The 129,074-nt window shown below is 37.6% G+C and overlaps 1 protein-coding gene and 2 pseudogenes across 5 annotated transcripts; 2 read left to right on the top strand and 1 right to left on the bottom strand.

Annotated features, from left to right (window-relative positions):
- Positions 1-3,792: 3,792 nt before the first annotated feature.
- Positions 3,793-5,104, bottom strand: LOC130843934 (heterogeneous nuclear ribonucleoprotein A1-like; annotated as a pseudogene).
- A 44,210-nt stretch (positions 5,105-49,314) lies between these two features.
- On the top strand, positions 49,315-113,350 carry GABPB1 (GA binding protein transcription factor subunit beta 1). 5 transcript variants are annotated; one of them, XM_057722304.1, is made up of 9 exons: positions 49,315-49,637; positions 83,791-83,898; positions 87,614-87,781; positions 89,398-89,592; positions 90,948-91,095; positions 91,446-91,559; positions 102,626-102,811; positions 107,134-107,249; positions 111,847-113,350. In XM_057722304.1, the coding sequence occupies exons 2-9, from the start codon at positions 83,791-83,793 to the stop codon at positions 111,997-111,999; spliced, it is 1,188 nt and encodes a 395-aa protein (XP_057578287.1). In that variant the 5' UTR covers positions 49,315-49,637; the 3' UTR covers positions 112,000-113,350. The 5 variants fall into 5 exon arrangements, with proteins under 5 accessions (XP_057578287.1, XP_057578290.1, XP_057578289.1 ...); XM_057722307.1 differs by having other exon boundaries at positions 49,317-49,637; positions 90,948-91,059; XM_057722306.1 differs by lacking the exon at positions 49,315-49,637 and adding an exon at positions 49,663-49,698 and having other exon boundaries at positions 90,948-91,059.
- Positions 103,384-105,748, top strand: LOC130845298 (keratin, type I cytoskeletal 18-like; annotated as a pseudogene).
- Positions 113,351-129,074: the final 15,724 nt, after the last annotated feature.

The following is a 129,074-nucleotide window of genomic DNA, read 5'->3' as shown; positions in this document are numbered from 1 at the left end:
TCTCCGAAGCCACGCCTCTGGTAAGAGAAGAATGGACACGCTTCTAAAGCACATTATATATACACACATACAGTTAAAAGCCCAGTATTACAAAGGCAAAACGAGAGGTCTGAACTTTCTCGCGAGGTGATTCTTTGTAGGTGACTGAATGCTCCGATTATTTGTAAACATAAAGTTGCTTGGATGGAGTTGCGGGCCATGGTCACTGAGTCCCCAGGAACAGTCCAAGTGTCTCATGGATGGAAAAGCTGGAAGGCGAAGTCTAGTAAATGCGTTAAGTGAAAGTGTGTACCAAATAGGTGTTCAATAAATTTGTAATGAATAAATGAAAGCACCTAGCCCAATACTGTTTCACATATAGTAGTTTTCCATTAATGTTAATTTCCTTTCCATCACAGTGAAATACCTGCAAAAATATGGTAGCTCTTTTATACCTAAGCTATACACTGTTTTCCCAAAAGATTTAAGACTGATATAACGTGAAATATACGATACTACCTGAGACTACTAACTAGGAAGCCTTAGCAAATTTTTCATAACTAAGGGGAAAAATTGCATTTATCTTTCGACAGTGGATCTTAAGAAAGTAAATTGGTTATTGGTTGTTTGCTTTTTGGGGGGGGGGGGTGCAGCTGCTGAGCTTCTTGATGAATTTCAGTAGGCAAAGAAAAATCCAGAGTTAAGAATGAATCAACCAGTGAAGAGTCTCCTATGGGGGGTTGGCAGAAAGTGGTTGGTTTTTTTTATTTTTACTTTTATTTTTTAATCTTTATTGGAGTATAATTGCTTTGCAGTGTTGTGCTGGTTTCTGCTGTACAACAAAGTGAATCAGCTATGTGTGTACATATATCCCCATATCCCCTCCTTCTTAAGCCTCCCTCCTAACCTCCCTATCCCACCCTTTTAGGTCTTAACAAAGCATCAAGCTGATCTCCCTGTGCTCTGTAGCAGCTTCCCACTAGCTATCTATTTTACATTTGTTAGTGTATATATGTCAATGCCACTCTCTCACTAGGTACCAAATTCCCCTCCCCCCAGTGTCCTAAAGTCTGTTCTCTACGTGTGCATCTCTATTTCTGCCCTGCCACTAGGTTCATCAGTACCATTTGTCTAGATTCCATATATATGTGTTAGCATATGGTATTTGTTTTTCTCTTTCTGATTTACTTCACTCTATGACAGACTCTAGGTCCATCCACCTCACTACAAATAACTCAACTTCACTCCTTTTTATGGCTGAGTAATATTCCATTGTATATATGTACCACAACTTCTTTATCCATTCATCTGTTGAGGGCATTTAGGTCGCTTCCATGTCCTGGCTGTTGTAAATAATGCTGCAATGAACATTGTGGTACATGTATCTTTTTGAATTATGGTTTTTTCTGGGTATATGCCCAGTAGTGGGATTGCTGAGTCATTTGTAGCTCTATTTTTAGTTTTTTAAGGAACCTCCAAACTGTTCTCCATAGTGGCTGTATCAACTTACATTCCCACCAACAGTGCAAGAGGGTTCCCTTTTCTCCACACCCTCTCCAGCATTTATTGTTTCTAGATTTTTTGATGATGGCCATTCTGACTGGTGTGAGGTGATACCTCACTGTGGTTTTGATTTGCATTTCTCTAATGATTAGTGATCTTGGGCATCTTTTCATGTGTTTGTTGGCCATCTGTACGTCTTCCTTGGAGAAATGTCTATTTAGGTCTTCCACCAATTTTTGGATTGGGTTGTTTGTTTTTTTGATATTGAACTAGAAAGGTTTTAATAGCTAGGACTCTTTAACATTCACCTAGTTATTTTTGTTGCTCTGATGTAATTGGCCCCAATCCTGACTCCACTCTCCCAGTAACTGGAATTCCCCAGCTTCCCTAAAGCATCAGTCAAGTTTGCTAAAATACAAGTCATTTGCTTGAATTTTTTTGAAAACTAAGACGTCCCCACGTGTGGGTCAACAGGTGTGAGAGAGAAACCAAGCACAAGATGATTCCAAAACTGAAATGAGTTGGTGAAACCAGGAAAAAGACAAGAGCATTATTGGAAAATTCACAGAAATCTGGGGATGGGCTCTGGACTTTTCAAAATTAGTGGAATGAGAGTTCTTAAGGAGCACATTTATTGAGATGAAATGATGCATATTGAATGGAATTATAAACCCTAACTCTTGTTCAAATTTGTACTGTAACAAACCAGGCAGCGGTATATATAGTACCTAGAATCTAAGTAATGGTCACGAGCTCTTTAGCAGGCATAGCTGCATTTGACCATAGCTTTGATTCCCAGGCCATCCAGCATAAGCAGTAGCCCAAAATGTACTGAACCTGATTGATCCTCCATCCACTCAACAAGTAACTACTGAATATGTATACTATGCCAGGGATTGTTTTAGACTTGGGTTATAAAGTTCCTACTCAACACAGCCGATTTACATTCAGGTGGGTGAGACATATGATAAGAGAATACAAATACAGTTGACCCTTGAACAACATGAGTTTGAACTGCCCAGGTCCACTTAAACGTGAATTTTTTTCAATAGTAAATACTACAGTACTACACAATCTGAGGTTGACTGAATCCATGGTTGCAGAACTGAACTGGCGGATCCAGAGGAACCTGGGATATGGACGGCTGACTGTAAGTCATACTCTTCAACTCTGCAGAGACTTGGTGCTCCTGCTCCCTGTGTTGTTCAAAGGTCAACTGTATACTATGTTAGGTGTTGTTAAGTGCTAAAAAGAAACGTAAAACAGGGTAAAGGGCCAGCAAAGACAGTGGTATTTTTGGTGAGATAGGGAAGAGCTCTCTGACAAAGGGACATTTCTGTAGAGCATTTAGTGAAAAGAGAGAGCAAGCCATGGGTACAAGTAGGGGAAAAGAATTCAGGCAATGGGAGCAGCACAGGTGAAGGCAGTGAGGGAGGAGGAGGTGATTGTGCTGAAGGGATAGCAGAGAGGACACTATGGCTGGCATAGAGTGAATGAGTGGGATCATGATAAGAGACGATCTCAGAGCGGTGGGGACAGAATAGAGCACAGATTATGTAGGCCTTATACGTCAATAAAACATATTTATCCCAAATTAACACAAGAAGTGAATCACAAGTTAGTATTTTATGAGAAAATTTAGCTTTCATATGTATCATAAAATTTACAACATTATGTACAAATGTTCATCCCAATTGTCTTTTAACCAAAGCATGAGTGTCCTGTGGGGATTTTTTTTTTTATTATTAATCACTTATTCTTTTCTATTCATCTGGTTTTTATTTCCTAAAATCATAATGATCATCACATTGGGCCAGTTGCATGGCCCATCAAACCTTTTATCTCTAGAGGATGCATCACCAGAAAAGGGGTGATAAGTCTTGGCTATTCTCCTGGATATCAGCTTCAAATTTTAGGCACTACCACTCTTTGTACTTTACTAAGACTCTACCAGATCGGTTTATCTTTTTTTTTTTTAAAGACATTTATTCAGCGTCATGATCAGACTATTACATTTAGCAATCAATGGCATGGGTGCAAAAAAAAATCTACATTAAAACACTTTGTTGGGATGCTTTACATTTTCCACAGAACAGAAACTAAAATAACCTGTTATACAATTAGTCACAAATACAGTCCTCAAGGTTTTTTTGCTCATACACATGAGTATTGTCTAAATCATGTCTTCTTTGTAGCAGCTAGGCCCTGCCACCATGTGCTTGGCTGAGTTCACAGATCTGTTGTAATCTGTAGCTTCCCTGTCACTTCTCTGGGTCTCCTCTCCTGTTAAGCGTTGTTTCCTGGCAGTAATTAAAACCTGCTGCCACTGCCATAGCTACTGCTGCTGCTGGAACCGCCATAGCCACCCTGGTTTCATGGTTTGGCAAAGTATTGGCTTCCACCACCATAGGGGTCAGAACTTCTGCCTCCAAAGTTTCCTCCTTTCATGGGTCCAAATTGCCAAAATCATTGTAGCTTCTGCCACCTTCATAATTGCTTCCGTCATTACCAAATCCATTATAGCCATCCCCACTGCCACCATATCCACCACCACCATGGCTGCCACCAAAGCCACCTTGACCACTGAAGTTTCCTCCACAACCAAAGTTGTCATTCCCACCAAAACCACCTGCACGACCGCCACCAAAGTTTCCAGAACTACTTTGACCTCTTTGGCTGGATGAAGCACTAGCCATCTCTTGCTTAGATAGGGCTTTCCTTACTTCAGTTGTGGCCAGTCACAGTGTGGTGTTTTTGAATGACAATCTTGTCTACAGAGTCATGGTCATCAAAGGTTATGAAAGCAAAGCCTCTCTTCTTTTTTTTTTTTTAATAAATTTATTTATTTTATTTATTTATTGACTGCATTTGGGTCTTCGTTGCTGCACAAGGGCTTTCTGTAGTTGCTGCGAGCAGGGGCTACTCTTCATTGTGGTGCACAGGCTCCTCATTGTAGTGGCTTCTCTTGTGGAGCACGGGCCTTAGGCACGTGGGGTTCAATAGTTGTGGCTCACAGGCTCAGTAGTTGTGGCTCACAGGCTCTAGAGCACAGGCTCAATAGTTGTGGCACATGGGCTTAGTTGCTCTGTGGCATGTGGAATCTTCCCAGAACAGGGCTCGAACCCATGTCCCCTGCATTGGCAGGCGGATTCTTAACCACTGCGCCACCTAGGAAGTCCGCAAAGCCTCTCTTCTTGCCACTGCCTCGGTCAGTCATGATTTCAATCACTTCAATTTTCCCATACTGTTCAAAATAATCTCTTAGGTGGTGTTACTCAGTGTGTTCTTTAATGCCACCACAAAAATCTTTTTCACAGTAAAGTGGGCACCAGCTCTTTGAGAATTTTCTCTTGAAATGGCCTGCTTTGATTCACAACTCTTCCATCTACCTTGTGTGGCCTTGTGTTCAAGCCAGCATCTATCTCCTCCACAGTGGCATATGTGACAAACCTGAAGCCTCTGGAGCGCTGGGTGTTTGGATCCCTTGTTACCACACAGCCTATGAGCGTTCCCCATTGCTCAAAACGGCTCCTCGGACTCTCATCAGTTGTTTCAAAGCTCAAACCTCTGACGAAGGTTTCCGCAGCTGTTCGGGCTCTTTGGGAGACTCTGACTTAAACATGAGGCAGTGAAGGGAGATGTCAATGATGTTTACTTGGTGGCGGTGTCCACGGGCGGAAAGCAAGGTCAGTTTACCTTAAGTTGTAAAAAATTTACTATATCACCACTTAGGGTGATTCAAGTTCTATTTTTTTAATGATTTTATTTTATTTTTTATTTTTTTAATACATTTATTTATTTATTTATTTATTTATTTATTTATTTATTTATTTACTTGTTGGCTGTGTTGTGTCTTTGTTGCTGCACATGGGCTTTCTCTAGTTGTGGTGAGCAGGGGCTACTCTTCATTGAGGTGCACAGGTTCCTCATTGTGGTGGCTTCTCTTGTTGTGGAGCATGGGCTCTGGGCACGTGGGCTTCAGTAGTTGCAGTACATGGGCTCAGTAGTTGTGGCTCACGGGCTCTAGAGCGCAGGCTCAATAGTTGTGGCCTACGGGCTTAGCTGCTCCACGGCACGTGGTATCTTCCTGGGGCAGGGATGGAACCCATGTCCCCTGCATTAGCAGGAAGATTCTTAACCACTGCATTGCCTAGGAAGTCCCTCTATTCTTTTTTTTAATGTGAAATTATACTTCTATCTAATTGGCCTAAACCTAAAGTTTTAGAGAGATGTCCTCATTCTATGATTTCAGGCCTTAATAAACTACTGTACTTACTTTTTTCAACCCTTAACAATTTTACAGATTTAGGTCTTCTTTCTGCCTTTGTTTTTCTATCTAAACTGAAGAGTTTTAATCTGGTTATTATGTTCTTTAGTGGTTGTAATGTTGTCTTCTGGATCTTCCTGCTTCCCTTGATTTTCCTCACAGGTGTAATACTCAGAATTCAATATTACAAATGGTGATGCACATGGTTTTATCCCAACAAGATAAAGTTTTCAGTTTGTTGATCCTATCACAGAATTTTCACCTACTTGTCTGATGTCATCAAAGAATTACTTAAACTTCTTAAGAATTGTCTCTGCAGTTTTGTCATGCTAACACTAACTGGCAGAAAGAGAATCTCATTCAATAACCACAGCAACTGTTGAGCTATCAGTGTATTGAACTGAGATCATAGACTCAACACACATGCTTAAGCCTTTTCTACATATTTTCAAAAAAAAAAAACTTAAGCTTTTGCTATAATGACATTTTAAGGAATAACCTAATTTAAATAAGATACTTTTTACGTCAAAATTTCAAAAAAGTCTTTCTGCAATTTATTCCCATTTATACAGCTCTTAACTATCTAAAGTAATGTATATGGAGTAGGGGTACAGTTTTTGATGAGGTATTTACTTCTTCCAAATTATGGGTAAATATATTAAATAATACATGCCCAGTGGTTTTCAAACTTCAGTATTATCCAGCATTATGTGGCTTGAATAAACACAACAGTGCAGACCCAAAACAAAAACTTACAGACTCAGGGCTAGCCAAATGCTTGGGAACCCCCAGCTTCTAGCCAATCCATGGAGAGTTGTGCCTGGTCATGACACAAGTGGATGTACATTGGGAAATCCTTCAGAAGAGGGATCCCAACTCCCTGCCTCATCACATACTTATGGAGGAGTGAGGAGGGTTTGGGGATCACCCAGCCAGTTTGGAAAACTGAGCTTTTCTATTGGGGTTACAATTTTACCGGTTTAAAAAACAAGGTTTTTGAGACCAACCATTTGTGAAAATTTCCTCGTCAATTCTGGTTTCTGCCTGAGCCCTTACAGCCACCCTGCAGAGCTAGCTTGTTGCTAGGCTGCAGAAAGAGAATGAGAGCACCCAGGTTATCCAGCAGACAGAATAGTGTACTTTATTCAAGCGCGCATAAGAACAACTCTCTAGTTTACATTTAGTGGATAAGGAAAAGGAACAACATATTTGCATTTAGAAATATCTATGGTGGGACTTCCCTGGTGGTTCAGTGGTTAAGAATCTGTCTTCCAGTGCAGGGGATGCAGGTCTGATCCCTGGTTGGGGAACTAAGATCCCACATGCTGCAGGGCAACTAAGCCCACATGCCACAGCTAGAGAAGCCCACGAGCCACAATAAAAGACCCAGAGCTGCAAAAACATAAAAAAAGTTTAAAAATCTGTGGTGATACTGATGCTGGTGGTCATGACCTTCACCTGAAGAAATGAGAAAACATTCTCTTCAATCTGAATTTATTTTGGAAATAGCTCTCTGTGAGAAATCATATGGAAGATTTTTGAAACTTTACCTAGAGGATGAGGTTCTTCATAGTTACTGGGGAGTTTATAATCTTGTCTCTGCAATATTTTAAAATTCTAAATCCATCAATATGCCATTTTGTAATCTGCCAAGTGCAGAGGTACAATGCCCAAGCCATTTTTAATGGTCCTTTTTGTGGCTGAGATGTGTAAAAACAGGGTGCCATTCTGGTTGATGTTTCTTCCATGTCAGTTATTAGAGTTATATTATAGAGGTGTGAGTATATTGCATGTATAGATATGTAGAAAGAGTAAGAACATGCATCCTCTCAGCGAGTCACATTTATCTGTGAACTGGGTAAATATCTCACTGATTATGCAGTACCTCTACAGAGAGGTGAGCACATTTCAGAATGTAATAGAGTGAGTCTGTCTTTGTATAGTATATTTATAGGCAAAAATGGGATGACTGAATGAGCCTATTTACCAGTCTGTTTCTAGGAGTGTGATGGTTTAGGATAAGGGAAAAATGCATAAGTAGATTTTTTCCCACTGCTTCATGATTGGAATGTATGGAAAAGATCAAATGATTTATACTTTTTATGGATTTAAAAGCATAATTAAAGGATTATAACTAATGCCTGGAACATAATTGGTCCTCATTGAATATGCTACCTGACTATAAAGCTGGCTGGCACCCAGGGGGAAAAATTGAGGCGTGGTTTAATACTCTTCAGTAAACTCCATCGTAACTACTCCACTCATTCTTTAATGGGGTCTGTTAACATTTTTATCAATTTTTTGGTAAAGTGCCATGTAAAAATGACTTTAAGCCTACCCTTCCAAATGGACTGGGTTCAGGTTCCAGCGCCCCCTCCTATACACAAACTGTGGAACTACCAATGGCTCTCTGACTCACTGACGTGTTGCTTTTGAAATAATCTTTCTTTCCACATTTGTTTTCCACAATTAATTTAGTTCTTCTATTTAGTAGCAAGATAGACAGACAAGGTCATTTTTAATCCCTCCTCTGACTTATCATGGTATTTGAAACGCTACCATTAAAGATTCATTCCTTCATATGAAAATGTAACATCCCTGAGAAAACCTCCTTTCTAGCATTAAACTAGTTTCCCAAATCAGGCATCCTTCTATTAAAGAGAGAGAATTAAACAGAGGACATGTAAATTAATTAAAAAGATATTAAACAGAGGACAGGCAGCCTTCTATTAAAGTGAGAGAATTAAACAGAGGACAGGTAAATTTTGATAGGATTTGGAAAGTGAAACTAAGAAGATGGGAGTGTTGTGGGAACCACAGTTCCATAGAAGGCTTTAGGCAGCTGAGAGGCAACACAGAGAGATCTGAATATATGAACCCCCCACCTCCCCGCCACCAAAGGAGAGCACACGGATACACAAGGGAAAGTACATGTGCTAAAGCTCCCCACTTTTTTGTTTATAGACAATTTACTCAGATTATCGTACTTAAGTTCACAGCTAAATGCACAGAAACAAGCAAGGTATTCCTGGAATAATACAGGAGCCAGTGGGTTACATGGCACTGAGCATCAAGTCCAAGGACAGAGCACCAAGGTTTCAGAGTCAGACCAGGCCAGAGACCCTGAGCCGAGGGTGACTAATGTCCTGACAGCTGCTTTTTTCTCACAACTGGGCATATTGCAAGGCATGTCTTCAACACTACATCATTTCATTGATGTCAGTGGAATAGATATTAAAGAAACGGAACCACCCCCCCCCCCAAAAAAAGATGTGGAAAAATAAAAATAAAAATAAAAGACTGGGCTGGGAAAAAAAAAAAAAAGGAAACAAAAAGAAGAAGAAAAAAAAAAGTGTTTCCCTGGTGGTGCAGTGGTTACGAATCTGCCTGCCAATGCAGGGGACACAGGTTCGAGCCCTGGTCGAAGAAGATCCCACACACCACAGAGCAATTAGCCCATGCGCCACAACTACTGAACCTGCGCTCTAGAGCCCACGAGCCACAACTACTGAGCCCATGTGCCATAACTACTGAAGCTTGCGCCTAGAGCCTGTCCTCTGCAACAAGAGAAGCCACTGCAATGAGAAGCCCACACACCACAATGAAAAGTAGCCCCCACTTGCCACAACTGCAGAAAGCCCCTGCATAGGAACGAAGACCCAACTCAGCCAAAAAATAAATAAATAAAATGAATAAATTTATTAAAAAAAAAAAAGAAATGGAACCCATGTCCTCGTGCATCTCAGCTGTTGTTGCTTTGTAAATCACATACCAGCATGTGAGCAGGAATTTTATAACATCCCATTGGCAGTGAGCCACAGAGTGGTAACACCTGTATGTTTCTCCCTCAGTGCTTCTTGCCTGATTTTACTCCTACCCGAACTCCCATCCTCAAGCCATTTACCCTGACGTTCAATGTCTCACCTATATAACAGTTTTCTCAGATGACAACAGCTATTTCCAGAGCAGCATCTTGTGCAGAAAAGTTTATGACATCAAGAAAGTGTCTCTGGTTAGCTATTCTCTGGGAAAAGAGTCATCCACCCCTGGCTAATGCCTAATAGGAAGCATAATTTATTTATTTATTTATTAAATTTGTTTATTTATTTATTGGCTGCATTGTGTCTTCGTTGCTCCATGTGGGCTTTTGCTAGCTGTGGCAAGCTGGGGTTACTCTCCGTTGCAGTGCACCGGCTTATTAGTTCAGTGGCTTCTCTTTTTGTGGAGCACAGGCTCTAGGCGCACAGGCTTCAGTAGTTGCAGCACACGGGCTCACTAGTTGTGGCTCGTGGGCTCTAGAGCGCAAGCTCAGTAGTTGTGGTCCACAGGCTTAGTTGCTCCGCGGCATGTGGAATCTTCCCAGAGCAGGGATTGAACCCGTGTCCCCTGCATTGGCAGGCGGATTCTTAACCACTGTGTCACCAGGGAAGTCCCTGAAAGCATAATTTGGAAGGCAGATTTCAGAAGTGGAATATGATTAAAAATAGGAAACAAACTCCAAAAAGCTATGTCTATGAGGGCCAGATAACAATGGATTAACAAATGGTCTCACTTGAAGAGTACAAAATTGTTGCCTACACAATTATGAGACACATTAGAGTCCACAGTTGATAACCTGCAGACTGCTGGGTAAAACTCTTTGTCTATAGGATGAGATGATCAGAGTCTAGCTCAAACCTTCTCTAACCCCCATGAAAAATGCTGAGTTGCAAGGGAAGTCACACCACCTATGGCATTTCAAGGAAAGAAAGACCTGTTAGAACGTAGAAGGTGCACACACAATATTACACTTTTAATTTTAAAGGGCACCTTGAGTTCCATTTATCACTTTTCTGAATTTATGTGTCAGGAATAGACTTAAGGACATTTTACTGGGGTTTAACTTTTTGGCAAATTAGAAACTTTGTTTATAGCCATGGTTCTATAAAAATGTTTTAAAGCAGTTATTATTTCTAATTAAAATAACATTTTCCACAAGTGATATATAACAATAACAAGAAAGTAAACATCTTCATATCTAATGTAACAGTAGAATCTCTCTCTCTCTCTCTCTTTTTTTTTTCTTGTGGCCACACCACACGGGTTGTGGGATCTTAGTTCCTGGTCATTGAATCCGTGCCCTCAGCAGTGAAAACTCGGAGTCCCAACCACTGGACCTCCAGGGAATTCCCAGAACCTCTTCACTAGCATCATATTTTAAATACAGCAAAAGAGCGAGTAGAGCTTATGAACAGAAGTGGGTTCCCTTAAAGGGAATCAGAAAAATAGTAAAATAAAGCATAGCCTGTTTTTGTCACAGATCTGTGTTAGGCAGTAATGTTCTTTCTGGAAGGCACAAGTTGGCAATCTTATTACCCAAAGGTTTAAAATGTGGTTCTGAAGATAATGTCATATCAATAGGTAAACTGTGAGCTTCTACAGGCCACAGCCATCTTATTTATAAAGCAGAGACATGAATGCACTACCAGACTAAACTAAAGATATTTTGAAATCCTTTCCAGCTCCAGGATTTATTATTCTATACTCATAGAGCCATGTCTTCCTCTGAGAGTTGTTATCTATCACCACCCACCTCTCTTTTAGCCCTCCGCTACTTGTGTTCTACCTCCCATCCCCTCATGCCTCCTCAGGAACCCTCCTTTGTCAATGACACTTTTTCCTTGTAAGTTCTATCTCTGTCTCTCTTATTGCCCTTTCCTCTCTGAACGCGAACATGGTCTTCTATCTTAAACACATACCTCCCCCAAACTTTTTCCATCCCATACACTCTCTTACCCTCCTTCCTTTCACAGGCAAGATTCCTTCACATTATTAATAGAATGCTTAAATTCAGGGTCTCTCTTTCCTCACCTCTCTCTCAGGAATAACTCTTCTTGCTGAGGTCACCAGTGATCTCCTAAATGCAAGATCCAGGGGAGACATTTCAGTCTCTATCTCCCTTGGTCTTCCTCTATCATCCATTCTAACGCTCTCCTCCCTTGATTTCTGTGACTTTATGCTCTCTTGGTACCTCTCTAGCTTCAAGGATAGCTCCTTCTTTGTCACCTTCAGAGATATCACTTTCTTCATCCACCCCCTCCATAAGATGTTGATGTTTCCCATGGTCCACCCTCAGTGCTCTCCCTATTTCACACTGTTACCCTCTGCAGGGAATTTCATTCATTCATTTAATAACTTCAACGATTCCTTGGCTCTAAGTTATTCAGTCCAGTTGTCCTTCTAGATCTCCGGATACATAAATAAATATATAAACAGCTCACTAGTCATCTATGCTTGTATGTTTCCCCATTGTGACATTTAATTTTGTTAATTTGGCTAGATTATGGGTATTTTTGTAGGTATGATTAACATTTTTAAACCACTTTATTGAGGTGTGATTGACATACAAAAGCAGTACGTATTCAATGCATATAACGATGAATTTGGAGATAAGTGTATGCCTCTGAAACTATTACCACAATCTATGCTATAAACTTATCTGTTACCTCTAAAAGGTTCCCTTTGCCTTCTTTATGATTATTAATTTTTTGCGAGTGTGGGATAAGAACAATTATAAGATCTACCCTCTCAGTCAATTTTTAGGTATAAAATATGTTAACTATAGGCTCTATGCTGTATAATTTTTCTCTAGGACTTATTCATCTTATGTAACTGAAACCTTATACCCTTTGGTCAAAGGAGTACATGGTACCCTTGTACCTTCTTGCTTCTTCCCCTACCCAGCCTTTGGCAACCACCGTGAGTTTGACTATTTTCTTTTATTTTTTTCTTTTATTTTTTTTTTAATTCTCCCAACTTATTTTTTTTTAGCTCTTTATTGGAATATAATTGCTTTAAACTCTTGTACCAGCTTATGAGGTACACCAAAGTGAATCAGCTGTATTTATACACATATCCCCATATCCCCTCCCCCCACGACCCCCCCCCCCCCCCCGTCCTGGCCCTCCAAGGCATCACCCAATCATCGAGTTGATCTCCTTTGTCATACAGCAACTTCCCACTAGCTATCTATTTTACAGTTGGTAGTATATATATGTCTATGCTACTCTCTCACGTCGTCCCAGCTTCCCCTTCGCCCCTCGCCCCCTCCAACCCCGTGCCCTCCAGTCCATTCTCTGCATCTGCATCCTTATTCGTGTCCTGTCACTGGGTTCATCAGTACCATTTTTTTTTTTTTAGATTCCATATATATGAGTTAGCATACAATATTTGTTTTTCTCTTTCTGGCTTACTTCACTCTGTATGACAGACTCTAGGTCTATCCACCTCATTACATATAAAACTCCCAGAGGAAAACATAAGCAGAACACTCTATGACATACATCAAAGCAAGATCCTTTTTGACCCACCTCTTCGAATAATGGAAATAAAATCAAGAATAAACAAATGGGACCTCATGAAACAAAAGCTTTTGCACAGTGAAAGAAACCATAAACAAGACAAGAAGGCAACCCTCAGAATGGGAGAAAATACTTGCCAGCGAAGCAATGGACAAAGGATTAATCTCCAAAATATACAAGCAGCTCATGCAGCTTAATACCAAAAAAGCAAATAACCCAATCCACAAATGGGCGGAAAACCTAAACAGACATTTCTCCAAAGAAGACATACAGATGGCCAACAAACACATGAAAAGATGCTCAACATCACTAATCATCAGAGAAATGCAAGTCAAAGCCACAATGAGGTATCACCTCACACCGGTCAGAATGGCCATCATCAAACAATAAACGTTGGAGAGGATGTGGAGAAAAGGGAACTCTCGTGCACTGTTGGTGGGAATGTAGGTTGATACAGCCACTATGGAAAACAGTTTGGAGGTTCCTTAAAAAACTAAAAATAGAACTACAATATGATCCAGTAATCCTACTACTGGGCATATACCCAGAGAAAACCATAATCCAAAAAGAAACATGTACCATAATGTTCATTGCAGCACTATTTACAATAGCCAGGACATGGAAGCAACCTAAATGCCCATCAACAAATGAATGGATACAGAAGATGTGGCATATATATACAATGGAATATTACTCAGCTATAAAAAGGGATGAGATGGAGCTGTATGTCATGAGGTGGATAGAACTACAATTTGTCATACATAGTGAAGTAAGTCAGAAAGAGAAGGACAAATATTGTATGCTAACTCACATATATGGAATCTAGAAATGGTACTGATGAACTCAGTGACAAGAATAAGGATGCAGATACAGAGAATGGACTGGAGAACTCGAGGTATGGGAGAGGGCGGGGGGTGAAGGGGAAACTGAGACGAAGCGAGAGAGTAGCACAGACATATATATACTACCAACTGTAAAATAGTCAGCGGGAAGTTGTTGTATAACAAAGGGAGTCCAACTTGAGGATGGAAGATGCCTTAGAGGACTGGGGCGGGGAGGGTGGGGGGGACTCGAGGGGAGGGGAGTCAAGGAAGGGAGGGAATACGGGGATATGTGTATAAAAACAGATGATTGAACCTGGTGTACCCCCAAAAAAATAAAAAAAAAATAAAAATAAAAAAAAATATATAAATACAAAAATAAAATAAAAAGCTAAAACTAAAAAAAAAAAAAACTTTTCACCCTTCAGAACACAGCTCAAGCTTCACCTAGCCTGTGAAGGAGACAGGCAGAAGAAGCAACCTCTATGTTCCTATTGCACCTTGTATATAATACTTCCTTTAAGCACTGGTCACATTATTTATGGAATAATTTTATAACTTTTTTTCTCTTCTTTTAAAAATCTTGCTTGAATTTCTAGCGTCTAGTGTAGGGTCTGGCACATGGTAGGCAACTGACAATCAAAATATATTTGATTAACTGATGAGTAAAACTTCTCTACTTAAGGTGGTAAATGGCTGCCCATCACTTGCAAGATAAAGTCCCCTAAGCGCAACCATACAGGGTGCTTTTTTTTTGGCCAAGCGGCCCGGCTTGCAGGATCTCAGTTTCCTGACCAGGGATTGAACTTGGGCCACGGCAGTGAAAGCCCAGAATCCTAACAACTGGGAAACCAGGGAACTCCTCCCTCTCTAATCTGATGCCTCATTAGATCTCCACAGCACTTGAATTTCTAGTCATGCTGAACTAGCTGCAGTTCTTGCAACAAGCTTAGCTTCCTTGCGTTTACTTCTGTACTCTTTGTTCACCTGGAATATTCTCCCTCCCCTGAAACCATTTGGGAATTCCCATTGTCCTTTTAATCTTCACCTCAAGTTTTCTCTCTCCTCTGAACACTATTCTCATCTCCTCCTTGCTTTTGCCTCTGAATTCCCTTAGCATTGCATACTTATCCCACTTAGTGTGATTGCCTGCTTCTTAGTCTACCAACTGCAGCCTATAATCATAGTCTAACCCCTCTCCTATTCTGCAGCTTCTTCCTCTCACCAAGCACTTTCTGCTTTCATGCTGCCACCTTGTCATTCCCAGCTGACCCAGCCTACCTTCCTACTCTCTACCCCCAGGGCCTTTCCTCTTCATGGACCTTTTGGAATCCATACTTCACATCAAAATGAATCTTGCTGTCTCAGTCTATAAGCCAGATGATCTGACCATCTTTGCAAGATATAATGGATGATCTGAAAATCTTCAAAAACATTGTCTTGGAACCAGACCGTTCTGTTAATAATATCCATATCTTACCGCAAGGTGCACCTTCCCCCTGTTGGGACACAGAAGTGCTCTAGATTGTCTACAGAAGTTTCGTAACATTTACTAAAAATGTCCTTAAATTTCATGTGTCTCTGCCAATTCTTTCTTGTTACATAATAGTATATTGTACACTCAGTGGTTTTTCTTATGCCTTTTTCTTAGGCTTTCCAGGAAATATCTTTCCTGTGCAAATGGTGTCAAACCGAAGAATGTAAATCTTTGGCCGGTTGTAAGAGGAAACCTCAAACTAAGAAGATAGAAATCAACTAGAGCATGAAACTTGACATGCATAAACTGAGAATCCTCTTTCACTTTTCTTTGCCTCTTTTTTCTCTTTCCTCCCTTCTCTTTCTTCCTCCCATTTGCTCAGCAAGTATAATTCGAGGTCTATAGCAAAGATTTCCTGGATAAAATGGCAGAGCAGTATAAGGTAATAGTTAAGAGAGGATAGGCTCTGGAACCAGATGGCTGTTTTTGAATCCAGGCTTTGCCAGTTCATAGTTATGTGACCTTGGCCAAGTTATTTCACTCCTCTGCAACCTTGGCTATGTCATTTGTAAAATGGAGATGATAACACACCTCATAGGGTGGCTCTGGGGATTAAATTATTTAGTACTTAAGAAATGCTTAGCACATAACTGCTCCCCCTAAGTATTAGCCAGTATTAACTGCAGCTAATTCTAAATGGCTAATGGGAATTAATTTGAAGTGCAGTGGGAAGTGGGAGAAAGAGTTTTCTAGATAGAGGAAACATCATATTTGAAGTCCTGAGGCAGGAAGGAGGTGCAGGGTGTTTGGGAGAACTCATGAGAGCTGAGAATGGCTAGAGTTGGGCAGGGACCAGATCATCTGGGGCCTTGTAGACCATACATAGGATTTAGGATTTTGTTTTTATCCTAAAAGCCATGAAAAACCTCTCAAGCATTTTTAAACAAGGTGATGACATGATCCTATTTGCTTTTTTAAAGATAACTCCTGCTACTGTGGGAGAGAATAGTTTGAAGCAGATGAGAGGAAATGTAGGGAGTTCGGGTAGGGGGAAAAACACAATAATGCTGAGGACTCTAACTTGAGCCACTGGGTGGATGATGGAGCCATTTATTAAGATGGGGAACACTAGAAGAGGATCAGGCTTGGGGAGAAGAGGAGAGGACTCACTTTTGAACATGTATTATCTTGCAATAACACTTAATGGAGTACAATCTTTAAAAATACTGAATCACTGTATTGCGCACCTGAAACTAATATAATATTGTAAAACAACTATACTTCAAAAAAATTTAAAAAAATTTTTTAATTTAGTCAGTCCCCCACCCCCACACCCCCTGCCATGAACATGTGGATTTGAAGACCTCCAGGAGAAGAGACCTCCAAATGAAGTTAGATATTTAGAGAAATTGGATATATGAGTCCAGAGCTTAGAGATAAAATTTGACTCGATCTCTTGAATTCACAAAGTTAAGGTGAAAAAGGAAATTCTCATTCAAGTGAAGGTAGACAAATTCAGTTAGGGATGGAACAGTGATCAGCAAATAAGTACATTTGATAAGAGGGGAAAACTTTCCTATGACTTTTGATTGAAGCACAAGGGACAATTATTTTGGGGGGGTACACCAAGTTCAATCATCTGTTTTTTTACACATATCCCCGTATTCCCTCCCTCCCTTGACTCCCCCCCCACCCTCCCCCGAGTCCCACCCACCGTCCCCGTACAAGGGACAATTAGACAGCTTAGAAAGAATGAATTTCAAGTGAGCATTTCAGAAATTGACAATTTAGCCTTTAATAATTGTCAAGTAAACAGCTCATCAACTGTTTTTTATTTTATTTACTCAAAGAAAGGGAAAAAAAGACGGAGAGTTTCTGTATCTAGTTTTGCATACTTTTCTGCTGTAGGTCAGAGCTATCAACCAAGACCTGCTAGTCTTTTTCATATTGAAAACTCCCACAGGCTTAGATTTTAAGTGGATACTTGAAGTAAGTATAGTGCCTTTTGGAGTCTAAAAGGTCACTATCAATCCTGCTGAAACATTGCAGGTTAGATTAGCAGAGACTTGTATTTGCTGCATAGCTTTAAAGTTAATCTTTTAGAGACTCTTCAGGCATTGGATTAAGTCTTTCAGAAATTTTGAGACCAAAGCTCCAGTTATGACAAGAGATATGAGTTCATATTTTAACAAAGAGCCGGTTATATAAAGTATTGTGTCCATAAGGGTGTCAGAAAAGATATTTTTACTACAGGAAATGTCACGTGAAAAAATAGAACAGTGTAATGAATACCCATGTACCCATCCCCCAGCTTCAACTACTATCACTTGTCTGCTTGTAAAAAGATATATTTAAAAAATAATTGTAGGGCTTCCTAGGTGGTGCAGTGGTTGAGAATCCGCCTGCCAATGCAGGGGACATGGGTTTGATCCCTGCTCCAGGAAGATCCCACATGCCGTGGAGCAACTAAGCCCGTGTGCCACAACTATTGAGCCTGCGCTTTAGAACCCGTGAGCCACAACTATTGAGCCCATGTGCTGCAACTACTGAAGCCCATGCGCCTAGAGCCCGTGCTCTGCTACAAGAGAAGCCACGGCAATGAGGAGCCCGTGCACCACAATGAAGAGTAGCCCCCACTCACCGCAACTATAGAAAGCCCGCACACAGCAAAAAAAGATCCAACACGGCCAATAATATAAAAAAATAAATAGTAAATAAATTGTATTTTTCTTTCACAAAAGTAATACTTATTACTTGATGAAAATATAGAAAATACAGATTATCCAGGAGAAGAAAATACATACTGGTAACAATCCCAAGGCTATCAATAGTTCAGTTGATGCTTTTGAACAATTCAGAAAAAGGTATCCCCTTCCCTTGGCTGTAGGCAGCCCTGTGCCCAAGGTACAGATCTAGGTGAATGAAGTAGGAACCTGATCTCTGCTCTAGCTCTCCTCCTGCTAAGCTCCCTCTGGAGAACTCGACATGCAGCATGGACATGGCATGCCTGCCTTCTAATCTCCTTTCTTGGCAAAGGCACACATACATTTACATAATTGTATTGTACTATGCACACTGATTTGTCATACTCCTTTTCACTTAATATTGCATAAACACTTTTCTTTTTCATTATTGAATTCTTCTAAAAAATAATTTTTAATGACTGCACAATATTATTCAATAATCTCTTTAACTCTACCATTGGACACAGATTATTCCTATTTAACAATATTACAAAAAGCACTGAGTATAAAAACATACCCTTATGGATTTGTAACATAAATATTACTGTACATCCATGATAAACTTCTGAGAATAATTCTCAGAAGTGGCACTTCTGCGACAAAGGGCAGGGCAAATCCCAAGCTTTTTTATACCTGTTACCAAACTGCCTTTTAGTGATGTTGAACTAGCTCATGCCCCATTATCAAGCATTTTCCCAAAATCTTGCTAACATTAAATGTGATCATGAAAGATAGGGATTCATATTTTTACAATAAAAAATCCCAAAAGTTTGTCAGTTTGTTGAAGAATAGTACCCAGTGTTGCTTTATTTGGGTTTCTTTGAGTAGTGGTAAAGTGAAAAAATGTTTTTATATGTATATTAGTCATTCTTTTTTTCTGAATTTCTCACATGTATCATTTATCCCTTGGCACTTTTTTACTGGTATATTTTCTGATTTCAGCAATCTATTTGGGTAAAAGTTGAATATATGCGTCACATTACCCGCACATTACTAAAAATATAAAAAGGCAATTATTAAGAAGCAGTGAATACCACCTTTAAAGAGATGTATTTATTTGACTTACTGGCACTGAATATTTTGAGGAAAGAGATGTATATTAGGTTGAACCATGTGAAATTGCCAACCCTATGTGGTAGTGGCTCTCAAAATGTGGTCCGGTGTTCCCAGAAAGTTCCCAGTTCTATTTGGGGAAGGGGGGGGCACAAGGTCAAAACTATTTTCCTAAGAATCCCAAGACATCATTTGCACTTGCACTTTCATTCTCTTACAAATGTACAATTGAATTTTCTAGAGGCTGTATGATGTGTGATATTCTAACAAATTGAGTGCAGAAGCAGATGAAAATCCATCTGTCGTCTATTAAGCCAGACATTGAAGAGATCTGCAAAAACATAAAACAATGTCACTCTTCTCAAAAAATTTTTTTGGTTTGGGAAAATATAGTTATTTTTCATAAAAATATATTATTTACGTTAACATGTAATGGGTTTATTATTATTTCTAATGATTTAATTTTTTTTAAATTTAGATTATGGTGAATATCAGTAGATATAACCTACATAAACAAAAGCTCTGGGGAATTTTGACCCCACAAGTATGGTTTGGACCTAATCTAAAAAAAAAAAAGAAATTAAAAAAAAGAAGAAAGAAGAAGAAAAAAAGCTCTTCAGGGCCCTCAGTTTTTAAGAATGTAAAGAGACGTGTGTTAAAAAGTTTGAGAAACTCTGCTTTGTGGTATTTGAACATAGTTGCCTTTTATTTCAAAGACAGAGCAAGAGAATGTGAAGTTCTTCTCTGACAAGTAAATGAAATTAATCATGGGAGTGATTGTTAAGAGTTTCATCCCATCCTGAGTGTCAGACACTTCTATGTTCTTTAATAATTTATTTTTTCCTGGGCCTAATGGCAGTACTATAGAAAGGCAACAATAATGAGAAGATTATCTGATTAGGCATAACATATTAAGATTTTCACCCTAACAGCAAAATGGTAAAACACAACCATGTGTTCCTCTTCTTTCCTGTGTTCCAGCCAAAACAAAAAGATAGATTTATCTGAGGCTATATGAGTAGGAATTCTTTCCTTCCTGAATTATACTAGGAGGTACACAATTCAAAGAGGAAAAAGGATTCACTTTCTGCCCACTTGGGCTCCCTTGGGAGCACAGAGTCCCCAGGAATTTCAAAGTCATCACTTGTGTTTACTTAGAAATTAAGTAGTGCAATAAGAAATGGGCAGGGCCTAAATGAGAAATCTTTAAAACTTTACATGAAAGAACAAGAAATTAAATGGAAAGACACATTGTGTTCCTGGATTAGAAAATGGAACATTATTAAAAATGTCATTTCTTCCAAATCACATTTTCAGTGAAATGCAATACCAATCAAAAGGTTCATGCCCTCTGAACCAATACTGTATTATTTTTAAAATCCTAGGAATCCATGATATTAAGGTTATTTTTACTCTTTAAAACTTAGTTCATGTTTTATTTTTTTCTCTAGTTCCCAGATGTCCACACTGAAGGTATGTTTGCATAGTTAGTTGTCTCTCCAGAATGGTGAATAACTAATAAACCAGGAAGCTGCCCCAAGCAAGGAACTCCTGACCTTAATACCGCTCCATTACCATTATTTTTCCTTGAGCTTGGTGCTAACATCCAAAACGTTCTCAAGGAGACCAGAAGACTAGAATGTGGCAACAAGAGGCATCAAAAGCACTGACCAAACTGAGGATATACATAGTTGTAGTAGAGCTGGAAGGACTTTAGGGTTGTGAACTCCAAACTAAATGGGTGTTATTATCCATTTGGTTATTGGAGCAATTTCATTAGACGTGTGGACTTTAAGGGAGATACTCTGTGCTCTATAACACAAAAGCACAGACCACAAGCACAGAACTTGGTGTAATACCCCCTTGTGTGGAAATCATTAAAGGGTTTCAAGATTTGGAGAACTGGGCAGTTAGAAATTTGGAAGGCAGAAACTAATGAGAAACATGAATAATTTTAATAAATATTGATAGATTAAATCAGAAAGAAAATGATAAATTACAATCTTGATCTTGTGTTGATTTAAGCCTATTATGAGAACAAAGTCAGACTTGAGACCTCTGACTTAAAAAAAAAAATCCTGAAGTATAGCATGCACACAGAAAAGTGCACAAATCATGAATGTACATCGCAATGAATTTCACACATTGAATGTACCTGTCTAACTACTGTCAGATCAAGAAAGATGTTTCCTGTACCCAAGAAATTTCTCTCGTTCCCCCTTCCGGTTGCTACATTGCTCCCCCGTCACACACACACACCATGGGCGACCACTAATCTCTTTTCTGACTGAATAGATTATCTTTGCTTGTTTTTGAACTCTATGCAAATAGAATCATACAGTATGAACTCTTTTGTAAATCTGGCTTCTTTTGCTCATCATGATATAGTAGAATTCATCCATGTTGTTGTGTGTAGTTGTAGTTCATTCTTTCTCATTGTAGAATAGTATTACACGGTACGAATATACCACATTTATTCATTCATTCTACTGTAGGACATTTGCATAGAATCCAGTTGTTTCTGCTGGGTAGATATCTAGGATTGGAATTGCTAGGTCATAGAGTATGCATTTGTTCAGCTTTATGAGATAGAACAAAATGTTTTCCAGGTGGTTGTACCAATTTATACTCTCACTAGCTGCGTATGAATGTTCTAGTTGCTCCAAATCCTTATCCAACACTTGATATTTTCTGTTTTCATTTTAGCTGTTCTGAAGGCTAAAATATTTTGTTGTGGTTTTAATGTATATTTCTTTGATGACTAAAGAAGTTGAGTACCTTGTAAAATGTTTATTGGTCTTTTCGATAATCTCTTTTATGAGATGCCTGTTTAATTATTTGCCTACTTTGTCATTGAACTTTTTCTTACTAATTTACAGACATTATGTATTCTGAGTATGTGTCTATTTTATTTACATATTGAGAACATCTTTCACTCTGCATCTTGGTCTTTTTTATTGTCTTATTGATGCCTTTTGATGAACAAAACTTTACAATTGTTTAGTAGTCCCAATTTATTATGTTTTCCCCCTTTTATGATTAGCAGGTTTTTGTCCTATTTAAGAAATCTTTGCCTATTCTAAGGTCATGAAGCTATTGTGTTTTCTTTTAGAAGCTTTATTCTTTTACTCCTGACTTTTACAATGTCTGAGTTGGGAAAGTTGTGAAAATCAACATCTATCCAAATTGAAGAGCTTTTTTTGAGGAGCCAGTCACAGAGTATTGTGATATCAAATCTGAAGTGGTTGAACAAGCAGCTCTCTGCAGCAGGAATACTAGGGAAAACAATTACACAACTCCCACTCTACTTCGGCAAAGTGTCTTTTACGAAGTAGGCCATGTTGCAAGCCAGTTAGAAATTGGTTTAATTGTCAAGGGACTGGAAAACAAAACCAAAAACAAAACAGGGTGAGACTTTCCACACAGGAAAAAAATTATCTGCAAATTATCTGAGATCATCTAAGATAGAAACTGAAATTCTTTATCTCTTATGCCTAGAAATTATTGTCACAGAAATAGTTTATATCTTTTCCTCACTAATACCTCTGAAACTATGACCTTGCTCCATCATTTACCCCCTTTTCTTTTATCTTCAATTTTTGGTCTGCTCTTCATTTTCCCTTTCCATCTGCAAGTAAGCTCAATCTCTCCGGTTCATCATACAATGAAAAACGTCAAGATCTTTTCTCATACACTCTTTTCCTTCACTGCCAAAGTTCACAAAAAATAGTCACATTTGCTGTCTCTACTTTTTCACTTCCCATTTCTCCTTAAACCACTTGTCCCATCTTGTCTATTGTTTCTACTGGTCTACGGAAGCTGGTCTTTTGTAGATTCTCGAAATGACTGTGTCTTTTCACTTCTGCCAAGCCTTATCTCTTACGTTTCTTGTTTCTGTTAATGGTACAGCATCCTCTCAAGCACTCAGACTGCCAATAACCACACCCCATATTTGCAAATAACCACACCCCATGTCTGCAACACTTCTGCCATTTGACCTCTCCCTTCCATTCCTCCTGCCACTTTCTACATGATTTTGTTACCTCTTACCTAGCTATTTTAATAGTCTCCTACTTGCCCTCCTTGCTCCTAGTGTGCCCTTATCCAACCTATCCTGTTCCAAACTATAAGCTTAATCTTCTTAATTCAAAGTTCTAACCTTATCCTGTCCCAGTTTGAAGATCTTTAATGGTTTCCCTATTGTCTTTAATCCCACTACAAGCTGGATCAAATTCATTCTACTCACTCATAAGAACTATTTCACTTCATGCTTTCTTCTGATTTTCCAATCTTTGTTGATGTGATTCTGGATTCTCCCCACTTTTGAATGTCTAAATTCTTCCCATTTCTCAAGATAAAACAGTAACTTCTTAATAAATACCCTTTCCAATCTTCTCTATCTTGTAAACTCCTCTTCATCCTTCAAGAGCCAGTTCAAACATCATTTCTTCCTCAGTCTCTGTACTCTGAGTTAATCACTCTTGATCTCTACTTCCAAAGCACATTGAACATAGCACTTACAAAGCAGTCCCTACCACATAGTATTGCAATTATTTTTTCTGTGACTTTCTCCCTTACTAAGCTCTTAACTCCCCCAGAACAAGTGTGATTGCATCCCCAGTGTCTAGCTTAATAACTTGCAGATACACATCTATGATAAATGTCTACTGAATGACTGAGTGAACCCATTTTTGATCTTCTCCAGTTGGAAGTAATTTTTCCTTATTAAATCGCCATAGCATTTTCTCTGCACATCTCTATGTCTTTAAGACATACATTACTTGCTAATAGATGGTTACCACCTAAGGGGCAGAGACTCTGTCTTGTCATATCTGAGGACCTAATGGAACCTGGTAAGAGGGACCCTAGCATAACAACATCATTGACAAAACTAGACTTGGCCTTTGATCAGGACATACTATGACACACCTCAAGAGCACAATGTTCTAAAACTGAAGTGCAGGCCAAGGCAAGCTACTAAGAGACCTGGTTTGCGCCTGTCTTCAGAAACTGGTAGTACAAGTTTCTATAAATAAGGTAAGTATTACTGCTTGGGAAAGCTGTTCATTTGTTTCTTCATTAATTTGTAAACCACTTTGTGGATAAGACGGGGGATGTGTTTAGAGCAGCTACTGTATGCCAGGGATTTTCGCATGCCTTATCTCTAAATCACCATAACATTATGAGATCAGCATTATTATTTCTAAATTTACAAATAAGGAGAAAAAGGCTCAGAGTGCTTTAGTGACTTGAAGTATTCAATATGGAGCTGGTGGTTGACAGAACTAGGATTTGAAAGCTGGTGGTATATGGGACTCTCAAGTACAAACTCTTTGCCACTTCATCATATAATATACTCAGAAGGTTTCTGGAGAAACCACTAGAGAAACCCTTGAATCTAGGGTAGCACAACCTGCCAGGACCAAGGGTCAGGATTTTATCAAATTTTATATTGAGGAAATCCTTGAGGAAAAAAATAAAATTGCCAAGTTTTACCTTTTTAAAAATTGTGGTATAATTGACATACAATATTTTATTAGTTTCAGGTATACAACATAATGATTTGATATTTGTATGTACTGCAAAATGATCACTAAAATAAGTTTAGTTAACATCCATCACCATACATAGTTAAAGACTATTTTTCTCTTGTGGTAAGAACTTTTAAGATTTACTCTTTTAGCAACTTTCAATATGCGATACAATATTAACTACAGTTGCCATCCTGTACATTACATTCCCATTACCTATTTATGTTATAATTGGAAGTTTGTTTGACTCCCCTCATCCATTTTGTCCACCCTTCACCCCTTGCCTCTGACAACCACTAATCTGTTCTGTGTATCTGAGTTTTTTTTTTTTAGGACTCCACATATGAGAAATCACACAGTATTTGTCTTTCTCTTAAAATTTTTGTTTTTTGTTGAAGCATAGTTGATTTATGGTATTATATTAGTTTCAGATATATTGGCATAGTGATTCAGTATTTTTACAGATTATACTCCATTTAAAGTTATTACAAGATACTGAATATAATTCCCTGTGTTATTTAAATATATGCAGTTTATTGTATGCCAATTGTATCTCAATAAAAGTTCTTAAAAACAAAACAAATTCCCTGTGTTATAAATATATCCTTGTTGTATTATCTATTTTATACATAGTAGTTTGTATCTCTTTATTCCACATCCCTAATTTGCCCCTTTTCCCTGCCCTCTCCCCTTTGACAACCTTTGGTTTGTTTTCTATATCTGTGAGTCTGTTTCTGTTTTGCATATACATTAATTTGTATTATTTTTTTCCACATATAAGTGATATAATACATTTGTCCTCTGGCTGACATTTTACTAAGTGTCATATTCTCTAGGTCCATCCACATTGCTGTAAAATGTCAGAATTTCATTCTTTTTTTATGGCTGAGTAATACTTCATTGTATATATATACACACACCACTTTTTCTTTATCCATTCATCTGTTGATGGACACTTACATGTTTCCATGTCTTGGCTATTGTAAATAATTCCACAGTAAACATGAGGTTACATATATCTTTTCGAGTTAGTGTTTTCACTTTCTTTGGATACCCAGAAGTGGAATTGCTGGATCATATGGTAGTTCTATTTTTAATTTTTTGAGGAACCTCCATACTGTTTTCTATAGTGCCTGCACCAATTTACATTTCCACTAACAGTGCACAAAGTTTCCTTTTCTTCACATCCTTGCCAACACTTGCTATTTGTTATCTTTTGATAGTAGCCATTCTAACAGGTGTGAGGTGATATCTCGTGGTTTTGATTTGCATTTCCCTGATGATGAATGATGTTGAACATTTTTTCATGTGCCTGCTGGCCATCTGTATGTCTTCTTTAGGAAGGTATCTATTCAGATTCTCTGCCTATTAAATTTTTTTTTTTTTGCTACTAAGTTGTGTAAGTTCTTTATATGTTTTAGATAGTAACACTTTATCAGGTATGATTTGCAAATATTTTCTCCCATTCAGTAGGCTGCATTTTCCTTTTGAGTTTCCTTTGCTGTACAAAAGCTTTTTAGTTTGGTGTAGTCCTATTTGCTCATTTTTACTTTTGTTTCCCTCACCTGCGGAGACATATCCAAAAAAAATATTACTGAGAATGATGTCAAGGAGTGTACTGCCTATGTTTCCCTCTAGGAGTTTTATGGTTTCAGGTCTTAAATTTAAGTCTTTAATCAATTTTGAGTTTATTTTTGCATATGGTGTGAGAAAGTGGTCCAGTTTTCCCAACACCATTTGTTGAAGAGATATCGTTTCCCCATTGTATATTCTTGCTTACTTTGACATATGTTGACTGACAAAATGTCAATAAGTGTGGACTTATTTGGGGGGCTTTTTATTCTGTCCCATTAATTTATGTGTCTTGTTTTTGTGCTGGTACCATACTGTTTTGATTACTGTAGCTTTGTAGTAAAGTTTGAAATCACAGTGTATAAAACCTCCAGTTTCATCCTTCTTTCTTTTTTTTTTTTTTTTTTTTTTTTTTTTTTCCATGTAGTGGAAATCCTTAACTTTTTTTTTTTTTTTTTTTTATTTTTTTTATTTTTTTTTTAATTATTTTATTTTATTTTTTTTGGGGGTACACCAGGTTCAATCAACTGTTTTTATACACATATCCCCATATTCCCTCCCTTCCTTGATGCCCCCACCTCGATTCCCCCCCACCCTCCCTGCCCCAGTCCTCTAAGGCATCTTCCATCCTCGAGTTGGACTCCCTTTGTTATACAACAACTTCCCACTGACTATTTTACAGTTGGTAGTATATATATGTCTGTACTACTCTCCCGCTTCTTCTCAGTTTCCCCTTCACCCCCCGCCCCCTCCCATACCTCGAGTTCTCCAGTCCATTCCCTGTATCTGCTTCCCTGTTCTTGTCACTGAGTTCATCAGTACCATTTTTAGATTCCGTATATGTGAGTTAGCATGCAATATTTGTCTTTCTCTTTCTGACTTACTTCACTCTGTATGACAGATTGTAGTTCTATCCACCTCATTACATATAGCTCCATCTCATCCCTTTTTATAGCTGAGTAATATTCCATTGTATATATATGCCACATCTTCTGTATCCATTCATTTGTTGATGGGCATTTAGGTTGCTTCCATGTCCTGGCTATTGTAAAGAGTGCTGCAATAAACATTATGGTACAAGTTTCTTTTGGGATTATGGTTTTCTTTGGGTATATGCCCAGGAGTGGGATGACTGGATCATATGGTAGTTCTATTTGTAGTTTTTGAAGGAACCTCCAAATTGTTTTCCATAGTGGCTGTACCAACTTACAGTCCCACCAACAGTGCAGGAGAGTTCCCTTTTCTCCACACCCTCTCCAACATTTGTTGTTTCCAGACTTTGTGATGATGGCCATTCTGATTGGTGTGAGGTGATACCTCATTGTGGCTTTGACTTGCATTTCTCTGATGATGAGTGATGTTGAGCATCTTTTCATGTGTGTGTTGGCCATCTGTATGTCTTCTTTGGAGAAATGTCTATTTAGGTCTTCTGCCCATTTGTGGATTGGGTTATTTGCTTTTTTGGTATGAAGCTGCATGAGCTGCTTGTATATTTTGGAGGTTAATCCTTTGTCCGTTGTTTCATAGGCAATTATTTTTTCCCATTCTGAAGGTTGCCTTTTAGTCTTGTTTATGGTTTCCTTTGCTGTGCAAAAGCTTTTAAGTTTCATGAGGTCCCATTCATTTATTCTTGATTTTATTTCCATGATTCTAGGAGGTGGGTCAAAAAGGATGTTGCTTTGATGTATGTCAAAGAGTGTTCTGCCTATGTTTTCCTCTAGGAGTTTGATAGTGTCTGGCCTTATATGTAGGTCTTTAATCCATTTGGAGTTTATTTTTGTGTATGGTGTTAGGAAGTGTTCTAATTTCATTCTTTTACATGTTGCTGTCCAATTTTCCCAGCACCACTTATTGAAGAGGCTGTCTTTTTTCCATTGTATACTCGTGCCTCCTTTGTCAAAGATAAGGTGCCCATATGTGTTTGGGCTTACTTCTGAGTTCTCTATTCTGTTCCATTGATCTTCCTTTCTATTTTTGTGCCAGTACCATACTGTCTTGATCACTATGGCCTTGTAGTATAGTTTGAAGTCAGGAAGCCTGATTCCACCAACTCCATTTTTCCTTCTCAAGATTGCTTTGGCTATTCGGGGTCTTTTGCGTTTCCATACAAATCGTAAGATTTCTTGCTCTAGTTCTGTGAAAAATGCCATTGGTAATCTGATCGGGATTGCATTAAATCTGTAAATTGCTTTGGGTAGTACAGTCATTTTCACGATGTTGATTCTTCCAATCCAGGAACATGGTATATCCCTCCATCTGTTTATGTCATCTTTGATTTCTTTCATCAATGTCTTAAAGTTTTCTGCATACAGATCTTTTGCCTCCTTAGGCAGGTTTATTCCTAGGTATTTTATTCTTTTGGTTGCAATGGTGAATGGGAGAGTTTCCTTAATTTCTCTTTCTGCTCTTCCGTTGTTCATGTATAGGAATGCAAGAGATTTCTGTGCATTAATTTTGTATCCTGCTACTTTACTAAACTCATCAATGAGTGCTAGCAGTTTTCTGGTAGAGTCTTTAGGGTTTTCTATATATAGTATCATGTCATCTGCAAAGAGTGATAATTTTACTTCTTCTTTTCCAATTTGGATTCCTTTAATTTCTTTTTCTTCTCTGATTGCTGTGGCTAACACTTCCAAAACTATGTTGAACAACAGTGGTGAGAGTGGACACCCTTGTCTTGTTCCTGTTCTTAGAGGGAATTCTTCCAGTTTTTCTCCATTGAGAACAATGTTGGCTTTTGGTTTGGCATATATGGCTTTTATGATGTTGAGGTAATTTCCTTCTATGCCCATTTTCTGGAGAGCTTTTATCATAAATGGATGTTGAACTTTGTCAAAAGCTTTTTCTGCATCTATTGAAATGATCATATGGTTTTTATCCTTCAATTTGTTGATATGATGTATCACGTTGATTGATTTGCGTATATTGAAGAATCCTTGCATCCCAGGGATAAACCCCACTTGATCATGGTGTATGATTTTTTTAATGTGCTGTTGCAGTCTGTTAGCTAGTATTTTGTTGAGGATTTTTGCATCTATATTCATCAGTGATATTGGTCTGTAGTTTTCTTTTTTTGTGACATCTTTGCCTGGTTTTGGTATCAGGGTGATGGTAGCCTCATAGAATGAGTTTGGGAGTGCTCCGCCTTCTGCAATATTTTGGAAGAGTTTGAGAAGGATAGGTGTTAACTCTTCTCGAAATGTTTGGTAGAATTCGCCTGTGAATCCATCTGGTCCTGGGCTTTTGTGTGTTGGGAGATTTTTAATCACTGCCTCAATTTCTGTACTTGTGATTGGTCTGTTCATGGTTTCTATTTCTTCCTGGTTCAGTCTTGGAAGATTGTATTTTTCTAAGAATGTATCCATTTCTTCCAGGTTATCCAATTGATTGGCATATAGTTGCTTGTAGTAGTCTCTCATGATGTTTTGTATTTCTGAGGTGTCCGTTGTGACTTCTCCTTTTTCATTTCTAATTCTGTTGATTTGCATCTTCTCCCTTTTTTTCTTGATGAGTCTGGCTAATGGTTTATCAATTTTGTTAATCTTCTCAAAGAACCAGCTTTTAGTTTTATTTATTTTTCTTATGGTTTCTTTCCTTTCTTTTTCATTTATTTCTGCTCTGATCTTTACGATTTCTTTCCTTCTGCTCACTTTGGGGTTTCTTTGTTCTTCTTTCTCTAGTTGTTTGAGGTGTAAGTTTAGGTTGTTTATTCGATCATTTTCTTGTTTCTTAAGGTAGGACTGTATTGCTATAAACTTCCCTCTTAGAACTGCTTTTGCTGCGTCCCATAGGTTTTGGGTTGTTGTGTTTTCATTGTCATTTGTTTCTAGATACTTTTTGATTTCCTCTTTGATTTCTGTAGTGATTCCTTGGTTGTTTAATAGTGAATTGTTTAGCCTCCATGTGTTTGTCTTTTTTGCAGTTTTTTTCCTGTAATTGATATCTAGTCTCATGGCGTTGTGGTCTGAGAAGATGCTTGATATGATTTCAATTTTCTTGAATTTGCTGAGGTTTGATTTGTGACCCAAGATGTGATCTATCCTGGAAAATGTTCCGTGTGCACTTGAGAAGAAAGTGTAGTCTGTCGTTTTTGGATGGAATGTCCTATAAATATCAATTAAGTCGAGATGGTCTAATGTGTCATTTAAAGCTTGTGTGTCTTTATTTATTTTCTGTTTGGATGATCTGTCCATTGATGTAAGTGGGGTGTTCAAGTCTCCCACTATAATTGTGTTACTGTCGATGTCCCCTTTTATAGCTGTTAGCATTTGCCTTATGTATTGAGGTGCTCCTATATTGGGGGCATAGATATTTACCATTGTGATATGTTCTTCTTGGATGGATCCCTTGATCATTATGTAGTGCCCTTCCTTGTCTCTTTTAATAGTCTTTACTTTCAAGTCTAATTTGTCTGATATGAGTATTGCTACTCCAGCTTTCTTTTGACTTCCATTTGCATGGAATATCTTTTTCCATCCCTTCACTTTCAGTCTATATGTATCTCTTGGTCTGAAGTGGGTTTCTTGTAGGCAGCATATAGAAGGGTCTTGTTTTTGTATCCATTCAGCCAGTCTGTGTCTTTTGGTTGGAGCATTTAATCCATTGACATTTAAAGTGATTATTGACATGTGTGTTCCAATTACCATTTTCTTAATTGTTTTGGGTTTGTATTTGTAGGTGTTTTCCTTTTCTTGTGTTTCCTACTTAGAGAAGTTCCTTTAGCACTTGTTGTAAGGCTGGTTTGGTGGTGCTGAATTCTCTTAACTTTTGCTTGTCTGGAAAGCTTTTGATTTCTCCCTCAAATCTGAATGAGATTCTTGCTGGGTAAAGTATTCTTGGCTGTAGGTTTCTCTCTTTCAGGACTTTCAGTATATCCTGCCATTCCCTTCTGGCCTGCAGAGTTTCTGTAGAAAGGTCAGCTGTTATCCTGATGGGTTTTCCCTTATATGTTGTTTGTTGCTTTTCTCTTGCTGCTTTTAATATTTTTTCTTTGTGTTGAATTGTCGTTAGTTTGATTAATATGTGTCTTGGTGTATTTCTCCTTGGGTTTATTCTGTATGGGACTCTCTGTGCTTCTTGGACTTGGTTCATTATTTCCTTTCCCATGTTGGGGAAGTTTTCCACTAGAACCTCTTCAAATATTTTCACAGACCCTTTCTTGTTTTCTTCTTCTTCTGGGATGCCTATAATTCGAATGTTGGTACGTTTAAGGTTATCACTGAGGTCTCTGAGGCTGTCTTCTAGTCTTTTTATTTTTTTATCTTTTTCCTGCTCTGTGGCGTTTATTTCTTCCATTCTATCTTCCAACTCACTTATTCGTTCTTCTGCCTCAGTCATTCTGCTGGTTAGAGCATCTAGAGTATTTTTAATTTCAGTTATTTTGTTATCCATTGCTGTTTGTTTTTCTGAGTTCTTATGAACTGTTTCTTGTACTTTCTCTAATTTGTTATCGAGATTTTGTATCATTTTTACTATCATTACTCTAAATTCTTTTTCAGGCATTTTTCCTATTTCCTCCTCATTTATTTGGTCTTGTGGGTTTTTTTCCTGCTCCTTTGCCTGCATGGTGTTTCTTTGTTTCCTCATGGTTGTCCAAGCTTTTGGGGTTGCTTGTCCTGGTGATAGAGGTGTTTATAGAAGACTGTCCAAGCCTCAGACTAATGTCCAAGTATTGGATTAGACGAATATTCAGTCTAGGAAACACATACATGTATAAGACACACAATTATTGAATCCGTTAGGACATAAGGCTCTAGAAAGACCTGACAGAACCCCAGTGTGCTATCAGATATTCAGAGAGAAACCCAGCAGAAATTGACAACTGAAACAGAACAAATCAGAGACAAAAGCAAAAGCAAACAAACAACAAATAACACCCTACACATACAAACATCAATCCAGGGAGATTTTGTAAGCTAGGATCAAATATAGAAATGAGCTGGAGTACCACCAGAGAGAATGGAGATTCTCAGAATGTAATTAGACAACTGTACTAAGAACTAAGATAAAGACAAAAGCCTAATATTAATACCAAGGCAGTGCATCATCTGGAGAATAGAGCAAGGAGTCTGAGCAGACCGATAGTGTTGCTTATAAGTATGTTAAGATAAAATACACTTAAAATGGCTGGAAGAAAGGGGAACAGAAGAGCGTAATGTGGTTGGAAATATGCAAAGAAAAAGAAAGGAATAGAAGTGTATAAAAGAAAGGGATGAAAGGAAAGTATGAAAGATATTTTGTCCGTACTACCAAAAACTTAGCTAGATATAGAAGTATTTTAAAAGGCAAAAAAAAAAAAAAAAAAAAAAAAAATGAGTAAAAAATATCCTTATAAAATTATGTTGTATCCCTTAGGGCTATGATCGTATTTAATAAATCAAAAAAAAAAAAAAAAAAAAAAGAGAAAGGAAAAGAGAAAAAAAAAAAAAAAATCCAGAACTGATCCCCGAATGGACCAGTTCAATAGGTATTGATACTACTATTTCTGTTTCCTTAGCGTCTCAGCTGTAAGTGTCCTTTTCCTTGCCTTGGGTTTTTTTTTTTTTGCGTTATTCTGTGACCAGCAGAGGTTCCTTTATTGTTCGTCTGTAAGCCTCGGTGTGTGGGGAGGGAGAGGGTGCAATAGTGGCTCCTTCTCCTGGGAGGGAGTGAGCAGTGGCGCACTGTTGCTTCAGTCAGGCTTGGAGGTGCCTGTTGCAGAGGGCGCTGGTGGCTCAGGCGTACACAGAAAGTCTTAGAGTTGGGCCTCTCTCGGGGTTTTTTCTTTTTGATGCTGGTTTTTTTTTTTTTTTTTTCTCTCGGCAGCCTCCCTGCTGCTGGCGTTGCAAGGAGTTTTAATCTAGCCCCGCCCGAGCGCCTGAGGGTGCTTGTTATCCCTGAGCGCCTTATGTGGCCCCGCAGGGCGTCTCTCTGCTGCCTGTTGCAGAGGCGCAGAAAGAGAGCGAGAGGCTATGCGCGCGGCTCCTCCCCCCCGCCCGGGAGCCTGCAGCCTCCAGCCGCCATCATGGCCGGGCAGCTCTCAGGGATCGGCACTCCTCTCCGCGGACCTCCTCCCTCCTGTCCTCTCGGTCCGTCACCCTACCGGCAACAATGTTTCTCCCCCGAACCAGCTCTCCGGTTCCCACGCTCCCGCTCCTGGACCCTCCGTTCAGCCGCGGATCGATGTCTCGGTCCGGGAACGCTGAGCTGCGCTGCGGACCCTCCGTATGTTTCTCACTCCCTCCCGTCTGCCACAGCTCCGCCGCTTCACCCTCTTTGAGCCCTCGTAGATGCCTCCCTACCGGCTATGTCAGGTTCTCCGCAGCCCTTTCCGGTGTCCGAGGCCGTCTGCTGGTGTTCAGCTGGTTCTCTGTGGGAATGACTGTGTCCTTCCGTGCATTCCCAATGCATCTGTGGAGAGGGATGCACTCCACGTCTCTCTACTTCGCCGCCATCTTTTTCCTCTCCTCATCCTTCTTTCTTGATTGCTTTGGCTATTTGCCAAGTTTTAGCTTGAGCACCAGGGAAACAACTGCTTCCCAGAAGGCTTAGGGCTATGGGTAGGGCACTTTTCAGAAGGCACAGAGAAAAGATGGCAGTTATGGTTGTGGGAAAAGGGAATAGAGGTTACAGGTTTCATAGCTGGGAATCAGAAACACTAAAACAGATTGGAAATAAAACAAAATTCACTCTGGTGGAAATACACTGAAGGGGACACATTTATATTTTAAGTATAGGTATGTATGGCCCTAGACATGTTCAGTTAAGTTCAACTAACATTGACTGTGCTGGGCACTTTAATAGGCACTAGGAATATAGAGAAAGAGTTCCTGCTTTGAAGACATTGACAGTCTGCGTTGGCAGTCTATTGACAGAAATAGGAGACTGGGTACCAGGGGAGAGAGTCTTTTCTAAAAGGTTCCTGAAAACTCAGAGTGATCAGACCCCCAGAAGTAGGATGGAAGGGGAATCTGACTTACTAACAGCAGGCAGGCTAAAGGTTTTCTCTGTTTACCTAACTCTGGGCTTGGTGATCAGTAATCTTATTCATCTAACACCTACATATGAGCAGCAGTCACCCACTGCTTAGGTCCTACCCAAAAGAATAATTAAGAAAGTAAATATAACTATGGCTTCACATAGGTAGGTGAATGAATTACAGGCTAAAAACTTCTACCTCTACTTCCAGCATTCCAATTGACAGCTATCCATGGAGCCAAGCAGTGTGCCTGGCAATTTTAGTGAATACTCATTAAATTATTGAACAAATGAACAAAGCAGTTATGGGCCAAACACTGTATGCAGTGCTATAGAAAACACAGAGGAATACCTTTGAAAATGTAAACATTTATGAGAAAAAATTAAGACCCATGAAATCAGCAAATATCAGCAAATAAAGAATCAGTGAGTTAGTACAAAGGGAGATCAGCATGGACTAGAGCAGACAGCACCTATGAAGAGACCTAAGAGAAAAGCACTCATCAAGAGACCTGCATTCTAGTTCTGTAACAAATTAGCTATGCTATCTCATGAACACTTCCTCCTTATATTCTTTCATTTTCTCACTTTTAAGATGAGGAAACTGTTTTAGGTGATCTCTTAAGGACTTCCCAATCCTTAATTTTTAAATTTCTATTTATAGTCGGGAATCATTTTTTAAAAAATACATTTAACTCATGTTTCCAAAAACAAAACAGTATCAAAAGGTGTACACTGAAAGGTCCAACTCCCACTACTGTCCCCATGGGCAGATTTATATATATAAATAAATATATATATATCTCTTCCCTTTTTATTAAAAGGTAGCACACTATATATACTTTCTGCGCCTTACTTTTTAACTTAATGATATATTGTTTATATTATACTATCAGTGCTTATTTTTTTTTCTATAGTTCCCTATTGATGGTCATTTGGTACTACAGGCAATGTTTGTGTCCTCCCAAAATTCATATGTTGAAATCTAATCCCCAATGTATTGGTATTTGGAGGTGAGATGTTTGGGGGGTGTTTAGGTCATGAGGGTGGACTAGTGCCTTTACTGAGGCTTTATAATCTCATTAATATCTTACAGATGCTTGTCTCCCGTTATTGCTCTTTGCCAGAGTTTTCTGGCCATTCTTCTTTTTTTCCATATGAGCTTTAGAATCAGCTTGGCCAGCTCCTCTCCTCCCATTTCCTTTGTTCCCTGCAGAACCTTATTAGTATTTTTGACTGTTAAATAGCATGATCTTTATGATGTTGAATTTCTTAGCCAAGAACAAGGTATGGTTTTCCATTTGTTCCTACTTCTGAGACCTTCAAGGTTGTTTTAAAGTTTGAACATAGAATTTGAATTTGTTCATGTTTGATAGATTGGAGAGGCAGAAGTTGGGAGTGAATATATTTCTTGGAGGGAGAACACAGGCGTATTTCATTTTATCAAAAATCTTCAGCTTCACTTTATTGCACTTTAAAGATATTGTGGTTTTTTGTTTTGTTTTACAAATTGAAGTTTTGTGGCATCAAACAAGTGCACTGGCGCCATTTCTGCAACAGCATTTGCTCATTTCATGTCTCTGTGTCATTTTGGTAATCCTTGCAATATTTCAAACTTTCATTATATTTGTTATGGTGATCTGTGATCTTTGATGTTACTACAACTCACCGAAGTCACAGATGATGGTTAGCATTTTGTTAGCAATAAAGTATTTTTTTAATAAAGTGTTTTTTTAATTAATGTTTTTTTTTAAAAGACATAATGCTTTGCACACTTAATAGACTACAGAATAGTGTAATAACTCACAGGCAGGCACTGAGAGACCAAAAAAATTCACGTGACTCACTTTATGGTGATATTCACTTTATTGTGGTGGTCTGGAACCAAATCTGCAATATCTCCAAGGTATTCCTGCAATCTATGGGGCTGCTACAATCATTGGTAGTCTTTGGGACAGTAAAGAATCTAACTTGATAAGAAGAGGAAAAAGAAGTCAACAGTGCCTGCCATGTGCCCGGAACGATGCTAGGTGTTTTCACATGCTATCATCCTTGACCGCAGGTCTGCTCATACCCAGCGCTGGATAGGGCCTAGATACTCTATAGGGTAATGCTCAGAGGAGTCGCAAGATGAAAGCAATATTTGGAGAAGATCACAATGGTAGTCAGGCAGGATAGTCTGGGGGCAGGAAGGAAAAGTTAAATTCGGAGGGCAACAAGACTCAGTCACCTTAAGGAAAACTGATAAAGACTCATTTAGGGTGAAATTCTTACTCGGGGAGATTAAGGTAAAAATACAAAAGATTTCTTTCCAGGAGGACAAGAAAGATGGACTAAAGAATGAAGAAAGTTTGTCTTTGTAGGCACCACCACCCAGCCACAGTCAACCCTGCTGTGTCCTTCGACAGCACTGTCCGCGGTAAGCTCTCGGACCATGTCTCTTTCAAGCTGTTTGCAGACTAAGTTGCAAAGACAGCAGAAAACTTTCATGCTCTGAGCACTGGGGAGAAAGGACTTCGTTATAAAAGTTCCTGCTTTCACAGAATTATTGTGGGGTTTATGTGCCAGGGTGGTGACTTCACATGCTATAATGGCACTAGTGACAAGTCCACCTGCGGGAAGAAATTTGAAGATGAGAATTTCATCCTGAAGCATATGCGTCCTAGTATCTTGTCCATGGCAAATGCTGGAGCGAACACAATCTGTTCCCAGTTTTTCATCTGCACTGCCAAGACTGAATGATTGGATGGCAAACCTGTGGTCTTTGGCAAGGTGAAAGAGGGCATGAATACTGAGGAAGCCATGGAGTGCTTTGGTTCAGGAATGGCAAGACCAGCAAGAAGCTCTTTAATGACTATGGACAACTCCAATAAATCTGACTTGTGTTTTAACTTCCATACCATTCCTTCTATAGCTCAGGAGTGTACCCCATCACCTTCATCTGCTCACTCTACCCTATAATTTGTGCTGTCCGAAAATACTCAACATCTATTCATGTGCTGCAGCTCTTTGGGTTTTATATTTTCCTTATTCCCCTCCAAGTCTAGTTGGATTGAAGAGTTGTTTATGATTATGAAATAAAAATTAAATGAGAAAAATGAAGGTAAAGTTTTGAGCCTGAACTATTTAAGAAAGGTTGTTACCTTGGTAAAGACAAAAAAAGTTGGGGATACTTCCCTGGTGGTGCAGTGGTTAAGAATCTGCCTGCCAATGCAGGGGACATGGGTTTGATCCCTGGTCTGGGAAGATCCCACATGCCGTGGAGTAACTAAGCCCATATGCCACAACTACTGATCCTGTGCTCTAGAGCCCGTGTTCTGCAACAAGAGAAGCTACTGCAATGAGAAGCCTCCGCACCGCAACAAAGAGTAGCCCCCACTTGCCGGATCTAGGGAAAGCCTGAGCGCAGCAACGAAGACCCAACACAACCAATTAAAAAAAAGAAAAAAGTTGGGGAGATGAAAAGCAAAACAAATTTCATTTGAAGAGTTTAAGGGAAGATGGATACCTAAGTACCTTCTTCTAGATCCTATACACGTGTGCAGATGGCAGAAGGGCAAACGAATCAGTTTTTAGTACATGTGAAAAACTAAATATGTAAATTTAAATCAAGTTATGGGCTTCAGTGCCTTACTAAATAATACGTTACCCCACCTTCTGATTGCTTGCTGCTAGAGAGGTGGGTTAGCCAGGGGAAAAGGCAGCTCTCAGCTTCCCATCCTACTGAAAGCCTTCTCAGGAGGTTGGGCAGGGGTATTTTTGAACTTATGCCCTTAAATAATCAGTAGGTGTTAATAGCTTCTCCAATGGTTCAGCATTCTTGCTTGGTCAAAGGACAGCTCTGTGGATAAAACTGCAATTTGTGCTCTTACTAAATCTGGTGTGTTAGGTTTCTCTGGCCTAGAGATGCAGAAGTCTAGGGGCAGGGAAAGCACACCATGGAGCTGAAAGTCTATCCCACACGACCCACTCTGTAGGCTAGTCACCATGGGGTTATTTTAAGCACAGGTAAGTCTAGATTTGCTTAAGTATGGTGATTTTTATTTGGAGGACAGGTGGGTGATGGAGAGTAAAGGGAGTGTAAATATCTAGATCCCACGTAAGGCCTTTCTTGGATTCAAGTCTTGCTTTAACCACAAGTGCTTATAAATAATCTGGTCTCTTCCCTCCACATACTTTAGGATGGGACTTTTGTTAAGCTGTGCCACACTATATATTAAGTATTCTTAAAGCTCCATTGTTAACACTGGTGTGGAAGTAGGGGGTTGTCCCAAGCTCCCTTATATTGCAAACTTGGCATGTTCTTGGGGAGAGAAAAGAGAAAGCAATGAGTGACTGGACAGGCTGCTCAGTGTTTCTGCCTTGCACTTGGTCCATTTCCTGAGCTGTGTAGGTGTTGCTTCTCATGGAGGGTGGTGAAGGATTGAGCACCCCCTCCCCCACCAGCTTCACTGAGATATAATTGATTCATAACATTCAGTTTAAGGCTTACAACATGATGATTTGATATGTTTATACTGCAAAATGTTTACCACAAAAAGTTTGGTTAACACTTCTATCACCTTACAGTTACCATTTTTTTCTTTTTTTCTTTTTGCAGTGGGAACTTTTAAGATCTATTCTCTTAATAAGTTTCAAGTATACAATACACAATTAACTATAGTCGCTATCTGTATATTAGATCCCCAGAACTTATCTAGCTTATAACTGAAGATTGTACCCTTTGACCACTTTCACCCATTCCTCCCTCTTTCATCACATCCCCTCCCCTCACTCCACCCCTGGCAAGCACGAATCTACTGTTTCTAAGAGTTTGGTTTTTTTAGATTCCAAATATAAGTGAGATCACACAGGATTTGTCTTTCTCTAACTTATTTCACTTAGCATAGTGCTCTCAAGGTTAGCATAAAGTCCTCAAGGTTGAGCTCTTAATTTATGTTCTGAAAGTGAGAAGAGTATCTTGAACAGTAACTAACACAAATATATGTAATAATGGTAAAATGAATTCTTGGAGAGCCAAAGCTTGGTGATAACGGTCTAGAATTTTATCAATTCATTGCTTCATGGTTTCCTTTAGGTGCAATAAACCTTTAACTCCTGCTCTGGGACTCTAGCTGCCTTAACAAGAAAGGAGAGGACAAAGACTCCAGAAATCTTCCACATTTTCACATATGTTTGTCTACCTGTTGTGCCAGGCTTTCACTACTAAAGGAAAAACAGCATGGAGGAAGAGGCGGTCAGATATGTTTGAGAAGCAGCATGGCATAGTAGAAATAAAACATGAATTTTGGGAGACAGACCAAATGGGGGAAAAATTCCAAGCTTTTGCTATTTGCTACCTGTGTACTACTCACCTAGAGACTACATTTCCCTCATTTGTAAAATGGGGATGACACCTACCTTTGCAGAGATTAAATGAGAAAAATCTACAGGGAAGTATTTAGTAGCTGCTAAATAAATGTGTGGTAAGCAAAGTCCAATTCATGCTAATGGCTAGCATTTAAATTTCCACGCTTAAGAAGGCATTTAAGTTGAAGATTCTTTATGTGTTAATTTCAACAGGTATAATTATGTTACTAGTTATACACAATCATAAATTATTTTAACAAAATTTTAGTACAGAAAATGTCAACATATACAGAAGTAGAGAAGAATACAAAGAACCCCCATATGTCCATCATCTGGCTTCTCCAATTATCATACCCTACACCACTTTCTTGATACTGCCAATTTACACCCTGTCACAACTCCATAGTATTTTGAAACAAATCCCAGGTATCATATGTCTAAAAGATTCTGGCTTAAAAACCTTAATCGTAATACTATTATCATAACAAAACTTCAAAGCTCAATAAAAGTAATGTTTTCTCGGTATCATCAAATATTCAATCAATCACCAGTGTGTACCACTACTTACAGCCCATCAAGTGAATGAGTTTAGGCCTCCGTTTATATGCCTCTTATTCCAACTCAAGAGACAGAAGGATTCCAAATTTCAAGCCACTCCTGAGATGCAAATTAACATTTGGGTATGTTAAATAAATTGAAGGATTCCCCAATAGTCACCTGCCATGCCTAAAGACGTAAGTTTCCAAATTCTGCAGAAATTACACAGAAATTATGTTGGTTGCAGTTAATTTGAAGAAAGACAGGACACTATTAATAGTTGTGACAATTTTTTTGGATGGACCTTTTATGAATCTGTGGAAAACTAGAGATACACTATATTAGTCAACTTTGGCTGCCATAACAAACTACCATAGACTGGGTGGTTTAAACACAGAAATTTATTCCTCACAGTTCCAGAGGCAGGGAAGTCCAAAATTTAGGTGCTGGCCATTTCAGTTCCTGGCGAGAAGCTCTCTTCCTGGCTTGCAGATGGCCTCCTCATTGGGTCTTCACATGGCCTTTCCTCTGTGCCCCTGAGCTCCAGCTGGAAAAGCTCTCTCTCATCCTCTTCTTATAAGGCCACTAATGCCAATATAAGGGCCACACTCTCATGACCTAATTTAACCCCAATTATCTCCCAAAGGCACCATCTCCAAATACTACCACATTAAGGGTTAGGAGTTATGAATTTTTGGGGTGGAGAAGGGGAGACACAAACATTAAGTCTGTAACAAGCCTCCAAATTTGTAAAATGATTTAAAAGTCCCAACAACATGGACCTACTGTATAGCACAGGGAACTATATTCAATATCTTGTAATAACCTATAATGGTAAAGAATCTGAAAAAGAATATATAAATATACATACATATATAAGTTTTGAGTATACAGCAAAGTGATAAAAAAAAAATCACTGCTGTACACCTGAAACATTGTAAATCAACTATACTTCAGTTTAAAAAAAATGTAAAAAAAAGTGTGAGATGCCAGTAAACTAGCATGTCACAATGAACTCTTTGTTTTTCTCCCTAAATTACCTTGGCTCTAAGTAACTGACATTATCATTCCTGGAAATCTTTCTTCACACTCTGATATAACCCCCAGTGCAGGTGGACCCCATAGCCTAATAGTTCTACTTTTTCCCTCCCTGTGCCACTTCAGCACTGAAGCAAAATTAAATAAAAACCATTTTTAGTTCCTATCATATCAGGGGAATTTTTCATGAAATAAGTAACTCTCTCCCTCTTACCAGGTTGATTCTCTGTAATTCAAACAAAGGCTGAAGGATCTTTTTAGATACTGCTAAGCTTGCAAATTCGCCAAAAAAAAAAAAAAAAAAAAAAAAAAAGTGTAGGTGGAGCTGTTTGTAGTCATTCTTGGCACTTTTCCAGGTTTTTCTGGCTGCTTCAACTGCATAAGCAACCATGTTTTTACTAGTTGTGGGTGTGTAGCTGCAGGAGCTGCAGCAAAGAATTTCTGTCCCTAACAAATTGTGTAAACCAAATCTTATTTCCCCCAGTTTAACCAAATGATTCTGTTGTTGGTCCTGAAAACATTAGGTAGGACTTGAAATAATCTACTCTTCAAAAGTTTGCAGGGAAAAATCCAAAAATTTGGTAATGCTCTAGTCTATCAGCAATGCTGTGGAGAAACATTTGGTACATGGAGGGCAATATGGCATTACCTATTAAAATAAAAAATACACAAATGCTCTTTTGTAGAGTAATTCCACTCTGGGAACTGAGATGAGACATGCTTAAATATACAAGAAAAGAGGTGTGTACAAAGATACTTGTCCAAGCACTAATTAGAATACAAAAAATTAGAAACTCATGTCCTTCAATTGTATAATAACTAGTTAAATAATCTGCAGGGGTAAGAAGATAGGATGCATTTTATGGATTTATATGGAAAAACCCAAGATGTCTTAAGTGCAAAATGCAGAATAGTGTATATGGTATCTTCCCTTTTATATAAAAATAACATGTAAAGGGGAAAGATAACACGTAAAGCCATGAAATAATTGTATGTACAAGCATGAAAAAAAAAACTCTTGAAAAATACAGAAGAAAATAAGAATAGATGTTACCTTGGGGGTGGGAACTGTATAGATGGAAGACAGTGATGATGTTTAAAAGTTTTTTTGCACCAATGAGTGCATTGTCTACTCAAATAATTTAAAAAAATCTGGCTGGAAGCTGTAACCAACCAAAAATTATTAACTACCCATTGCCTTAAAACAGAGTAAGAAAATCAGGTTGCCCAAATGTAACCTTTACTCTGGGGTGTAAAATATAAGGTTGAGTGAAGTGGCTGTGCATAATCAATTCTTGGAAATCAAAGTTCTCGGTGCCCCTGAGGAATTCTGCGATTACTGACTTTGCCAGAGTTTCACTTGCTTACTGGAGGTCTCTAGAACTCAGAAAGAGGGAGTAGAAAAAGACAGAAGACATCATGCTCCTGCAATCAATTTAAAATTCCTTAGCAGTCTGTTTGCCAAAAATGCACACATTATTCATCTGTAAATCTAAAAACATGCAGTAAGAAACTGGTAAGTGTATTGTGGTGGAATATTCTTCTTTTACTTTTTCTAATGTTAAAGATGCTATTCTAAGAGTAAATAGTTTTAATAGACCTACTAGGGAGAAGTCTTCCTCACAGATATAGTGGATTACTCTAAATTTTGAGGAGATATTGCTGCTTCTCAAAAGGTGTGTGTTCATCACTAGCAAAATTATCTTTCATTCTAAGTTATAATGTCCTTGGCTGGCAAACCCATCTTGATCTTTTCCCTTAGAATTTCAGGTGACTGAAAATGTACTGTAAATATTGAACACTATTATATAATATTGCAGTGTTTTCCAACGTGAAGGACTCATACCACTGGTGATATTCAAGATGGTTCTCGGCAGTACATGAACAAAGCAGCAAACAACACAAATCACGTATGAGTTATTCCTGTTTCTCTTTCAAGCTCTGGCATGATTCAAAGCACTTGGCAAAAGAGTATACAGCTTGGCTTTAATAACTGACTTTTTCATTACACTAATTTTCACAGTTACCATCTTGACCTTTTTCTTATTTCCAGAGGTCTAGAACACAAATGTTTGTCTGGCTTAACCACGTTCACAGAAGTACAACAAATAGGAGAGTACAGGCACTGCTTTATGTTCCAGAAATGCTTGGCCACAAATCACAAAAACCTAATGGTCTTTTCTCAGGGCTTATCTTTCCTTGACTCAAATTCTCCCCATGGACTTCTATAAGAGGCACTTGGCTCCACAGGAATGGTGTAGTGCACCATACAAGCTGGCGTCAAGCTGGTTTTAAATGCTGGTTCTTTACCTTACTTTGAGTCTACAGAGTCAGTCTACCAACTGAGGCTCAATTGGCTACCCTGGAATTTGAGGGGAATAAACGAGATAACAAATATAGAACACCTGGCACACAGTTCAATAGGTGCTCAGGAAGTGCTGATTTCCTCTCCTCCTGCCTTTACTTCTCTCATTCTTTGTCCTCAGTACTGTTTTTCTATATTCTCTTCCAATGATTGTATTCACTCCCATAGCTTTAATTATTACCCTTATGTGGGTGATTTCTAAATTCTATCCCCAATTCTGACCTTTTTTCAGAGTACTTAGGTTCTAAATCTGTTTGATAATTCCACCTTTATGTTCAGCCATGATCTTAAACTCAACCTGCATAAAATAGAGTATCTGTCTCTAAATCATTTAGTTTATGCTATCACCATAACCTCCATCACTCAAAATCTCAATCATGGTAACTCCTTCCGCCTTTTCCATCACACTGAATCAAACATCACTAAAAATTTTATGACATTTTAATAGCTTACAAAGTCTTATAAACAAAACTGTTCATTTTATCAAACTCCCCTTAGCCCCAGGTGAGAAAAATGAAATTAAGGCAAGTAAGGAGACATGCCCAGGTCATAAGCTAGAGAGTGGTTAGAGTCTAGATGAAAAACTTTAACTTGGGACTCCAATTGCCATGCTCTTTCACCTTTTCATACTGCCTCAAGTTTTGCAGCATTTTTTTGCATCTGTCTCTTCTTCCCTTCCTTCATCATTGCCAATCACAGAATTCAGGCCTACCTTATCTTTCACATTTGTAATGCTTGGCTCAGAAAGACTGGCTCAGTCAGCAAGGTAATAGTTGTCAGTCTGTATTTTTTTCTAACTTGTTAACTCCAGCAAAAATTTTAGAACCATGAAATATATAATACATATACTGAAGTCATCCACCCCAAAACCGACAGCTCAACGAATCACAAAGTGAACATCTATGGGACCACTGCTCAGGTCAAGAAACAGAACACTGCTAGCACCCCAGAAGCACCCCTACATACCCTCGCAAGCATTACTCCCCTACTCAAAGCTAATCATTTCCTTTCTTCATAGATTTTACTACCTAAACCTATATCCCTAAATCTAGTATGGTTTCATGTGTTTTTGAACTTTCAATTTTCCAAAATGGTTATACCAATATACATTCCCACCAACAGTGTATAGTTCCATCAGTGTATAGTTTCATTTGTCCCAATACTTGATATTTTGTGCTTTTCATCTTAGCCATTACTGTGGGTATGCAACACTATCTCACTGTGATTTTTTTTTTTAAATAAATTTAATTTGTTGGCTGTGTTGGGTCTTTGTTGCCGTGCACGGGCTTCTCACTGCAGTGTCTTGTCACAGAGCACAGGCTCTAGGCATGCAAGCTTCAGTAGTTGTGGCACATGGGCTCAATAATTGTGGCTCATGGGCTCCAAAGGGTAGGCTCAGTAGTTGCGGTGCACGGGCTTAGTTGCTCCGCGGCACGTGCGATCTTCCTGGCCCAGGGCTCGGACCTGTGTCCCCTGCATTGGCAGGCGGAGTCTTAACCACTGTGCTACCAGGGAAGTCCCTCATTGTGACTTTAATTTGCATTTCCCTAATGATTACATAAGTCAAGCACCTTTACATGTTTACAAGCCATTTAGATACCCTCTTTTGTGAAGTGGCTGTCTAAATCTCTTACCAATTTTTCTATTCAGTTGTCTATTTTTTATTGATTTGTGGGAGTCTATAAATTCTGAATAGGAGCAAAACAGACATATTTCTATTGTAGAAATGAATGCATTTGTCTGATGCTATAAGAATATCACTAACTCCTCTTACTCTGGCCCCAAATTCACCAATGACCCCCTGGGAGGTAATGTAGTCAACTTCATGCATTCTCTCTAAAACAATGCAGAGTTATTGTGCCAGGGAATCTACTAGATATTTGGAACATAATGGCAAAAAAAGTGACTAGGGACAATAGCTTTGAAAAGAGATCTGTATTGGAATCCCATCTCTAACATTTGCCAGCTTGGTGACTTTAGGTAAATTATTTAACCTGTTTTAGCCTCAGTTTCCTCTTTGGAAAAATGGGGCTAATAATACCTATTTTAAGAGTTGTTATGAGGGTAAAATGAGACAATAATATGTAACAGGCTTTGCATAGTGGCTGGCAAACAGGAACATTTAGTAAGTGGTAGCCATTCTAAATTTGGTTATTTCCATGTAGACTTCCATTTTGATAAGGCAGGAGAAACTGAGCAGATGTCCATTCCCCTCTCAGCCATGACAGTTCTCACTATAAAGTTTAAAAAGGCACTGGGTTTAATCTTCTGGGAATTTAGTCCTTCTGACTCCCTTCATCTGACTGTCTCTAGAGTAGTGCTTCAAAAATTATCTGTGGTGAAAGATCATAGACACTTCTATAAAATATAAAAATAAATTAGTAGAAAAGGGAAATAAAAAAACAAAGGCATATACAATACAAGCCCCCAATTTTTATTAGAACCATAAATGTAAAATTAGTGTAACACTAATTGCCATAAAAGTTTCTGTATTCTTACTTCCAATTTCTGTAAATGCCTTGTCTCGGACCAGTAACAAAGGGTTTACAGATTGGCACTGGCCTGTGGCCCATACTTTTGGTAGCACTGCTCTAGTGCACTGGCAAAAATCAGACTTCTGAATCTGAAGAGCTGAGGTCAGGTCTTGGAATGTGGGGACTCAACTGAAGGGTTGCTCTTGGTCCTGAAGTCATCAGCTGGTCACCTAGTGGCCTTTTTCTAGCCTTAGGCACAATATTGTGTCATTCCCTGGCTTAAAAATTACCCACTGTTTCCTTGTCTCTAGGGTAAGATCCCAATCATTTAACATGGCATCAAAGGCCTTCCAGGCTGGTTCCACACAACTTTTTTGCCTGATTTTCAACTATTCTTTATTCCAGTAGATCTGCACTGTCCAATATAATTGCAACCAACAAGTGGCCATGGAGCAGTCGAAGTGTGGCTAATTTAGGAAGTGAAATTTTAACTTTTAATTTAAAATAAAAAATCTTATACATAATTCAATTACTACAAAACTTCTTCAGTATGTTTGAAATTATTTCAGTATGTGAATCTACTTTTTTAACTGAAAACAATGAAATCAATTGAGATATACTATAAAAGTAAAAAACACACCAGATTTTGAACACTTTCTTAGAGAAAAAGAAGGCAAAACACTTACAATCATGCCCCAAACCTAGGCATCACTCTTGATTGTTCCCTTTCCCTGTCTGATTCATTGACAATACGGATCAGGTCTAATCACAAAATATATCTTCAATCCATCCACTTTATCTCTACTGCTACTATCCATGTTATTCCATTCTTTAAATTCCTTCAATGGTTTGTAGAGCTCTGAAGCTTACCAAGGCTGGAGACTTCATCTTCTACCATTCCTTTCTTTGTGCTCTAGACTTTAGCCACTTTGCCTCTCTTGCTTTCTCACTTTAGGATTTTGCCTTACTATTCCCTTTGGTTTCGAATAATGCCCTCAACTTATTTCCATTCAGGTCTTAGCTCAAAGAATACCTTCTCAGAGAAGCCACCTTTTTTTTTTTTTGGCCCTGCCGTACAGCTTGGAAGATCTGTTTCCCAACCAGGGACTGAACCCGGGCCACAGCAGTGAAAGCCTGGAATCCTAACCACTAGGCAACCAGGAAATTCCCAAAGAGTCCATTTCTGAAAAATCTCCAAAATTGTGGCTGCTCTCTCTCCCAGAGAAATGCTTCATCCAAATACCCTTTTATTCTCTTCATGAAAGATATTATGTGATTTATCTTTCCTCTTCTTTTATAAAACTTGTTTATAGTCTGTTCCCTCCACGAAACAGAAGCAGGAACCTTGTTGGTTTTGTTCCTGCTTAATCTGTTCTAATGTGTAAAACAGTGCCAGTTACAGTTGTCCTGTAACTTAAATAAAACAACTTAAATGAAAGAATACCTAACTGCCTACCAGACATATCTGCTTGGTTGGCTCATAAGCACTTCAAATTCTACATGGTCAAAACAGAACCATCTTCCTCTCCTAACATGTATTCCTCTTCCCTTGTTTCTAATTTCAGTGAAGACATCCTCCCAACTGCTCCCCCAAAACACTTGGGAGTCACCTTTGACATCTCCCTCTCAGACATTCCCTATCCAGCCATATTTTTCACTCTTATTTGCCACTATCTCAGTCCAAGTCATTACTCTCTCACAAACTGCTGTTTTCCCCAAACTGTTTCCCGTGCCTCCTCCGACTTTTGTATAATAGTGATCTGTCTAAAATGCAAATCCAATCCCAATACACTTCTACCTAAAATCTTCCAATGGCTTCCTCTGAGCTCTCAAAGGCTAATTTCTGCACATGGCACTCAAGGCCTTTATGACTAGGCTTCTTCAGACACATCGCTCGGCACTCTTGAAAAAGCATAATCTTCTTCATCCAAAAATTTGCCAGTTTGCCTCCTAACTTTTGCATTTGTTGCTTCATCTGTCTGGAAGGTCTTCCCTAATTTCCTTATTGAAGCTAATTGCTTCTCCAGTCCCATTCCATGCCTCCTTCACAGATAAGAAAGGGATTCCTCCTGTATGAAATTTCACAGCATTCAGCAGTTTACCCTCATTAAACTACTGATGATGCCCTATTTACTCGTCTATGAGGGCAAGGATTCTATAGAAACCATTAGCTGAGTGTTTACTCAGATAAACTCAATGTTAAAGAAAAGCATGTGACTATCCAAAAAAGCACTGAAAATATTAAATCGAAAGAGAAACAGAACACGGCCCCTACCCCATTCAATTTGTTTCTATTTTAGTCACAATGCTTTAATAAGTTTCACAAAGACTTTATGAATCTCTACATCAATATCACAAAAGGGTAAGCAGAGAAAGATTAGAAAAATTGCTTATCTGAGGCCGCCCCAAATCGGTTCCCAAATCCTAGACACAGGAAGCCAAACCTTTAAGTTTAGAAGGTTGGAAAAGTCATTCCCAGGCTCATCTGTTAAAAACATTATCAGTGTGGTGGGTATCTTAGCAAACCATCACAAGTAATTTAAATTCATAAGACTCTTACTTTTTGTAATTCACCATCCCCAAATAAACTTTTGCTACTTTCTTAATAAAATACAACACAACAAAAATCTTGACATTCCAGCCACGGAAAAACAAGCCTTCTACTTCTGAGGTAACAGTAATCCAAAGGAATTCACGAGCGGTTATGAAGAATCTACTAAGTATAAGGCATCAAAAGAAATTTAAAAAAGGGGGCGGGGCGGAGGCTGGCTACAGGAGTATGGACGTTTTCGTCACGAACTTGACTGCTCAGTTTACGTGAAGTGGAAAACGCACATCCGTAGTTCCTCCCCTTGTACCTCAAAAGCGACTCCTGTCCCAGTCAGCCTAGTGGAATCTAGGGCCGCTCAGGTTAAAGCCTAGCCTTCTGGCTGCCCTTCCGTCTCCCAGGGCTCTGCTAGACGGCTCAGACAAATCTGGAAGGAGTCAGGATTCCCTGTCTCTCAGCATTCCTGCCGAAGACAGAAGACCAGCACGCGCACGCCAGCCTCCCACTCTCAGACCCACAGAAAGAGGCGGGAAGCCTGCGTGGCCGGCCCGCCGCTCCGCCGCGCACATGGCCGGCCGCAGCACCCACCCCCGTGCCGCGCAGGCGCCGGGCGAGCCGGGACTTGCGGTCGCCGACAGCGGATCATTCCGCCGCTTTCTTTGTGTGGCTGCAGCTCTAGAAATGGCATGTTTCCCTCCCCTTTGTTAAAAAGAAACATCAGGCCCTTTCGCCCCCTTCCTCCCGCCGGAATAGGATCGGGGAGTGGGTGGGAGAGGGATCCGCGGACTAGGGCAGGGGCGGAAAGGTTCAGGCGAGGGGCTGACGGGCGCCGGGTCCGGGAGGGATGCTGGGAGCTTTGACTCACTCGCACACCATGTGTCCCTCCGCGCGCAGCACGGGGGACTTTTCGGTGGGGATTTTGGGCGCCGACCAGACGCGGCATTTTCGGAAAATAGCGCCCTGTGCAGCCGAAGCGCTTTGTGTTTAGCGGGGCCGCGTCAGCCCGGCCGGGTACGAGGCGCCTCGGGTCCCTGAACCACCTCCTGCTGCGCTCCCCCGTCGCCGCTCCCGAAGCTTTTCCAGGTCAGTGCGGGTCTGTGTAGGGCCCTGTTACCACCGGATGTGGAAGTTGATCTCTTCGCTGGTAAAAAATAATTCCACTTCCCCCGGAACCCAGATCATCCCCGCGATTTCCTGTTTATTGCATTAAGGCGCCGGGTTTCCGGGGCTCCTGGCCCCGCTTATTCCGCTGGGGTCGGCGGGGTCGGCCTGGGCCCCCGCTCCGCCCGCGCCGCCGCCGCGCTTTGTCCGCTGGCACCCCGCTTCTGGGAGGGGCGGGCAGACATGGTGGCGGCCGCCGCCCCCTCCTCGGCCCCGGCGCGCTGCGGCCTCCCCCGCGGCTCGTCGCCCGGCCGGTCCCGAGCGGCGGCCCCGGGGCGGGATGGGGTCGGGCCGGGGCTCGGCGGGCGTCGGGAGGCGGGCGGTGGGCGGACGAGGGAGGGAGGCGGGCGGGCGGGCAGGCAGGCGCGGCACGGCCTTGGCGTCCGCTGCCCCGGCAGCCGCCGCTCTCTTTGTCTGGGTGGCCTGACCGCCCCGCCGGGCTCGCCGGAGTGGGGAAGGGACGGCGGGGGCGGCCGGTCTCGGGCGTGCTGTGCTACTGGGCCCGCGGGGCCGGGAGGCGCTCGGGTCGCGGCGGGAGCGGCCGGCCCGGACAGGGTTCACGGGAGCGCGGGGCTGCCGCGGCGACTGCCTCGGCCTCAGGGACTCCAGTCCCGGCGGGGATGAAGCCAGCAGCTCAGGATGCTGGGGACTGTCTGCTCTTGGGATTTGGCCGCCGGGATCTGCACGGCCTCGGGGACGAAGTTGAGAATTTTGCCAGGTCATTTCTGCCTGGGCACAGTTCATCAGTGTGTATTTAGTGTGTTTCGTTGAAATTCTCCTACCGTGTCGAAGCAGTTTGCCTAGCCTCAAGGGTGCATCGTGAAAACTGAAACCAAGGGAATGATATAGGCCTGCTTTGTGTGTGTTTTCTCACTTGAAGCCTGTTTTCAGTACACGTACTCTGGCTTTAAACCTGATTGGACTGTGGCGAGCAGACATCTGTTCAAAGGAGGGGCAGAGACCACAGTACTTCTGAAGGGGGCTTGGTAAAGTGAAAATATTTTAAGTGCTTTCTCTGGACACTGATTTGCTGTCTCGATTCAGGCAAGTTACTTTCTGAAGTACAATTTTTATCTGGAAAATGGTTTGATGTACTGAGTAAATGATCCTTGCACAGTAATTTGCCATCCCGGAATTAAAGAAGCACCATAGTTTATTATGCATAACTCAGTGATCATAAGTTCCTTTTGCAAATAGTTTATCTCACACATAGACCCATCCAGCTTACTTTAAATTTTTCTCACTGACATGTAACCATCCACCTTGACACTTCCACTTTGAGGTTCAGATTTTGAATTTAAGGAAACTAAAGATGGCTTCATCTTTTTTCTTAACTTTTTTCTTTTTTGAAGTATTTATTTTTCCAAAGATAAAAGAAAAATCCATTGCACGTTAACATCAGTGACATTTTAGGCAAGAGAGACGTTGTTTTGTATTTCTGCAAGTGTTTTTAATGTCTGATTTAACAAGATAGATTCTTAAACCTACTTCTGCATTCAGTCTGTTGTGGTATCACACCATGTAACCACTGGAAAACACTGTACGCATGCCTTTTTTAAAAACTGAAAAATGTGTTGTTTCTATTCCTGCTCTCATCATACAAGTCAAATCAGGATGTTATTGTACAAGACACACTTAGAAAATATGGATAAGAAGGTTGATTCAGGTGCTTATTTCTTGAGCTCTAACTTTTTTTCAATTTGGGATTTAGATGCATAAACATGAATAAAGATTGCATAATCTGCATATGATCCTAGAGACTCAGCATTTGAAAAATTTTTAAGTAATTAAACCTAATTTTTAATTGCACAACTTATTTTTAGTGATGTATGCGAGTAAACCGTTAATTCTGTGTTAGATTTGCTTGTGAAAACTTGTATGTAAATGTAATTTTTGAAGATAGGACACTTTCAAAGCACTATAGGAGTGCCAGATTTAAAAGGAATCCTGCAGTGAAAACTTTGGTGAAACTGCTTTTGTATTGTAAAGCATGTACAAATTTAGAGTGAAGTTAACTCTCTGTAACTTAGAGTTCGAGTTCTCTATTTCTTTGAATCAATCTGGGTTTTCTAGGTTGGCGGACAGTTAAATCCTAAGTGTGTGAAAATTTAAGATTGTACTTACTTTGGTTTAATGGTTTTGAAATGAAGCTAAATTCACTTCTAGTTGTTTTGTGAACTTTAGTCTGATTCTGTCAGTCTGTAGTTCTCTCCTGTTTGATCAACAGGAAGCATCTGGTCATTCTGCATGTGATTGTTAGAAAATGCCAGGTATATATTTGATGTTTGCTATTCAAATGAAAATAAATACATTAGATTGGATCTTGGTCCACCCCACCCCCCACCCCCCAACTCTAAGATATATTTATAACGGGCCTTATCGTCCATAGAGTGGACTTTATTTTTTTGGACCTTGAGTATCTCAAGTTAGAAATGGTAACAGGTAAAGCAAACAAGTTGTGAGGGATTCAGAAGTCATTGCAAGACATTTTGACTCATGAATTAATTTTGAGGGTGCAGTGCCCCTTTGCAAGCTGCTTGAGTGTTGTATGGGCTCCATCTCTTGTTGCAAACACTGAAAAACAAACTGAAACAAAACCTTAGAGTTCAGGGCAACTTAGTTTTTTCCAATGAGTCATTTCTTTGGCCCCAGAGCTTTCCAACTAGTAATATGTTTCTACAGCACTAATGTGTCTACCTTGGGACAACTATAATTAGTATTATACTTAAATTTTTCTGAAGATGCTTGTTCCATCATGCTCTCTAGAAGGTCAGTTTATTAGTATTAGGGCCTGTGTGTTACCTCACAGTGTTGAAAGCAGTGCTCTGCACAGAGAAGATGCTTTGGTGCAGTCAGCTGTCAGTTCAATTGTTGGTGGGCCAGTGCACTTTTATTTGGGCAAAGTATGTCCACAGTATAAGTGTAGAGGCTTAAGCATGAAGTGATTTCTCCACTGAAGGTAAATCTATATGCAGGGCCATTGATCCATTTAGAAATAGAAATTAAAACTCTTAGCCCTAGTTCTCTTACCTTTTAATGGGAAGGATTATAAAGGTTGGCTGTTAGGGCCCAAGATGATAATGCACAAATAGTGTGGAAGAGACTTAATCATTTTAACTGATTGTACGTTTAATAAGAATCAACACTTACAAGTTTTTAAAAAGTGAATGTCATTTTGAAGTTGGTAGAACAGCTTATAGAAAGAGCAGGGTGTTAGCCCCACTTTACCTTGTACTGGTTGTGTTATATCCCGGGTATTTCAGCTTTTCAGGTAGCATAGAATCTTGGGACCTTGCATGAATTCTCAAACTTTGTATCAGAATTGCCTGGAGAGCTAATTAAAAAACAAACATGGAGGCCCAAGAGTAAGTAGGATAGGAATTGGACTACTGTGTTTTTCTCACACTCCTTAGATGATAGACAATCAAGTTTAAAAACCTATAGAACTATAGAGCATAGGCAGAGAATTTTGATCGTGGGGGAAATGGAAAGGAGGAAAAGGTGAAAAACCCAGCTTTGGCCCACAGTTGTTGTTTGGCTTAAAAAAAGAGATGCTCATCTAAGAAATGATAGCAGTATTTAAGTATTTTGAGGTCTGTCACAGAAAAATCAGGTTTGGTTTGACCAAAAAGAACTAGGGTAAGGGGTGGAAGTTAGGAGGAGGCATATTTCAGCATTCTTCCATGAGAAATTTCCTCAGAACAGTGAAAATATAATGGGTTGTTTTCTTCGGTGGTTGGCTGTCCCCTCCCACTGACAGTGTTAACGTTAGGGATTCTAGAGTAGAGGAAGTGATGTGCCGAATGAGGATTTGGGCCTTAAGGTTTCCTCAAGTTCCCTACAAACTGAGATTTTTATGAAATATGTCTAGGTTTGCAGGTACAAAATTGGAAGAGCAAAAGCTAATTGAGTTAAACAAGCCGGTTAGCTTAACTGGATCATAGTTTTCACTTTCTTAGAAAAAGAGAATTGAGTATTGAGAGGGCAATTTGATGAGGGTTTTAAACCCAGCTGTAATTGACAGATTCAAAGCTTGAAAAGTGGGTATACCTTCTAATGTGCAAGTTCCTATTTAAGTGAATTTATTTTGGTGAGGTAAAAATATACCAGTAAATTGGTAGGCAGCATTGTTGATAATAAAAGCTGTGTATTAACACGTTTGTCCCCCTCCCCATATTAGTCATATGTAGGAAGTAATACTATCCCCATTTTTTCAGAAGAGAAAACTGAGGCATAGAGAAATTAGGTAGCTTGCCCAAGGTAGCAGAGTTAGTAAAAGGTAGAGCATGGACTTTGATGCCAAGCGGTTTGACTCCAGAGCTGGTGACTATGCTCTAAAATTGTAAACAACTTAAATGTTTCACAGTGATTGTTAGGATACATCCCTATAGTGTGGTACTGCCTAGCCATTAAAATGATGGTTAGAAGAATAAAAATGTGAAATTTTCTTGGTATATGCTAAGTGAAAAAAAATAAATTTAGAAACATTATTTTATTTTGATTAAATAACAAATAAATTGACATCTGGAAGGAAAAGTGCCAAATTGTTAAGTGGTTACTTCTGAGTGTAATTTTATAGGTGATTATTTTTTTTTACTTATACAAATTTTCTAATTTGTACAATGAATATGTATTATTGTGTATTGCTTATAATTAAAGATATTAAGGTTATATTTCAATAAAAAAGATATTAGCATAAGCTGAAGAGTTTGGATTTTATACTGTACAGTTTACGCAAGTTGACGAAGGAATTGCACATAAATGAGAAATTGTAAGTGCATGAAGTGTTCTGTATTTAAGTTTGATTCTTTACCATTCTAAAACTAATATGTTAATTGAATAGAGAAAAATATCACTGACTTCTGCCACCCTACCATAATCAGTTCTATATTTTGTTATGTTTTCTTCACCTTATGTGTAATATTTTATATGTTGTATTCATCCCGGCTTAGTCACTCTAGCTCTGTGACTTTAGGCAACTTGCCTAATCTCTCTGTGCCTACTTTCCTTTGTAAAATTTGAATAATACCTGCCTCATGGTGCTTGGAAGGATTAAATGAGTTAACTGCATATAGTGATCAGAACAGTGTCTGACACATAGTTAATGTAAGCAATAATTGTACTATCACCGTCTACTAAAACCCTTGGGGTCTAATAGGGTTTGGAATTAAGAATTTTTTGGATATAGCTAAGGTAGTGTTATGTAACCTTTCAACCGGTTCAGTGCAGTAGCTGTCTTCAAACAAGTTACTATTTCTGCAGAAAAATGTATGAATGGTTACACTGAATGAGGTAAATAAGGACTAAAAATAGCTTCATGTCAGTTTAGGTAAGGTTTTACTACCAAATGAGTTATTTTGGGTTTCAGAGCTTTTTTGGTTTTAGAATTGCAGTTAAGGAGCCTGTAGAATTTACTGAATTTTGAGTCCTATTTTATTTTAATATTAAAACATTTAAAATACTAAATCATGTCTGGGAGTTCCAGGATCAAGGTGCCAGCATCATTGGGCTCTGGTGAGGACCCTCTTCCAGATTGCAGACTTCTTTGTTGTATCCTCACGTGGTGGAAGGGGCAAAGGGACCTCTCTCAAGTCTCTCTTTATGAGGACGTTAATCTCATACGTGATCTGCCCTCAAGATTTTATTACCTTCTAAAGGCCCCACTTCCTAATACCGTCACTTTGGGCATTAGGAGTTCAACATAAAATTGAGGGGTGGGGAGACACAAACATTCAGACTGTAGCAAACAGTATGGTGTATAACTGAATGATCTAAAAAATTTCTTACATCCTAACTGGCTTGTGTGAACTCTTTGATCTTTGTTATTACTCCACCTATGTTCCTTTATCTCTTCTGTTCACAGGGACCCTCCGTTTCTCTCTCTTAGCTTATTCCTGTGTGCATTATATATAGCCTGAACTTGCATCAGTCACTTCTTTCATGTTTTACTGGGATCCTGTTGTCAAATCTTCCTACCCATTTATTTCCTCGGTGTTCCCTCATAGGTCACATTGTATCTGTGGAGGAAGGTGGTAACTGAAGATTTCTTGGCCACTATAAATTTATGCTGGTCAGATCCAGTGGACCCTTGCTACTTGGCAATCATTTTATTAATGTAATATTTTGCTGTGGTTGCATATATCTTCTTCCTCTCTCTCAAAAGTTGCCATTGACTTATACTTAATTGAAAAAAGAAAATAGAATACAAGCTTCCACTTTTTGTTGTTGTTGTCACCATGACAAATCTCTGTTCTTTCACCTTATTTTGTAGACTAAATGGAAGAGGAATCTTGCTTTTCTAGGAATCTTGCTGTCGTACTTAACTTTTCCTCTGATCACTTTGATTATCTGCAGTTTTTTCCTCCCTACCTTCAAGTATATATAGACTTCCGTATTTGGGGAGAAAAAAAAAAAACTTTGATTAACTATTGCTACTGTTCTTTCTAGCTTTCTTCCTTATTTCTCTTATTTCAAAAATTTTAAGACTTTAGTTAAAATTGCTGCCCTCAGCTCTTTTACTTCTTCTCTAACTTGCTGCAATTTCATAATGACGTTACATGTGAATGTGACATATTCAGACTGTTGCTTCAAGGGACATCCTTCTTCCCAGTGGTATTGGTTTCATTCTGATTTTACTCAATTCGCTCTGATTTTATTCTGAATTCTAGGCTTCATTCATATGCGTTACTGTTGACTTCCACCTAGGCTTCTTAACTCTTTTTCCTTGCCTTCATGTTAGTGTGCCCTTCATGTTAGTGTCCTGATTTTCCCTTCCTGGCTACTGTGTTTGTGTTTTTTGTTGTTGTTTCATGATCGATTTATCACTGTCATTATTCCTCTCAGTACTTGGCCCTCTGCTCACCTCTCTTTGTCTCTTCTCCATGGATGTTTTATATGTTGATGACTCATAAATGTGTACTCTCCAGGTTTGTATTTCCAGTGGTTTACCGAGTATTTCCATTGAGAGGCTCAAAGAATTTCCTTCACTTTTTGATTCATTATTACCGAGCTTCCACCTACTCTTTTTCTTTGTTTTATCATCATCATGCTTAAATCTTAAAGTTGTCTGATACGTTTCTCCTTTATTTCTTATATGCATCAGTCAGCATGGTTCTTTAAATTACTCTTTATTGGATCTTTGTTTTTGGGATTCTGTGTTGCCTATTTGCCCTTTCTAACTTTATAGTCACCTTCCTCCAATCCATCCTGCATATGGCTGCCAGAATAATTTTCCTAAAATTTTTTTGAACCCTTTGCTTCCTAAACCTAAGCAGCCTGAAGAGAGAATATGCACTGTTGACCTTTGCACTCTCCATCGTGCCAAGCAAAGTGAATTGAACTTGTGCTGAATAAATGTTTGAGTGGATCACCGTTTGCTCAAAACATAGAATGACTCCCAGTTGTCTGCAGGATAAAGTCCAAACTCTACTTTGTGGATTCCAGATCCTTTCATATTATGTTCTGCTTCTTAAACCTTATTCTTTACTCCCTAACTTTACCAAGGTAGTATTTCCTCTCTGTAGTATACCATGCTTAGGCATAACTCCATGTGTTCTTCCTTTTCCTTGCCTCTCAAAGCCTATTCAGCTTAACAGTGCTCTGTGCCAGGCACTGTTCTAATCTCTAGTGTTACAGTAATGAACAGAACAGAATACAAAGTCTCTGTTTTCTTGGAGCTGTCATTCAGGGTGGGGGGAGAGAGGGCACAGTAAGCAAATGTCAGGTGGTAATGAGTGCAGTGAAGAGTAAAACTGGATAAGGGGATAGAATGGTGGGACGTGGTTCCTATTTTAGGTGATCAGAGAAAACTCTCTTTGGGTGTCCTAAAATGAGGGAGTAAATCATGCAGTTATCCAAGTAAAGAGCTTTCTAATCAGAGGAAACAACATCTCCAAGACCCAGAGGTGGGAACGTGTTTGGCTTGTTTGAATAGTTACTAAGACCTGTGTGGCTAGAGCAGAATAAATAAGGGGAAGTAATAGATGAGATGAGAGGTAGTGGGGAGCCAGATGCTGCTTCAGATGCTTAAGTCTTTCATAGAAGAAGCCTTCCAAATACTTTTGTTTGTTAATTTAAAGCTTTTCCAAACCGATATAGCAACTATGGAAGTAACTTCCAAGTTGTCTTTCATTGTGACCCCAGGTAAGAAGTGTATTTTATGTTATTAGCGTGTATGTGTATTGTTGTTTGTGTATTGTGTGTGTGTGTGTGTGTGTGTGCGCGCGCGCACATGTGTATGGCTGGAAGAAATTCATGAAACGTGACTTTACTGTATTTGATATATGCTGATATTTTTTTTAAATGTTGGCTTTAGCCCATTGAAATTATTTCATTGTCTGCTAATGGATCATGACGACGGTTTGAAAAACACTGATCTTTGGTAGCTACTCACTTAAAAAAAACAACAAACCAAAAAAAATTGACTGCTTTTTTAATAATCTACATGTTCTTTTAGGTTGTAAGATATTTTTGATTAGAGATTATGACTTCAATTTTTTGTGTGTGTCGGTTTTTAATGTTTACTATAGCGCTGAATAGAGAAGACTTGTTTAATTTAGCAAATAGCTGTTGAGTGGAATGCTAGAGACTGCTGGATACTATTGATAAAATACACATAAGAATAAGGTAAACCCTGCCTTATTACCTGAGGCTTATGGGAGAGGAGAGCTTGTAAACAATTGTTCATAATGTGGTGGAATCCATATATTAATGGAAGTAGGTTTGGGGCATAATGCGAGAATAGAGAAATGGTTAATCTCTTTTACTAAGAAGGTTAAGGGGAGCTTGTTGGAGGAGGTAATGTCTGAACTGGGTTTTGGAGGAAGAATATGAATACTTGGTCAGGTAAATTGGAGAAGAAGACTTCTTAGGCAGAATAATGTGTAAAGGTATGGTCCCATGAGATAGAATAGTACCTAGGGGTAATTATAGATAACTCTGTATAGTTGGAGTATAAATCCAAGGGGGAAATGCAAGTTGATGCTGCTGCAGTGAGGCATTGGCCGTATCTTTAAAGGTCTGAAATGCATTGTAGTGATCACTGGTTCAATGATCATGCAATTAGGTGAAAATTATGTATAGTCAGAATTACATATAGAAAGTTGCCACGTAGAAAGTAAAGATATCATCTCTCAGTAAATCCATCTCAGCCAATTTTTCCACTAGTGATGAAACACATCACTGTTTTTTCAGTTGTGCCCTAGAGGAAGTTGGCCTACGTTTATGGGCTGTGTTGTACCAAAAAGAAAATCTTTTTAAATGTTAAACTTTCACCCATTGCTATGTGAAGTTCACTCTGTAAGAAGCATTTGAGAACTAAGATCTACTGAGGACATGGGGGAAACTCACCTTTCGGACTAATTCTGGGATTTACTTTTATAAAGTAGAATGGTAGGTGGCCAGAGATTTAAAGTGTTTTTCACTTCAACTTAAATATACATATGGCTAAATTCTGTTGTACTCTATAGGTAATTGAAATACATGATTCTATCTATGTTTTACAAAGATATTTTGATAAATTTGGCCAAACTACAGTTTAAGACAATGACAGTATTCAAAATATAGACATTTAAAATGGACTGGGAGGAATATTTGCAACATATATAATAAACCAGAAATATACATAAAATACACTCCAACAAAGAAACAGTGAGGTAAAAGGTAAAGAATATGAATAGGCAGTTTCAGAAGAGGAAACATGACTGAGAAACATTTGATAAGATATGCGATTTCATTAATAATTTGAGAGAGACATTAAAACAGATAACCTTTTCTACCCATCATATAGGAAAAAATTTTGAAAGACTGGTAATATTAAAATTGGCTATTGTGAGGAAACAATAAATATTATAAACTGTTGTTGGGAGCATAGGTTGGTATAATCAGTTTGTAGGTGTAAATTGGTTTGGGCAGCTTGGTAGTATCTGTTAATTTAAAATGCTGTTCTCAACAAATCTGTCTGTTTTCTGCCCTAGAGGAACACTTACATATGTACATAAGGAGGCGTGTACAAGTATGTTGATTACAGCATTGTTTATAATAGTAAGAAAAGTGAAAAAATAAACAAAATTGGTCATTATTAGGCAAATGACCAAGTAAATTGGTATATTCATGCTATGGAATAACATGTAACAGTTTAAAAAATGAATAAATTATATGTACTATTGAGTGATAAGTTGTAGAGCAGTATATACAGTATGATGACATTTATATAAATAAGGAAAAAAACCCAGAAGAATATTATATATTGGTGGGGTGTACAGATATATACATGCAAATGCAAACAATGTGGTCTGGTGAGATAAATACTAGACCGATATAGTGCTTAACTCTTGGGTGGTGGGTAGAGGATTGGGGTTTGGGAGTAAAGATAGGGAGGGATGATCAAGGGCCTTTAGCCTCTTCAGTAATCTTTAAAATTTAAAAGTTAGAATTATTATAGTGTATACTTAAAAACATTAAAAATAGTAATGATTAGTTTGACAGTAGGATGGAGAATGGTTGGGGAAGGAGAGAGACACGTTAAGGGGGTACTTCATTAATACAGGCATGAGAATGCAGTGCCAAAGAATGGTGAGGAAAAGACTAATGTGAAAATGACATCAGGGCAGTTTTATATCTATCAGAATTACAATTGTATTTGCCTTTGTCCCAGCAACCCTGCTTCAAGGAATTTATCCTACAATTATATGAAATGATGCATCTACAAAGTTATTAATTGCAGTATTGTTTTTAGTAGCAGTAATGTCCACTTATAAAAAAACGAGGCGTATCCACACAGTGGCATACTAAGCAGCTATACAGAAAATGAGGAAGCTCTCTGTGAACTAATAGGAAAAGATCTTCAGGATGTGTTAAGTAAGAAAAACAAGCGCAGAACAGTGTATATAGTAATGCAATCTTTAGGTAACTATAGAAATACTGGAAGGATATTTATGAAACTAGTAAAGGTGAATAATTGTGACTGGGAGGAAGATGGGAATAGCATAAATGCTTCCGTTGATACTTTTCAGTGTATACATTTATGTGTTTTGGATTTTTGAATTATTGAAAGAAGAGAAAAAGGAGAGGTGAAGTAGCCTCTGTAAGACTTGATGATCAACTGTATGTAGAAACATGAGGGAGAGGAAGGAGTTGAGGATAGCTTCCGGATTTCTAATTTGGGAGGTAAAGAGGGTGGTAGTGTCACCAGGGATACAGGAGGAGGACTAGGTTTTGGCATGTGCATGAGAAGTTCTGGTCATGCCAGTTGGTGAATGCTTACTCTGCTTTAGTTTTGTGTGTATATGTATAATTTATGTGCTTTAGATATGGAACTTGAGCTTATCTTAAACATGAATAGTAAATAGTCATCAATAAACATTTTTTATCCTTAGATTACAGGCATTTATATTCTGGTATTTTTAGAGAACAGCTTTGTAATGATGTCATAATTTTACAGTCAAATAGGGACATTGGTATGCACAGATAGAATGTAAATAGAGAAACAGAGAATGTATATCTGATAAATACATAGCTTATGTGAGAAGTAAGCTATGGTTAATTTATTGGCTTAGTTCCAATTTATTACATCTTTTGTTGCTTGAAGTTCAAAGAAATAAAAGTGGCTTTTGAATAAGGAAGATCTTTAGGGTAGTTGAGATTATATTGTAATATTTAAAACAATATTAAAACTGAGTTAGGGAAGTTTACAGTAGAGCATAAAAGTTTTTTTTTATAGGTAGATTGAGGAATAACTGTGTAAGACGAAGTTTTAAACTAATGGAAGAAAGGAATCATAAAATTTATGGGTGCTGCCTAAAACAAGCTCTTGCTGTATGATTTTGTGTTTAAACTTTATTTGAATGAGTTATAGTTCAGAATCTGATTTTAGAGGCCCTCATTTATCCATCTGAGTTGTACTTGATTTCTATTTGGCTAGAGTCAAAAAATAAAAGGGGAGCACAGATAAAGCACGTACATGCCGGGGCTTGCAAATGAATTAGTAGTTCTTTTCTGGGTTTATGTTAATAGGGATTTGGGTGTGGAGTAGCAATAGAAAAGAGCTGTTAAGTAATTCTTGCTTGAGGTTTAAAATTTTAACCATTTCATATCTGACGAGAAGATGTTTTACTGGCAATAGTGTTCTTTTAAAAATGCTTTAAAAATTACAAATAATGTTATATAGGATTGTGTAACAACTGGAGATAGTCTTATTTTTTTAAATCATCATCATCATTATTATTATTATTATTATTGGCTGTGCTGTGTGGCATGTAGGATCTTAATTCCCCTACCAGGGATCGAACCCATGCCTCCTACAGTGGAAGCATGGAGTCTTAACTACCAGACCACCAGGGAAGCCCCCAGAGATGGTCTTGTTTGAGTGAGGGTGAAACTGTTTTGTAGCCTCCAACCTGTACATAGCTCTTCACCTCCCGCTTTTCTCAGTACTGCAGTCCTCTGGAGCTTTGGGAAACACAATTTGAGAAATGCTGAATTGGGCTTGGCTACAGTTTTGACTTGGAATGATTCTTACCTCTAATATATCTTTCATATGTCCAGTTGAATGGATGGTGGTGGGAAGGATGGTGATAGCACAGTGTATAGAAATTAATTTTAATTCAAGAAGCATTTAATTAGTGGTTCTCAATCAGAGTGATTTTGCAATATCTAGAGACCTTTTTTTTGGATGTCATAAAGGGGGCGGGGGAGTGCTACTGTATCGAAGGGTAGAGACCAGGGATGCTGCTAAATATGGTAAACCCTTGGTTAGTTGAATACCCACTACCTATGTAGCACTGTTCTAATTTTAGTTATGGATGCAAATGACAAAGGAAGTCTTGTCTCTACCCGCAAGAAACTTAAAACCTAGCTAAAGCATCTCAAACTTAACAAGGCTGTGGCCAAACTCTTTAACACCTGACCCACCCTATCCCACTTTTCCATCTTTAGTTCAGTAAATAATCCCAGTTTTCATCAAGTTGTTTGGGCTAAAACCTTAGATGTTATCTTTGACTCCTCTTTTTTTTTTTTTGTACATTGACATCTGATACATCAGGAAAACCTGTTAACTCTACTTTGAAATATATCTTGCCTCTGGATAATGGTGGGATAAATTATTTAAACCAGTTCTCTTTTTGGAAACAACTGAAAATGCTGGATAAGATATATAAAGCACTACCTTAAGAACACTGAAGAAATGGGGAGATAGTGGAATCTGGTAAGTCAAATTCTGGAAGAAAGCCTAAACCAAGAGAGGTTAGCAGAATACCTAGAAAACTAAAGCTGCTTTTGCCCTGAGTATGTTCGCTGATATCAAGAAATTTAAGTTTCTGTTCATCAGCCTTGTGGGATGAGATGGACAAAAATCGAGACTCAGAGTCTACCCACATGGGGACAGGTAAAGTCTTATGAGAGATCCTTTCTTGTTAGGCTTGAACTCCATATGTCTATACTTGAGAGGGAAGGATAAACCAGAACTCACCCCTGATCCCCTTCCATTGCCTACCTCCCAGTCAAATATCAAGCGACTCGAGGGCAAGTTACCTTGGTACTGAGGAGAACAGGAAAAAGAAAAAGAAAAGAAAGGAAAACTGTGGCTATAGCCTAGCTAGGTAAGGGAACCTTAAGTTTGACTTAATTTAGGTTGGTCTCTGACTGGTATTATCCCTCAGGTGTTTGGCAGAGGCAAATGCAAATGTTCCTTTGAGGAATGCTCCTTCATCTTATGCCTCCCCACAGATAATTTTTGAAAGACACTGACCAGCACGTAGTCAAAGATAACCAAGCATACAAAAAGATGAGGAAATATGGGCAAGAACCAGTGGAAACAACAGCAGAAAAAGATTGTCATAAGCATCATATATTAGAATTAGAAGATACATGTTAAAACAACCATGATTACTATGTTTACAGAAATAAATAACTTGAAGACAGGAAACAAGAAAAAAAATGGCATTGTGGATTTGAAAAAAAACAAATACAACTGCTGGAAATAAAATATAGAGTAACTGAATTAAAAACTTGATGCAATTTGCAGCAGATTGGACACATCAGGAAAATTATTGAACTGGAGTATAGATCAAAGAGCGTTATCTAAGATATAAGTTAAAGGCAAAAAGATGGAAGATATAGATGGCAGGATAAGAGGTATGGAGAATAGAGTAAGAAAGTCTTAATTGGAATTCCAGAAGAAGAGGAGAGAGAAAATAGGACATTTAAAGAGGTGATTACTGATGTTTTCCAGAAACAATGAAAGATACCAAACCAGGATTCAAGAATCCCAATGAGTCCTAATTAGGAGGGAAATAAATCCACACCTAGACACATCATAATGAAATTGCAGAAAACCAGTAACATAAAGAAAAATCTAAAGTAGCTGGAGGAAAAGAAGAAAATCATCAAAGTAGCAAGAATTAGGCTAACATGACTTTTCAACAACAGTGGAAATCAAAAGATAGTGAAATGATGTCTGCAATGTGAAGTGAAAAAAACCTGTCAACCTAGAATTTTATACCCAGTGAAAATATCTTTGAAGAATGATGGTGAAATAAAGATATTTTAAACAAAAACAGATTGTTACCAACATTCATTAAAGGCAATTTGAACCAGCGCTGTTCAATAGAAGTTTATGTGATGATAGGAATATTCTTTGTGCTGTTCAATAGTGTACTTATAAGATATGTAGGACTGTTGAGCACTTAAAATGTGGCTAGTGTGATTGAGGAACTGGATTTTTTATTAATGTAAATTTAAATGGTCACATGTACTATATTAGTGCAGTTCTAAAGGATATACATCAGATAGAATGAATCCCACACACAAGGAATAAAATGTATGAAGGGCTGAAAAGTAAAGAACGTGATGTATATTTAGAAAATGAAAATGAATGTAGACTACATAAACAGTAAAAAAATATCTAATGGACTTAAAGACAAGGCAATAGCAGAAGGGAGATAAGTGGGGTCCTTATCTAGAAGGAGGGTAAATTAATTTTTTATTTTTTTATTTTTTTTATTTTTATTTTTTTTAGAAGGAGGGTAAATTAAAAAACAACTGTGTAAAACTTTAAATACATAAAAGGAAAGGAGGAGTGTAATGAACCCCATGTATTCATTAGCTTCAATAGTGATCAGCTCCTGACCAATTTGGTTTCATATATTGATGCATCACCAGTTCTTCTAAAACAAATTCCAAGTATTACATCATTTAATCTATAAATATATTGTTTTTAATCTCTAAAAAGATATAAACGTAAACTACAATATCATTTTCAGATCCAAAAAAACAGTCAACACAATTTCTTAATATCAGTACATATTTAAGCAGTGACCACATTTCCCTAATTATCTCCAAAATGATTTTTTTAACTTATTTTTTTTTAGGGCAGTTTTAGGTTCACAGCAAAATTGAGTGGAGATTTCCCATACACATCTTTCCCCACCTATGCATAACCTGCCCAATTGTCAGTATCCCCCACCAGAGTGGTACATTTGTTACAATTGGTGAACCTACATTGACACATCATAATCACCCAAAATCCATAGTTTACATTATGATTAATTCTTAGTGTTGTACATTCTGTGGGTTTTAACAAATGTATAATGACATGTATCCATCATTATGGTATCATTACAAATTTTTTTTTTACTAAATTTACATTTAGTTTCTTCATATTGAATCCATACTTGGTCTACACATTACATTTGGTTGGTGTGTTGCTTGGGGTTTTCTAAACTCTATAGGTTCTTTGGAGGAGGCAGAACTAAAGATTTTGATTAACTTTAGACTTTAATGCATGGTGTAATATCTAGGGAATCACTGAAAGAAGAGAGGATATAATTTCTAAATCAGTAGAGGAAATAGAATGTTAAAAAAATGAATCAATCCAAAAGAAGGCAAGAAAGAAAAGAAACCAAACAGGGAACAATGGAAAGCACAAAATAAGATGCTAGATTTAAACCTAGATAGATAGTACTTAAAGGTAGAATGTCTAAATGATCACACAGGTATCATCCTAGCCCTAGGCCCCATCAGCCAGAAATATTTTCCTAACTAGTATTCCTGCCTCAATTCTTGTCGCCTTCTGTGTATTACCCACATAATAACAGGAGTCTATTTTTTAAAAAAGTAGATCAGTCACATCACAGCACTTATGTTTAAAACATTCCAACAGCTTCATAGTGAATTCACTAAAATCCAGACTCCTTCGTAGTGCCTCTAAGGCCCTACGTGAAGTGGCCCATTCATATCTCTGTGATTGCATATCCTGCTGTTCTTCATTGTAGCTCAGGGCCCTTATACTTGCTGTTGCATCTCCCTGGATCACCAGGAACAGTCAGAATTCTTAGTTCTAAGCACCAGAAAACTACTCTGGTTAAGTTCACAGAAAAGGAATTTATCACAGGAAGAAACTGCTAACACTGCTGTCGTTGGACTCTGCTACCAGTCTTGCTATAATGGATTCTATGTACTTCCTGCTTTTTTATGCACTAAGTTAAATTCCATTATAGGTACTTCTCTATTGGAGAGGAGATCATATGACTGTGCCTTAGCTGCTTGGAAAGCTGGGAAAGCAGATATCTAGCTTTAGGAACAGGTGGTGGTTTCTGCTTTTCAAGACTCAAGAGGGGAATTCCATAGGTGTATGAAGGTGTTCTGACGTTGCACAGCTAAAAGAGCGACATATCCATTATGATGCTTTTCTCTGGATTCCTCCTTGCTTTGCTTCTTCCCTTCATTTGTGTTCCTACTCAAATGTCACCTCCTCAAAGAGGTCTGCCCTTAGATTTTGTCTAAAATGGCAGTTCTCTGTCCCTAATCCAGTACTCTTCATTTTCTTACCCTGCCTTATATTTTCTTCATATCATTTATCACCACTACTACTACTTTTACTGATTAATCGGTTGATTGCCAGGCTCTCCCTGCAGAACACAAGCTCTGTGAGGGTAGGGCCTTGTCTGTCTTTGCTCACCTTTCTTGGCAAATAGTGTATGCTTAGTAAACATTTGTTTAATGAATGAAAGTGAAATACATAGATAAGGGCATAAATTGCTGAGAAAAATGGAAAGGAAGGATTGTTGAAGAGTTAGTTCATTCAAGGAAAGCTTATTGGGGAAGAGGGATTTTTGAAATGGGTTTTGGTTGGAGTCTAGGATTTGGAGAAAAGGGGTGAAGCCATTCCAAACTGGGAAAATAGCATGAGGGGAGGCATTGGGTCTGGAATAACGTGGGCATGTATGGGATGAGGAAGAGCCATTTAGATTCTGATGACTGTCAGGGGTTATTAAGTGTGAGGTGAGAAAACTGGATGAGGTGAATATGTGAGGTTGAAGCAGTTGATACAGGGCCCTGAATTGTAAGTTGAAGTCTTGACTTGATTGCTAGAGAGTAAAAGATTACTAGTTTTGTTTTTTTTTAATTAAAAATAAACTGGTATTCACATAGCTGAGTACTATGCTGCTGTAAAACATAATAAGGAAAATCTCTGAGGAGATTTTCAAGGTTATACATTAAATGGAAAAAAGCAAAGTGCAGAACAATGTATGTAGTAGGCTTTTTTGGTGTTAAGAGGTGTGTGTGGTGTGAAAAAGAATATATATACTAATTTGCTTATGTTGCAAAAAGAAAAACCGAAAAGACAAACTAGGATAGAATTGTTGCCCTCTGGTGGTGGGGTGATTGGGAATGGCACGGAGGAAACAGGGATGGAAGTGAGATTTCTGGGTTTACCTTTTTATTTAGTTTTGACTTTTGAATTGTAGAAATATTTTACATATTCAAAAATTACACTAAGTCCAAGTAGATAGAAACAATTCCTAAAATTGAGAACTTGAGCAAATGAACCTATGTATATATCACAATATGAAGTTGAGTCAAAAAATTACCCGCATTCTGGCTGTAGAATTTATCTTAATTAACTTTTAGAAAAGACAAATACATCATTTTCTGACATAATCTCCTTGCTTTTCAATATACTTTGTCCATCTGTCAACAAGCTTTCGTAGTCCCTCATTAAAAAATGTTTTAGGCTGAGCCATGAGCCATGAATGCACCGCTGTCTTCACTTCATCAGAAGTGAATCTTTGTCCTTGTGGGGCTGCTTTCAGGGGGCCAAACAGGTGAAAGTTCATTGAAGCAAGGACTATAGGGAGGATGCTTTAACATCTCAAAACGAAGTTTTTGCAGAGTATTGACAGTGCGGACAGAAGTGTGTGCACATGCATTGTCATGCAAGATCACAGTGCCCTTGAATAGCAGTCCTCTGTGTTTAATCTGAAGTTTAGGCTTCAGCTCTTGCATAAGCGTCTCTATCCATTCATACACACTTATTTGCGCACAAAGTTTTTCTCCATGCTGCGCACAAACTCTTCGATAAATAATGGCACCAGGTACACCCTCAGACCACAAAAAAACGAATCATTGTACGCTGCTCCTCTTTCATGCAGATCGCAAGTGGGGCATCCGTTTTTGCTCGCACTGCACTTACAAATGAACTGATGTAACTTGTTCACACCTGCCCAACAGTGACTCGGGAGACAGTAGCCTTGAAAGGAAAGCACTGATAAGACAGTGTGGCCAACTGGAGTGCGGATAATTTTTGACTCACCCTCATAGTTATTTAAATCATGAAGAAAAACACTATCTCAAGTGACTTTTGAGCTTAATACTAAATAGCATCCATGCTAAAGACAAACAGAATTGCAAAGAAATCTTAAACTTCATTTTATTGGGGGTTGTAGTATTGGTATTTTAAAAAATTTTTATTGGAGTATAATTGACTTACAGTGTTGTGTTAGTTTCTGCTATATAGCAAAGTGAATCAATATACGTATACATATATCCACTCTTTTTTAGATTCTTTTCCCACATAGGTCATTACAAAATATTGAAGCTAGTTCCCTGTACTATACAGTAGGTCCTTATTAATTATCTATTTTATATATAGTAGTTTATATGTCAATCCCAGTCTTCCAGTGTATTCCTCCCTGCCTTCCCCCCGGTAACCATGTTTGTTTTCTACATGTGACTCTGTTTCTGTTTTGTAAATAAGTTCATTTGTGCCCCTTTTGTTTTTTAGATTTCATGTATAAGTGATATGATATTTGTCTTTCTCTGTCTGACTTACTTTGCTCAGTATGACAATCTCTAGGACCATCCGTGTTGCTGCAAATGGCATTATTTGATGGAAATTTAGATTGCTTCCATGTCCTGGCTATTGTAAATAGTGCTACAGTGAACATTGGGGTGTATGTATTGTTTTCCCTGGATATATACTCAGGAATTATTGGTATTTTTATTTTGACACCATTTGATATATATTGTAGAATAAAGCCCATAAGGTTTTATGCTTAAATATTAGGAGGCAATAGAGATACTAGTGCACAATTAAAGAAGCTAAGCAAAAAACCTGACAATGTTGAACCTGAATTATAAATGTCAGTATGAATTCATGATTTAAAATATTTCTTAATTCTATCCAAATATATATTTCTTTCTTATCTCTGTCCACTGAAAGGGCCTAGAAACGGTGTGTGCCTTTGGTAGATGTATGAGTACTGCTCTTCCTCCAGTTTTGGTCTTTAAATACTTCTGTTTAGAATCTAGAGCTCCTCAAAGAAACGACTGATTCCAGGACGGGGCAGGGAGCATACATAGTGAAACTGGAACATGTTTTGCCAGAAGCAAGAAAGCTTTCAAAGACACAAAAAGCCAACTGGAAGAAGTGCTTGTTGGGCAAAATTAGGACAGGTTGAACATCAAAAAGAATAAGGAGAATGATGAATTGAAACAGAAAACAAACAGAAATGGCCTTTATACCTGTTCTTTACTCTGAAAAATGGTAATTAAACATTTGAACTGTCTATGTAGTAAAACTATATTACAGTTAATGAAGAATGCCAGGTAATAAATATAGAAGGAATTATAGAATTAGAAACCACAATTTGTTACAACCTATTATGAAATAATTGGCTTGGGCCAGCGTCATTAGTGGATGCTAAAACTGTTAGGCAAAAGATTGTTTGGAAATTGGATATTCACATGGAGCCAAAGCAACTCCACAGAGTACTGGTTGGTCTCAAAGTAAGACTATAAAACTTTGCATTAGTGGAAGAATTAGGCTATCATCAATCTAATTATTCATTTTAGCATCACTAAAAATAAACAGAAAAATGTATGCTTCCTGATGTGATTCAGTATCAAGTATATAGCATCATCTATGAAATATTTTTGTCTAAAATTTAAAATCTGTTTAGTCAAACTTTTAAGACTTTCAGTTTATAGAAATATGGAAGATGAAAGAAATTAAGTACTACCTTGAGGAAGCAGTTAGAAAAATCCAGAATGTGAGATACAGATGAACAGGTTATTTAATGTCATGGGGGAGAAAAACGGGTGGGGTAGATGGCAGGAAAGAGAAATTTACCTAGAATAAAACTAATTTAGAGATGTAACAACTAAATGCAGTGTGTCATCTGTAAAGTACTTTTTTAAGAAAGGAGTAGGATGAAGCAAGATGGCCAACTTTTAATTTAGAATGTGGGTGATAGGCATATGGGTATATGTGTTTGTGTACATACATACATATATACACATATGTGCATACACATATACTTTTCTATATTTGAAAGTTTTTATAATAAAAACTTTAAAAATGTTTTTCTGTTGATGGACACAAGTTGCTTGTAGTTTCTTTTTTTCTATTATAAATAATGTTTCTGTAGACGCTCTTATACATGTTCCTCTCCTCGTTTGCATATTGTAGAGTACACAAGGAAATAAGGTAGCTTCCTAGCAATGGAATCCCTGGGTCAAAGGATAGATACTTCTTCAACTGTACTGGATATTGATGAATTGTTCTTCAAAATGATTGTACTGATGAGAATTTTAGACAAAGGGGTCATGAAATGTATATCTTCTCTACTAGATGATGAATTCTTTGAGGATAGGTACTGTGTAGAGACTCATATATAGAAATATTTAAATTGAATGAAATTGTATTTTGGGGGGATTGCCTGGGACCAGGATGGAGAAGCTAGAATTAGGTCAGCTAAGAGGCTATTGTGATGTTTAAAGTATGAGGCAATGAGTGTAAGACTAGAAGTAGTGGAGAGGAAGGGATAAATATGAGAGAAATCTTGGAAAGAAAAGATCTCATTGTTGGGCAGGATATTGATGATTCATTCTTGTGACTTACAACATTCAGCAGTTTGTTGGTTTCACTTTACATTAAACAGGTAAGTTATGCTTTCCTTATTAATTCAAAACCCTATACTGGTCCAGGTCTAATAGAGTTCCAGCCTTGTCTTCATTCTCTGCTCATACTCTTTTCAAGCCTCAGTCTCTTTCTGGGATAAATACCTGTGATTTAAAAGAGACTAGTAGTTGAATGGGGTAAAGGGACAGTGGGTTGCAAAGGTGAAGAGAATTTAGTAGCCTTTATGGATGCCTTCATCCCCAAATCAGTCTGTGAACTATTGTAAGGACAAAGGCTATATCCTCCTATAGTTTTTAGAGAGAAAGTCTACCCAGTGTCATTCAGGGGAAATTCATCAGTTGCACTTTTTCTAAAAGAATGCCATATATATATTTAAACATCTATATATGTTTATATGTGTATTTATTTCTTCTAGCTTTATTGAGGAATAATTGACATACAACATTGTATAAATTTAAGGTCTATGGCATAATGATTTGACTCATATACATCATGAAATGATGACCACAGTAAATTTAGTGAACATCCATCATCTTATATAGATACAAAGCTTGTGATGAGAGCTCTTAGGATTTATCTCCTTAACAACTTTTGTATTGATATATAACATACAGCTGTGTTAATTATATTAATCATGTTGTACATTACATCCCTAGTACTTATTTATCTTATAACTGGAAGTTTGTACCTTTTGACTACCTTCATCCAATTCCCCCTCTCCCTCTCCCCTGCCTCTGGTAACCACAAATCTGATCTCTTTTTCTATGAATTTGTTTGTTTTTGAAGTATAATTGACCTACAACATTATGGTAGTTTCTTGGTGCACAACATAGTGATTTGATATTTCTATACATCACAAAATGATCACCACAATCAGTCTAGCTACCATCTATCACTATGCAGAAATATTAAATTATTATTGGCTATATTCCCCACTGTCCATTTCATACCCATAACTCATTTATTTTGTGACTAGAAGTTTGTGCATCTTAATGTCCCTTTCTTATTTCTCTCATTCCTGATGGCACCTCCCCTGCCCCATATCTTACTTTAGAATGTTGCAGTTTTTTGCAAATTCTAAGGTAGGTGCCTATAAGAATTTTTGACTAGTGGTTTTAGAATAGCTCTGTCCAATAGAAATAATGTGAGCCACATGTTTAATTTAAAGCTTTCTAGTAGCTGCATTAAAAAAAAAGATGAAATTAATTTTAATATATTTTATTTAACCCCATATATCCAAACTATTTCAACATATAATCAGTATAGAAACTATTAATGAGATATTTTGCAAGGGTGAGTCAAAAATTATATCCTCACTCCAGTTATATTAAAACTTCTGTCGGCCACACTGTCCTATCAGCACTTTCTGTTCAAGGCTACTCTCCCCAGTCACTGCTGTGCAGGTGTGAACATGTTACATTGGTTCATTTGTAACTACGGTGCAAGCAAAAATGGATGCCCCACTTGTGATTTGCATGAAAGAGAAGCAGCGTGCAGTGGTTCGTTTTTTGTGGTCTGAGGGTGTGCACGTCCACATACTTCTGCCCACACTGTCAACACTGCCAAAACTTCGTTTTTGAGGTGTTAAAGCATCCTCCCTATAGTCCTGATCTTGCTCCATCAGACTTTCACCTGTTTGGTCCCCTGAAAGCAGCCCTGTGAGGACAAAGATTCACTTCTGATGAAGAAGTGAAGACCGTGGTGTACTTGTGGCTCACAGCTCAGCCTAAAACATTTTTTGATGAGGGAATACAAAAGCTTGTTGACAGATGGACAAAGTGTATTGAAAAGCAAGGAGATTATGTCAAAAAGTGATGTATTTGTCTTTTCTAAAAGGTAATTCAGATAAATTCTACATCCAGAGTGTGGATAATTTTTGACTTACCCTTGTACATTTGGACTAACCACATTTTAATGCTCAGTAGCCTCATATGGCTAATGGCTGCTGTATTGGACAGTTCAGTTCTAGAACATACTGAGTTGAAACCTTTGAACTCAGTTTGGTACTGACTTGATCCACTATCATTGAGGGTGGCCCTCAGCTGATCTTGCTTAGCAGTTCTATTGCTGGTTATTAGATAAGTTCTGGCTTCCTGTCCAGATTACTAACTTGGCAGGTCCAAGAGTGATTCTGAGGGTCCCAGATGAAGCCATTATCCATATTTACTGATTATGTTCACAGATTTCTCCTTTGACTCAGCAAACATAGAATTGACCTCAGATAATTTGGGATCAAATCTGTCAATTTGAGTTGCTGCCAGTAAAAGGAGAATATCCATCCAGGCAAGTTCCAGCATCATTCAGTTATGAGGAAATTAGTTACAACAAGGCTGATAGGAATTCATTGAGCATTTTATTGATTCTGGTATTCTTAGAATTTTTGAAGCTCTCAGCCCAATTTACATTTTAAAAGTCAAACATTGTGACTTTATTGGTTATCCCAAGTATTTCTGCAGTTTCTACAATGTGGCAAACATTGTTTATTTATTCAGTGAAAGAATATTTATTGAGTATTTACCAGGGACCATAGTCCAGGCACAGTGACAAGTTGTAGCAAAGTAAATAGGCACATATAATATCGTTTGATAAATGCCATGATAGAGATAAACTTAGGATGCTAGAAGAACACACAGGAAGGATAATTGAGTTAATTTGGGGGCCATCAGTGATGGAAGGCTTCTCTAAGGAGATAAACTGAACTCTGAAGGACAAGTAGGAGTAAATATGGCAACGTGGGTATGGAGAGAAGAACATTGTTTTTGACAGAGGGAATGTTGTATATAGATGCCCAAAGGTGAGCAAAAGAGCCTAGTACAACATGTTGTCTGGAGTATAGAATTCAGTGTGAGAGGTGGTGAGTGAGGGCTGACAGCAGCAGATGCCAAATGTGAAAGGCCTTGAATCTCATGGCAAAGAGTTTGACTTTATCTGAGTTAACTGAGGAGGGACAGGATTTCTGTTTAAGAATGGTTAAGAAGTTTGGTAGCAGAGTGAAGAATAAATTAGAGGAAGGCAAGACTGAGGCATAGACACTAGTTTAAAGGTTCTCTAAGAGAGAAAGGATGGAGGCATGGGCAAGGATTGTGGCAGAGGGTAAAATCCAGGCAACAAATATTTATTGAAGGCCTACTCTGTATAAGTGGAAAGAGGTAGAAGGATTTGAGAGAGATTTAGGAAGTAAAAGTGACAGGTCTTGATGATTGATTGGAACTGAGGGGGTTGTGGAAGGAGGAGGAGGAGTCAAAGATGACTCCAAAGTTTCTGACCCTAGGGAACAAGCTAGTAGTTAACTGGACAATTTGAATTTTGAAGTGCCTTGGGATGTACAGGTGGAGGTGTCTATGCAGGTGAATACTTGGGTCCAGTGTTCTGGAGAGAGGCTTGGACTGAAGATAGATTTGGAAGTCATCAGGTAACCCCAGCTAAGAAAGATACATTCAGCTAGAGGAGAGAATGTAGAGAAAGAAAAAGAGGGCTGAAAAATGAAACACTGAGGAAATGACAATATTTAAGGGGAAAAAAAAAGGAATCCTGTGGAAAGACGCATTAGCTACCATCCTTGTTGCCTCGCGGCATTTTGTAATTTAGATAAGACACATAAACGTGAACCGTTTGGTGACTAATGCAAATCAGACTGTAATTTGGTGGCACGTTTAGTTGTTCCACCTCTGTGTTCAATGTGAAATAAAATTGGGTGGATGGAGATAATGGTTAGTGTTTAGGCCAGGGAGTAGCATCAGTAGTGCCTGCACTCAGTGGGGACATCTGGCCTATGGTTATGAGGAGGTTCAGACCAGGAGTATAGCGTAGTGACTCTGAGTGTGCACTCTGAAGCCAGATTGCCTTGGTTCAAACCCCCAGTAGCAGTGTGACCTGCTGTGCCTTGGTTTCCTTATGTGTAAAATGATGGTGATAAGAATTCCTACTTTATATTATGTGAGATTGAGTGAGTTAATATTTGTAAAATTCTTAGACTGTGTCTGTTTTATAAATTATGATCATTTAACAGTTGGTGAGTTGGTGGGTCAGATGAAGACATGCAGGGTTTTGAGCAGGCTTTCACTGGTAAAGTGGGTGAAAAATGTCATGGGAGAATCCAAGAAGGATATTTTCTTCCTGACTCCCAGCTGGGGGCAAAGAATGTCCTTTTAATAGAGGCTTTAAAGATGGTAAAGAGCTGTCTCTTATCCTTGCTCTCCTGGTGTGGTAGTGGAATTTCCTCAGGTCATGCATAATTCCTGAAGAAAGTTATTCTGGAAGGAAAGTTTTTTCATCAGCTTTGTGAGTGTGATTTCACTGGATCCTTGACCTTGACTTTAGGAAGATCCTGACCCAGGATCAAGTTTCTTAGGGGAGTGGGGAACCTTATGGAGAAACAGTCATTCTTGTGCACTGATAGTGAGAGTGTAAATTGGTATAATCTTTTGGTAGATAACTTGACAATGTTAAAATGTGATTTACAAAAATCTAGCAATTATACTTCTCAGAATAATTTCTATGAAAATGCTAACCCAAGTACATGCTGTATGTATGTAGTGTTGCAGCACTATTTGTAAAAATGAAAAATTAAAATGGAATCGAATAATTAATGTACTCACTCTCCCTGCATTTGTTTCCTTTGTCTATAGTGTAATAGTTTCCTATTTGCTGTAACAAATCACCACAAACTTAGTGCCTTAAAACAACACAAATGTATTATTTTAACAGTTCTGGAAGTCAGAAGACCTAAAATTAAGATTTCAGCAGGGCTGTATTCCTTCTGGGGGCTCTAGGGGAGTAGCCGTTTTCTTTCCTTTTCTCGTTTGTAAACTGTCTGCATTTCTTGACCTGTGATCCCTCCCTCTATCTTCAAGGTTAGCATCTGTAGCATCTTCAGATCTCTCTTTCTTTCATCTGTGCTTCCTTCTCTCAGGCTCTGACCTTCCTACTTCCCTCTTATAAAGACCCTTGTAATTTCATAAGGATCACCTGGACAATCCAAGATACTCTTCCCATCTCAAGATCCTTAAGTTAGTCACATCTGCAAAGTCTCTTTTGCCACGAAAGCTAACATATTCACCGATTCTAGGAATTAGGATCTAGACGTCTGGGATGGGGGAGGGACATTATTCAACCTACCTACCACACTCTGTAATATTGTGCAGCCAGTAAAAAGAATGTTTGGGTCTGTGTGTACTGACATAGAAAGATGTCACTGATAAAACAAGGGAATCCCTGTTAAGTGGAAAAAAAGCAAGTTGCAGAACAATGTAATATCCCTTTTTTGTGTGTGTGTTTTTTGTTTTGTTTGTTTAAAAAGAAGTAGGCATTGTATGTACATGTTGTTTCAGCATGCACAGAAGAGAGAAGGAAGAATACGCACAAAACATTTAAACAGTAGTTATTTCTGGGGAGTAAAAACACAGGGAGGTGTGGGGATGACTTTGATTTTGAACTATATATTTCTTATATACAGTGAACACATATTATTGTAATTTTATTTTTATGAAAGTGTGCATGTCCGTAGTTGAAAAAGTAAAAAATACAAGGCTTATAGTAAAAAACCTGCAGTCCCTTGTGTCATCCCTTCTCATTCCAGAACCCACTTTCCCAGAGGCATCTATCTTATGTTTTAGTTTTTCTCCCCCCTAGTACTTCCCTTCATGTTTCTAAATCGCAAGGGCATGCTATTTCTTGATTTTTCTGTTTTAGATATCTTTGACTTCCTACTTACGAAGATGAAGTTTTAGTTCTTTTAAACCAAACCACCGCTATACATATTTCCCTTGCCCTTTATTCTCTCAATAGAATTACACCAAAAATTTTGCTTGGATTAGTTTTCACTGGTTACTACAGCCCTGAAACTATTACTCTTCGCTAACCCATGTTATATATGTATATATTGGGATAACAATTCCTTTGTTGTATAGTAATTTTTCCCTCTGAAAAAGAAATTGTCTAGTCTTTTTCTAAGATTTTCTTGTATCCATCATTAACCCATCTCAAAAAAGAGAAAAGTTTTATTTACTCTTAGGAGATTTATCTATGGAGATTTATAGCATGTCTTTTCCTTGGGAACCTCCTTCCTTGGAACCTCTGTCCTCTGGCTCCAGCTTTGCTTTCCAAGTCTGCAGGATCTTGGGGGTCTCCCTTCACCGTCATCTGTGGGGTCTTCTTCCACTCTGTTTATATTGGATCCCTTGTCTCCTGAAGCCCTTAATTCTTTCTTGTTTACTCTTGGCTTTGGTGGAACGTATATCTTCTACTGGTTTTCGGTGGCGGGGGGTGGGGCTGGAGGGAGTAAAGGGAGATCATTTGTTTAGATATATTTGAAAATGTCATTTTATTTTTAAGGTTAAAAAAAGGGAAAAATTCCACTACACAAAATGGGAATGGGAGAAAAATCCAGACATACCAGAGTACATATGATAATTTTTCCCTTCAAAGGAATTGCACAGGGAGAGACTAAGCTTAAATCCTTGGAGGACATGCTCTTTTACATCCCAGCAGATTCCCACTCTTTTCTAACTTGAAACACCGGAAGAGAAGGTCATTATATGGGTCTTATCTTTTGACCAAAGCTAGTGCTCTTTGCTAATTTTTACTTTCTGCTTTCCTCTTTTGCAGAATAAAGTCAATTACTGTCTTGGTGAGATGTAGAGAAAGACTTAGCAAGATGCCAGGTGCTATGTTTATTATTACTGAGGCTATTATCTTATGAGAAAGTAAAATCTGATGCCCAAGAATATTTTCATAAATATAGTTATACACATGGTTAATAATATGCTTAATTTTACTTGGAGTCCAATTTTACAACCTTTTACCATTAATATTCTTTCAACATCCAGTTTTCTACATTAAAGGCTTATTAAGCTTATCTGTAATCTAATTTTGATGAAAAACTTTTAGATAAAAGTTTATTTTTAATTACACAAGCAATATCTGCACATTATGGAAAAGTTAAGAAATAGAGAAGAGTAGAAAAAATCTATAATTTTTATTATAGTATATTGTTTCTAGATATTTTTCTATGCATTTTTTACATCATTAAGATCATGATATATTCAAATTAGAGTCCTGATTCTTATACTATTACATACTCTTTATAAATAATATTTTTAAATAAAGAGTTTAATACATACATTATGTTTAAAAGATGCCTTTATCTTTTAGAATGACATACTGAAATATTTACAGATAAAATGATATGATGTCACCAAGTCCAAGCTCAAACTGCTCACCGCAGGACAAGCCAATAAATCAACACACTAGTTGTTGGAGCAAGGAATAATGACTTTATTTGGAAAGCCAGCAGGCAGGAATATGGTAGACTAGTGACGCAAAGAACCATCTTACCCTAGTTAGAATTCAGGCTTCTTTTATACTAAAAGGGGAGGGGGCGTGGTTGTTTGTTGCAAACTTCTTGGCGTCAGAATCCTTTGTTTTTGCATCTGCCCACATAGGTCAGGTTATGATGTTCCTGTAACCCTGCAACAAGACAAATGCTATTATCTGTTCTGCAATTTTATATCTCTATATGAATGGAAAGTGTTATACCTTTACAGGTCAGGGCCTTGAGAATGGGCTATCCTGTATATTTCAGGCTATAGGCAGCATTCTTAACCTGTAGCAAAAGCAATAGAATACAAAGGTTAAAGTAAAAGAAACAGATCCAATATGGAGTCAGATTTGTTCTCCCCTATTACAATGTCTGGTATTTGTGAGTGTGGGTGGGAAGTGGGCTGGGCATAATCTATATTTAAGCTAGGTGGTGGCTGTGTGGTTTCATTATACTATTATGTCTATTTTTATATATGCTCAAAATTGTCTATAATAACAAGTAAAAAATATAAATAAAAGACTACAACATTCCATTATGATCTATCTTAATTTAACTGTTTGTAGTACGGTATTTCATTTTTTTCCTATTTTAAATAACATTACTGTTAATATATTTATATTTCATAGTTTTCTTATTATTTATTGCGTGGAATTACTAGGTCAAAGAGTATGAACATTTTAAAAGCTTTAGATGCACACACAGTGCTAAATTTCTTGGTGAAAAACTTTAGAAGAATTTTATTGGATTTATAATTGTACTCATTGAGCATAGGGGTGATATTGCAAACTTTATTCTAAAATTTTTAATGAGACAAAGTTGATTATTAAGTATATTATAGTGGGCTTACATTTTCTAAGTATTTTTATTCATATTCATTTTTGGGTGCTAGTAACAATTCGCATGCTACTTGTACTTTGTAGTCTTACTTTTTTATGTCCAGTAGATGCTATAATTCTCACAATAGCTCTTTGAACTATGAATTATAGAAATTCTAAACAAAATAGACTAAGCTTTACAAATGTAATTTTTAGTAGTAATTCCTGTTACCACTAGATGGCCCTCTCAGCATGTACTTTTGAGCAGACGTAGCTAGTTTATAGACATTTTGAAGTTCCACTAAAGAAATTCAAGGTAGCATTTATTACAGTGGGGTTTTTTTGGTTTTCTTCTCAAGAAGAATGGAGTATTAAACTAAATGGGCTTCAGTACCATACACATATTTTCAGTAAGCATTTTTTAACATTTATTAAAATTTATTGAATTTAATTAGGCTTCTCTGTTTGCTTGTGGAAAAGTTATCTGCCACACCAGAAAAGCAATTTTTTTTCTGCTAAGCCTTTAAGTGATCTAATGAAAATCTAACACTTTATCCCTGAGGATTTAATATATAGATAACGAACTAAGTAAACTGAGGATTTGACTTGGAGCTATGGTCCCCTTGGTCAATTTTGTTGTCCTAATGCACTTGAGTTCCTCTAAGGGTCAGAATTATTCTACTGTGATGTGCATGGTTCCTGTTCAGTGAGAATCAGGAGTGAAATGGCTACATTTTGGTATTTTTGTCATCTTAACTCTCACTAAATATCTTGACCAGAAAATTAGAGCATCTTTGATTTTGGTCTTACTTGATCTCACGTCTGTTTTCTTCTGTTGATTTTCAATATTATTACATCCACTGCTCTTTTTATAATAAATATTTTGTATTGCCTATTTTTCTAACTTGAAATGAAAGTCATAGTTAATACCTATATGGATAATTTCAAAAAATCATGATGCCTCAATTTTAATATAAAGGAGAAGTAGAAGGAAAGCAATTTATAATAAAATGTGTATTTCAGTATGTAAGTACTGGAGCATATTACACTAGATGAAACAAGAGGTAGTCAAATGCTCACACCTGTACGTAGAATCACTATAAATGTGATAGCTGTGAAAGCTGGTTATAATAGTGTTATATTGGTGATTCAGATACTCAGGTGGCATTGGCATTGGTGACATGACTTTCCAAAATGGTGAAAAACTCTTAGTAAAGTTCTGAATAAAGCAAAGAGATGCATTGTTGCATTCTAGAAAATTTGAGATGCATTAATACTGTGAGAAAATACATTTTGTTTATGTATTAGTTAAATTCTAGTCTTAGATATATTCACTGGGACGTTTGAAAGCAACCAGACACGTGACAGTTCTTTGCCATACCAGATTGTTCCCTGCATTGCTGGACCTCTAGTTTCCCTGGCACTTGCCCTTTAATTGCTAGTAATGTATTCATCCCATCCCTCCTCCCAGTGATAGCTAAAATGCCTCACTATGTATCCGAAGGATCCTCTAGGCGGCAGTGCTGCTACCATTAAGAACTACCGATTTAAAAGTATCCAGCTACATTAACCTACACAAGGGTATTGCTCGTGAATTTTAAAACCATTTAAAGCATCCTAGGTCCTTAAATATGATGTTTTAAATAATTAAGAAAATTTTAGAATTATGGAAGAAGTTGATTTGTTCAAATGCATCATTTTTTTTTTTAATTCTCATAAGCAAATCAATGTTTGCTATTTTAGGTCCCCAGTAGCCTCCATATTCTTTATTTTTTCCACTCTTTCTGTTTAGTAAGTCAGTAGTATATAACTTTCCTTAAGGTCAGCATTTAGTTAGTTAACAGTCACACAATGCTAATTTGTCCCTTAAAAACCCACTTTTTAAATTAGGAAGATAATATTGTAGTAACATTACAGAAATTTTGTGAAATGGAGGCAGATTTTCGCATAATCATACCACCCTAACAACTTAATGTTTTCAGTATTTTGTTCTGTATATGCATATTTTGACATTCAAAATTTAGTTTTGTATCTTTTTCACTCAACATGGCATAACTTTTTTATTACATAACTTCAAAACTATTATTTTGAATTACTGCATCCTATTCTGTTAGATCCCACAATTAAACTATTTTCCTACCTTTAGTTTGTTCACATATAAAAACATACACACTTTTTTTTTTATCTGTTTCAATATTTTTTATTTTTCCTTTTGGATAGGTCCTCAGAAGTGGTGTCATTTATTGGGTCATTAGGATTAGGCTAATATTTAACAATATTTAACAAATAGTTACTTTTTTTGTAACTTTTGTTAAATATTGCCAAGTAGATGTTAAAAATTATTTACTTCACATTTTTGAGCATCAGTGATGCTGAACATGTTTACTCTTGCAAATTATTTCTGTTTTCTCTTTTGGAAACTGTGTGGTCATGCCCTTTGACTATTGATCTGTTGAGTACTTGGTTTTTTTTTTTTTCCTCTTTCGAGTCAGACCTTTTAAATAATATTTTAATGTTTCTTACATTCATTTTTGTGCTATCTTTGATTTTAGTTTGATTATTTGCATTTTTATGGGACTTGACAATTACCTACTTGTAGAAGATAGTATTTGATATCAAGGAAAAGAACATGGGATGGAGAGTCAAGAAATCAGGGTTCTGGAAGGAGGTATTTATAATACATGTTATATTTGACAAAGGACCCATATCCAGAATGTATATAAGAATGCTTACAAATCATTAAGAGAAAGGCAAACAATCCAATTTCTAAAGAATGAGGAAAAGCCCTAAACCACCACTTATAAAAGATATCCAGATGTTTAAACCATCTGCCAGTATGTATGCTGAATGAATGCAAATAGATTTTATATTACTGTGTAAGACACATTCAAAAATGTATATTTGGGGGAAAGACTTATTTCATTGTAAAACCAGGTTAAGATTAAATTTTGGTCATCCAGAGTATAGAACACTGTCTTTGTTTCTATGGCCAGTTTAGATTTTACTGTATTTCTGTAGAAGAGAGGTCGCTTTTTACCTAATCCTGCTTTTAGTAGGACTTTATTATTGCAGATTCTTTGCCTATTGAATATGATGTTTATTCATATCCAGCTGGTACATATTCCCTTGGAAAAATCCTTCATTAAAGAACAGTATCTCTTATGATCTTAGTGCTTTTAGTGGGATTAAGGAATATTTTGGGTTCCAGTGACTCCACCAAGATATGAATGAGAGAATGGAGGAAAAAGGAAAGGAAATCAGGATGAAAATGTTGTGAATGTCACAAAAAGGCATATAAAAAAACCCACATAAAACCCACAAGTGCATATGGTTGTTTTTCTTATTCTCCACCATAGGATATATTATGAATTATTTGTATTCTTACAAAAAGATCAACTATAAAAAATTCTTTTCTGTCTAGTGACATATGCCCATTTTGGACGTATACATCTCACCTAGTCATTGTGTGAGCCTCCCAGTGTTAACATCTGTTTCTGGTCACTCTTTTTATGTTTGGTTATTTCTATGTTAAGAAATCTACTAAAAAATACAATAATTTAAGCACAAACTTGTGTTCTTTTGAGGACGTCTTTTAATCAGCCTTTAATCAACCCTTTTAAATTTCCTAACACCTCTAATTATGTGATTCATTCTGTTCCTTTCTGGTGTCAACATCCTTCTCACACACATACTCCTTTCCCCTCTTTCTTGAGTAATACCTGTTCATACCAGATTGGGGTACACTTATCAACCTGACATTCCTCTCTTATAATTTATTTCCCCTCAACTCAAAGAATATTCACTTTTTGAGACAAATTCATACCCCAGGCACGTTTTTTCTTGTGTAAATTTCAGGAGTTCCATACCTTCCATTCCCCACAGCCTTCAACTTCTACCTGTTTGCCTTTCCTCTGGGTACATATAATATCATTAATAGTCTTTCTGGTTTTGGGAACTTTCTTCTCCTAGAACTGTCATTCCTTGAATTTGAGCATTTCTGATACTTTCAAATCTTTCTTTCACTATGTACTCCTATCATGACCTTTCCCTAACACATATTTCAATATTTCTCATTCAAGACGTTCCCCCCCGCCGCCAAAGTTTGACATTAGCCTTTTCAGATATCTTGTATTCAGGATATGGGGCATACTTACCTTACAGGTTCTTAGTGGGACACATACTCTTTGGAGAATACTGTAGACTGTCTTTTCATTATTTTCATTAAATGTGAATTGTGCTTTTTTTGAAAGAACTTATATGCATATTGCCTGTACAAGGGCTGAAAATACTTATTTTCAGATTCTGAGCACATTTATTGTTGCCAAAGAAGTTATGGTAGATTTATTTTCAATTTTGTACCAGTTAAAGAGGATAATATATTTACCTTATTTCTATTTACATTTGTGAGAAAACTTCATTGCTGCAGCTCCTCCAGTGAAAATAGTTTGTTGCTAGTTTTAAATTTTAGACAAGCTTTCTTTGCCACTTACCTCTTCTAGTTTTTACCAGCTGTGTTCAGAGAATTCAAATTAATTTTATTATCCTAGGTAAAAATTTAATGAGAGAAAAATCTGTTGCCAAAATTCAAATAAAAATTGCTTTTGTGTGATCTGTAATTTCAAATTATCACAACCTTTTGAAGGGATAAATGAGAATTGACTTATTAATAAAGATAGAGGGGAAAAAAGTTATGTCATAATATATAAATGGAGATGTTAAATGCATCTATGTTTTGTTTAGATGTCCCTGGTAGACTTGGGAAAGAAGCTTTTAGAAGCGGCACGAGCAGGTCAAGATGATGAAGTTCGTATTTTGATGGCTAATGGAGCTCCTTTTACTACAGACTGGGTAAAGAATGATTTTCTGCCTCCTCCTCCTCCTCCTCTTCTCCTTCTTCTCATTTTTGAGTTTTCTCGGTTAAAAGTTTAGTCAGTATTGTGTTTATAAGTGGTGAAAAATTAACTTTTTTTTGCAAATTTGTTTTTGCAATTTTAGAATTATAGCTAGCTTTTAAAGAGAATGGTTCAAATATTCTGTCCACACATGGGTTTTTCTTTAAATTATGGAGTTCAGTAATGTAGGATGAATGTAAAATGTAGCTGCTTGAGATTTAACTTAAAGGCCTTGTAAATAGTACGGGTAGAATTTATAATTCAGAAAAAACAAATTTGGTGTTAGTTTTAATTGATTCTTAAAAGAAAAAATGTTTGCATTTCAATTGATACTTGTAAAACTATTGCAAACATGACCCAGAAGGAAGAAAGGAATGGGAAGTTCTAGTAATTACAGAAAGCAATTGTGAAGAAGACAAAAACCATAACCATAACTGTTTAATTCTGCAGGTGAATCAGAAGGGACTATGGAGGGTTAGGAATGTAGATTAACTCTTCCACTGGTAACAACCAAACATTCCAGAGTTTTATTTTGTTGTTTTTAGCTTGTTCCATGTTCTTTTTTATTTTTCATTCAAAACAGTTTTTTTTTTAATTATGGAAAATTTCAAACATATATCAACTACTGCATACCCTTCAAAAATTATCAAATCAAATGAATCTTATTTCCTCTATAACCCCATTTACTTTCTTTGTTTTGTATTTTTTTAAAGTAAATTTCAGGGACCATTTTGTTTCATCCATAGATTTCAGCATCTGTCTTTAAAAGATAAAGATTTTTTGACTGAATAAAAAACAAAACAAAACAAAACAAATCTTAAGTTCACCAATGAGTTAGAAAGAAAGTAAGGGATTGTCAGCCTGAAAAACTAAGTGAATGCCAGAACCCAGAGAAATTTCACCCTTAGAACATTTGCTAAGTCAGTAAATTTGCCTGTTGGTTTTCCTGCCTCGCTGGCATAGGTTAACCCTAAGATACTTAACACCTGAGACTGCTCATAGAGAGATGTCTCCTAGAGATCCTTTCCCCATAATACTGGAATCCCAAAGAGATGTACCTTCATTGTGAGGGTAAACCAGAAAGGCCCCTCCCTCCTCCTACCTGATCCTGCCCCTGCCCCTGTTGTTAGAGTACTTCAAGGCAAACGAACTGGCTTAAACTAAGGTACTAAATGGAGAGAGGAAAAATTTTGTTGATGAGAATTTGGAGTCAAAAGCCATCCTTTGCACACATTTATAGCCAAGATATGAAAGCAGTCCAAGTGTCCATCAACAGACAAATGGATAAAGATGTGGTTTGTATGTGCACAGTGAAATATTACTCAGCCATAAAAAAGAATGAAATTCTGCCATTCACAGCAATGTGGATGGATCTGGAGAGTGTTATGCTTAATGAAATAAGAGAAAGACAAATACTGTATGTAACTTACTTGTGGAATCTAAAGAATAAACAAATGAATAGCAAAACAGAAACTAGGCTTACAGATATAGAAAAAAACTAGTGGTTACCAATGGGGAGAGGAGAGGGGGAAGGGACAAAATAGGGTATAGGATTAAGAGATATAAACTACTATGTATAAAATAGATATTCAACAGAGATATATTGTGCAGCACAGGGAATTGTAGCCACTATTTTGTAATAACTTTAATGGAGTATAATCTATAAAAATACTGAATCACTATGCTGTACACCTGAAACTAATATAATATTGTAAATTAATTATACTTCAATTAAAAAAATCTATAAACCCTGGAAAAAAGACAAAAGAATCTTAAGAAAGATTAGTGTCCATAATACATAGGGATTCCCATGACAGTAATGAAAAACAAGACAAAGGAGATAGGGCAAATGACTTGATATGATATTTTACCAAAGAGAAAGTTTGAATGACCAATAAACATGAAAAGATGCTTAGTTACATTAATAATTGGGCAAATGCAAAGTAAAATCATGAAATACTGTTGCATATCCACCAGATTAGCAAAAACAAAACAAAACAGAAAAGTCTGGCAGTACCAGCCATTGGTGAGGAGATACGTAAATTGATATAAATATTTTGGAGGACAATTTGGTACATGTACATACCCTATGGTGTAGCTATTGAATGTCTAAGAATATTCCCAAGGGAAACCCTTATTCATGTTCTTGAGACATGTATAAGACTGTTTTTATTCATTAAGCATTATTCATAATAACAAAAAACTGGAAATCTTAATGTTCAGCAGTAGATTGATTAAATTAATTGTGGCTTATTCACTTGGTAGAAAATTACAGAACAGAGAAAATTAATGAACTATACTTGCATTCATCAACATGGGTGAATCTTGATACTAAGCAAAAGAAGGCAAGTCTCAGAGAAATACATGCGATGTGATTCTATTTAAATAAAGTTCAAAGCAGGCAAAACCAAAGTATATTATTTAGGGATACATAGTAATAATTAAAAAAAAGAGCAAAGTAAAGCAATGTTTATTAAAACTTCAGACTGTAAATACCTCAGGGGTTGAGGGAGGAGTTTATTAGGGAGTGGCATGTGGAAAGATTCTAAATTGCTGGTAATGTTTTATTTCTAGACTGTGATGGTGTTTACCTTATTTTGTTCCTTCAAACTACATATATGTACGTGTATGTATATATATATATATATATGTTTTGTATCATCAACCAAAAAAGGTAAGGTCTCGAGAAGAAAAAATTACAAAAGAAACCATTATATCACACGGAGCAGAACTCATGGTTGCTGAACAGGTTGTTGAGATACTTCATTAAATATTAGAATTTAAGAGTATAGAAAGGGCCAGTTTTAGAAAAATATGATAGAGCATGGAGAAAGAACGGATTGCTTAAGAATCTTCTTTGATCTGCTGGAATGACCTTCCCTTAAAAATACAAGGCTTTTAATAGCAATAAAATAATTATTCCCAGGGTAAATGATTTCCATTTTTACCATATATTGAGAGCACACGCCTAGTTTTGTGTTATGACTCTTACTTGTATGACTTCAGGCAAATTAGTAACCTCTTTGTGCCTTGTTTCTTTTTTTTTCTTTTTAAAAATTTTTATTGGAGTATGGTTGATTTACAATGTTGTGTTAGTTTCTGCTGTATGTTTTGGTTCTGTTTAACTTACCTTTGGTAAGTGTACCACAGATCAGATTTTTTCCTTGAAAAATGACTATATGACCTCCTTTAAAAAGATCATTGAGGTACTTTAATTGATTTATTTTTAAGTCCTGTAAAACAGTTTAATGTAAAAATCTACACTGTTACATTTATTTCATATGAATTTCATAGATGAAAAGAAGTTTTGTGTGAATGGTATGAGGAAAACATTCTAATACTCAAAATTTCTCAAACCCTAATTATCTCTAATTCCTGATGAAATTAATTTTGTTTAGATTATTTATCTGATAAGAAAATAAAGAAAGCAATTTTGAATTAAATGAAATACTGACTTTTCTTCCTCACTGGGAAGTGAATGGGAATTTGTGAAGGTCCCATGAAGAGACTGTGAGCAGCAAAAATTATTCTTGTTCAGTTTCCAGTTATTATGCAACCATTTGATATAAAGATAATTTGCTCTGTAAACAGAACATGTAAAATAGAAGGTAGCAATAGAAGTGTGTTTTAAAATGACTATAAATGTGGATTTTTTTTTTCTGGCGGTGTAGCTGGGAACTTCTCCACTTCATCTGGCAGCACAGTACGGACATTATTCCACCACAGAAGTACTACTCCGAGCCGGTGTAAGTAGGGATGCCAGAACCAAGGTGGACCGAACGCCACTGCATATGGCAGCTTCTGAGGGTCATGCCAGCATAGTAGAGGTTTTACTTAAGGTATGTGTTCTCTTTTTGCATTTTGCTTTTGAAAGTAAGCCCCCAAAGGCTTCTAAAACCAGAGTGGTTTTATAAGAGGGAGAAGAGACTTAGTTTTGTTACTAAACAGAGTTCTTCGACTCCTTAATCAATAGAAATTGGTAAGAGGCCAGACAAGAAATTCAGGCAAGGCTTTATTGGGGCTGGTGCTGTAGCATGAGGGAGAGAAAACAAGTAACAGGTTCCCTTGCTCGCTCCCTAAGGACACAGGCACTGCTCCTTAAATGTAGTGCGGGTAGGGGCCAGTCCAGGGGTCAGACAGGAGGGGTGGCTTGGGTCGTCTGCCCACCCCCTTGGTGATGCTGTGTGCAACACCCTGCTTTTGCTCTTATCACCTCCCAGTGGCAGTTGGGTTTTTGGTCTTTTTGTATCTTATTGTTCATAATTTGCCCCAACTGTACAGGCACACAGTTATTTTTAGTCCCTTGTATTAGTTTCTTTGTATTCTGTTGCTGGAAGAGATATTTGTCCAGGTGCAAGCACGGCAGCAAAGGGTCCCAGGTCCCAACCTGTCCTAGTTTTATTGAATGTCTGCTCCCCCCCCATGTTATCTCATTTTTTGTGTGTAAGCATTCATTTGAATGAAAATTATCTTACAGTTTTATTTTGTTGGGGGGGGGGCCTTCCTCTGTGTATGTTTTTATTTAAGTCAGGTGATTGATTTCTTAGATCTTGGTCTTTGCTATGGTGATCCCTCGCTACAGCTTTGTCTTACTCAACACATTTAAAACCCACATGGAAGGGAATGTGCGGTTTGAATAATTAACAAACAAGTAATACAGACAGGGCTTTTTCTTTAATCATTTAAATGCCAAAGAGAAAATTCTGAAACAGAGAGTGATAGATTTAGATATTCTTAATCCTTTGTATTATAGCCTCTAGATCAATTTATCCAAAAAACATACAAATGTGAACCACAAATATGAATCACATGTAATTCTTGATTTTCTATTAGCTACATTAACAAAGTAAAAACAAAATAATTTAATATTATATTTTATTTAACTCACTATATATAAAATATTATGATTTCAACATGAAATCAATATAAAAATTATTAATGAGATGTTTTACATCCTTTATTTGGTGTGAGGTCTTTGAATTCCAGTGTGTATTTGCACACATAGCATAGCTGTATGCGGACTACATGACTAGTGACTACCATAGTGAATAGTGTACCTCTAGATAGCTCCCTATTAATTCATTATATTACACTGGTTTTGAAAGTAAAGGATATTTTTATGTAAATATGGAGCTGAGGGTTTTGGAGGAATGTTCATAGTTTTCCTTCACACCTTAGACCATTCTAGCCCTTCATGCTCAAGGCTGGATGACTGAAAAAATAATTGCTGTGCTCCTAAGCAATTAGGAAAGCCAACATGATAGGAAACTGATTAAGTGACAGATGTGTGGTGATTCCTAGAACATGTAGATTATTCAGCACACAAAAATAAAGAGTTGATCATGTTAGTAGCAAATTCTTTTTTTAATTTAAAGCACAGTGGCTAGTATTTTTATATCAGGACTTCTTTATATTTGAAATTTTAGAAATTTCTTATTTTGAAATATTTGTATAGCATGGTGCTGATGTCAATGCAAAGGACATGTTGAAGATGACAGCGCTACATTGGGCCACAGAACACAATCATCAAGAGGTGGTGGAACTTTTAATCAAATACGGTGCTGATGTACACACGCAAAGTAAATTTTGTAAAACTGCGTTTGATATTTCAATAGACAATGGGAATGAAGATTTAGCAGAGATACTACAGGTAACTTTTGGCTTTTAGTTTAAGAAAATAAAAGGATCTCTGTCATAGGGATGATTTGAACTATTTAGCTTGTAGCTTTTCATTTTGAATTTAGTTATTTTGGACAGGCCTATTCCTCTTTCACTTCCTCTTTGTTCATTGCTGTTCATTTTCCTAATTGTAAGACAACAGTCTTTGCATGTAACAGTAGAAAATTAGATACAGTGATTACTTTCAGTGTTTTTAAGGTTCTGAGTTGCCTTCTAGACTTTTTATTCTATTAATTATTTTGTTGCATGTTTGGATACCATATGGTTTTTCAAGTCTGTTATATTTCCACTAAAAATTTTTTTAGCAACCATAATAATGTCCCCTCAGTGAGTGATGTAGTCTTCATCATTCTGATTGGTTTCTTTTATTTTTTAACCATCCTCAAAAAGATCTGTTTATGAACATGGTTATTTATGGCTTTTGGATAAGTTTTCCTAATAACCAACATCACTTCTCTTTTCTTTAGCTAGACAACATTGATGTAAATTATTTTCTTTGCTTATTGTCTCTTCTTGCCTATTTTCCTGTTCTCCTTCCTAGTAGAACTCTTCTCTAAGACCATCTGAGTCTGTTGAACTTCAGCTAGTTACTTAAAAGATGTTGTGTTCAGGAAAATAAATTTTGCCATGCTTCTTCCAATTCTTTTACTCCTAAGAGTGCAGTTTGGAACCTAGGGTTGAGGATGAAGAACAGTTAATTGGGAAGGATGTGCTTTATATAGGTAGTGTTATATATTGCTGAATATAGTAGAGGATGTAATTTAAGTAATTTAATTTCTGTAGCCACAGGGCAGCAGAATATCTTTCAACTGTGTTCTATGTGTATAGAACACAGTTGTCTTTTTCTTTTTTTCCTTTCCTCTCCTCTCCTCTCCCCTCCTCTCCTCTCCTCTCCTCCCCTCCCCTCCCTTCCTTTCCCTTTCTTTTCCTTTCCTTTCCTTTTTTCTTTTCTCCCTGCTTCATGGCATGCAAGATCTTAGTTCCCTGACCAGGGATTGAACCCATGCCCTTGGCAGTGAAAGTGCAGAGTCCTAACCACAGGATCACCAGGGAATTCGCTCAACTGTGTTCTATAAAAGCCTTTCAGATACCCATTTCTCCTCACATGGGATTTTGCTGCTTTACCTAATAGGGGAACTTAGGATATAAATTCATTATCTATCATTTGCCACTGTACTTTCAGTAGACCATAAACAAAAATTTCCATTTGTATTATATGACTCTTCTTAGATTACAGAATGTTCCTTTATGTTTGTGTTTGTACTGCATTGAGAGCTATATGTTTTGGTTATAATTCTGAAAACATTGTGGTAATTTGTCCCCCAGATTGCTATGCAGAACCAAATCAACACAAACCCAGAGAGTCCTGACACTGTGACGATACATACTGCAACACCGCAGTTTATCATTGGACCTGGAGGGGTGGTGAACCTAACAGGTCTGGTATCTTCAGAAAATTCATCCAAGGCAACAGGTATTGAGATGCATATAGGATAGCTGTTGGGATTTTATGCTTTAGTAGGTATTCATCCTTTTAAGAAAGGAGTGTTGGAGAATGAGGGTAAGATTATATCAGCCACCTTGTTTTTCTTTGTTATAATTGGCAAAAAAACAAATTTTTACAAGACAAAAATAATCTAAAGAAAGGTGATATTGCAAAACGTACTGCAATATTACCTTTCAAAAACTAATGCTATCCAAGCTTGTTTTAACTAATATTATCTAAGCTTCATTTAAGCGTTGGATAAAGTAAAATAGATTGTCAGAAAAATGTACTCGATTAAATTCCTTAAAAATTCAAACATGTTTTCTCCTTTCTTGTAGATGAAACGGGTGTGTCTGCTGTTCAATTTGGAAACTCTTCTACATCAGTATTAGCTACGTTAGCTGCCTTAGCTGAAGCATCTGCTCCATTGTCCAATTCTTCAGAAACTCCAGGTTAGAAAAACAAGTCAAATGTGTACTTCAAAAGTTGGAGATGCAAATATTTACAAAGGCCAGGAAGGGAATTTAAAAGACTAAAGGGGGCAGGGTTGAGGGTATGGCCATCTGAGGAGAGTGGGGCAGGGCAAGGGTGCATCTCCTGCTTAGCTGTAGCTGACTGTAATAAAATGCTCAGTCAGTGTTGCCAGATTCTACTTTTTCCATGGGAACCTGAAAATCTGGATTTTAAAAAAGATATTAAATCTTGGCAGTTATTTAAAATTAAATTAAAATTAATTAAAATTAAAAACAAACTTGTGTGGTTCACAGAAAACGTCTGTTTACCTCATTTGGCTTTGTTTTACTAATCTGTGACTTTTTGTATGAATAAGTTAGCTAAATATATATGAACTTGCTGTCTTTTTCATAACTTTTCATTTTTGGCAGTTCTGTTAGAATGATATAAAATCTTAATGACTGACAGAACTAGGAAATAGCATACCAACAACCACCACTAAAGAATAACCTAGGGTTAAATAATTACAAACGGTATTAATAGCTGGTTTAGATAAGATTTACCTTTGTACTTTGCCAAAGTAGTTCTTGCTATAATTATGTAAGTAAAATAATTTTTTTAGTAGGGAGTTAAAAAAAACTCCGCAAAATTATTTTTCTTACTGTTAGTTTAAGCCATTTTATTTGGACCAGTGTTTATGAAGGTAAAGAATAATTTGTTGTCATTCATTATTTAAATCAATGTTTTTTTTCAAAATATGACTAGTAATAATAACCACCACCACCAGTTCACTGCATGTTTACTGTGTGTACTTAGCTGATGTTCTACTTATGATCTCATTTAATCCTCATCAAAAAGATTGAAGGTAGATATTACTGGATTTGATTCTGTAATGATGATTGGATGTGTATTTTTTGGTTGGGGGGTGGGGGTGGGTTACCTGTCTCTCTCCTTTCTCTCTATCCCCCCTGCCCCCACAACTAGTGATAGTAAACATTTATTCATTCTTCAGCTTCTTTAGCATCATAATCAATGTTTGAATCTAAACCTTTATATTTGGGAGCCTTAAGATTTTTCTGAGTCACTTTTGGCCATTAGCAGCTGTGTGTATCATCCTGTTGACATGCTGCTTTTATAACCTATGCCTGGATCTCTTCAGCACCTTTGTAACTGTATGAGTATATCAAAGAAAATTAATTTCATTGGTGGATTTCTGTTTGAGTAGACTTGTAAATTTTTTGCCTTTATTAAAATATACATCTCTGAAAATTAATCTTTTCTTCAAAGTCAGCTAGAAGTTTTGACATTTAGATGTTTGACGCCACGGATTGGGCATACCAGCTCCTCTAATTTCTGCCTTTGAAAATGTTATGTGTGATCTAGTCTGAGAGGATTGGTTGTTTTAGCTGACTTTTATTGCATGTGACTTACAACCTTCTGTGAGCACAATAATTTTTCATTTCAATGCTACATCATAGTGGAATCTTTCTGCAGATATTTTAAGAGCTTGAATTAAGTTAAAGTTCAGGTGAGTACATGGCCCCAGTGTAAACAACTCAGCTGAGGCGTGTGATCACATAAAGAAATATCTTCTCACAGGTCAGTTTGCACATGCTCAGTCAAGTTATTTGTCTCTTGGCTGTCCGGTTTCTTTTAACATCAGTTTCTTGATTTAGAAATGTTTATATGTTTTTTCAAGGACATCTCAGGACCTGCGAAATAAAGTAATACTCCCATTTTATGTATGATGAAATCGAAGTTTGTGGAGGTTAAGTAATTTTAACGGAAGTAACCAAAGTAGCATGGCTATTAAGAGGTGAAAGGTCTGACTGATTCCCAAGTTGTGTGTCTGTGACCACTAAATATACTGTTTCCTTCATGCAGTTTCTTCAGGTGAACAGTGGGCTAGTCTCTTCTAGAACGTTTATAATTTTAAATTTTTGTGTAATTATTACTTTGTCTTACATGAAACAAAAGCATCACTATTTCTACTTTTACTTCTGAAGTGTATCTGTTGGAGCAGTCTATTGAAATAAATGTTCTCCTTTCTGGCCTTTTTAAATGATTGAAGAACAAAATATAAGAACTATCAGTACACTAATTGGTACTGCTCATATTCTTTTCTTTTACTGGCTAAGTAGTACAGTAAAAACATCTGCTGATACTAAATAGCCAGACTGTAGCAACAAATGGACTGCATTTGAAATGGAAGCTAGCTGGCTGACATGGTCCTATACATAGAGGGAAGGTACTTATGATAGTCTAGGATACCATGCTGTTTCATTTGAACTATGGCTTTAAATAGTTCTTTCATGATTACATTAGGACCATCTTTGACATCTAAAACAAATCCTAATGTTACTCTAATAGTCATAAGGGAAATCAGTCTAGTATAATGTTTTCATTGGGAAACCAAATGATACCCCTGTCTTTTTTTTTTAATTACTTACTTACTTAATTAATTAATTTTATTGTCTGTGTTGGGTCTTCATTGCTGCACACGGGCTTTCTCTAGTTGTGGCGAGCGGGGGCTACTCTTTGTTGTGGTGCGCCGCCTTCTCATTGCGGTGGCCTCTCTTGTTGCAGAGCACGGGCTCTAGGTGCATGGGCTTCAGTAGTTGCAGCACATGGGCTCAACAGTTGTGGCGCATGGGCTTAGTTGCTGCACAGCATGTGGTATCTTCCTGGGGCAGGGATCGAACCCATGTCCCCTGCGCTGGCAGGCAGATTCTTACCCACTGTGTCACCTAAGAAGTCCGATACCTCTGTCTTGATGTTACAAGCAAATATAACTTCAGATTGTCCGTGTTTGATGATTAGAATCTCTCATTGAATTGCTTCCTTACTAGCATTTTTTATGTAAATATTTCCAGTTTTATCCTTTCCTCATAGACCTTTATTTTTCCAAGCATTTAACTTGTTTGATTAAATTTTTAATCTCCATGCATAGTTTTCATGAATCTTTGTCTGTTTAATAGAAGTAAAAAAAAATTTTGATAATTCTCAGTATACCCTGAAGAGTTTATTGCTAATGTTTGTTTTTATTAAATTGGTTTTTTGGGAATTTTTATTTCAGTCCCTGAGCCCATAGGCCTATGCTAATGTGCATAAGTATATTAAATAATCATTAGCTCTGTCTGGGCCCAGTCCAGGCCAGAAAAAGCTGATGAAACACTTGATATAAGTCATAAATTGAATTTGGCATAATGAATTATAGAAAAATAATTATTAATATGTATAGGGTTCTTGCTATAAGCTTGTTATTATGCTAAGTGCTTTATTTGCATTATCTCATTTTGTTCTCACAAAAGTCATCTGAATTAAGATACTGTCATTGACCATTAACTGAGTTTTAGTTTTCAGCTTTGAGGTTTCAGAAATATTTTATTAACATATCCTGAGTTAATATAAGGGACTACTCACACTTAGCAAACTCAGTAGAAAGTGATACATAAATTGAAATGCTGTAATTTATTTTTAATTTCTTTTTAAGGGAGGATACATCTGTCTTTTGATACCTGAAATTACCTTACTCATTTTGGAAATAAATCAGTTAAAAAAATTTATAGCCTTTAAAAGTATGCACACACAGTTTTTAAAATACTTGTTTAAAACATCCTTCATAATTTTGGAGTGGAATAATTCAGGAGAAATATCAGGCAGCTCAAACATTAATATAATAATTGTCATTCTCTTTTACGTTACTAAAACAAACTAATAGAATTTTTGCTTGGAAATAGTTGGAAATTATCTTGTTAATTTATGTACCCAATAATTAGAAGGCTGTATTCCTTTAAATATTCTGTGATTCAAGTTTTCTACTAATTTGAACTCCTCTCAGTTAGTTTGAATCAATATGATAACATCAACAAGAGCAGCATTCTTTAATTTTGTGTGAATCAGAAATACCTTCTCAACAATTCATTTGCCCCAGTTCTACCTCAGTGGATTCTGATTCAGTAAGTTTAGGATGGGACCCTGACATCTATATTTTTAACATGCTCTCAACAGTAATCCTGATGGCACACCAAAATTTAAGAATTTGACCCTAATTTTATTATTTATTTTTAAAATTTTGTGTATTTTATTTTTATTTTTTTGTTTTGACACTGCTGGGTCTTCGTTGTGACACGCGGGCTCTTTGTTGCAGGCTTCTCCCTAGTTGCGTTGTGCGGGTTTCTCTATAGTTGGGGTGTGCGGGTTTAGTTTCCCCGCAGCACGTGGGATCCTACTTCTGCGACCAGGTGTGGAACCCACCGCCTGCATTGGAAGGTGGATTCTTAACCACTGGACCACCAGGGAAGTCCCCCTTGACCCAAATTTTAAAGATCTATTTCTTGCTACTAATAAATTGGGTATAGTAAATATCTAAAAATTGTGAGTGTACTACAGCAAAGAGTTGCTTTAATAATATATATTTCTTATTTATGTCATTTTATGTGTAATTTCAACTATTTATGGGGTATGTAGGTGAATCTCTACTAAGGAAAAGATGTGGGAGAGAGGAATGGCTTTTTTAATAGCTTTAATAGTTGAGTAAATCTGTATGATTGCTACTTAATCTTTATGAATTGAGTAATTAAGGAGCAGCCTTCAGGTAATTAGGATATAATTAAAACAAAAATGTGATACTGATTGTCAAGACCACATTTCTCAAATTGAGGTGAGAAGAATGTTATCATGTTGAGCACTTTAAATATAAAATGCAGTACTTACTCACTGTCAGTAGTCTATAGACTCAGTAGGGCTTACTTATCTCTAACTTGTATGCCTCTTTAAGTTTTCCCTTATTTATACATACTGTTATCTAATATACTGATTTCTGCTCAGATTAGAAAAATTTTGTAGATTATGGCAACTCCTATGAAATTTTATCTCTAACAGGTGCTGATTAATAAGCTTTGATAAGATTTTGATTTAAAGAAAATTAATATTACTGATCTGTTTATAAAAAACATATATACTGTTTCAGGGGACTAAATATGATTATCTGCTTGAACTAAGGGAATGAGTTTCTTTTTTCATTTTTCTCTAAGTTAAGAAGGTATCTACCATATTTGTTGGAAGTTCGCATCATTATGCTTGATAATTTTAGCAATTATATATATTTTTTGGCTGATATTTCATCTCCTAATACCAAATTAGTCTAATTTGCAGTCTAGTTTTGGTTCATTTTTTTACTCTTCAGTATTTGGGTTCTTTTGCTTTGATTTGTCACAGTAGTTACCGGGCCAGGTAGGAGGTTTAACATCAAAAAATAGGGCTTCCTAGGTGGTGCAGTGGTTAAGAATCCATCTGCCAATGCAGGGGACACAGGTTCGATTCCTGCTCCAGGAATATCCCACATGCCGCGGAGCAGCTAAGCCTGTGCGCCACAACTATTGAGGCTGCGCTTTAGAGCCCTTGAGCCACAACTATTGAGCCCATGTGCTGCAACTGCTGAAGCCCACGTGCCTAGAGCCCATGCTCCACAACAAGAGAGGCCACAGCAATGAGGAGCCCGCACACCACAACAAAGAGTAGCCCCCACTCACCGCAACTAAAAGAAAGCCCGTGCATAGCAAAAAAGACCCAACACAGCCAATAAAAAAAATAATAATAATATACAAGTTATGTATGTTTAGACACAATTGAACATTTCACTTGACTGGTAAGATATGCACAGGTTCCATTAAAATATAATTTGTTATTTTTTTTCTTATGCTCTCAAATTTCACTAGTTTTGGAAAAAGCAGTCATCTTCTTGAAATGTATATATTTGAAGTGTTCTCATAGTATATTTTCCTGTGGGTGAAACTAAAGGGATTAAACATTGTGACTGCTGATTTCTTTATTTTTGGCCAACCTATACTTTAAGGTACCTGGACATGTATTCTGTACTGTGTTATGCCTGCTATGTGCAGAAACAAAATTTTGAGCTACCCATGAGTGACTGCTTCCCAATGCTATCTTTTTCTTTATTTCTTTCTGAGCCATCAGAACTTACAAATGCCTAGAGATAGTGTACATCAGGGAGGTGTTGTTTCCTTTCAGGATTTTAAGCTTGGAGCTTAGATGTCTCTGCTTCAGAAGTAGAATGATCAGGGTGCTCTTTTAGAGCCAGCTTGTAGCTACTCTTTTTCCAAAAAAATTGTTAACATATTTGAAATTTAGTGTTCCAGTCTAGGAATGGGGAAAGGAGACTGAAGTTAGGGAAAAGGTGAGGGGAGAGTTATAGTTAGTAGGAACATGTAATCGTGTTAGAGAAATGAGAAAGGTGAAAAGTTAGAGCAGGTTAGAATGTTTTAAAATTGTTATATGAGAGATTTGTAAATGAATTAGACAGTTACTGTAGTTCTTCAGAGGACAAAGATTACTTTTAGCTGGAGTTGGAGGATGGGGCTAGGGGAGTGGGGTGAGGTGGGATGGGGTGGAGCGGGGTGGCATTAAGTTGAGTTGTGCCCTAAAGAATGAATGGGATTTAAGGATTTAGATAGATAAGAACTCATTTCAAATCATTACGTTTTGGAAGCTATTCCAAAATAAAGATACAGAAAAGTAAAAGTTTTCTTTTGGGGATTCCAGCTACCTCTTTCCTCATAAGGAAAACCATTGCTTTGTAGTACACTATTAATAAACAAAGGCAATCATGTTATCCTATTTTTCTACCAAAGCTTACAGGCCAGTCTGTTACCGGTGTTCCCTATTTGGAAAATAAAAATCGCAGGAAACTCTCACCTTTACTCTTTCTTTTTGCTTTAAAACAAAACAAAAATGTACAAATAATAAAAATTCATGGAGGGATATATTGTGCTTCGTGTTAAAGGAATAACTCAAAACTGTTCTTGAGCTAAAATTTCCATTTATTGGTTTACAAATAGCTGTTTATTTACAACAAGAAAAATATTATTTATTCATTCACTGAGCAGGTTTTTGTTGAATATCTCTTATGTCCTGGTTACTATACCAGGTGCTAGAGAGAAAATGGTAGACAGTCATATACAGTCCCAACCTTTAATGGAACATGCAGTCTTTCAGTAGAATGAGATATTAAAGTTATTCACTCAGATAAATACTTGTGATTCGTGCTATATATAAAGAGTACAGGATTTTGACCAAGTTGGTGAGTCTTCCTAGAGGCAGAGAAATTTAAACTAAAGATTAAGTAGGAATTAGTGGAGCAAAACTTGGAGGAAGACTACTTTAGGAAGGGGGACACATGAAGCTTTTGAGGCAGGAAAGCTTGTCCTTTCAGAGGCCTCAGAGGCTAGCGTGGCTGAGCTCAGCAAGTGGGAGAATAACTCATGGTAATCGAAGGTAAGATTACACAGAAGTTTTAAAATGATTACTTTGGTGGGCTCTGGAAGGGAATTTAGTTAGGAGTCTAATGCAGTCTCCTGGGGAAGAAATGATGGTGACGTGGATAAGGATTTGGCAAAGAGATAATAAAAAGTGAATAGATTTGAGAGTTATTTGAATGTAGACTCAGATGTAGGCCTTACGTCTGCAGTGTAGTTTGGTCCTTTTGAAATTAACTGTAATAAAACACTGTTTTATGGCTCTTGCCCTGCAGTCTTACATTGATTTTGCATTGCTTAGCCTTCTTCTTTCTTGTGGCCCAGCTGTAGAATCCCTTGATTAAATGGACATTCGTGACTACCCTTCTTTTTGTCTCCAGGGCAACTTTGGCTAACTGTTAATAAGGTGGTTTTTTTCCAAAGGTATAATGCATCTGGTGGCTTTTGCCCTCCTTTCTCCTAATAGTGAAATTTGAATCAGGTCCCCTTTGCATGTCATTTTCTTTTTTGTGTGTTCCTAAAGTAGAGCAATAAAAGTGAACTGGCTTTCAGGTATAAGTTACTGGACTTCATAAGATTGTTTTGTTTTTGCCTTTTTTTTTTTTTTTAAATTTCAGGTTCTATTGTAGGCAATAATGCCATTGAAATGTTATTTTTTTCTTAGTAAGCATAGTTTCTATTTTATTGTTGAAATATTTATATACGTATAGAATTTTCAATCTTTTAATAACATCTCAAAGAGTTTTTTCCCCGTCTTAGTTGAATTTTATGGCATTAAAATTCAAAAGTCATGTTGAACAAGAGGTCTCAAACATTTTCAGAGATGCTGTTGATTATCTAGGCTCCCTTTGTATATTACGACTTGACTTTTAGATCAATGAATATTTATTAGTTATTTTTTTATCCAGGGGTTATATATTTGGATATATCTTGTTTGTGTTTTTTTTTTAATAACATTCTTTTTAAAGTTTTTAGGCTTTCTGTTTTATTCTTACATGTTTCAACATTTCACTGTTGGGTTGCTCTTAGGATTACTGAGGGGATACTTTATTTTCTTACATAATTGCGTTCCTTATAATTTTTTCTTAAATTCCTTACTATAGCACAACTTAAAAAGAAAGCTTTTTAGATGAAAGGCAAGAACTCTGTTATCTTAATGACAGTCATTGCAAATAGTGCAAAGATGAAAGTTGTTGAGTTGTGCCTTGATTATGTGTGATCTTAGAGATTTCTTACATATGATTATGTTTTAAAAAATATTTGCTACTTATACTTAACATTCAACCAAAGTAAACATTTCTTTTTTCATATGGATTTTTTTTAAAGATCAAAGCAATAATTAATGTGTTCGAAAACCTCAGTAGTCGTTCTGTTGAATATATTAGTTTTATGCCCTACATTTCATTGTATAATTATCTTTCTGAAATTTTCTTAAGTGCTTGGTGATAAAGCCTAATTATGGTTTAAGACAAACAAAAATGAGAGAATTCAAAACAAAGATTGTTTGCATTTTGAATATCACCTTCGGGTTATACTATGACCCTTGATTATCCAAATAACACAGCAATAGGGTTGCAGCCAGGTCTGTAGTTCAACCATGAGTTCATTCTTGAAAACTAGGGTTCCAGCACTTACCTTGGCGTGGTTTGTGTTTTCCTTTTCAATTTACTTATTTATTTATTTTTGTTTTGTATGTATGTATGTATTTATTTACTTTTGGTGTTTTTTAGAAAGGGAGTTTTTTTAATTAGGGCACCTCTGTATTTAGTAAATCCTGTGGACGCTGATATCCATGACATTCTGCTGGAAGTTGGTAGCAACTTAGCATGTTTCAGAGCAACTGTGTATCTGAAGGGTAGCATGACTTCAGGAGAGAATGCTTTTATCTCATTACACTTTTGGTAAAGTGTTGCCTCAAATAACACATTTCAAAAAACCATGTCATTTAGAAATATTTTTGTCATTTCTTTATTCAGAATTAGTTATATTAAAATAGGTTTTTCAAAACCCATAGAAAAATTGGAGGATGAAATTTATACCTTGCACCTGTATTCACCAACTGTTAACATCTTGCCACACCTGCACGTTCGCGCACGCGCGCGCACACACACACACACACACACACACACACACGCGCGCGCGCGTGTGCGTTTTTATTTTGCCAAATTATCTGACAGTAGGCTACAGACGTCATGACACTTCATCCTTAAATTCTTTAGCACATATCTACCAAGAACAAGGACAGCCTCCTACATATTCACAGTTCTATTATATTTTCTAGAAACATCAACATTAAATTAGTAATAATAATCTGGCATATGGTCCATATTCAGGTTTCTTTAGTTACCCCAAAAATGTCCTTTATAACTATTTGTTTGTTTTCACCCAGCATCCAATCAAAGTTCACACATTGTATTTGATTATTATTATGTCTCCTTAGTCTCCCCCAATCTAGGACAGTCCTACTGCCTCACTTTGTTCTTTATGACATTGAAATCTTTGTAAAGTTTAAACCAGTTGTCTGCAGGATCACTCACATTCTGGATTCATTTGTTTCATAATAATTAGATTCAGGTCAAACATTTCCAAGAACACAAGGGATATTTTGTAATCTGTTGCATCACATCAGGAGTCAATTTATTTATTTTATTTTTTTGGGGGGCCACGTTGGGTCTTCATTGCTGCGTGAGGGCTTTTCTCTAGTTGTGGAGAGTGGAGACTGTTCTTCATTGTGGTGCGTGAGCTTCTCAGTGCTCTGGCTGCTTTTGTTGCGGAGAACAGGCTCTGGGTGTGTGGGCTCAGTAGTTGTGGCACACCGGCTCTAGGGCTCATGGGTTTAGTAGCTGTGGCGCCTGGGCTTTGTTGCTCTGAGGCATGTGGGAGCTTCCCGAACCAGGGATGATATACGTGTCCCCTGCATTGGCAGGTGGATTCTTAACCACTGTGCCACCAGGGAAGTCCCCAGGAGTCACTTTAATTGCGGTGTAGTATTACAGTGCATGAATCTATCACTGTTCATTTATTCATTCAACTTTTGATGGATATCTGTTTTGTTTCAAGTTTTTGACTATTATGAGTAAAGCTGTATCTTTTGGGATCAGTAGTTGGGCATAGGACTGCCTGTGGGAAAGGATTTTGGCAATTTCTTTACCTAGGCAAGACCTGAAATGTTGTTTGCAGCTGCCAGAATCCTCTCTGAACCTTTCATAAAATACTAAGAGCATAGTTTTGGACTTTATTTATGTAAATGTTAATATATTATATTATCTGATATCCTACAGTACCAGATCTATGTGCCACTTATGAAAGCAACCCTTGCTCACACAATCCAAAAAGGGGATACTGTTTATTCTGTCTACTTGAAAAATACAAATTTCCATGTTTTGTTGGATAGGAAATGTATATCAACTCATATGTAAATTTGAATGGAGTATAACCACATACAAAACTTTCTTTTTTGGATTGTGGAATTTTATTAAGCTGGTGTAACCTTTGTCATATCTGTGACCTTAGGAGATCTAAATTTCATACCTCATGGAACTAAATGAAGCTTTAAACACATGCATGTATAGACAGTTGGAACTCACTTATTATAAATCGCAGGACTTGTAGTCAACTGTTTACACAGGTATCTACAACACCACTGGAGACTGAATTTAAAAACCAGGTAAAAGCTTTTTTGTATAAGAAAGAAGCAAGGACAGCAAAGGTAGCAGAGCAGAAGTAAACTTCTATTCATACTTTTATGTATGTTCACTGATTTTTACATACCTTTTTTTTTTTTCCAGTAGTGGCTACGGAGGAAGTAGTTACTGCAGAATCTGTGGATGGTGCAATTCAGCAAGTAGTTAGTTCAGGGGGTCAGCAAGTCATCACAATAGTTACAGATGGAATTCAGCTTGGAAATTTGCACTCCATTCCAACTAGTGGAATAGGTCAGCCCATCATTGTGACCATGCCAGATGGACAACAAGGTTGGTAGAAGGCATTTACATAAAGTTTGTATTTATTCTTAATTCTCAGGAAATTGTGATACGGTTTTCAAAGCATTTATTTTTGCCTTAAATTTTGTTTTTGTAACCTTTTGCAACAGACTTAATTGCCTAATTTGCTTAAGCTACTATCAAAATTAGCTTGCTTTCTGTAAGTATATACTAGGTAGAAAGAGGAATTGGCCCCAAGGTATTCTGGCTGGAAAATGAGCTTAAATAAATAACTCAAAATCAGTATTAGACAATACTTTCCTAGGCCATTTAATACACTTCACATATCATATGGGCTTTTAAAAACACCATGTGAGAAAAGGCTACTTAAAAAGAAGTTGGACTTAGAACTTATAGTAGAAATATGGTGGCAACTTTTAGGAGCTTTGTTGATAATTGTCCCATTTCTTTTCCTTTTGAGAGTAGTAATGAGATGGATGAAACATAAGCCCCAGTTACATTTTAAGTGAAAGTAAAAGACTGAGAAAACCACAAAATTCCATATTTTAGGTGCTTGCCAAAACATCTTAAGATCTAAGCCAGGGACGGCCCAGCACCTGAGTCCTGGCCTCGCTCTTTCCTTGTGGAACAAACAACATGTGCTTCAGTGCCCAGTCCACCTTCTCCAACTACCAGTCCCCAGGCTCCTTGCAGTCGCCGGGCCACCAGGTCCAACTGGTCAGCGCGGCCAGCGTCTATGCAGGCGCTGTGGGCTCAGGCTCCTGGATCTCCGTGTCCCACTCCACCAGCGTCTGGGGCCGCTGGGGGTCTGGAAACCTGGACGCCAGGATGGCCGGGGGTCTGGTGGGTGTAGGGGGCATCCAGGGCTAGAAGGAGACCATGCAAGACCTGAATGACTGCCTGGCCTCCTACCTGGAGAGAGTGATGCACCTGGAGGCTGATAATAGGAGACTGGAGAGCAAGATCCGGGGACACCTGGAGAAGAAGGGACCCCAGGTCAGAGACTGGGGCATTACTTGAAGACCATTGAGGACCTGAGGGCTCAGGTTTTTGCAAGTTCTGTGGACAATGCCTGAATCATTCTGCAGATTGATAATACCCGTCTTGCTGCTGCTGACTTCAGAGTCAAGTATGAGATGGAGCTGGCCACGCACCAGTCTGTGGAGAGTGACATCCACGGGCTTTGCAAGGTCATTGATGACATCAGTGTCACTGGCTGCAGCTGGAGACTGAGATCAAGGTTCTCAAGGAGGAACTGCTCTTCACGAAGAAGAACCATGAGGAGGAAGTAAAGGGTCTACAAAACCAGATTGCCAACTCTGGCTTGACCGTGGAGTTGGATGTCCCCAAACCTCAGGACCTAAGCAAGATCATGGCAGATATCCGGGCCCAGTATGACAAGCTGGCCCAGAAGAACCAAGAGGAGCTGGACAGGTACTGTTCTCAGCAGATTGAGGAGAGCACCGCAGTGGTCACCTCACAGACCGCTGAGATAGGAGCTGCTGAGATGACACTCATGGAGCTGGGACGCACCGTCCAGTCCCTGGAGATCGACCTGGACTGCATGAGGAATCTGAAGGCCAGCTTGGAGAACAGCCTGAGGGAAGTGGAGGCCTGCTACGCCATGCAGATGGAGCAGCTCAATGGGGTCCTCCTGTACCTGGAGTTGGAGCTGGCCCAGACCCGGCCAGAGGGGCAACACCAGACCCAGGAGTACAAGGCCCTGGGTCTGGTCAAGGTCAGGCTGGAGGCTGAGATCAACACCTACCACCGCCTGCTGGAAGATGGGAAGGACTTCAATCTTGGTGATGCTGTGGACAGCAGCACCTCCATGCAAACCATCCAGAACACCACCACCCTCGGGCTCGTGGATGGCAAAGTGGTGTCTGAGACCTCAGACACCAAAGTTCTGAGGCATTGATTAGCAGAAGCAGGATGCCCTGGGGAGCAGGAGGCCAATAAAAGTTGAAACGTTATCGCATATTAAAAAAAAAGAAAGAAAAAAGATCTAAGCCAGAACAGGGGAACCCTCAGGGAAACACCCAATGGTGCATCAAGAAAAGGGGTTGAACTCACAAATAAGCAATGAATATACACTTCCAGCAAGATGAGGCCCAAATCTGAGTAGGAAGTGCTGCAAGTAGGGTTAAGATAGACTAGAGCATGAAAGCTGGAGGAAGCAGAAAGAGAAGGTGCAGAAATTTCCTATCTGAGCAAACATCGTCCTGTACCCAGTACCACCCGCCCACCCCCTGCCAAAAAAAATAAAGTATGTGCACACATAACCTTTTAGAAAATGACTAGGACTGCAGAGACCAAGCCTCTTCATGGCCTGTGAAGGAACTGGGGAAGGGAAGGACTGGAGGTAGAAGTTTTCCTGAACCAGGTTTGGTCTAGAGTGATAGTGGAGGTATGGCCCTGCAGACCAGGTCTCAAGGAAAGATTTTGTTGCTGTAGCAGTGGAGGAGGAAACCCTTGACCTGTGGAGCCTGGGAGGCTTTTCTTTCCTGCTCTACAGAAATCTGCTGGTGGTCCAAGATTTGGATCAAGCCTAGGTACTTTCACAAAGCTTTAAGGAACTAATTCTAATTATATAGAAAAGGAGAAACTTTCAAAGTATTTGTTTTAAGCAGATAGAACATTGTTTCCAAAACCTGACATTATACACACAGGCTAATCTCATTGATGAACAAATGGAAAGAAACTCATGTTTTTGGATAGGATGACTCATTATCACAAAGCTCTCAATTCTTCCTGCATTAATTGATAAATGTGATAGGGAAAAAAAAGAGTATATTAGTTTGCTAGGGCTGCCATAGCAAACTACCATAGACTTAACAGCAATTTACCGTCTCACAGTGCTGGAAGCTGGAAGTCCAAGATCAAGGTGTTGGCAGGTTTGGTTTCTTCTGAGGCCTCTCTCCTTGGGTTGCAAATGGCTGCCTTCTTGCTGTGTCCCCATATAGTCACCCCTCAGTCTGTGTGTGTTGTCTGAGACCTAAGCTCTTATAAGGACACCAATCATATTGGATTAGGACCCAGTCAAATGAGCTAATTTTACCTTTTTAACCTTTTTAAGGGCCCTGTCTCCAAATACATTCTGAGGTACTGGGGGTTAGGATTTAAACAGTTGAATTTTGAGGGGGACACAATTCAGGCCTTAATAAAGACCAGTAGGTCTTTTTCTGGAACTAGCCGAACAGATTCTGAAGTTTATTTTGATGGGGGAGGAGGGAAGAAGAATAAGGATAACTGGTAGAGAAGAGCAATGAGAAGGACCTACTGAATATTAAAATAAACTTACAACCTTCATAATTTAAAAACTAAAACTGGCATATGAATATATAGACTGTGTAGACAGTCCAGTGAAACAAATATAAGGTTTTCAGTTCTTCTTGAGTGAATTTATAAGTGTAACATGAGTTAAAAGAAATACTTTAATTCTCAATATTTCTAATGTTTTTAATTACATTGTACTAAATAAATAATAGTTTTACTATTTTTTTCATTTGTTTACATTTATAAATGACAGTAGGAGAGTTTTCAATGTTTTGACAACATTAAAGGCTGTGGGACAGTTGTGATTTTTCCTGTTGATTATTAAGATTGTTTTGCGTAGTTTTAGCTTACACAGTCATTTTTATGTTCCTGCACTGGTATGCAAAGCAAGGACAGCCTCTCGCTCTCCATATATTTACATTTATATAAAGAGATACTAAAAAATTGGGGAAAAGTCCAACAACCCAGTGGAAAAACAAGCAAAGTTTATAAACAGATGGTATTCATAATGGTGTATCCACACAGTGGAATATATTGCAGCTAAATGAAAGAAAGCTCTCTATGTATTGATGAAAGATACCCTAGAGATATGGAGTGAAAAAAGCAGACACAGAACAGTATCTATTTTATGTATTTTTGAACGTATGTTTTGTATGTAAGCTACCTTTTGTGTAAGAAAGAGAAAAAAGAGAACGTATATTCATGTTTGTTTTTACATAGGTGAACACAAGAACAACACACAAGAAACCAATAAAAGTGATTATCAGCGTTAGCAAGGGTAAAGTCAGACCTCTCAAGATATGCTTGTTAAATATTATTTGAGCCGTATGAATGAATATATTATCTAAAAAATTAAAAAAATAAGTAGATGCTTTAAACAATAAGTAGTTTTCAGTAAATAGGCAAGAAGTTGAAGACAGATATGGACATTTCTCATAAAAAGCAAATCAGTGTTTTGAAATTATTGTTTTTAATATTTAATTTTAGATGAGTTTCATCACAATCTCAAGACTAGTTTTAATTCTTCTAAACCTGTCTGAAAATGAAGTAATGTGTACATTTTTTCATTTTAGTATTGACAGTACCAGCAACGGACATTGCAGAAGAAACTGTTATAAGTGAAGAACCACCAGCCAAGAGACAATGTATCGAAATAATTGAAAACCGGGTGGAATCTGCAGAAATAGAAGTAAGGAGTCTTTTACCCGGTGTGTTTTGCTGCAGTCATCCAAAATAAATTCCATTTGCTTTTCTTTTATTCTGTATGTCTTTTATATTTATTGCTGACAGTATTGTTTTGATATAGAATGAGTACTTTTTTGTCTAATTTTTTTGCCTTATCCATATAGTAAGCCTTCAATAAATAAATATTGAATGAATGAATGAATGAGTGAAGAATTTGTTTGTAACAAAGTCTGTCATCATGGTAACACTGGAATGTCTTTGGTTCTTGCACTTCATCCTTTATTTTTTATTAAATTTACATACATCATTCTCACAAGTCACTAAAGGGAAGGTCACTATATATTGATTAAAAGAAATTTTTTTCTTTCAAAAGTGAAATGCAAATGCCTGTTCGGGCCAGAAGATCCTCTTAAAGAATGTTGAAGTTTGTCAACTGAGTTATTTGTAAAAAGCTGTAGATAACTGCTTATTTCGCTATTAAGTCCCTTAAGGAAATTAAATTTAGACTAGCTGTTGATAGGATTCACCTTTTTTCCCTCTGCCAAACTAGTTTGTAATTGTAAACTAGTTTGTAAGTGTAACCAAACCATAGTTACCCTACAGACTTTTTTCTCACATGATTGTAAATAAAATTGTTTCCCAAATTTGATATTAACTTAAATGAAAATAAGATCATTCTTGAATAACTTTGAAAGAGCAGCTGCAGTGTAGAGAAAAGAGTGTTGGACTTGAGATTAAATGAGCTGGATTTGAATCCCACCTCTTGCCCCTCCCTGTTAGCTTTGAGGCAAGTTATCTTACCTTTCAGAATTTCTGTTTTATTTTATCCCAGATTGGAATTTAGGGTAACAATATCAGCATTTTGGGGTTTTTATGAGAGTTGAAAAAGTCAGCATACCCGTTATATACACATTCATAATATCTAATATATGTGAATAGTAAATGTTGGTGAGTATTTAGTAATTCTTGGTTAAGGTTCTTGTTATCATAGAGAAGAGAGAATTTAAAAAAATGTCACCTAAAGGCAACATAATTCTGACTGAGGACAGTTAGAAAATATCCTTGCCCAAATTAGTTTACATGTAAGACTGGTACATCTTTGGCCACAATCTCAAAGGATATATTATTGAGTTAAGAAGAATTTGATTCATGGTTTAACCAGAATGTTTGATAACATTATGACTTTATTGAGGGTGAGTTGTTTTATTTCTTCAAAATTTAAAGTGATATTCAGTACACTGAAGTTCTTATAAACCATTTGTTTCATTGAATGGTATCAGTATACTTATTATTTAATAATCTTTAATGTCTTACTGATAAACCAGTTATCTTTTTTTCTGGCATATAAGGTGAGAAAGATTTTGTCATGTGCTTTAACTATTTAATAAAACATTTTTAAATTACTTGATTTTGTATTGAACATAAACTGACTCAATTTAACATTTCTTTTAATTGAAGTGTAGTTGATTTATGCCAATTCAACATTTAAAAAATAACGAATGTGCAGCCTGTGCTTTTTATTTACCTAATAACCAGTGAGAGTTGCTGTTTTCTTCAAAGATCAACCTAATTCCACTCTTACACTCTTTCAGTCTTTGTTATTGCAAATAACAAGAAAGTATAAATTGAGGTATGTAAATTAACTAGAACCGAGGAGATAGAACTTCAGGGAAATCGACTTTTAGCTTGATATAAAGAACTTCACAAGCTAGTTTGAGCTTAATTTTAGTAATTAGAGCTTTCTGTTCATGGAAATCTTATTCTCCATCACTGGACATGTTCAAGACAAAGTTGCATGATCTTAGAGCTATTACAAGGAGACCTTGAAGCAGTGAGTAGGGATGGTAGAGGTGGGCAGGGGATAGAGAATGAAGAGACGCCTCCAGTGTTTTCTAAAACCAGGTAATCATTTCCTTATAGTACATGAAGTAGTTCTTTTGATTTTATTTTCTGAGATGACTAATAGAGTTGTCTTTATTCCTTTCTAAGTGATTGCTTGACCGTTAACCCAAAAAAGTTTCTCTAAAGCAGTGCTTCTCAACTGGAGTAATTTGACCCCAGGGGACATTTAGCAATGTCTGCATACATTGATACATTTCGGGTTGTCACAAGGAGGGACATGCCACTGACATTTAGTGGATGGAGGCTGGGGATGCTGCTGAATTCTTTACAAATCTTACAATGTGTGTTTTACCACTCAGTTCTGTCATTGTAGTGGAAAAGCAGCTGTAGGCAATTTGGAAATGAGTGGGTATAGGTGTATTTCAGTAAAACTTTATTTATAAAACCAAGATCATATTTGACCCATGGCAGTTAGAAAATGGATATTTACCTACAAGCAGACAGCTCTCACACCCTGCCCAGTTTCTCTCTTTAAAAAAAAAAACATTTAATGGTTAAGAATGTGAGTCTGAGTCAGATTTAGGTTTGAATGATAATTTTCTGAGTGTGATTGGTGAAGTTATTTAACCTTTCAAGGCTTGGCTTCCCCATCAGTAAAAAGGGGAAAATAATAGCACCTGCACTATCAGATTGTTGTAAGGTTTAAATGAGAATGCATGTGAAGGGCTAGTACAGTGATGAGCATATAGTAAGTGCTCAGGAAACGTTAGTCATTATTATTATCTTCTAAAATGTATATTGAAGTATAGTAGAAGATAGATCCCTGTAATGATTTTTATTTGCTTTATAATAGCTAAAGTAAAATAAAATTTAATATTAGAAAATTACATATAAAACTGTTAAAAGATAATTGCTAGTAGCTGAAGCAGAATTCAAGAATCTTGTTTGAAAATAAAAAAGGAAACTCGAAGTCCTTTGTTCTATTATTCTATTGCCTAATGCAATCACAATATATTGCTTGGGTTTGGAGTTGTAGTGTAAGGTAAATATCTTCCTTATTTCTTTCATCTTCTGCAATAATTGTGAATCTCTTGCTGTTTCTAAATGTGAATAAATAGGTAATGCTAGAAGATACCTTTGACTTAATCTTTTCTAATATTTTCTACCAAGTCAGGGCAAGTTTTTATCCATATTCAAAACTTTGGCTTTCCAAAGGATCTTACTTTTTAGTACATGTAAAATTGTAAAACATTTATGCATGGCTGTGAGTGCTCCTGCCAGAGGTCGGGGGTCTAGCTCCCACCCTTTCCATTGGTGCCCAGAGTCCTGCATAGTTCCCTGCCAGGGACTGGCGTCGATTGCTTACATGAGGCTGGCATCTTGCCTGTAGTAAGGAGAAAGGGTAGCAGGGTAGGGCTTAGGCATTTCTTAACTTGGAGACGAGGGGCACACCTTTCTTCTACTTGTACATTTTGTATAATTGGAAGATTTGGAGACGACTTGTATAATCAATCACTCCCACATTTGGTAGACCTATGGGAAAAATAAATGTTGGATGTGTTCATTCCCAGTGTGGGGAAGACAGCAGGATCACAGGAAAGCAGGAGTATTGTACGTGTTCCTCCTTGTGGACCATGTGAATAGTGAAGGGGAGGGCATCTCTTGGTGTTCGCAATGGACAGGGTTCGAGGGGGCAGTGGAAGAGACCCTCATATGTCCTCTTTCCCAGCAAGCTGCTGACCCCTCGCCTTTACTTTCAGTTCTTTCTGGTCAAGTGTCTTGTCCAGTGTGAACCTGGCCTCTTTTTGTCATTAGCAGTCCTACCCTTAGCCCCCACCCCACTCAGAGGGCCTGGGCTTCTGTAATGAGGTTGAGCATGGACCTGGGCAAGTTGAGTGTTTGTCCGTGTGCTTACTAGAGGTATGGGAAAGGAATCTTTGGAATGTTTTCCCACAGGCAACTGTATAGGGGCAGATTGAGGAGGAGGAGAAAGAATACCATTTTCATTGGACCAGATTTGTGTTTTTCTTCTCAATTTATCCAGGAATTTAATACATATATTTTACAGCATATAATATAGTGAATCACAGTAGAGAAATTAGTATTTTATTGGTTTGTAAAATGATATAACTTAGGAAACACTAATCTAGACCTGCACTCTTCATTTTAAAGATGAGAAATCTTGCTTGCTATTATAGGGAAAGATAGTTTTAAAAGCAGTACTATTAGAACCTTGTAAACCTGACTCCTTATTGTGTTACCATGGGAAAGCTACATCATCTCTGAGCATCATTTTCCTCATCTGTAAAATGGGCATAATATCTATCTTAGAGACTTGTCATTGAAAATCACCTTGTTAATTTATATAATGGGTGCTCAATAAATATTAATTCTTTTATAATTAGTAGCTTTTTGACATTCACAAAGATGTGAAGAGTTATGGTTATATATTTCCCTATTAAAGTTCTTCACTAGTTTTTGTAGTATGTGCAAAAGTACAGGTACGCAATTTGGGTTAGTCTTATTTCTAATTAGGAAATAACTTCCTTGAGGTCAGAAACTAATCTGTATCTCATAGTGTGGAATTCAAAATTAGGGCTTTAATTATAAGCAAATTGGTGGAAAAGGCAAGATGTCTCAGAAATATTAATAGGTGGCTACATTTAGCTACTACAGATTTTTTTATTTGAAGGATGCATGCTTGTATGTGTTAATGTGTTTGTGCAACAATTGAAAAAGCACCTTTTTTTTTAAATTAGGAGAGAGAAGCTCTTCAGAAACAGCTGGATGAAGCTAATCGAGAAGCACAAAAATATCGACAGCAGCTTCTAAAGAAAGAACAGGAAGCAGAAGCCTACAGACAGAAATTAGAAGCTATGACTCGTCTTCAGACTAATAAAGAAGCTGTTTAATTGAAGTGAACGTATAGTTTGAGTTTACTTTTGGTCAAGAAAGAATACAGTCTTGAACTGTACACAATAAGGTGCAGTCCTGGGAAGACAGGATAATAGAAGAGACTACAAATTGATAATTGGACTTAAGCCATGAGCTCTGAATTCTTGTAACATAAAACTTTACTTTAGAAGTTGTGAAATGTATTTAAAACCGAATTCTGTAAATAGTTTTTTTTTTTTACAGTTCCAAATGAGCTGATAAAAGATTGTTGAAGAGATCCAAAAAACACAATAAGCCACTGTTTTTGTGAATTCTTTTTGATTTTAGTACAAACCTTAATTTCTCAGAAACAGAACAGTTTTAAGGGTGATCGTTGTTGATTAGACCAAATGTGTAATAATTATGTGGTGAACTAATGCTGGAATTACTCCTGTAGGTTTAAATTTCTATATGAAGAGAAGATTTCTCCCAGGAAATCTTTGTACAGCTTTAAGTTGTCTCAGATTCTCTTAAAACATTTTTTAGAAAGCAAATTTTTATATTTGTTCAATTTCAGCTATACCCAAGTAGATTTACATGTATATGAAGCAAATATTTTTAAAACTTTCTGTTTGTACATATTCTGCATGTTTTATAATTTCAAAATGCATCACTTGCATAGGTATTTTTCCCACAAAGATGAAAGTTACTAGGAAAGAAGAAACCCTTTTAATTCTATAGGTCATTGAAAGTAAGCAAGCTGACAGCTGGTTTTATTGGAATGACAATGTTCTCAGAAGGAGCAGCTTACAAGATACCTTGAATTTGCTAACTGCAAAATCTATGCTTTTTTGAAAATTTCATAGTGGGGACGTGAAACTGTATTCTGTGCCTTCCATCATGATTTCCACATGAAAGCACTTTAAGGCACTGGATTTTAAGATAATGTTTTTGAAAAACTCAAACATATGGGTTTCTGAAATATTTCATGGACTCTTTTCCCCCCCAGGAAATTATTCTTAAGGAAACAAATTGCTTTTGTATGTAGAACAAGAACTTTTTGTACTACAGTGATGCTATAGATACATCTAACATAACTTACTTTTCCCTGTGAAAGCTGTATGTCTGTGCTGTGACTGGCTCTCATCACAATATCATTGAATTCCACAATGTATGGACATTAAACTCTGACATAGTGTTTCTTCTTTTTTGTAAAACATAACTTCAAGCCCTTTTTTCTTGTTTTATTTTTTAATGTTTTATTGCTTTATGAAAATGTTTAACCCTAAGACTCTTCTAGATTACCTATACTGTATAAAGAAGCAATTACCCTTAAAACTGTACTCTGGCCTACTTTTCTATTTTACAATTAAATATCTTTTCCACATATGTTCAGTGTAGACTTATATTTTGACCACATTTTATTCACACATTAAAAAGCTTGTTCTGTTTATTATGGCCATATTCCACCATATAAAAATATTATAAATTCTTCACACTGTGTCTTAAAACTATCTAAAATGGTTTTACTAATGCCAGGTCATATTTTCAGTTGCATGAAGCTACTTTTCTATGTCTGTTTTTTAGTATGTTAGTGCATTTATGGATTTGTTACATTAGGAAGGGTACCCTTACATATGCAGTGTCAGAGTGGAGCAGGGTCAGTGTGTTCACCCCACTGTATAGTTTTGTTTCCAAGACCAGGTTGGCCCTGAAGATCCTTGAGACAGTATTGGAACCAAGCTTCTGAAAGTGAATTTAATGCCTTCTTTGATTTCTAGTCTTTTGTTCTGCTAGACTTTACCTGGTGCAAGAAAGAATTTTGATCTATAATAACATTTGCCATAAATGGGAGAAAATAATTGATACTTAAAAGGAGTAAGTGTATGATAATGTCAGGTAGATATTGAAATGTCTTTGGGGGAAGTCCACGTTTTTCAGGGTCTGTTATGTTGGACTTAATTCCTCAATCATCTTCACCTGATCCACTGTACTATGAAATCAAAACTTAGACAAGAATTTATAACTGGGGAGAAGAAAGCGGCAAAGTAGAAGGATGTGGAATGCATTCCTCTCCACAGATGCATCAGGAATACACCAAAAAGCGCAATAATTCCCACAGAGAACCAGCTGAACACCAGCAAACGACCTCGGACACCAGAAAGGACTGCAAAGATCCCAACATAACTGGGTAGGACAGAGGGAAAAAAAAAAAAGGAGGATAAAGAGGAGAAGAAGAAAGGAAAGGGACGGGTCCCACACCCTGGGGCGGGGGGGATCTGAAACAGAGGGGAGACTGCCAAATTTGGGGAAATGTCCCTTATCTGACGGGGAAACCCCTTCTCCAACAGCGAGTTTCCCTGGGTCAGAAGGGAGGCATTTGGGACTGTTCAAAGAGGGTGCAGCGGCTGAGCTGTGGCAGACAGGAAAGAGTGAGAAATACACGGAGGGTCTGCACCATGGCTCAGTGTGTCTGGACTGAGACATTGGTTCACAGCTGAACAGGGGGTCTGGGAGCTGGAACCTGGAAACTGGAGAAGTGGTTCAGGGTGAGAAACATTGTTGGCAGTGGGGAGATGGACTGAGAAGACAGGAGGGAAGAAATCTGCGGCGAAGAGTGTCTACTGTGGAAAGCTGGGCAGCCATGGCCATGGTGGCAGCTCAATACTGCTGACTCACAAGCAGGGGAGAGGAGCCGTGGGTGTAGCTTCTCTCTCTGAGCCTGCAATGACGGACAAGGGAAGGACCCCTCTGGGCCTGGCTAATGCTCTCAGGGATAACAAAGGCCCCCGGATGGGGCTGGCCTAGAGTGCCTGCAGTTGAGAGCCAAAAGTCCACAGAGTGGCCCAGCTCTGGAGACATTCTGTTTACACCTGAGCTACTGGCGTCCCTCTGCAACAGGCACCACCACAGCCGACTGAGCTGCTGTGACCCAGGCAGGGCACCCCGGTGGTGTCGTAGCAGGGGGGGAGGAGCCGCAGTTGGAGTCGCTCTCTCTCAGCCTGAGCTGCCCAAGCCACTGTGACCCAGGTAGGGCGTCACTGCTCACTCCCTCCCAGGGGAAGGAGCCACTATTGTACCCTCTCCCAAACACCAGTGCTTATAGATGAACAATAAAGGAAGCTCTGCTGGTCACAGAGTAATACAAAAAACCCAAGGTGGCTAGAAGGACACTTACAGCTGAGACCCCAAGGAAACAGAAATATTATTATTAATTCTACTGATCTGGTCCATTCTGGGGTCAGTTCTAGTTTTTTTTCATTAATTACAATCTTAGCCCTGAGGGATCTACATGTTTTATAACATATTTTTTATTCTATTTTTAGCATCTTTATATATTTCTATTTCTAGCTAAGTTTTTTGTAGTGCTGACTGTATCTCTCCTACCTTCTTTTCATCTCTATCTTTTATACAATTCTATTTCTTTCTTTTTCTTTTCATATTTCCAGTCACACTACGCTCTTCTGTTGCCCTGCCTTCTATCCTTTTTAAATTCATTTTATCTTAATATACTTATAAGCAATATTATCAGTCTGCTATTTCCTTGCTTTATTCTCCAGATGACACACTGATTTGGTTTTTATTATTAGGTTTTGTCTTTATCTTAGTTCTAAGTATAATTGTCTGATTTCATTCTGAGAATCTTCAGTCTGTCTGGTGGTACTCTTGCTCTTTATTTTATTTGATCCTAGCTCTCAAAATCTCCCTGAATTGTATTTGTGTGTGTGTGGTGTTTTTAATTTAATTTAATTTAATTTTATTTTATTTTATTTTATTTTACTTTATTTTATTTTGGCTTTGAATTTCTGTTGGTTTCCTCTTTGATTGTCTGTTTGCATACTGGGGTTCTTCTGTCAGGTCTTTCTAGTGCCTTATGTTCTATTGGATTCAGTATTTGTGTGTCTTATACATGTATGTGTTTCCTTGATTTAGCATTTTTTTGACTCAACACTCTGCCATTGGTCTGGGACTTGGACAATCTTCTTTAAACCCCTTTATTGCCGGGACAAGCAACCTCTGAAGTCTGGACTACTCCATCAGAATTCAAGTAGGAGGCTCTGGGGAGGGAGAACTGAATCCAGGATGCTAGCCTACTAGGGAGTCCTCAGACACAGGGAAGATTAACTGCAGAGAATTCTCACGGAGCCCTATATCAGAACCTAAGACCCGGCTTCATCCGACTGTCTGCAACTGCCAGTGCTGGATACCTCACACCAAACTACAAACAGAACAAGAACACAAATCCACCCATCAGCACATAGACTACCTAAAGCCATATTAACCTCACAGATACCCTAAAACACACCACCTGACATGGCCCTGCTCATCAGAGAGAAAAGACACAGAGCCACACACCAGAAAGCAGACACCAGATGCCCCCCCCCCCACCAGGAAGCCTACTCAAGACACTGGACAAACCCCACCATGGGGGCAGAGGGCAAAAAAAAGAGGAATTACTACTAGGCAGCATAGGGAAAGGAGACAGCAAATCCTATAAATGAGAATAAATGAGAAAACAAAGAAACACCATGCAGGCAAAGGAACAGGAAAAAAACCCACAAGACCAATTAAATGAAGAGGAAATAGGAAAACTGCCTGAAAAAGAATTCAGAATAATGATAGTAAAGATGATCCAAAATCTCAACAACAAAATAGAGAAAATACAAGAAACAGTTAATAAGGACTCAGAAGAACTAAAGAGCAAACAAACAGTAATGGACAACAAAATAACCGAATTTAAAAATACTCTAGATGGTATAAACAGCAGAATAACTGAGGCAGAAGAACGAATAAGTGAGTTGGAAGATAGAATGGGGGAAATAACTGCCACAGAGCAGGAAAGAGAAAGAAGAATAAAAAGAATGTAAGACAGTGTCAGAGACCTTGGTGACAACATTAAGTGCACCAACATTCGAATCATAGGTATCCCAGAAGAAGAAGAAAAAAAGAAGAGTCTGAGAAAATATTTGAAGAGGTTATAGTAGAAAACTTCCCCAGCATGGGAAAGGAAATAATTCATCAAGTCCAAGAAGCACAGAGAGTCCCATACAGAATAAACCCAAGGAGAAATACTCCAAGGCACATATTAATCAAACTAATGAAAATTAAACACAAAGAAAAAATATTAAAAGCAGCAAGAGAAAAGCAACAAATAACATATAAGGGAAAACCCATAAGGATAACAGCTGATCTTTCTGCAGAAACTCTGCAGGCCAGAAGGGAATGGCAGGATATACTGAAAGTCCTGAAAGAGAAAAACCTACAGCCAAGAATACTCTACCCAGCAAGAATCTCATTCAGATTTGATGGAGAAATCAAAAGCTTTCCAGACAAGCAAAAGTTAGGAGAATCCAGCACCACCAAACCAGTCTTACAACAATTGCTAAAGCAACTTCTCTAAGTAGGAAACACAAGAGAAGGAAAAGACCTACAAAAACAAACCCAAAACAATTAAGAAAATGGGAATAGGAACATAAATGTCAATAATCACCTTAAATGTAAAAAGATTAAATGCTCCAACCAAAAGACACAGACTAGTTGAATGGATACAAAAACAAGACCCATGTATATGCTGTGTACAAGAAACCCACTTCAGACCAAGGGGCACATATAGACTGAAAGGGGATGGAAAAAGATATTCCATGCAAATGGAAGTCAAAAGAAAGCTGGAGTAGCAATACTCATATCAGACAAATTAGACTTAAAGTAAAGACTGTTACAAGACACAAGGAAGGACACTACATAATGATCAAGGGATCCATCCAAGAAGAAGATATAACAATTGTAAATATCTATGCACCCAACATAGGAGCACCTCAATACAGAAGGCAAATGCTAACAACCATAAAAGGGGAAATTGACAGTAACACAATAATAGTAGGAGACTTTAACACCCCACTTACATCAATGGACAGATCATCCAAACAGAAAATAAATAAGGACACACAAGCTTTAAAGGACACATTAGACCATCTCGACTTAATTGATATTTATAGGACATTCCATCCAAAAACTACAGAATACTCTTTCTTCTCAAGTGCACATGGAACATTTTCCAGGATAGATCACAACTTGGGTCACAAGTTAAGCCTTCGTAAATTCAAGAAAACTGAAATCATATCAGGCATCTTCTCTGACCACAGTGCCATGAGACTAGATATCAATTACAGGAAAAAAACTGCAAAGAATACAACCACATGGAGGCTAACCAATACACTATTAAACAACCAAGAAATCACTAAAGAAATCAAAGAAGATATCAAAAAATATCTAGAAACAAATGACAATGAAAACACAACAATCCAAAACCTATGGGATGCAGCAAAAGCAGTTCTAAGAGGGAAGTGTATAGCAATACAGTCCTACCTCAAGAAACAGGAAAAATATCGAATAAACAACCTAACCTTACACCTAAAACAATTAGAGAAAGAAGAAGAAAAAAAAAAACCCCAAAGTGAGCAGAAGGAAAGAAATCATAAAGATCAGATCAGAAATAAGTGAAAAAGAAAGGAAGGAAACAAGAGCAAAAATTAATGAAACTAAAAGCTGGTTCTTTGAGAAGATTAACAAAATTGATAAACCATTAGCCAGACTCATCAGGAAAAAAAGGGAGAAGATGCAAATCAACAGAATTAGAAATGAAAAAGGAGAAGTAACAATGGACACCACAGAAATACAAAAGATCTTGAGAGACTACTACAAGCAACTATATGCCAATCAATTGGATAACCTGGAAGAAATGGATAAATTCTTAGAAAAATACAATCTTCCAAGACTGAACCAGGAAGAAATAGGAAATATGAACAGACCAATCACAAGTACGGAAATTGAGACTATGATTAAAAAATCTCCCAACAAACAAAATCCCAGGGCCAGATGGATTCACAGGTGAATTCCATCAAACATTTCGAGAAGAGTTAACACCTATCCTTCTCAAACTCTTCCAAAATATAGCAGAAGGAGGAACACTCCCAAACTCATTCTACAAGGCCGCAATCATCCTGATACCAAAACCAGGCAAAGATGTCACAAAAAAAGAAAATTACAGGCCAATATCACTGATGAATATAGATGCAAAAATCCTCAACAAAATACTAGCTAACAGAATCCAACAACACATTAAAAAGATCACACACCATAATGAAGTCGGGTTTATCCCTGGGATGCAAGGATTCTTCAATATAGGCAAATCAATTAATGTGATATATCAGGTCAACAAATTGAAGGATAAAAACCATATGATCATCTCAATAGGTGTGGAGAAAGCTTTTGACAAAATTCAACATCCATTTATGATAAAAACTCTCCAGAAAATGGGCATAGAAGGAAATTACCTCAACATAATAAAAGCCATATATGAGAAACCAAAAGCCAACATCGTTCTAAATGGTGAAAAACTGAAAGAATTCCCTCTAAGAACAGGAACAAGACAAGGGTGCCCACTCTCACCATTATTATTCAACATAGTTTTGGAAGTTTTAGCCACAGCAATCAGAGAAAAAAATGAAATAAAAGGAATCCAAATTGGAAAAGAAGAAGTATACTGTCACTCTTTGCAGATGACATGATATTTTACATAGAAAACCCCAAAGACTCTACCAGAAAACTGCTAGCACTAATTGATGAATTTAGCAAAGTAGCAGGATACAAAATTAATGCACAGAAATCTCTTGCATTCCTATACACTAACAATGAAAGAGCAGAAAGAGAAATTAAGGAAACTCTCCCATTTACCATTGCAACCAAAAGAATAAAATACCTAGGAATAAACCTGCCTAAGAAGGCAAAAGACTTGCATGCAGAAAGCTATAAGACACTGATGAAAGAAGTCAAAGACAATACAAACAGATGGAGGGACATACCACGTTCCTGGATTGGAAGACTCAACATTGTGAGAAGGACTATCCTACCCAAAGCAATTTACAGATTCAATGCAATCCCTAGCAAATTACCAATGACATTTTTCACAGAAGTAGAACTAGAACAAGAAATCTTATGATTTGTATGGAAACGCAAAAGGTCCTGAATAGCCAAAGCAATCTTGAGGAGGAAAGATGGAGTTGGTGGAATTAGGCTTCCTGACTTCAAACTATACTACAAGGCCACAGTGATCAAGACAGTATGGTACTGGCACAAAAACAGAAAGGAAGATCAATGGAACACAATAGAGAACCCACAGGTAAACCCAAGCAAATATGGGCACCTTATCTTTGACAAAGGAGGCACGAATATACAATGGATAAAAGACAGCCTCTTCAATAAGTGGTGCTGGGAAAATTGGACAGCTTCATGTAAAAGAATGAAATTAGAACACTTCCTAACACTATACACAAAAATAAACTCAAAATGGATTAAAGAACTAAATGTAAGGCCAGACACTATAAAACTCCTAGAGGAAAATAGGCAGAACACTCTATGACAGGCATCAAAGCAAGATCCTTTTTGACCCACCTCCTAGAACCATGGAAATAAAATCAAGAATAAACAAATGGGACCTTATGAGACTTAAAAGCTTTTGCACAGTGAAAGAAACCATAAACAAGACAAGAAGGCAACCCTCAGAATGGGAGAAAATACTTGCCAACGAAGCAACGGACAAAGGATTAATCTCTAAAATATACAAGCAGCTCATGCAGCTTAGTACCAAAAAAGCAAATTACGCAATACACAAATGGGCAGAAGACCTAAATAGATATTTCTCCAAAGAAGACATACAGATGGCCAAGAAATACATGAAAAGATGCTCAACATCACTAATCATTAGAGAAAAGCAAGTCAATGCCACAATGAGGTATCATCCCACACCAGACAGAATGGCCATGGTCACAAAATCTGGAAACAATAAATGTTGGAGAGGGTGTGGAGAAAAGGGAACTCTCCTGCACTGTTGGTGGGAATGTAAGTTGGTGCAGCCAGTATGGAAAACAGTTTGGAGGTTCCTTAAAAAACTAAAAATAGAAGTAGCGTATGACTCAGTAATCCCACTACTGGGCATATACCCAGAGAAAACCATAATCCCAAAAGAAACATGTACCATAATGTTTATTGCAGCACTATTTACAATAGCCAGGACATGGAAGCAACCTAAATGCCCATCAACAAATGGATGGATAAAGAAGATGTGGCATGTATATCCAATGGAATATTACCTAGCCATAAAAAGGAATGAAATGGAGCTATATGTAATGATGTGGATAGGCCTAGAGTCTGTCATACAGAGTGAAGTAAGCCAGAAAACAAATACGTATGCTAACTGATATATACGGAATCTAAAGAAAAAAAAAATGGTACTGATGAACCCAGTGACAAGGCAAGAATAAGGATGCAGATGAAGAGAATGGACTGGAGGACGTGGGGTTGGGAGGATGGGGGGCGAAGGGGAAGCTGGAACGAAGTGAGAGAGTAGCACGGACATATATACACTACCAACTGTAAAATAGATAGCTAGTGGGAAGTGGCTGTATAACAAAGGGAGATCAACTCCATGGTGGGTGATGCCTTAGAGGGCCGGGACAGGGAGGGTGAGAGGGAGTTGCGGGAGGGAGGGGATATGGGGATATATGTATAAATATGGCTGATTCACTTTGATGTACCTCAAAAGCTGGTACAAGAGTATAAAGCAATTATATTCCAATAAAAAGCTTAAAAAAAAGAATTAACTGAAAAAGCATTTGCTTTTTCTTTTCTCTTTTTCTTTTTAGCTTCTGTTTTGAGGTGGGCTGGGAAAGATTTGAATTCTACTTATTCTCAATGGCGTTATGGGCAGAGGATGAAAAGAACTGACAGAATAAAATAATAAATGTTTTCAAAAATCCACACACAATGTGTTTCCAGTACATAATGATGGATTCATAGTGAAAGGTCAGCAGGTTGCCACATTGATGGCTAATTAATTCCACTTACGTGTAAACAAACACGTTCTTTATTTTTTTTCAGAAAAAAATCCACACTTTCCTTTATTTCAATATTTGTGTGAGAAACAAAAATGCACGGGGCTATTAATTTTTGTATTGAGTTAAGGATATTTCTGTTTGTATTTTCATGAAGGGAATGAGACTGATTTTAAATGAATAAATACCTTTTTGAGCAGCCCTTCTCAACCAGGGTTCTGCAAGAGAATCAAGCCCTAATGCCTTAAATGTTAGGGTCTAATGAATTAATTCCTTGTAATGAATTAGTTTCTCTCCTATGCATCTGGAATAGTACTGGTTATGTACTACGTAGTCACTGAGCTCATTAGATGTCTTGATTGCTGAATTACTTGATAAAGATTTAAAACTTCGCTGTGTACAGTCGCTAGAACTCTGGGGTTACACATTCTAGTTTGGGTCTGTGCTGATTTCAGAAAGCCTCTTCTGACGACTGGTATCTGCAGAGACTGTGCTTCTCAACTAATTTTCATTTATTGTTGCTTTATTTATATGTTTCAAATACTTCTCCAAAGGGCTTGTGATGTCATTTATTTGTACTGGCTTTTAGAAATTAGTTTCTTATGTCAATCTTTCCTGATATCAACAGCAGGGTAGTTTTTCTCTTACTCTACCACTGGATCACTCTGTTTATGATGGTAGAGGATTGGGAGTCGGAGAGCTTTCTTCTGTGATGTTCAAAATAACAGCTAAAGAGAGAAGGCAATAAATGTGAAATCTTATATAACTTGGACTGTACTTGTTTTTAACAAAAAGATCTGTACACAAAATGTTTATCCAAAACATATTGCTAATGAAAATCTATGCCAGTGTGTTTCTTCAACATGGTCATTTATGATATTTTTTATTGAAAATTGGAAGAAACCCTTGCCCATAACAGGAACTGATGAGTTGATAGACATATTCATGGATGCTTTATGCTGATATGACTAATTTTTTATATTACTCTATACAAAGTTTCTTCCAGATAAAATCTATAAAGTTTCTTTGTGCCTTAATACCTGAAAGATCTTGAGAACTGACTCAAAATGTATCAAGAAGAAAATACCCCAGATAAAATCACAAAACAATTGTAGGAACTTTTATATCCATATGGATGAGTTCCCAAGGCATTAGCACTCAGGCTTATATAGCAAATAGAAAAATTTTTTTTCCTATTCACTTAGCTTCTGTTGAGTAAATATCTCCTTCCATCATGTCAGGTCAACTTAGGAATGAACTAACTAATATATTTGTTATTTCATTAAGTCATATTTACTGTGCTTGGATTTCATTATAGATAACTAGGTGCCTTGTAGTTTTGAATGATGTTTGCTATTTGCTTTCTCTGTGTTAGGTGAGAACATCTCAATGCACATGGACTCAGTTTGACGTAAGCTCTTTGAATTCATTCTCAGATTACTCTGTGTAATTTATGATGGAAAATATGCTTCTGGTTCCAAGCCAAAATTTTGATATTTTTTTATGACTTATTAAATCTATTTTCCAAATATATAGATAGTTGTATAGTTTTTTTTACATCATTTTGATACCCTGAGCTCCTTTAAAAATATTTCACTTTAATGATAATGAGGTAGTGAATATATTTTGAATATTGTTCTTGGGACTCTTCATTTTCAGGTAAGTATTGTAATTCCCCCCAGAACTGCTGTTTTCTTCCTGGAAAAATTTTGACCTGGTCTCTGTAATTTTACACACTTTGCTTTATTAATTGCTTACTCAGTTTTTCATTTGAATAGTTTGGATCTCATGTGCATGGTTGATGTGTAATATGTTTCTGCATATGTAAAATTTTGCAATTCCAGGCCAACTATTGGTTGATTACATGAGTTATTTTGAGTTTTATGAATTATTTTAATGTCTCTTTGGTTTTTTTGTAAGAAAATGTTTTTCTTGCATGCCAGATAAAAGTCAGTAAAGCATTCATTTTTGTATTACTATTTTTCATAGGTATCCTGTGCCTGCCATCCTTATAACTCTCAAGAATTATTTACAGTTTAAGCTGCATTTGCATATTTTGCTATAGAAAAATAACATACATTAAGAAAGCTTACACTTAAATGAACCTATAGTCTCTTTTCATAAAAAATTCTCCATCTGCCAGAGAACTGACTCTACTTCCAAATATTTCCGCCAAGTATAATAGACTCTTGGCATCAAACACTGAAGTGGATTAAAAATGTTTACTACTTTTATTAGATACAATTCAATACTCAATTGTCATTTTAATGAAAATTTCAAAATGTGTAGAAGGGCATAGAGAATAATTGAACAAACATCCATGAACCTACCACCCAAATTTAATAAATCTTAAAATTACTTTCTTTACTTCAAATCTTTTCTGTTAAGAAACTGAATGTTACAGATGTGGTGGAAGACCCTTTTCCCCTTTCTCATCTCATTCCTCTCTCCTAAAAGACAGACACTATCCTGAGGTTGAAATGTTTTGTTCTATCTACATTTTCATGCTTTTTCTACATACCAAATTTCATAAACATAGGGTAGAGTTTTCCTTGGTTCTTAAACTTTGTTAAAGTTATTTTATACATATGTCATTCTACATATTGATTTTTTCAGTTCAATATTTTAGGCATTCATATCTGAGTATCTAATCATTCATTTTGACTGTTATATAAAATTAAATATACCATATGTATGTTTTGTTCTATGTATGGATATGTCACTTCCTGTTTTTAACTATTATAAATAGTGCTGTAATGAACATCCTCATATGTTTGTCATCTTCCTACGTTCATACACATGCTAGATTTCCCCAGAAAATGGAATTGTTAGATTGAGGGTCAACAATTTTACCAGACATTGTCAAATTGCTTTCCAGAGTGGCTCTGAACAGTGATGAGAATTCTCATTTCCCCACATCTCACCAACATATGATATTATCACACTATTTTTGCCAGCCTACATTGGTATGAAATTGTTCTCATTATTTGCAATTCCCTATTAGTGAGGTTGAACATTTTTTCTCTGTTATTTCTTGTCCGTTAGCATTTATTCTTCTGTGAATTGCTAGTTCATGGCCTGTTCTTTATTGGGTAGTTTTTCTTATTGATTTGTTGAAATTTAATATTTTTCTGGAAAATAATCTTTTGCTGGCTGTATGAGTTGTAAATATCTTCTCCCACTGTCTTACTTAAAATTAAAAAAAGAAGTCTCAGTACACGTTTACTGAGTGTCTATTATGTGCAACTCTCAATGCCAGGCTGAGTCAAAATTCCAAGTGTTATATCGATCTAACACTCAAGGAGCGTGTAATTAAAAGTGGAATGAAACTTTAATTTACAACTTGAATCCTTTTCCTCTTTTAGCTGAATACTGTCTCCTTTTTATAGTATATGCTTTTCCAGATAATTAGTGAGGGAAAGATCTAATTTTCACACTTAAACCACATTTAGAAGATGTAATGTACTACTTAGTGTAATTTTTTTCTATTTTTACACTAAATTTTTCTTTTGATATTTTATAGTTGTGTGTTTTGAATTATATTTGAAAGGACAATGAGTGTTTGGATTATTGCACATCATGTGTACTAAAGTGTTCAGAAGCATTTAGCAGAGCCTCCAAAAATTAAAATTCCACTAGACCCTGATCCTAGAGGTCTGGTGTCTTAAAAGTTGTAGATACCAAAGTTGAGAGAAGCAGCTTGGTGTGATGGAAAGAACATGGGTATTGGATCAGATAATCCTGGGTTCAAATTCTGGCCTCTTCAATTATTATTTTGTGTAATTTTAGCCAAGTGTTTTAATTTCCTTGAGACTAAGTTTCTCAAGGATGAGACAGAAGATGGCTTTCACAAGGTTGTGAAGATGGAATCAAATCGTGTGTATAAAAATGCAAGGTATAGTGGTCAGTACATAGTAAACATTTGCTAAGTATATTTTGAAGAAATATGTAGAAGAGATAGACCTATTGAAGGTATATAAAGGACTGTCAGTCATCCCAGCCCCACCCTCTCCCTCTGGACAAAAAGGTATGATTTTCTGCTGTCCTGAGGCAGTAATTTTCTGTCAACTCCATCCTTATGCTACTTTCCCAGGTGAGCAACTAAGCCCGATTGCTCTTTGTACAGCTGGTTGCTCCCTGGAGGAAGCTGGACTTCCTTTTCCCTCCTATCATGTAGCCTCTTATAGACTGACCCTGGCCTACATCTTACACATCTGTACCCAGTGCTTTTTCAGAGGGCAAAATACCATTATTATGGGCACAAAAATCCCCTTTCAATACATGGTTCAAAATGAAACCAATTCCTCAGTTCTAAGCAATTCCTTGTCTTAAGTTCTAGTAATCCCTCTGTTTCCAATAAAATCTCTTGTTTCCTTGGTGATAAATTGTACCACTTCATTTGCAGTTCACGCTTCCCCTGTTAATCAGACAAACATAATACTTCTGTGTGGAGTTTCTTAGTGGAGTTGGAGTTCCAGGCTTTTACTTCTGTTGTCGCCTGGCTTTAAAGCACATACCATTAACTTCTTTCTTTCCTAAATTCAGCTATAAGCGGGAAGGAGGTCCCAAATGTGGAAGACTTCACATCTCAGTTCTCTTAAGCAGAACTTAATAAAACAGTCCAAACAGCAAATTGTATAAAAGAAGAATTGTTACTACAACTTTTAGTTTTATTTTGTATAATCTGTTTACATCTAAAAGAAAGGGAACAGAAGTCACTGTCCCTATGTGTGGAGAGATGGAGAAACACTGATACACTTACTCTGTCTTTCCGGAAGGCATTTTGTAAAACTGACCAAAACTTTTTTACTCAGCAATCCTACTTCTAGGAATTTATTTTAAGGAAATATCTAAGGGTGCAAGATTATTCTACCTCATTCTTATTAATGGCAACAAACAAAAATCCCCAAACATAATTGTCCAAATATAGGATTGGCTGAAGGTTGCAATATAGGCATGTGATCGAATATTACACAACAACTAAATGTTACACGGATTCTTTTCCTGGAGTGCAGATGATTAAATTCTTAAAAATTTTATGTACATGTCTAAGCGTGAGGTATGTGTGCGTGACGAGTCTATACACCGAGTTACAAGGAGGAAGTTACAAGCAGGCACACACTGTGAGTATGAGCACAGCAGGTGAGGCGGGGTGGGGAGGAAAAATGTGAGTGGCCAGGAGTGGAGAATAAAGTGTGAGAATGCTAAATACAGAAGTATTTGGAAGGTTATGTGACATAACATCCTTGTACTTCTGTCCTAATATTCACTTGCCTCGTGATCTCATCCAGTTTGAAGGCTTTAAATATGTGTAGGCTGATGACTGTCAAATTTGTATCTCCAGCCCAGGGTTTCTCCATGAACTCCAGACTCATCTAACTACTCCCTTGATAGTTCCACCGACAAATTCTAATACACATCTCAAACATGACATGCTCAAAACTGAAATCCTCTCTACTCCTTCCTGTTTCTCGGCTCCAAACTTTGAAATCATCCTTGGCTCTTTTCTTTCCTTCATATCCCACATCCGTGAAGCCATTAGCAAATCTTGTTTGTTTTACTTTCAAAATATATCTAGAATCTGGGCACTTCACTCTGGTCCATTAGTACCACCATCATCTCATAATTATAATCGCTTCCTATCTGGTCTGCCTGACTCCTTGTTCCCCCAAATCAACTCCCAACATGACAGCAAGAGTGACTCTGGCTCAAGAGAATGAAGCTGGCTCATGTCACTCCCCTGCTCAGGTACTTTCAAGGTTTCGCATCCTGCTCAAAGTAAATGTTAAAGCACTTATAATGACTCGAAAAGCTCTCCCTGACCTGACCCACCTCTTCCCATTGCTTTTCCAACCCCATTTCCTCCTAGTCTCTGGATCCATCACTGAACTCCAAGCTGAGTGTCCTCCCAGCTCTGCCTCAAACACAAGAGGCCAACTCTCATCGCACTACCTTGCACGTACCATTCCCTCTGCCTAGAGCATTTTTGGTCCAGATATACCTAAGGTCCCCTCTCCCGCCTCCTTCAGACTTTTGCTCAAATGTCTGCTTTTCTGGGAGATCTTTTCTGACTAATCCTGTCTTGCACCCTTTTTACCCCTTCCTTGGCTTCTTCTTTTTTTTTTCCCCCTCACTGCATTTATAACTTCTGACATATTATGTGTTTCCTTTGTTTATTTTCTCTCTGTCCCACCAGTATGTAAGCTCCATGAGGAGTCCTCGGCATTCATGAGAGGGTCCCTGACGAATACCTGTTGAATGAATGGGTGAGTATCAGCTCTAGTTCTCTGGATGTTGGGATTTTTTACATTCTCCTCCTTGTGTATGAGAGTTCCTAATTTTTCTAGGTGAAGTTTATTTTTTTAAAAAAATGAAATAATGCTAATTATGCCTATATTAAAGGCAGGGACATGAAGGAGATAAAAAAACTTCCCCAAGTTATGAGTGTCAGAAATTAGCCCTAACTCTTTTCACTCTTTTTTTCCAAAGAGACAAAGGTTTTTCAGCCTTGACACTATTGACATTTTGGGTTGAATCGTTCTTTGTTGTGGGCTGTCCTGTGCATTGTAGGATATTTAGCAGTAACACCTCCCTCCTCCACTTTATTTTTTTAAATTTTTATTTATTTATTAATTTTATTATTTTTTATTTATTGGCTGCGTTGGGTCTTCGTTGCTGCACATGGGCTTTCTGTAGCTGTGGAGAGCGGGGGCTACTCTTCACTGCAGTGTGCAGCTTTCTTACTGCGGTGGCTTTTCTTGTTGCAGAGCACGGCCTCTAGGCGCGAGGGCTTCAGTAGCTGCGGTGCATGGGCTCTAGAGCGCAGGCTTAGTAGTTGTGGCCCACAGGCTTAGTTGCTCCGTGGCATGTGGGATCTTCCCGGCCCAGGGCTCAAACCCTCGTCCCCTGCATTGACAGGTGGATTCTTAACCACTGCACCACCAAGGAAAACCCCTCCTCCGCTTTAAAAATGATAAATGTCTTCAGATTTTGTCAAGTGTCCTCTGAACAAACGACCGGGGATGTTTTGTTTTCCAGGCCCTTCATCCACCTAGGAGCAGGAAGTCACGGGGGGTCCAGAGACGGATCCTGGTGCCCAGCCTCATCGCTATTGCTTCTGTTTGACGAGAGCTGGTAAGCTGAATTTTGAGTTGCACCTTTTAGGCCAGCAGCCCCTGAGGTGGGACATAAGTTGAGAGTAAATTGAGTTATTTGAGTAGTTA

The sequence above is a fragment of the Hippopotamus amphibius genome, chromosome 2 (genome assembly GCF_030028045.1).
Source record: "Hippopotamus amphibius kiboko isolate mHipAmp2 chromosome 2, mHipAmp2.hap2, whole genome shotgun sequence".
Classification (NCBI taxonomy): Eukaryota; Metazoa; Chordata; class Mammalia; order Artiodactyla; family Hippopotamidae; genus Hippopotamus; species Hippopotamus amphibius.
Note: the sequence above shows the minus strand (reverse complement) of the source record. Positions and strands in the feature narration are given on the sequence as shown.

Excerpts from the sequence above, each read along its gene's own strand:
- GABPB1 (XM_057722303.1), top strand. The coding sequence starts at position 49,675 with ATGTGGAAGTTGATCTCTTCGCTG. Across the intron at positions 83,899-87,613 it reads CTCCTTTTACTACAGACTGG|CTGGGAACTTCTCCACTTCA; the intron begins GTAAAGAATGAT and ends CTGGCGGTGTAG. Across the intron at positions 107,250-111,846 it reads TGGAATCTGCAGAAATAGAA|GAGAGAGAAGCTCTTCAGAA; the intron begins GTAAGGAGTCTT and ends TTTTTAAATTAG.